Below are 144,179 nucleotides of genomic sequence, written 5' to 3'. Positions count from 1 at the left end.
AGATCGGCCAAACTTCTAACAGAACTGTACGCACCATTTATTTATATACGAGTATAAGCATTGCGAAGGGATGCGCAAATATTAAATATGGACGTGTTTAGATATTTTTCCCAGCTTAATATTTTGTGTACGTATTTTGTAAGGTATTAGGGTAACTTTAAAGCAAACAAAAATCGATTTTTTTTATTTTCTACCATGTCCAAGCCTATCATCTAAACAAACAAAAAACCCAAAAGCTGGAGTCGTGTCTTTCAAAAATGGAAAACAATATTTTTGTCCAAAAATGTTTAACAAAAAATTTTTTTTTTAAATAATGTTGTATTCACTTGCATGGAATCACTTATGCGTTAACGCGGTTGTAAAATTATTCAAACAGTGCTAATACGCTAATATGGGTAATATCAACATAACCAAGAAGGTCCACGGGGGCACTCCACAAAGGGCAGTATTATCTCCACTTCTTTGGCTATGTGTGATTAGCAAAATCTTGATAAAACTTGACGGAGGTGGGGTGGAAAGTGGTGGGGAAAGTGGTGGCGTACGCTGGTGATGTGGTGGTAATGGTGTCAGGACTGTGTCCAAATACGATCAGTGGGATTATCCAAAGGGCGTTAGGCGAGCTTAACTCTTGGGCCACAGGATGTGGGCTAAGTTTAAACCCGCGTAAAACAGAACTTATGCTTTTTACCACCAGATACAAGGTACCAACTTTTACCCTACCAAATATCAACGGACAAACTCTGTCTTTATCAACCAGTGCAAAGTACCTAGGGGTAATTTTGGACTCCAAACTTAGCTGAAAGTTAAACGTCGAAGAACGGATAAGAAAAGCAGAAGATGGGGTCTTCAACCTAAGCATACATTATGGCTGTATAAGGCGGCTATACGACCCATTTTATCGTATGGTTCGGTAGTTTGGTGGAAAGCTCTAGGGAGAGAGTACAATACCAAATTACTCGGCAGAATACAAAGATCAGCCTGTGCAATAACGGTCGGTGCAATTAGATCATGTCCTAGAGAGGCTCTCAATGCCACACGTTATTCCAGTAGACCTACATATAAAGAAGACGGCAACCATGAGTGCATTTAAGTTAAATGAAGCGGGTCGCTGGAAAGGAAAAACTTATGGTCAAGCTAGTCTGTTATCGCGACAAACTCAGTTAACCTCGGTGAGGACTGACTACATCGTCCCGATGGTAACGTTCAATAGGAATTTTGCCACACTCTTTCCATCTAAAAAAGAATGGAATAAGGGATTCCCTCTAAACAACTTCGATACCACAGTCTATACAGATGGTAGTAAAATGGATTGTGGTGTTGGAGCTGGTATATATTCTCATAGACTTGGAATTGAAAAATCTGTGCGTCTCCCTAATACCAGCAGCGTCTTCCAAGCGGAAGTACTAGCAATTGGGGAAGCCTGTAGGTTACTAATCGCAGATTTCTCTTTTAAGGGCAAAATCGCTATTCTTTCGGATAGCCAAGCCGCAATCCAGGCGCTGGACGCCACTATAACAACATCTACAGTGGTTCAGCAAAGTAGGAATAGCCTCACCAACTTGAGTGAAAACCATAGAGTAACCTTAATTTGGGTCCCGGGACCCCGGAACATAGAAGGTAACGAAAAAGCTGATGAACTGGCAAGAGGGGGATCTGCCATGAATATCGTTCTTGCATTATCAGTATTCACTCCATTAGGTGCGGTCAAGAATGCAATTTCCCTAAAATACCTTCAAATTGCAGATTGTAGATGGAGAGAACAGACGAAATGCAATCAGCAGAACGTTATGGCCCACCTACAACCTCAAGCAATCGTCGACATTAATAAACATGAAATGACGGGACACCTGTAGACTTACGGCAGTCATAACTGGCTTCTGGTCTATCGGAGAACAAGCCGCCAAAATGGGCTTCCCTCACAACATATACTGTCATAGTTGTAAACAACCGGGGGAAAAAGAAACAATCTTCCATTTCCTCTGTGAATGCCCTGCCCTATGGAAGGACAGAATGTCAACCCTGGGCAAACCGCTGTTCGAAAGTCTCGAGCAACTGTCTGGCTTAGACGTCAACAACCTAATAAGGCTCCTAAACCGCACAGACTGGATATAGTCCTGCTGCAAATAACTGTTAAACAATTTGGTAACGAGGATGTGGCAACAAAATGGTGCGGAAGCGCTAGTTGGATTCTGGATGAATCACCACTCTAACCAACCAACCAACCAGCTAATACGAGTACAAAGGGACAGACTAATTCCTGCACCAAAGGTGAGTAGACTTATGATACATAGTATGCGCATACACACATAATAGAATAATAATGCGCTACATAAAATGTGAAAATCTAAGGTAGATTAATAAAACAAAGATAACCGTCGTCAAAATTAATCTTGGCCTCCTACACCGGCAACTGACTTGGGTATCCTTCATATCATGTACTATTTTCCATTCTATTTGTCCCATTCAGTCTACACACACGTGCACACACACACTGATATACACTCTATATATAATGAATTTTGCTGCATTCTTGTTACGTGTTTAGTTGATAAATGAGGAGTCAATGCGTATAAATGACAAATAAGCACTTTCCACCAACCAATGATTATGGTGCCTTACACGGCAAATTGGCGTCCAAAAAACCAATCTCAAATAAATATAGCGTAAGGAAATAGTAGTAGGGAATGTAATATGTACAGAAACGATAGCGGTATAGAGTTCAAAAATTCCATATGTCAACGGTTTCACATTAATCACAACGAGCGAAACGTTTGACAGGGCGTATGAGCGACATTTAATTTAGTTAAGTGATGTAAGAGGCTATGTATGTGTGCATTTGGTTCGGTGACATGCTTCACATCGATTACCAAATAATACAGGATAGTAATGCAATCGAAGAACAATTTGAGGTGACAAAGGTAGCTTTGAATTATACTGTGAAACTGATGATGTCAGCAGTGTTTTACTGATAATTTGAAATTAAAAATCTCAACTAAATTTAAAATAATAACTGCGCCGTTAGACCTACCTTTCCTAAGCTAGATAAAGTTGAGGCGCAAGTGAGTCTGGTTGCGAATAAGGACTAGGCGAAGTACCTGCTCTCATCAAATAAGCAGTCAGTGTACCCGTTTCTTGACATCCACATCACTGTTGACAGTTATAAATCTAAGTAGTAAGGAATCTTTAATACCGATAATAATGTATGCTATAAAATATAATGGAAATTTCCCCTTGCCAACAAGCGCTGTTTTGGACTTAATAGACAATTGAGTAGTAAAGACCTCTCTCGACGTACAAAACTAATATCCATATTATAATTTTCACGATGTTAACATCCGAAAGATTCTACGGAAGGTCCAATATCACAGGCGATCAAATAATGTTCTGTATGAGTCTTACGATTACATGACCATATTGCTGTGGATAACGACTCAGTGGCTCCCCTGTTAAGTTCATGACATCCGGATGTATACAAATGTTCCAGTGCTCGATGCAGCACCTACTGGTTGTACCAGTGGAAAAGTGGATAAAACCTCGGTCTCACTTGTTGTGCCCAACTCGGGCCGACCAGCTCAGTTCATTTCATCAATTTGGAAAATATTTAGTTTAATGTATATCACTTTGAAAAAAAGGTTAAAAGGGGGGGATAGAGGGGTGTATAACCATCTTAAAACTGAAAACCGAACCTGCCGGAGGCTTATAGTTTTTAAGTAATTTAATGTTAAAGTTCTCTAATTTAGCGAAAAGTTGATATGGCCATACACCTGAAATAAAAACGAAGTTCGTATGCAAGGATGTTCAGTGGAAGGTTCATTTTAAAACTGCAGTATTTTTTGCTGTAATTTAAAACTGAGAAATACTTTTGAAAATAAAAACATACAACTCATCGAAACTTAAAAACAATGATATTAAGCGTATCACAAAAAATAACAATGTAATTAAAAGCCAAAAATTACGGTTTATAAGTGTTGTTTAATAAAAATCGTGAGCTCAGCTTATTTGCACATCCAGTTTATTCAAAGTCCAAATTAAAAAGAGAACGACAAATGGGCGAACAGTAAACAGCAAAATAAAGAAGAATAGATAATAGCAAAAGAAATAAAACTACAGGGTAATTCCAATGACATAGTTTAAGATAATTTCATAATCTTAGACAAGTGTATTGTATTGCTTCGATCAGTTTTACAAACGGCTCCTCATGCATAGAACTTTTTTTCGCATGGGCGGTCTTCGGCCGCGCTTCAAAGAAATAACCCTCATCAGTCCCACTCCGGCTACGCAACCCACAGTATTTTTGCGTAGAACTCCTTTCCATGTTAAAACCATTGAACCCACAATTAAAACGTCATATGCGTGTAAGGAGGCACAATAACCCCCATCCCCATCATTAACACTAAACTTAAATACTTAATTTTTATTTTCATTTGCAGGCATCCAGCAACACCACACTGTTGTCATTCCAATCTTCTTTTTATTCGCGTTTAAAATTGGAAAGTGACTGTGGTTTTTTTTTTTATGGAGGTGGCACAAAGCATTGAAAGCCGAAAAGTGTGGGACTTGCCATGCGACTCACCCACTAAAAACCCACCCCAGCTCCGTTTCCCTCCCACCGCGGGACAACCGTTAGGCATGACTTCGCGGGAAGGGGAGCGGCCTATTGCCAATTCTTGAAAATTTGCGCTGTGTTGTTCAGCGACGTCAACCGTCAAGGAAGGGGAGCGGCCTATTGCCTCTTCATGAAGATCTGCGCTGTTGTTCAGCGCGACGCAGTTTGGAGATTACTATTTTACAGCGGACCAATGTTCTTCTGACTCTAACATAATATCGACTAGGTTATCAGCCAAAATTGGCTTCCCCACCCTAGTGCATAATTCCTCCCTTTCGAACACAAATCGCGGACAGACAAAGAAAACATGTTCTGCGTCTTCTACCGCTGGTGCACAATGAGAACAGTACGGGTCGTCTTCGTGCTTAAACCTATATAGATAGGATTTAAAACACCCATGTCCCGTCAGTATTTGGGTCAGATAATAGTCTAACTGTCCATGCTTACGGTTAACCCATTTGGCTATTAAGGGAATCAGACGGTACGTCCAGCGTCCGTTCAGGGACGAACTCCAACTTCCCTGCCATGAACGCAAGCTACGCTCTCTTCCTTAGTTGCGTATTGTCTGTCGTTCTGAAGTAGCTTTGTTTTGGTAAACTTCAGCGTACTCTTTTGCCATTAAATTTATTGGGAGTAGTCCTGCAATAACCATAATGGTGTCTTCTGATAACGTTCGGAACGCGCAGCACACTCTGAGGGCACTCAGTCGATACACTGATTTCATACAACTCACATATGAGCTGCAATTAGTTGCTCCCGCCCATGCTGGAGCTGCATACAGCAAAATCGATGAGACCCCGGTATTAAGTAGTCTCCTACGGTTTTGCCTGTGGCCTCTAGTGTTCATCATTATGCGCGTCAGTGCTGTTACTGCCTCTGCCGCTTTGCTGCTTGCGTATGATAGGTGATCTCTGAAGTTCAGCCTATGGTCAATTAATACGCCCAGGTATTTAATGAAAGGTTTCGATCCTATGGTATTTTCGCCCACCATTATATTTGCCGAGTCCACCTTCTTCCTGCTGCTAATGAGCACTGCTTCCGTCTTATGATCCGCAAGAGTTAGACCATTCTTGCGTAGCCATTCTTTTACCATGCCGACAGCCTGGCTGCAGGTTGCTTCAGCTTGCTGTAGTACTTTAGCTACGACCACAACAGCGATATCGTCAGCGAACCCTATAATTTTGGACCCTGGGGGTAAACTGGAAAGTGACTGTGTGGACAAATGCATTTGCATTTAATTTTAATAAAAATAATTCGAATATAAGGATAAAAATAAGTAAAAACACGCGTGTGAGTGCATATTTGAAATTTAAGTGAAGTGTTAAAAAATATATAGTGTAATGGGCAAATTATAGTGAAGTTCCCGAGGGCATTTTGAAGGCAAATAATTGCGAAATTATTATAATAATATATTTCCCGAACAATTTGGAGTTATAAAGAGTGTTCCTTAACACCTCACTAACATCTCCACCAAGATTAATTAATAAAGACATAATAGTTTGCCAAAAATAGCCCAATAGACATTATTCTAAATTCCAGCCTTAAATTTGGCCAAGCTCTCTTAAACGTAGTAATAAGGGAGAATAAAAACTGGCTAATAACAGCGGAATTGCTTGCGCCGCAGGCCATACTTTATTTATATGAGATCAAAAGTCAACTTATAGTTTGCGCCAGTGGTTCCTATGTACTCAAAATATGAGACTAACACTTATTACCATAACTACTTGACGTTTATTGAAAATTTTGAAAAAAACAGGCTCTTACTTTTTACAAAGTTTCATAAAAACGGCCTGAAATTTTCAGTAACTACTAATTATACCGAGGCTAGCAACTACTTGAAATTTTTTTTGCTTGAATTTGATTTTATTTGAATTTGAATAGTTCGAAATTAATTTTTTCATTTAAAGTTTGCTCTGCGGGTGTGGTACAACACCTACAGACAGGGCAGGTCAAACATTTTACGGATGGCTCGAAGTTGCATGGAAGAGTTGATGGGAAAGTTTTCTGTACTAGTACAATATTTTTGGTTTTACCGTCTTTAGCAAAAACGAATAACTTTTTGGCTGTCTGGCAGAACAAATTTAATCCGCACATTTGATGTGATTCATCTTGTGCTTTGTTGATGGCCATTGAAAGCGCAATCGAGTGAGAAACTGCAGTCGGTTGAAATCAAAGCACAACTTCTTTTTTAGATAACCCATTAAGAATAGTTGTCTCTATGGCATTCGACATCAGTTTCTTCGCAGCGAGTGAATCTTGTTCCATTACATAATCGTCGTGGTGTAATGTTATGCAATAGAATACTATAATTGGTACGCTAACTGTGAGTGACAGTTTGTGTGGCGGTACACCAGTAACATCCAAGAAATTGGGAACTCTATTGGATAATTTACCACTTCGTCCTGATTCGCCTGTAATTTTGTAGGGAATTGCGTGGTTTATTTCACAGACATCGGTTTTTTTATGCCAAAATAGCAGGTTCACAAAGCTATTTATGAATTTTATAATTTTGACCAATTTGCGAAAAATCGTTTCACATGCGTTATAGAATGGATGGCACAATGCTGCAAATATTCACGCATATTGGCCTTTAGTGTATGTTTTCGTCCTCAAATCATAATCCGTAGTTTGTTCGCAGTGGTCGTCATCAGTCTAGGCAAATCTCACCTGAGGTTTGGTTTTCGGTTTCATTGGGAGAAATTTTTACGTGGCCGATATCCTGGGTTGCGTCGCCTTCTCACATTAGCTCGCTCTAGAGCGGATGTTTGGAAGCTTCCCAGAAAATATTTGGGCGAAGCTCGCAAGTTGTTAACCGCTTGGACCGTATGCAGAAGAATCGTTCTAGCCGCTCGCAAGTTAATGGCGATCAGTGACTTTCCCCACTTGTGTGGACTTCTACATAGGGAACCAGGCCTGCTCGGCATTGAAAATATCAGATGGAAAAAGACTTGGCTTCACTTGGTGTGTCCAACTGGCGTCGATTGGCGCGAGAAAAAAACGACTAGGGCACTTTGTTAAGCTCGGCCAAAATCGCGGAAGCGTTAAACGCGCCAATGAAAAAGAAGAAATGAATTTTCGCATATATTTTCAAAGGAACTATGCTTTGAGACAAACCCGTGGCATAAGTGTTGAAACTTCATTTTGCTTGTATTTGATTTTTGTTTATTGTGCTCCCTTTACCAATTTCCGATCACTTTACGGCATTATCGAGACATTAATATTGAATGGTTTCGAAATCATGCAGTATTTAAAAATTGGTTTGTATGGGAGGTGCCACGGCTTCTTTTTTGATACCGCCCACTTTTCATAATTATTACGGCATTAATATATAGCCATCTGTGCCAAATCCTATTACTCTACTATAGATGGTTTCGAAAAGGCTGCAAGGTGCCACGCCCCATTTGCCAATATCGTATATCTTTAGGCGTTATTATGCATTGATATTTCATGCATCTCTGAGGAATCACAATACTCTACAATTAATGGTATTGATACTATAAAATAATTAGGAATAGGTTCATATGAGGTCTGCCATGCCTCATTTACTAATGCCACCCACTTTTTTGAATTTTTAAAGCATGATATTAATATTTTATGTGTTTGTACCAAATTTCAGTATTCAGACACGAATGTTTTCGAAAATATGTACTGTTAAAAAATTGGTTTGTAAGAGATGTGCCACGCCCTCTTATTTTAAATTAATTTTGCTATGCCTACTTATATATTATGAGACCTCAACGGACAGATATCTACAACCAACCAGAGCTGTTGATAGCATGAAGAGGGTTAATGGGACTGCCCCAGGTTGTTGAAGAAACGAGATCCCGGTGACGTTAATCGTCTGGCTGACAAATCCGGATATTTATAGTGAAAGTGCTCACTAGTCAAAATGGTAAACTTAGCTTTTCTGCGCAAATGCCGATCCTTCAACGACCGGCTACGAGTTTGGAAATTGAATGGCGTGGAGTCCCCAGGACTATCTGCGTCCTGCATCTATTGTACTGGGTCCATAGGTTTTTCGAAATACATAGCATACGAAGGAAGGGAGCTCCATCTGATCTGTGCTTTCCTAAGAAATAAGAAGTGCAATTCCACTTTAACAACAACCATGGAGATGCCGATAACCGGGTGGAAGACCTCGGAGACCAATTCAGTCGACCCCTTTAAAATGCATTCAAACATACAAATAATATTTTTTATATATGAACCGCTCAATGCACACATCGATTAACTCCAGTTTTTGAAAAATCTTAAATTTAAGTGTCAAAGCCCTTGGAATAGTCATAACATTTTATATAATATTTATAATAACTTTTCTGAATAAGAAATATTAACACCGTTAAATTTAAAATTTTTTTGGCAACACAATAATAAGTAATTTATTTCAGAAGCCATTTCGATTATCTCCATACTCTAAAAAAAATCGTTTCAGTAACGCCATATTTGTTTTGGCCGTGCATCGACGCTTATAAACAGCCGAAGATGCTCTCTTCCTCTCAATGATATACGTAACAAATTCGCATCGGTAAACACATAAAAACAAGCACAATGCAAACGGTAGTTAGTATAGCAGTGATCTCGCACGCTGAATGTTACTGTGTCTTAGTCTTTTCAACATTACTCCCAGATTTTCTTTCAAGAAATAAATATTATGCCATTATAATCAGATGAGTGAGACTAATAATGTGAGTGAGGAAAGCAGTGAGGATTTTTCAAAACGATTTATCAACAGAAATTCTAAGTTAAAAAGACGTTTATCGCTTTCCTCGCATTCATCGGACTGCAATAGTACAAAACCCAACAAGCACATTGATTGGGAGAAAAAGAAGTCGTAATCCTGTTAAATGGATACGGAATTCACAAAAGCATAACAGGTCAAAAGGTTTGGCGTACAGGAATAGGGGAGGAAAATTAATACCTGCAAAAACATTTGGCGATATACAATGCAGATGCAGTCGAAATTGCAATCAAAAAATTATTTCGGATGAGAGAGAGGCTGTCATGGAAGAATTTTATAGTTTACAGAGTAGTTTCTTAAGAGGCTGTATCAAAGTTAACGAAATAAAGAGAAGGCGCCCTACGAATAAAACTAAAGAACGAAGATCACATTCATTTATATATTACTTTCGAAAAGAGGGATTTGATATTACCGTTTGTAAGAAATATTTTAGAGACACTCATCAGGTGAATGACGGGAGGGTATACGAGTGTTGTTCTAAAGAACAAGTTACATCTTTGGTTGATAAGCGCAAAGGTCGTGTTGCAAGCAATAACGTAGCACCAGTGAAAGTAAAATATTCCTATAATGTGTTCTCTACAAAATTTAATTTACATTTTAAACAACCATAAAAGCATACGTGTCAAACTTGTGATACTTTTCAAATAAAAAGTCAATTTTCAGACGATGAGGGAATTAAGATGGCAAAAGTTGAAAAGGAAAATCACTTAGAAGAGGCTGAATGTGCTGAATAAAGTTAGAAAGGTCCAAATCTTATCTCATACAATTCAAATGTGACTATAATGAAGATACAGAATTTCAAGCCATTAATACAGGGTTCGCCATATAACTTTACGGAATTAAAAATGCTATAAAAAAAGAAACTACTCAATATTTTTCCAAACTGTTTTTTTATTTTGAAGTACAAGCATTCCGGTTAATGATGGAACACAACTTCATTCATATGGCTGCCTCGGCTAGCCATGCACCATCCCATACGATCGGTCCAATTTTTCAACACATTTTCGATTGTATGCGGCTGTATTTCAGCTATGACATCGCGTTTGTTGGTTTTCAGTGCATCAATTGTTGCTGGTTTGTTGGCATAACACTGGTCTTTGACGGCGTCACGCGTTGGTATGTCAATAAGCAACCCAGTTTCTCTTACTTTTTTCGCAAAGTAACGCACATACGCTTCATTCGTTGCTTTTCTTCTTCCTATTGCCGTACGTAATTTTCGTACACATTCTGCAACATTACCATGATTTTCAAAGTAATGTCGCAATATTTCCCAGCGTTCTTTGAGCGTATACACAACCATTTTCGTTCAGCGGAAGAATAAAACTAATTTTCTGTCAAATCAGATGACAGCTAAGTGTTACCATTCTTCAAATAATACCTAGTTCAAATCCGTAACGATAGATGGCGGGCCCTGTATAAGAAACTCTTTAGTAGGCAGATCGCAAAGTTTGAAAAATATAGATCAGCCTTTATTATATCCTAAAGGTAGAACTGTGACAAAGGAAAAATGGAGAGACATGATGGACCTGCTAAAATTCATTCCTCCTGTTAAACACGATTATTAAAGAACTTGCCAACAAACCGAAATGACGAATCCGCGCATACAGCCGATGAAGAAGACAAATTGCTGAATCATCCCAAAGAATAATGTCGCTAACACTAAGCTGCTATAAATTAATAAGGAAATCATTTTATAACCGAACTGCCAACATTCATTTTTATGGAAAAGCTGTGAAAAAATGTATAATAACTAACTTTTTGTGTAATAAAAACTTAAAAATGAAAAGTCTAAATTTAACTTTATTACTTTTTTATTGTAGTTGCCAAATCGATTAACTCCATCAGTCACATAAATACTGTAACATTACTGACGATTGTTTGTTCGCCACTCTTTCTTATTAATTTTATATACCGTTAGATGAAAGCTATATCTGCAATTATGCATTCCACATTATATATTTGAATTCATATTATCAGAGGATTTTTTGAAAACAATATACACAAGGCGGCCGGCGTAGCCGAGTGATTACCATTCGGAATTCACAGAGAGGTTGTTGGTTCGAATCTCGATGAAAGCAAAATTAATAAAAACATTTTTCTAATAGCGGCTCGGCAGGCAATGGCAAACCTCCGAGTGTATTTCTGACATGAAAAAGCTCCTCATAAAAATATCTGCCGTTCGGAGTCGGCTTGAAACTGTAGGTCCCTCCATTTGTGGAACAACATCAAGACGCACACCATAAATAGGAGGAGGAGCTCGGCCAAACACCTAACAGAACCAATTATTTATTTAATTTTTTTTTTTATACATTACATCATCGCGTTTCTCAACTTTTCGTTTTATGGAGTTAACCGATGTGTGCACTGAGCGGCTCATATAAGATGTTAGCCCTTTTTAACGAGTGTCAAATTATGTATTGTAGTATCCAACTCTAACCAATCGTCTTGGCGTTCAAAACGTCTGGCGCAACTATTAATTTTGGATGAGCTTTACCTAATTTGGCCCATAGTGTAGGGCAAAATGGTGTTCATCTCAAAAGGTCGATATGAGTAAAACGGCGCACTGTTGCTGGTTTCGTCTATGACGAATGTTATGGGAAACCGTCGCACGAAAATATTGACAACTTACTTTCATTTCTTGATCAAAAGGAATATTACAAGAACCTGCAAGCAACACCTACAAACAATACGATTACCAGAAAAAATGTCTGGGCTTTCGAAGGCAATGCAAGATTTAATCACTCTGATGGCATTGCTATATCTTAAAACTAGTACCTGTCTACATCTCAATTAATGTGTCGAATTCGGATGTTGCTTTGCTAGAATATCTCAGTTTTTCAACATCTTTGTATTATTTTATACTGCAGCAATTCCTTTCAGTAGTGCATTTGTAAAACGAGCCTTTTGTTTTATTCTGAAATGTTAATTGGTTTTAATGGATAATATAGTAAATCAGTTTTAATTCCTGAAACATTCTAGAGGGCCTTAACTGATTTGCCGTAAAAGCTATAATCTTTTATTCCACGAAATCAATCACAATCCATTTATGGATTACTGAATTCTTCTGAAAGTGTGAGTTTGATTTTTTCCAATTAACTAATTACGGAGTTGAAAAATAGTTGTTTTCCTACAGTGAGCGCCAATAAGCTACAAATAGCACGAAAAAGCAACAACGGCCACACACGTGTATGCAATACAGGCACACAAATACATAAATTATTATGCTTCCATGCGCTGAAAGTTTTTGTAAATTTAATCAATTTCATGCTTCAGTAAACAAACGGTAGTGTTCGACAGCGCTTATACACACACATACTTAAATACTCATGGCCGTGTACATACACATAGAGGAGGTTACACTGGTGCACCATAATAAATTGGCATTGCAGCAAAATGGAATGCCACGCATACGCCTGCAACCCGTGCACATAAATGGCAATCAACAGTTTATTGAAAGTGAGGATGAGCGGGTGATCAATTGTAAGGCGTTCAGTTGCGGCGATTGCATTTTGGTATTCAAACAGGGTGGTAACGGGCCTTCTACACACATGCATCCATACTAGGTTGTTCAATAAGTTTGGCGGTTCGATGAGAGATGGCGTTGCTACTAGGCTATATTTTTTGTTGTTATCTTTTAGTTTCGTTTAAATCTGCCAATTCATTCTTTGTTTACCAGCCATTTAGTATCGATGTGTTACAGAATATTCGACAACGGAAAAAATCGAGAATCGTGCAGTGATTAAATTTTTATTTTTGAAAGGTTTAAAAGTAGAGGAAATTTATGAATGAATGTTGAAAGTGTATGAAGACTTTTCGCCATTACTTAGTACAGTAGAAAGATGGGTTGTTGAGGTTAAACGTGATCATACAAGCATTGAAGAGATTCTCGCCAAGGATGGCAAAAATTGCAACAACAACAGAAATCGTGAAAAAATACAGATATCGTATTGGAAAATCGTCCAATGACTGAAAGAGATTTAGCAGACGCATTGGGTAGTACAAGCAACCGATGGAAGTGTTGAGTTTCAGAAAGCTGTGTCCACAATGGGTGCCGCTTGCGCTAACAATGGAACTAAAACTCATTCGAATGCAACTATCTCAGCAATATTTAGAGCTTTTTCGAAAAGATAAAGTGGATTTTATTCGTCGATTCTTCACTATGGATGAGACTTGGGTCTATCACCATGACCATAAATCAAAACTAAAGCGTGGTGTGAACTTGGTTATTCGGCTCCGCAACGATTTCGCGTCTAGAAATCCGGAAAGGAGGGTGCTATCATCAGTTTTTTGGAATGCGAAAGGAATTTTGCTTGTGGATTATTTGAAAACTGGTAAAACAATAAATTTTGGATATTATTGTGGCCTTTTAGACCAGGTGAAGGAAGCATTTCGTGAAAAAGTACCCAGTTTGCAAAAGAAAAATATTCTTTTTTATCAATACAATGAACCGAGTCACAAGAGCATTCCACATTGGCTAAAATCCGTGAATTAAAGTTCGAATTATTGCCCTAGCAACATCCATCTGTCAGCAGACCTAAAAACTGCATACGTGGAAAGCGTTTTTCATCAAATGACGTGGTCATAACAGCAGTGGAAGCGTATATTGCAACCCTTTTAGATTCTCACTTTAGGTATAGAATTCATAAATTGGAACAAGTGTATTGATATTCAGGGAGACTAAACTGTTGTGTTTTTCTTATCGAACCGCAAAACGTATTGCACCTAGTATACCTATATATACAGATGCATTCACATCATTGCACCCAACCCTAATGTGAGTTCCACAAAGCTTATTGAAGTTCCACATCGGCCTTTGTGGCACTTTTTATACCCTTGAGCAGCTTAAAAATATCACCATCGTCATCAGCATTATCGTCATCGTTAGTATGTATGTTAATTTGCGAAAGCAATAGCATTTCATAATACAGAGGAAAATCAATGGTCAGGCTATCATTAAAACTTTATTCTTGCATAGAAGCATGCATGCCTCACTGTGCGCTTGTATGTGTGCATGAACATCCACTCCACTCGGTGGCAGGTGGCCAGTGTAGCTCTGCGTTTGTGTAACACAATTTGCGGCTTCAACTTGCGGTTATTCTACCTATTTGCAAGAGTCTATCAATTTGGATGTTGGCTTTTACTTAGTGGCTGAGTTCTTCGGTGAGTTACTTGATTGATTAGTGGCCTGTCACTGAGCGTTTTCTCTTTAAGTGCAAATGGGAAAATTAATTGCTGAAAAGTGCATGCAGATTCAGATAGTTTTCATTTATGTAGTTGGTTTAAGCTTATCGCTTTAGAAAGAACGAAATCTGTAGCAATTTTGATTGCTAACTATTGCGTTAGATTTAGGTTGGGTTATACTGAGTGGCTATCGTCCGACACACTTAGGTCTGAATAGGCCCATTGACATACCACTGGAACTCATCCTTTATACTCCTGACTCTTCTCTGCACCAACCTGTGGATTTAAAGAATTTAGTTAATTTAGCAACCCTATTTGAAAAACTTCTTCAATAAAGTCAATTTAATTGTTATTCTTCACAAACGATTATGAATCTCAATTCATTTTTTAACCCGAAATCAGTGAGAGTTTTGATTTTCCGACTTTGTCTTTAGATTTGTCAAAATTTCATCTTTACCACCTTTACCTTTTTTCCATTAGCGGTCGCCCCTAGGCAGGTATTGGCAAACCTCCTTGTGGGTTCCTCCATTTGTGGAACAACATGAAGACGTTCGCCGCAAATGGGATGAGGAGCCCAAAACGGGTGTGTGCGCCAATTATATATATATACTAGCATTTCCCAGTGGGCTTCGCACCACCATACATAAAATGTTTTTTTTATATCGCAAGAAATTTTTCATATTAAGTTTTCTTTATAGAACTCGTAAAATGTTTAAACAGTTGAATTAGTTGATTTTTTTCATTCAACATACTTTCTAAAGATGTCACAATAGCCTTTTCTGTACTTTTTTAAAATTTGATTGTGGTGGTCACCTATATACAGGTAAGGTGAAAGAGCCGATAAAAACTTGTAATTAAACTTTGATTCTTTAATTTCCATTTCAATTTTTTACGCTAAATAAATTATGCTAAAATAAATAAAGTTAAAAATGTTTTTCCAGTTCCTTGAATGCTCCAGTTTTTATTATATTTTCGTCCAAAATTAATATTAACATAATACACTTACAACCACAACAGTACAACAGAAACGCTCATAAGCGGCTGTGTATTTGTTGTTGTTTTTCCCATACAGGCATTTCGTAAGAGAGGAAACCATTACTCACATAAAATGTCATAACTCAGGAACGGCTGCACCGATTTCAATCAAACTTTACACAAACCACCTCCTCAAAGATAGAAAAGAACTCTAAAATTTTTGTGTTAATCGGTTCGGCGGTTCTTGAGTTATAAGATTACCAAGGAAATGTAACTTCTTTTTATATATATAGATATATATATATACTTGTCGAAGCAATTATATCAAAATGTTATTTCCCTTTGAATATTATTATATTTCTGGTGTTTTTCATTTCTTTATACTTTTAATTAAGCCAACAAACAAACAAACGAACAAAAAATTATTACAAATGCTTCAGCCTTAGCTGTGCTTCTGCCTTTTTTGTTCTCACAGCTGTCAGAGTTCGTTTAAAACATTTCATTTAGAAAGCCTATACTTTCTGTTAAATAACATTTCATTTGTATCATAGTAAAATTTAAATAATACGATTTTATAAATTTTTAGTTTTAAGTTCGCTTTGTAAAAAAAAAGAATTGATTTCCCATTTTGTAACTTCCAAGAGAAATTAATTCTAAAAGGCTTAAAAGTCTTACACATACAGTCTCATTTCTTAAGTAAAAAATAAAACTTTTGGATAAAATAATTAATTTTTACCACAAAAAATGAGAGACCTGTGAAAGCTGGCAATCTCATAAAATTTTAAATATTATATTTCCAGTCATTACTACATAATCTTTCACCTTCGGAAAAAAAGTTATTCATACCTTTAAAAAAATAATGGAATTCCATTAAAAATAAAAATGTGTTTAGTTTGAATTTAAAGAAGAAGCTCGAGCTTGAAAAATCCTATGAGAAGTGAGCAACTGGTATTCTTCAAATTCAATTTCATTAGCAAGAAATAAGTAAAATAATGCAAATGACTTTTCACTCCTGCTTCAATAATTCTTACTTCTTCAATTTCAATTCATTAGATTTTATTCCCAATATTTACACATGTAAGTATGTGTAGTATATATAAGTATGTACATATATACCTGTGTTTACAGCATTTCATTACACAAAATGTGTGCCGAATTTATCAGGTCAGTCCATAAGTTCGTGCGTATTTTACCCATAATTTCACTTTTGTACGATTTTTGCATACAAAAAATTATTCGCGGAATATAAAGGAACTATTTATATTTTCTTTGATATATTGTGCATTCAACAAGTGATTTTAATCGCGGATTTTAATCGGAATCGCGTGTTGTTAAAAAATAAAATGGAATCTTCGAACGCATATAAGAGGCATATTTTGTATTTTTTTATAAAAGTGGTAAAAATTCAACAACTGCTGCTGCAGAAATAAACACTGTTCACGGAGAGGATACCGTGAGAGTAAGGACTGCACAAAAGTGGTTTTCACGCTGGTCGTCCTGAAGTTTTTAACTCCGACGCCTTGCTCGAGCTCGCGGAAGCTGAGCCAAAATTGACAGTCGATATGATAGCTCAGAGGTGAAATCCATTGCATAGAACAATTCACAGGCACCTGGTTCAGTTGGGAAAGCTTTCAAAGCTAGGAAAATGGGTTCCGCATAGACTTTCCGTCGACAATCTTCAGCAGAGAGTGAATGTGTGTTCTCAGCTGCTGCAACGGCTTGAAAATGAAAGTTTTTTGAACCGTATCGTTACTGGTGACCAAAAATGGGTCCTTCACAATAATCCTGTTCGCAAACGCCAGTGGTTAGATAAAGATGAAACACCAGAACCGACCCCTAGAGATGGCCTTCACCACAAGAAGATTCTCCTGTCTATTTGGTGGGATATGGCCGGAATTTTTTATTAAGAATTTCTGGAACCAAACCAGACGATAACTGTTGATTATTATTCCCATCACCTTGTGATTATCACCTTTTCCGTGGACTTCAATCCCATATGAGTAACAAGAACTAATCCTCAGAAGAAGCTATGAAAAGGGATATCGAAGCGTATTTTGGCTCCAAGGACAAACAAGTTTTTGAGCAGGGAATTAAAAATTTGCCTAAACGTTGAGAAGACATTGTAAATAGTGAAGGAAAATACATTATCTACTATATAATATAAAAATGAATCGCTAAATGTGTTGGTAAGCGCATAACTCAACAACGCATGGACCAATCCTAACAATTCTGTTTTTAAAATGTTCCTCGAAGTCCAAGGATGGTTTGTACGTCGAGAAAAATGCGAATAATTTCCGGGAAAACCCTAAAACAAAGACAAGGATATGCTAAGAAAAACAAAGGACAAACATTATTAATTATTCTAGAAAACCCATGTTTCTCACATGGTCAATTGTGTGTTGCCTGTTCCCGTGTTGGAAAACCATCAGATTTGTTTGTATATTCACCATGTAATCAAACAAAAAACATTGTATATCATAAAGCACTACAATAAAAATAAAACAGATTTTTGCTAATAATTACGATTCACTTGATTTATAATAAAGCGATTACTGAAACTACTTATATATGTTTTATTTCATTATATATATATAATTGGCGCGTACAACCTTTTTGGGTGTTTGGCCGAGCTCCTCCTCCTATTTATGGTGTGCGTCTTGATGTTGTTCCGCAAATGGAGGGACCTACAGTTTCAAGCCGACTCCGAACGGCAAATATTTTTTATGAGGAGCTTTTTCATGGCATAGAAATACACTCGGAAGTTTGCCATTGCCTGCCGAGGGGCGACCGCTATTAGAAAAATGTTTTTATTAATTTTGGTTTCATCGAGATTCGAACCAACGTTCTATCTGTGAATTCCGAATGGTAAGCACGCACCAACCCATTCGGCTACGGCAGCCAAATTTTATTATTCTTTATTATATCGGTTATTAACCCTATGTTAATAAAAATAATAATAATAATAATAATAATAATAATAATAAATAATAATTAAATATCTCTATGTTTTGTCATTGAAGCACCCACTTTATAAATATTTCTCACCTTTAGGTTCCCACTATCCCTTTAGATTATTTTTCAATCAGGTTTGAATCTTAAGTTCCCCTCTTAATTTGAAGCCCTCTGGCAAACAGCCCAGTCGGGGTTTTTAGTGGGTTCCAAAAGGGTTGCCAAAGTTCATGGAAGCGAAGATACTTAGGTCACCCGAGCTGACCCTTTTTTTTAATTCTCCTGAACAGAATCCGCACCATGATGATAGAGCGGTGCGTGAGGGTCAGCAGAATAAAAACGTCTAAAGGTTGAAATATATATAAACTCCCACATTCAAAATCTATTTGACAGAACGAAGTCTGTCCGGTCCGCTAGTTGATTAATAAATACTTTCAACATCTTTTTTGATGTGAAACATCTATAGGCTCACTTGCAAACCGAATCGTTGGCGTGGCGACGCTTGCCGTGCCGACGGGTCGCCACGCTATTCTAAGGTATACATATATACCTATATTTTATGTGTAGTAGTATGAGAAGTGCTAAGCTAATTTCAAAGGAACAACTCACAAATGATGTGGGTTAAAGTGTGTTAGTATGTGTGCCATGTTAGAGAGACAAATGTAGAGTTGCTAAAGAGCAGCAAGTTGGATGCTCGTGAGTGCTTAGTAAATGTTGGTGCGTTATGTGTTTTTGAATGTGTTCGGTAATTTGCTATGTAGATAATAGGAATTCGATTACAGAGAATTCATGGGAAACTGGAAGGCTGGCTAGAGTGGGCACCTTTGAGGCGCGCTCTCTGTGCGAAGAAATGACGAAGGTGAGTGTTTGAGTTGAAAAATATCGAAAGGTCACAGAAAGCAGAGCCACAGCAGAAAGAAGTTTCATTTCTCAATTATTTAAACCAAGTGGAACTGTTTTGCAATGCCAAATTTATTACTTTATTAATTCGAAATGAAAAGTGCAAACTTATTTAATAGCAAATTCGAGATATGCCAGCTCGTAATGAGCAAAAGTTGAAATTGAATAAAAGGTTTAAGCCTATGGAGGAAGGCATATTTTAAAGATATTAATATTTTTTAAATTTTATTTAATCATTTTCAGATTGGTATGGATGATTAATTTTGCGCCACCTGAAAATTTAAAAATTCCATCACTCAAAATCATTTTTTTATTTAATATTTATTTAATTTTATTTAATAATTTTCAAATACAAATCTGGATGATTAATTTTGCGCCACCTGAAAACTCAAAAATTCCATCACTCAAAATCATTTTTTTATTTAATATTTTTTTTAATTTTATTTAATAATTTTCAAATACAAAACTGGATAATTAATTTTGCACCACCAGAAACGTCAAAAAATTTCATCACTCAAAGTCATTTTTTTATTTAATTTTGTTTAATAATTTTCAAATACAAAACTGGATGATTAATTTTGCGCCACCTGAAAACTCAAAAATTCCATCACTCAAAATCATTTTTTTATTTAATTTTTTTTTTTTTTTTTATTTAATAATTTTCAAACACAAAACTGGATGATTAATTTTGCGCCACCTGAAAATTCAAAAAATTTCAGCACTCAAAGCACACTTCAAAAAGAATTTCAATTGCAAATCAACAACAATCCAAGAGAATCTACTACCAACAACTACTGGAACAACAATAGATGCTGTATTTGTGAGATATCTTGATAATATTTCATCCAATACTTTTGTAACGTACTTTAGTTATCATCGACCAATCGTCACAGTAATACCGGCAGAGGAAACATCGAATATAACTATTACTGAAGTCACAGATGAAAATATTTAAATTGTGGCTTGATATTAATATCGAATTTTGATATCACATGTTAATAAATGTTTATTAAATAAAGTAACCATTTTCTGTAAGAAATTCGTAATACTTAATTTTTTCATTAGGCTATATTTAATTCCTGTAATATTATCTTTTATGCATATTACTTGTACACACACGATGTTTCACATCTGCCAGGCGTCCCATGATGGCTCACATTTTTTTATTAATTTTAAAACCACTTTTTAAAAACGCACGAACTTATGGACTGACCTGATTATACAGAAATATATGCTAATATAAGAGCTTGTGTTATTTGTAGCTTCCTAGTGATACCAGAATCATTGCCAGCAGTTACAAGTGATATAATTTCACTCTGGAAAAAAATGTCACAGGTTAGGTGTTTTTACTTTCAAACCAAACTGTTGTTGGTGTATTTTTTCTCAATTTTAGTATTTTACTTTATTAATTTCGCTTCTTAAATAAATATTGTTTGATATTATATGTATAGCCTTAGTGCCAGGAAATAAATAAATATTAACGGATGCTGATCTCGGGATCTCGGTAATATTTTAGCTAATATTCTTAAAGTGAAGAAGAGTTACATTGTAAAAGCTTGTATAAATTAATAAAAAAATAAATCACTGGGATCTTCTAAATTAAATGATGTCTTCCGTTTTGTCACATTTACCCTAGTTTTGAAAGCTCGCTTAGGAACAACATTTGTTAAAGTTATCCGTCCTTGATGATTTTCAAAAATGACTATGGCTATCTTAGAAATGTCATCTCAGAGAAATGGGTTGACTACCATTCGGAAGTGCACGGATTCGAAACTACGGCAAATCTCCGAATGTATTTCTATCATTCAATCACCACTCGGAGGCGGCATAAAACTGTAGGTCGCCCCAGTCGTGTAAAAAACGTAAAGTTGCAGGAAAAATAATACTTCGAAGTGCTAGGCAGGGGTACAAGTATATTTCCATGCTGTAAAAAGATTTTTTAATTTCGGCTTTGAAAGCAACTAAAACAACAGAAGCATAACTAACCTTACTGATAACCAGTCAGCAATCAATTGCTAGAAAGATACCAGTGGGCGTCAATGCGACGGAGCTGCAAACGTTTCAGTGAAGAACGAGCAGTGCTGGAAAGCATTCGAACACCCGCCATCTAACTCAAGATTTGTCCAGGATATGTGCTCGACCAGCACTAAATGGAACGTCGTAAAAATGTTCGCGGCTACAGTCGTGACAAGGCTCAACCACATTGACTGGGAGAGGAAAACCCAGAAACGACAGCAGCGGCAGCAACAGTAGAAGCAGAAAGATGGGTTAAGTATTCAATACTATTAAAATATTTAATTAATTAGGTAGCCAGGCCAGCCAGATTATTTTTTACGTAATGTACTTCATCCAGCTAAGTCATAATTCGACAGTTTTGAGAAAAAAATGAAGAAGGGAAAAGGAGAAAATTATCGTATTCTTGTAAATTATATTTCGTTTATTATTAAGTTTTGTAAGCACCTTTGCTAGCAGTTAGGCGGTGGAGATGAACTGTTTTAAGGCAAACCGACGACAGATACAAATGCTTGAATAAAACACTCACAACAGTACCAAATCGAAGACAAGACAATAATTTGTGAGTATCGGGCCATTGACATTCTTCTATTTTTCATTCCCCCCACAACCGCTTTCAAAGGCAGTGGGAAGAATGAATACTCTCGATGTCGTAAAGTCTTCATACACCCACAGGAGCGGAACCTCGACGCAGGAACCTGTTGTGGCAATAGACATAAACCCGGCTCTAGTTTGAAGAAATAACGGGTGATTTTTCAGCTATTTAGCGCGCTTCTTCCATTTTAATCGACCACTGAAGCGGCTATTCGAGTTATTGTGACTAAATTTAGAACCAAATTTACATTATTGGACATCAAACCACCAACTCGCTTACGTAGAGTGCGAACTAAAGAAAATATTGCAGCTGTATCGACCAGTTTTAATGATGACCATCTGTTATCGATTCGTCGCCGTTCGCAGCAATTGGGCCTCTGTTACTCAACAACGTGGAAAATTTTGCGAAAGGATTTAAGTGTGAAGCCTTTAAAAATACAGATGGTGCAAGAATTGAAACCAAACGACCTACCGCAACGCAGAATTTTTGGTGAAACAAATGCTTAAGGATATGCGTAGAATATTCTAACACAACATAATAAGTAATGAAGAACTCTGGAGACAAACGAACAAGGATCCCATCTTACGCCAACTTGGTAAGCTTAGATTAGATTAGGTTTCTCACTTATACTATGTAGGTCCGTTGTGTGTAACACGTGGAACCATTTTTCATGGAACCAGTTAGACTCTCATATGAAGCGTAGGAGAGGTTTTATCCCAACACCAGATAGTTCCGTAAGAGAGTCAAAATGGTATTTTCCTAACAACCTTGCTCTACTCCTAGCTAAGGCTGCACAATTACAGAGGAAGTCTTCTTCTTTTCTTCCTCTTTTAGCTTTGAGCCACCCCACAAAATGTTTATTTCTAACATCTCAAAAATATACCGTTGGCTGTACTTTATTAACGTCGATTTTACTCTTCGAATTCATGCAGTAAGTCCCCAATAGTTGATGCGCACCGAATTTATGCAGATCGAAAAAAGTGATTGCGTGAAATTTACCCCAGTGTGTAGTTCGCATACTTCTTTTGCATATACAGCATCAACTTCAAAAAAAAGTGTACAGCATATATTGAAAAGTCTAGGACAATATCATCGCCATCAAAATCAATTTTGTCAATCAATCAATCAACCTAACCAAGTCAATCTGATTCTAGCTAACACAGAGCAAGAACATAGAAGGTGTTCTAGAGTTTCCCTCTCCTCTAGTTCATTGCAAAATCTGTAGCTATCATTGTTTGCAATTCCCATCTTGTATGCGTGTGCCGCTAACAAATTTTGGCCTGTCAGTATGCCTATGATAGTTTTGCTATCTTTTCTAGGCAGTGCTAGTACGAATCTGGTGGATTTATCTGCATTTTGTTCACACATGGTTTTCGTGGTTTTGCAATGTTCCACCTTCTATCTATCCGCATTTTCAAATCCGCAACGATGTCATTGTAGATCGTCTTCAAGGACTTTAAAATGTCGTTTACTTGTTCAAATGGCATGTAAACTGCGCTCTTCGCAATCTCATCTACAATTTTATTTCCTACAATGCCCTTATGTCCGGGTACCCAATAGATGTGTAACCGTCTGTCTGCGACTAGTCTCTCTATGACTTCTCTGCTTTTTGGAACATTTTTAGATGAATATTTATTTTGGAGTTAGTTGATGTGTTTGCGAATACTATTTCTGCAGCCTTTTCTACAGCAAAGACTTCTGCTTGAAACAGTATCTTTCAGTGGTCAGGGAGCTTAAATGGCTGTCTGATCCCTAACTCAGGGCAATAGATCCCTGCCCCTACTTCGTCCAATATCTTCGAGTCATCGGTAAATATATTAAGAGTATTTCGGCTAGGTTACGTTGCTCATATAATGCAACTAACTCACCAAGTAATAATTCACTAACTAACTTTTATGAATTTGCAATTTTTTCATATTCTTACTACTTCGTTTTCAGTTTATATAGTTTTCTTAAGTCCAAGATAGTTTTTTCCTTAGAACGCAAAGCCTATTTCTCATAACGTTTTTTACTCGTATGTGAGTAAAACCCATGTATGGTATTATAACAGGTAGCGCTAAAGTAACCCTCCTATCAGAAAATGCTTTAAATTTTGCGATTGGCCCCTAATGTCAGTTCTGTTTTGACATTTGTGTAGTAAACACATGCGAAATACACGTTAATAAACAATGTTACGCTACACTGCTCCAGAACGCGGAATATTGCTGACTATTTATTCGACCAATAATCGGTCGGTGACTTTGGCACAACGTGAATTTCGTCGCAGATTTCCTCGCCGTCCAACGCCTGCTGGTGAAACACTGCGACGTTTAGCCGCTCGCCTCCAAGAGACTGGCACAACACGAGATGCTGCCAGGCGTGGCAGACCCCGGAGTAGCCGTCCTGCAGAGAATATTGCTGCTGTAGCCGAGAATGTCATGGAAGCGCCGTCGACATCGACCAGACGACGTGCCCCGCAAATGGGTATCAGTCGACGGTCTTTACAGCGAATTTAGGTACAAGATTTGAAGATGTTTCCGTACAAGGTCCAGACGGTGCATCAGCTGTTAGCTGCTGACCGCCAATCGCGTCTAACATACGCTCAAGCCATCCTTAATCACCACCAAGAGGAAGATGATTTTTCATCAAAAATAATCATGAGTGATGAGGCACATTTTCATCTTAGCGGGTACGTAAATTAGCAAAATTTACGCTTCTGGGGCACTGAAAATCCGCGTGTAACCCACGAAGAGCCATTACACCCGCTCAAAGTCACTGTATGGTGTGCTGTTTTCGCTGGAGGAGTCATCGGACCTTTTTTCTTCGAAGACGTCGCGCGCCAAACGGTTACTGTGAATGGTGAGCGCTACAGAGCAATGATCAACGAGTTCTTTTTGTCGCAACTTGATGAATTGGGATTGGAAAACATGTGGTTCCAACAGAACGGTGCAACGGCATACACTGCACGTGCCACAACCAATATGCTGAGGGATGCATTTCCCGGGCGCTTAATCTCCCGTTTTGGCGATTTGCACTGACCAGCAAGATCGCCTGATTTGACCGCTCCAGACTTCTTTTTGTGGGGCTTTTTGAAGTCGCGGGTTTATGTCAACAAGCCTCAGACTCTTGCAGCTCTTAACGACAATATCCGTCAAGATTGACGAGGACCTATCGCCGGAAGTTTTGGCCAAAGTGATGGAAAATGCTATAAAAAGGGCTCAAATGGCAATCTACTGTGGCGGCGGCCATTTACATGACATCATATTCTCGACTTGATGTAAAAAAATTAAAACACCAAATAAAAATAATCCACAAGAAGAATCAAAGTTTTTCTTTTTTCTTTTTAAATTACAGCCAAAAAACATCGCAAGGTTACTTTTGCGCCACCTTGTATTATCTGGGTGTGTCTACTTGTGTGCATGAAAAAGGCAAATACAATATTAACATAGAAGTATGTTTTCGGCTTAAATATGTATGGTATATGTAAATATTACATACGTATAGGTACACCTCACTATGTGTGCCATAAACATAATCCCATCCTTTTTTCTCTCTGCTTGTAAACATATCTTACTTCATCTACCATCGCTTGTTTGATAAATTCACTTGTATGTCACTCGTCTGCGTATATTATTTTCACGTGTGTGTGTGCATCTTTTATGCTTTTTCTATTTAATATACGGCAGCCATATCCGAATGGGTTGGTGCGTGACTACCATTCGGAACTCACAGATAGAACGTAGGTTCGAATCTCGGTGAAACACCAAAATTAAGGAAAACATTTTTCTAACAGCCATCGCTCTCGGCAGGCAATGGCAAACCTCCGGTCCTAGAGCAGTAACTGTTTTAAACTTTAATTTCAATTATCATACCAGCACATGAAAGGTACTACTCGTTAGTTTATCCCGCTTTTCTCTGCATTATGCGTTAAAGATGTTTTATTCTATGGTTGGTATAGAACAAAATGTAAGCAGTTTTGAGTTTTATCTGTGAAATTTGAGACGATCAAATACAAATTTTATCATACAAATTTTCTATCGGATCACAGGTAAAGGGTAAGGTACTAAATAAATTTAATATTTGCTTCTAAAACTCTCTTTTATTTCTGGGAACATATTACAGGGTGTTTCAATTAGCGTTAAAAATTTAATTATCATAGCTCAACTAAAACATTAAAGAAGCGTAATTATTTCTGGTAAATCTTGCCATCACTATTATGAGAGGATTTAGTACTGCGATCTGAAAAATGTATTGTGTTCCTTCAAAGATTCCAAGTATTTCGCTGCGACTAACTTTCTCAATAAACTTCAGTATTTGCCCTATATCATCTCTGTTAAAATATGTTTGAGTCGATGATTATAAAATTATTCTTATTTATTTCCATGCAATCTTTAAATCGGTTTAAGTTAAAGCTATCTATCATTAGTTTTGATTGCCGCAAACCAGGTAGATTGTCCCAGTATGATCTCCTTTGTACTTCCTGAATAAGAGAAGAGAAGCTACCCTTTTCTAGGCCATATAATGGCTTAGGGCCTATAAATTGAAAAGCTTTTCCTTTCCATTTCTATTTGTGGGACTCCATAGGCTTAGTAAAGACATTTAAGTACCCCTATTGAGGTAACATGGTAAGAGTTGAGAGCCCTGCTTTTTTTTTAGTCAGGAGATGTAAATCAAAATGTCAGAAACATGATCAAAGGTGGCCTCACATCAATGGAATGTGGGGCATACTCCCACTAACACTATAACATTCCTCCTCCTTAGCTGATTTCCCGCCGCGTTAGTAAAGGGTGATTTTTTAAGAGTTATAGGAAAATTAAAAAAAAACATACGTAAAATACAGAAAAATGCATGAAATTTTTATTTAAATCGATAGTACAGTCCATATAATTTATTGTTAGAAGATTATTTCATGCAAATGTTGACCGCGACTGCGCTTCAAATGGTTCAACCTCTTAGTCCAATTTTGGCATACTCTTCCCAATGTTTCGGCCGATATCTCACATATAAATGCTTTAATGTTGTCTTCCAATGCGTTAATTGAAGAAGGCTTGTCTGAATAGACATGAACTTTAACATAGCCCCACAAAAAATAATCTAAAGGCGTTATATCGCACGATCTGGCTGGCCAATTGACAGGTACCGAACGTGAAATAAAATGTTCACCGCACTCGCCTCTCAACAAGTCCATTGCTACGCGTGCTGTGTGGCATATGGCACCGTCTTGCTGAAACCACATGCCATGCAAGTCAAGCTCTTGCATTTTGGGCAAACAAAGTTGGATATCATTTTACGGTAGCGCTCACCATTCACAGCTACGTTACGATTCGCAGCATCTTTGTAGAAGTACGGTCCGATATACATCCAGCCCATAAACCGCACCAAACTGTGACCTTTTCTGGATACATTGGTAGCTCTAGCAATTATTCTGGCTGATCTTCACTCCAAAATCGACAATACTGCTTATTTACGTACCCATTGATCCAAAAATGAGTTTCGTCGTTGAACACAATTTTTCAATAAAAAAGTGGATCTTCGGCCAACTTTCCAAGAGCCCATTCACCAAAAATTCTGCGTTGCGGTAGGTCGTTCGGTTTCAATTCTTGCACCAGCTGTATTTTGAAAGGCTTCACACCTAAATAATTTTGCAAAATTTTCCACGTTGTTGAGTAACAGAGGCGCAATTGCTGCGAACGGCGACGAATCGATAACAGATGGTCATCATTAAAACTGGTCGATACAGCTGCAATATTTTCTTCAGTTCGCACTCTACGTAAGAATGTTGGTGGTTTGATGTCTAATAATGTAAATTTGGTTCTAAGTTTAGTCACAATAACTCGAATAGCCGCTTCAGTGGGTCGATTAAAATGGAAGAAGCACGCCATAAACTTTCTTAACATAACACGCATTTTTATAATAAAATTCAATGATTTGCAAGCGTTGTTCGTTTGTAAGACGATTCATGGTTAAATTATAGACCAAACTGAAGTTGTTTGACAGTGAAACAAAACACGAAACGTGCGTCAGCTGTTTAAACCAATTGTGTAAAAAGATAATAGCTAAAAAGTTACCCGTTATCTTATCAAATTTCTTGCCATCATTGGCTTAACATCAGCTGTCATTTCGAAGGTTGGCATTTGAATTTTCATTTTGCCGCGCGATTTGCATGCCCGAATGCAGCTATCAAATTTGCTGATCCCATTTTGAAAATGAAATTTTAAGACAGCAAGGGGCCTATAGTCCCTCACGAACTAGCAAAACTTCTTCCATCATTTTCATCATCTATATAAGTATATATATATAAATTTATGCTGAAAATACAATATTTTTACGTACCACCTAAGCAAAAAAGAGGACTAAATTGAGTTTGCATTAAAATTTAAGATTTATTTGGAAGCACACAACTTTATTATATTCACCGCACTTCTCTTCCGACTACGAAAATGTTTACATCTGTCATTGTATGCAATTTTGTATGAGTAATCTTAGCTACATCGGGTTTTATCTGTTTTTACTTCAGCAGAAGGGAAAATAAAATATAAATCAGAAAGGACGATAAAAAACAGCATAAAACCGAATGAAGACTTCGTCAACTATGAGTTTGGATTAAAGGGTGCTAAAAAAGCGAACAAATGGAAGTAGGAAAGCGGAAGCACACGCAGCTACTGCGGCAAAGCTTACCAATGTTTTCACACTGCTGATTGAAGCTATCTTAGCGCTTATCGGGTTTTATTTACGAGCATATTTTCCATAGCCCTACTGCGAGCTAAACTTATTTGCTTTCCATAAGCGTAGGCTGTTGGTCATTTAAGATATGTGGATTGGACTTTGATGTTGGAGGAGTAGAAAGCAATGTGTACTCGTATACTTTAAATACAGATAAGTAGTGCAAGCACATTCGTTGACTATTGATCATAAGAAGCATTGACCATTGAAGCATTGCAAAAGTAGAACGAGCGGATGCAGAAGGAATATTTCATAGTTGATTTTCTGCAAAACGTTAGCAAATATTTATGAGGAATATTTCAAATTAGACACATTTTAGTTAAAATCAGCTTTTCATTTTTTATCAATCATAGATGCAGTGATGGATAAAAGTCTGCATGCACGGAAATGTTGGTTGGAATGTCTAAAAGATTTATTGAAAAATAAAGAATTTAAACCTATTTCTAATCACAATAAACCCCAAAATAATGTCACGAAATATCTGGGTATGCACTTCGACAAGAAGCTTACATGGAAAACACATATTTTGACTACACGTAAGAGACTTGGAATCTTCGAAATCTGGACCGGTTCGAAATTCTCATGTTTCTCTCAAAAATAATCTTTTGCTCTACTCAGCCATCTTAAAACCAATATGGAAATACTTCGAAGATTCCAGTCGAAAGCCCTAAGAATGATTACAAATGCACCATTTTACAATACAAATGCCCAAATACGAGGTGTGTTGAAATAGTATTGCGCATTTTGAATTTTCGCAGTTTACGTATATTTGAATTTCGATTTTTTGTGGCGATATGTTGGTACTCATGTCTCTCACTCATGCTGACCAGTTCGACCATTTGAATGTTCAGTTAATTGTTGGCAGCAGCTTTGCTTGAACCTGTTTCGGGTCGTTTTCGATTTTTACCAATTCAAAAAGAGGGATCAAAGGACCTGCATCAAATTTTGTGTGAAGAACGAAAATAAGTGCGCGGATGCATTCCGAATGTTGACTGTGTCATACGGAAAAGCTACTTTGGACCAAAGCAACGTTTATCGGTGGTACAAAATGTTCTAAGAAGGCCGAGAAGTTGTGAACGACGAAGTGAAGAAAATGGTATTGGCCCGAAACACCATCGAAACACCGTTAGAGAAGTTGCTGAGGACCTAGATATATCGATTGGCTCTTGGCATTCGATTTTTTTCAATGATTTGGGCATGAGACAGGTCGCCGCAAAATTCGTGCCAAAACTGCTCAATTTCGACCAACAGCAGCATCGCATGAACATTGCTAATGAGATGTTGGACTCTGTCCGCGACGACCCAAATTTGCTCCAGAGGGTCATAACTGGTGACGAATCATGGGTTTATGGTTATGATGTGGAAACCAAAGCTCAGTCATCTCAATTGAAGCTGCCGCACGAACCAAGACCGAAAAAAGCGCGCCAAGTTCGGTCGAATGTAAAAGTTTTGCTTACCGTTTTCTTCGATTGCAGGGGCGTTGTGCAACATGAGTTCTTGCCACAGGGTAAAACGGTCAATAAGAAATATTACATACAAGTTATGCGCAATTTGCGCTAAGCAATCCGCCAGAAACGCCCGGATTTGTGGTAGAACAAAAATTGGCTCTTGGATCACAATAACGCCCGTGCTCACACATCGTTGCTTGTACGCGACTTTTTGGCCAACAACAACACACTACTGATGCCACAGCCACCATATTCCCCAGATCTGACCCCCTGTGACTTTTTCTTGTTCCCGAAACTGAAGAGGCCCATGAAAGGACGACGTTACGCTACGATTGACGAAGGAGGAGCTGAACAAAATAAAAAAAAATGATTTTTAAGTGTTTCGAAGATTGGAAAAAACGTTGGCCCAAGTGCATAATATCTCATGGGGATTACTATGAAGGGAAAATGGTTGCACTACTGGGTGCTTTCCATGCATGGCTAGTATAATGTCGTAGTTTTAAGTACAAGTATTGGCGAAGGTAAAACAATTGCAATAAATCAATGGATTTTCCCATATGTTTGTTTGTTTATTTGTTTACATAAATACTACATAGTAAGACTAAGGTCTTTTAATAGTACTTCAACAATATTATAAGCAACTGGAATATTTTTAACATACAAGTTTCTTAATCTTAATTTTACACCAGTTCATTTACGAATTAATCCAATATATTAAACTTAACTATAATAATAAGAAGAAAAGAAGCAGTGGGAAAAGAATAGAAGGATTTAGAAAAGAAAGAACAAAAGTAGTAATTAGAAAATGTAGAGAGAGATTTAATGCCCTCAAACACTTTTAAAGTAATTATAGACTTGTGCCCTGAAGTTAAATCTGTTAAGTCCAGCCTTCACAGTGTCGGGTAATGAGTTCCACACTTTAATAGCGTTAATGAAAAATAATCTAGATGATGGTAGGTAATTAAATTTTGGAACGATAAATTTGTTGTGTCTGCGAGACTTTACTGGTATCAACTTCTCTGTCAGATAGGGCGGAGACTTGAATAATGTAAGTTTGCACAAAAAAATGCAATTTCTAGCAGACAAATAACTATTAAGGCAACAGCCCAGTAACCTTGATCGCCATGCAGAGATATGGTCATATCTGCCAATCCCATATACATACCGCGTGGCCTTATTAAATGCCACATTAAGTTTATGGCAAGATGAGGAGTCGAGTTTGCTGTATACCACCTCAGAGTACGTAATGAGAGGCATAATTAGCTGGAGAACTAATTTGCGCCTCGTTTTCTATGGCGTGAATGTTGCAGAGACTCTCAGCTTACGCAATGTAGCATAAATGTTCCCCACAACCCTATTTATATGGTCAGAACAGGTAAGTTTTGTGTTGAGAATGACCCCAAATTTTTTACCTTATCCATAAAGGTAAGGGAACTTGTACCTATCCACAATTTAGGGATATTGTCAACATGCACGACACTATTACATATAGGTAAGACATATGACTTTGACGCGTTCAGACATAAAGAGTTTTCATTAGCCCATACAGAAATAGCAGACAAATCACTGTTTATTTTGAAACATAAATCTTCAACGAGACGAATACGACTGGACAAGTACAATTGTATATCATCAGCATACGCATGGACATTCACATACTGACAAACGTTAAAAACATCATTGACAAAAAGACTAAATAAAAGCGGACCAAGGATAGACCCTTGCGGAACACCAGTGTGTACGTATCTAGACTGAGATGTTGATTTACTGGTCTTGACCTTCTGCGTTCTGTCTCCAAGGTAGCTGGCCATGAGCTTCACCGCACTGTCTTTGAAGCCGAAGTAGTGTTTAAGTTTCAAACATAACAATTTGTGATTCACTGAATCAAATGCTTTAGAAAAATCAAGTAAGCAAAGTAGAGTCAAGCCTCCGTTGTCAAAACTAATTCTAATGTCGTCCAGTATTTTAACCATTGCAGTCGAGCAACTGTGACTTTGTTTGAAGCCAGATTGTAGTGGAGAGAGTAGACGATTGTTCTGTACAAATGATGAAATTTGCGTGGCCATCAAGTTTTCGCAAACTTTGGAAAATGTGGGCAGTATGCTGATAGGTCTATAGTCCCCGGCATAAAAAGCATTTGCTTTTTTTGCGACTGGGAAAACTATAACATTTTTCCATACTGCTGGGAAACATGAACTAGTCAAGCAATGGTTTATTATATGGGTAAGAGGTCCTATTATATATTGGATGACTATACGGACGAATTTTAGCGAGATACCATCGTCGCCTATTGCATTAGACTTTATTTTGGATAAAGCTTTCAGGACATCTACCTCACAAACTGTCATAAATTGAAATTGTTCTTTTAGAGTAGCACAAGGTGAGGACTCTTTTAAAGTAGGAGCACAATTTGTTTTCTTACCAACACTAATGAAGTAGTCATTAAGTTCATAAAGGTCAATCTCACATTCGGGACTTTCCTTGCCATGAATTTTAAATTTTTTTAGGTTGCGCCACAGTTCTCTTGTTGGAAGTGGCGGAACAAGTTTTGAGTAACTGTACCAACGTCTCGCTTGTCGTATTATTGCAGTGGTGTCATTTCGGATTTCCTTGTACCGGCGCCAAGAAGTATCCGTCAAGTTTTTTCTCCACTTAGCATAATACTTGTTGCGTTTTCTAATGGCAGCTCGAACTTTCGAGTTGTACCGAGGACATGAACTATTTAAAACATTTACAGAACGAAGCGGAACATGCATGTTAAATAACGAGGATAGGTTACGGTTGAGGAAGACAAGTTTATTATCAACAGAACTAAGAAACCAACATTCATTCCAATTTATAGAACCCATGTCTGAATACAAAGAATTAACATTCAACGTTTTAAAATCACGATACTCATAGGTGGCACCTACATTTGGATGATTCATCACAACATCTAAGGTACAAAATATTAAGTCGTGGTCAGATATAAAGTCAGCTTGGTCGAATTTTAGAATATGTGACAAGTCACATGTTATAAAATAATCAAGAAGACTAGGTTGGGAGTTATTTGAATATCTCGTTGGTGTAATTCCGTTAACAACACAAAGTCCTGCTGTTGCCAACTGGTCGAATAGTTTACTACTACTAGGCTCATTTTTTAAAATGTTAACATTAAAATCCCCACACAACAGGATACGTTCGTAATTTAAGGCAAAATCAGACAGGTCGACAAATAGTGTATCAAGAGCAATACTTTTGTTAGGATTGTAAACACATGCAATTAAAATTTTACTCATGCCATCAGATACTTCAGTAAATAAGTATTCATTATCACAGTTATTTGACTTTGCTATTAGTTTAAATTTGAAACTTTTTTTGCAGTACACAGCAATTAGCAATTTTCTTCATTACATTTTTTTCGCTTATTTCTACACCAGTTTTTTTTTATATTCGCCACAAAGTTTTCTAATTATTTCTTTTTTTTTTATTTTTTACACCGGGGAGTTGGCTTTTTTCTAATAAAGTCTTATATTTTTTTAAGTATCCAACTATGAAAATTGATAAATTCTCATTAGCATCAAAATGTAAATTTTCACTTACACTTTCACTATCTAAGCTCATTTTTGCAACTAATCAAACAAGCGGTTTGATCTCAGCTAACTCGAGTTCAAGGTATTTGCTCTATCTCATTTTTATGCATACCAAATTGAGCACGAGCTCGGTCGGTTTGCTCGAACTCACCTACTTGATATAGATCTCACCAGATTCTACTCGAGCAAATGGTCACTTATTATGCATAAGGCCCATTGAATTGCTATATATTGTTTTTTTTTTTTAACTGAAACAAAAGTATAGATTTGTGCAAAAATAACTGTTTTACTAGGTCATCCAGTAAAAATAACTATCACTATTTGGTATTGTGGGGAAGTGCCCTATTTCTCTGTCCACAGCTGTGTATGTACAAAAGTTAGTTATGCACAAGCACCATAAAAGATATCTGCCGTTTAATAGTTAATTCACTGATTCGGATTGCGAAATTTTGATAATTCATCGCACCCTTACTTGATTAATCATGCAAACTAAACCATTCAAAGGCAGCCTTTCAATAACTCCAACACCACATTTTCACACAGGCCCAAGGGAGATATGCTTGTGTGAAAATGATTCTCCTTAGCTCGTGAATAGATACTTGCATATGTGTGTATGTATGCATGTGCGCATATGCTAAATACGTATGTATGCATATGCTTACCATTTTATGGCATAGCTCCTCTTTGATTTATTGATTCGATATACAATTTCCACTAGAAATTCTAGCATGCAGCAGTTAGTTCGTGTGTTTTGTGTGTGCACATAGAGGTTTAATTCCATGGTGGTGCCTAAAAGTATGCAAACATATGTAACACTTTGATACTGCTCATTCACAAAGTACTAACCAACATGGATGAGTGGTAAATATTTTGTCAACCCAATAAGCCAAAAGTTCTTAATGCAGCTATTTCACATAAACGTACCTGCACATTGCTGTGGAGCTTAGATCTACTAAACTGGGACTTAAATATATATCTGAGTTAAAAAATATATATCTATGATATATATATAGGCGGCCGCCGAAGCCGAATGGGTTGGTGCGTGATTACCATTCGGAATTCACAGAGAGGTCGTTGGTTCGAATCTCGGTGAAAGCAAAATTAATAAAAACATGTTTCTAATAGCGGTAGCAGCTCCGCAGGCATTGGCAAACCTCCGAGTGTATTTCTGGCATGAAAAAGCTCCTCATAAAAATATCTGCCATTCGGAGTCGGCATGAAACTGTAGGTCCCTCCATTTGTGGAACAACATCAAGACGCACACCACAAATAGGAAGAGGAGCTCGGCCAAAGACCTAACAGAAGTGTACGCGCCAATTATTATTTTATTTTTATGATATATATGTATATAGGGCGTCCGACGATTCGTTATCATATTGCGTTTAGTGATAGTTGAACTATCGGCACTTTCATGCAGGGGATTGCCTGTTTGGTCCGGGAGTGGTATGTATTTTATTTCCCATTTACTCTGCATGATGCCGAACTTTCCCCGATTCGTCGCCTATGGGCACGTCCGATGGGAGACAGACGACTCCACACCATTCGTGCTGAGCACTCAATATGAAGTTATTTAAACTCTTTTACAAGTAATTTTAATAGTAATTTTTTGAAATAATATAAGAAGGCTAAGAATAGTGCAAATCTGCACTAAAAAGCTGTTCCATAAAGACTCGTTTAATATTTAGTCTATCACTTTGGCGGGCTTCTACTTTGGTTTGGTGGGTACACTTCAAGGCTTCAATAAGCAAAATGTTTGCCAATTGGCATTTAAGGCTGAAATTTTTGAATTAATGCTCGTTTGATTTAAAAATTGAAATCATTTATGAGAAAAGAACAAGAAGAAGGTATACATTTTAAAGCCTCCTAAATATATGCTACAAAAATTTACTAGAAGGGAAGGAACTTTTTAATGGTTTCGCGGACGTCGTAGACCAAAGTGCTGTGCGTAACTACCATTCGGTATGGTCCAGGTTCGAAACTCCAAATTATAAAAAGGGCTTTTTAATACCAATCGTCCCTCGGCAGACAATGGCAAACCTCCGCCGAGTGTATTTCTGTAATTAAAAAGTTACTCATAAAAAATCACCTGCCGTTCGGAGCCGGCTTAAAATACCGCTGGTAGGAAAATTATCAACCCTCTTTTGCGGTTTATAACTCAAAAAAAGTCGTTTCGTGTTCGCGGACTTCAGCATAAAAAGTTTTTAAATTGTTGATCTGTGGTGGCTTTGAGAATTTTGCTGAACTTCTTTGTAGTAAATGGACATTCTTCTTCAGACAACCAGGCAACACAAACGGCTTGTTATGGAAATTCATGTAAAATTTTAAATTTACTGGTACCTAAAAATTTCTCAGAAATTAAGAAATCGGTTTCAACAATTTTACTGCTCCGAAAACGCGAAGGTATATTGGACCAAATGTAAAATATTTATTAGGCTTAGTTTATTTGCTAAATTCAAATCTGGCGATAACGTTTTTAAAATATGTTATTTCTTTCGAAAAATGTACAGTATAGAGTTTCTAGATCTGAATTTGAAAATTAGAAAACTTACACCCTATTCCAAGAAGTTTTAAATATCGCTCATTTGCTGCAACATCGTCATAACTCAAAAATTGTGATTTTACAGGAGACGCATTTTTCAGTTTTTAAATTGTTTATATATATTAAAATTGTATATGAAATGAAGATTATGGTCAAATTTGCTGAAATAGCATCTGGTTAAGACGTACCTATATGTAAATTAAAGGTTGAAATGTATAATGGACTTCTTTCTGTAGCTTCAAAAGTACTCCGACTTTTTCTTATGACGTTGTTGCTGCAAAAATAGGTTTTATGGTCTGACATAATTAAAATTGTGACGTTACTGCAAATAACAAAAAGTTTTATAGCTGAAAACCTATTGCAAATTCTGACTTGTGACTGTATTATATTTGCACCTTACTAAACATTATAAGAGAAAAAATATGGATATTAAATAAAATTTATTGCATTCATTGCATATTTTATTGTAACATAAAAATTAAAATATTAATTCAGGTACAAAAATAAAGAAACATAAATTCACGTAAAAAATAATATTCATTTTAAATAAAAAAATGAATTGAATAAGGATTACAATTGCTCGTAAAAAGGTCTATAATACTTAGGAATGTGATTTTTCTGTATCAATTTTTTTTTTGCGGTCCACTATCCGAGGTTTTGTATAAAATGCTCTTATGCCATTATTATTTTCCCTTTTCTTTCTTGTACCACCTTTACGCACATAACGACATTTAGACTGAATGAGCTCCATACTATTCTGAATAAATAGTCGCTGTTTTTCGAACATAGCCAAATCCCAGTATGATCTAAAAATTACCATCCGTTCCTCTTCTGTAAATTTTTCAAAACATTTTCGCTTACACTTCTCTGTACATGGAGGTTCAATTTTTCTCTCTTTTCATTTTGTATTCTTTTCCACTATTTCTCAACTTTTTGTTTACATTTCTTACCCAATTACTCTCATTTCGTTTACGCTTTACTCCTTTTTTTAGTGGACTCGTTAAAGTCATCGGAGTTTCGACACCGGTTGTGTTAGCCTCAGAACTGTCTGATGTTGAATTTGGTTCGCAGTGACTGTTACTCTTACTGACAATATCGGGTGGAATGTATGTGGTATCACGTACGGAATCGTCATCATCCTCAAAAAATGAGCTCGAGCTTAATGAGTCTGATTTCATTTCAACAAAATTCACTGTTGATGTACTTTTTATCTGGCATTCTTTACCCTTTCCATCTTGTTTTTTTAAAGCCATTCCCACCATTTTGGCGGATCGAGAATTAGTTTCCATTATTTTTTGACTGAAAATGACAACAATACTGATAAATGGAAATGATTCATAGCAAATAATTTATACTTAAAAAATATTTAGTGCAAGAATGTCATAACAGTGAATAGTTCTTTAATACACTATTGCTTCACTAATACATCTTATTTGTAATAGTGTTTCAAGACAAAATAGTAGGTACTGAAATAAAAACTATTATTTTCTGCAAAAACGTCATAACACTCAAAAACACTACCGGAATTCACTCAAATTTTTACATGCACAACGTCTTATCTTAAAATAATGCAATATACACAATAGAGAAAGAGATATCAAAGTGAACTTACCTTTTATTAATATTGTCACAAAACGAAATATGACACTTTTCCAGAGAACTTCACGATGTTAACCACACAAAAGCCGACGCACAACTGAGATAATACGTTGTTGCAAATACGACGCAATAGGATATGTAATTAGAGCGAAAGGCATCTATCGCGATGCTGCGTGAAATGTTAAAACTTCGGATATAACACTTTGTCAGTTGATCAAACATATTATTTCCGATATATTAGTGATGTTAACTAAAATTTTGCGATTTTTGAGTTATGACGACGTTGCAGCAAATGAGCGGTATGTCTTATTACCACTGAGTATCTGTATACAAATACTACTAGAATAGTGTATTTTTATAAAAACTGTAAAAATATTACACTAATGAGCAGATGGCATCTATATTTAGGTCTTGATGGCATTTCTTTATTCTTGTAGGAGGGATGTACTTGTCCCAGAGGCGTTAAAAAGTTAAATACTATACTGTGGCGTCTGAAATCTCCTTCTTAAATTATTTGCTAAGCACTTAAAATCTCTAACTTAAATCTTTTTTCAAAAACGGGCCATGCAAATACAGAAAACAGATTAAAAAAAATAAAGCTCATAAGTGAAGGCGTCACATTTAAGTTTATGCTGAAAAATACCAAACTTTTCACTAAAAATATCGAATAACAGCTCAAGGCTCTTGCAGATGTGCTTTAGAATCTTTTACAAAGCATTGCTGACTACATTTTCTGTCTAACAGGTCTAAGAAAATAATGGTCTTTTTTATTTAATATAATATTTAAAGTAATAATGAAGTTTACCTTTGACCACTGGTAAAAAGTACCATGAGACTTAGCTTAATTATTTTGACTGTCCATCTAACTTTTATTAGGGACTCAAAAATACTTGTTCCACTGTGCAATTCACTATTGATTTTCCCTTGGTTTTAAGTCGGGGACTTATATCTTACTGACGCTGAAATAAGTAGGCCAGTCACAGTATTTTTCAGGTTTTGTAAATTTTGTGCTTATTCTGAGGTACCGAAACACTTTAAATATCGAATTGAAAGAAACAAAAACTTGTCAATTAAGAAACTTGGCCATTCATAATCTCTTAGTGAATTTCTTTTATCTTTTTATAAAAATATAGTTAATACAACAAAAAAAAAACATATAACTCCAAGTTTCTAAAAATTCCGTTTTGTGGTTCATTACTTAAAATTTTGGTGCCAATACAATTTTTTTTATATTGAGAAAATGCACAAAACCGGCAAAAGAAATTATCAAAAATTAACGCAATTTTTAAGCTACTTTAAAGCTGCAGTTTTGTAGTTGTACTAAAATTAATCGAGTTATAAAAATAATTTTTTTTTATTCTTATTAGAAAGTTTGAAATTTTGATGATGATTTATTAAATATTTTTACATTTTGTACAATGCTGGAAATTTTAAGTTTTGTGGTGTTTGAACTGTGAACTGTATTTGTGTTGTTCTATAGCTAATAGTCTTTTTTTGCGCCGCTAACAACTGCCAAGCAGGAAAAAATCGTAACAAATAGTAGCAAAATGTATAAGTGTGGTTTATTATAAAAATGCCAATATAATATATAAAAGTTTTGTTTTTGCACATCTTAGTTAATACTTTTTTATATTAATTATTATTTTCGAAAGTGTCTTGTGAAGGGTATTTCAAAAGTCACGCCTAGAAGTTGTCTTGAAATAAAACATATACAAATTTAGATTCTTTCAGGTTTCACTATTTTTATTCAAAATGAGGTTCTTAACAATTGTATGTGAAAAGTGACATCATTGAAATGTCCACCATGAGCACATCTATAAGTAAAATGCGCCAAACTGTCAATTCATGAATGCCTAATTATTGAGAACGTCAAGAAAACGATCTTGAAATTTGTTCAGCCACACTTTGAGTTTGAGAATGCGTTGAGAATATTCAACAGGACTTCCAGTTTTTGGTCTGCCAGTTCTTTTTCCATCCTGGCCAGAACCAGTTTCTTAAAATTTTTTCACCAACCTTTGAATTATCGATTCATTCAGGTGATTATTTCCACGAAAAAGACACGAATTTTGCGATATGTTGTTCTTATAGATCGATTATTTTCATAATAGCTTTCAATAATTTTAACACGTTGTTCTATCATGTAAAATTGTACATCTGTCTACTTAGCAAATGTCAAAGATGACATAAGAAGATGAAACAAAAATAAGTACGATTCCTGAATCAAGTGGTTTCTTAAGTTGAACTTCAAAAATTTATTACTTTAAGTTTTGTGTGTGTCCCGGTATTACTTTGAAAGTATCTCGAATCCCCAGGATCAAAGTTTTCCGCTAATATTGGCATACCTACGCTGAAGTAGCGCTTTGGGTCGTCGTCCTGCTGACAAATAATATCTAGCAGTAAAATGATTTGATAAAATGTTGTAATATAACTCATTGCCACTTTGACCTCGATTTCAGCAAATTGACCTACTCTGGATGCAGTGATCTCAGTATTTCGAATGTTTTTATTTACGCTGCGTCGAGATTTCTCTCCTTTTTCAGGTTTTTTTTTTGTTATTTTATTTACGTGGAACTTTCATTTAATCAGCACATTTGCACCAGGATCCTTATTTCAATAGGCGCAAGACAAAGATCCACTTACTTATGCGGCTTATTTGCAAATCGTCGTTTCGCAGTTTTTTGTGAGGCAAAATGTTCAAAGCTTAGCGCTTTCTAGAATACCTCGGAGCACTTGCAGTGGCTATCACCAGACCGATTCACTATAGAAATCCCTATTTCTGATACATAATTAATATTTTTTACATATTTTTGAAGCAAAAAATAGCCAATTGATAAAATTGTCTAAGAGTTTAGCCCCAATAATAACCAATTTACCAAGAAAGTTAACGTCATTTGAGCTTTCCAATCGCTGCGATCAAACTTTGCCCAAGAAGTCTTCGGCAGATAAAGGTTCTCCACCTTATATAACGAATGTTGAAGTGGTCATCAATATAGTGTTCACCGGTTCTTTTCCAGATAAACGAGATGCATTTAAAGAGGTTAAGCTTGGACTCGTCTCTCGATCAATTACAGTCTGCGGCAGCCCAAAAAAGGAAATAATCATGTAGAATCTTGGATTACCTGCCGTTTTGTCCTTAAACGTAAAATTTTTTCTACAGTGCATTAAAGTTTACCTAATTTGGTCTCAAGTTGATTAAAATTATTTGGAAAAAAACTCGTATAAATCTATATTTACAATTAATATTAGCTTTAAGTTTATAACAGAATTAAATTGCGAATATCGAATGCTGTAGATGAACTTGAGACTAAATTATGAAAACTTCAATTCAGTAAAGGGAAGCGAGTTCAGTTAAGACAAAGTAAATAAATAACATAAAATTTTGCTATCAGCCGTACCTTCCTTGAAAATACATTTTTACTCAGAAAACTGAGAAAACAATAACTCTCTTTGTTCGCAATTCGATGGTAGGAATAGTTTATTGGCTGGGTTATTAAAGTTCACTTTATTGGTTAAATGGGAAAACTTATATACCTATAACTTCTGGTTGAGTAATTTCCATTTCACTGAAAATTTAGAATTGTGAAAAAGTGATTTATTTATTTTTTATACATTTCTTTTTATTTTTTCTATGAAGTATTGAAATTTCTAAATTACTGCTAAACCTATTTGTCTAATCTATTGCAAGTGCTTATCACAATTTTCTTCATTCTATTTCGATAGAAAATAATAGTTGTGTAAAATTTAATATTATAAAACAAATTCGCGCTAAAATTAAAGTTTTAGGTTTCCTGGCCTCTATCGATTCACTAAATAAAAACACATATTTTATACAATAAACCTTAGGACCTAAACTTTGAATGTTTATAACAATATTTGATTTTCATAGATTACTTTTGAAGCAAGCTAACTAACTAAGTGTGATGCATGGTAAACATTTAAGTACGGCACTTAAGTACTTGGTTCTAATTATTAAGTAAATTGGATTGAATGTCTTTAATTATCATCGATTTGAATTGGAATTTTGTAGGCGTGTTGAGCAAATAGCGACACAAACACCATTTCCACCAGGACCAAGAAGTTAATGATTGCTGCAAAAGAGAAAGAGAGTGAGAAAGAGCATTAGACGCAAAAGAGACAACTCAGACTTAATTTTCTCAGTGAAAATGAGAGTAAAAGTGAAATGACCGAGAAGAAAGTGTAAAAGTAAGAGCAAATTTAAGTGTAAAAGTGAAACTAAGAGTAAAAGTTAAGTAAAATTAAAAATTTTGGAAAAAGTAAAATTAAAATTTAAAGTAAAAATAAAGATCAAAGCTAAGGTGAAAGCAAAAATAAAATTAAAATTAAGAGTAATAGTTAAGTAAAAGTAAAAATAAAAGTGAAAATAAAAGTAAAAGTAAAAGTAAAATACAAGTAGAAGTAAAAGTAAAAGTAAAAGTGAAAGTAAAAGTAAAAGTAAAAGTAAAAGTAAAAGTAAAAGTAAAAGTAAAAGTAAAAGTAAAAGTAAAAGTAAAAGTAAAAGTAAAAGTAAAAGTAAAAGTAAAAGTAAAAGTAAAAGTAAAAGTAAAAGTAAAAGTAAAAGTAAAAGTAAAAGTAAAAGTAAAAGTAAAAGTAAACGTAAAAGTAATAGTTAAAGTAAAAGTAAAAGTAAAAGTAAAAGTAAAAGTAAAAGTAAAAGTAAAAGTAAAAGTAAAAGTAAAAGTAAAAGTAAAAGTAAAAGTAAAAGTAAAAGTAAAAGTAAAAGTAAAAGTAAAAGTAAAAGTAAAAGTAAAAGTAAAAGTAAAAGTTAAAGTTAAAGTAAAAGTAAAAGTAAAAGTAAAAGTAAAAGTAAAAGTAAAAGTAAAAGTAAAAGTAAAAGTAAAAGTAAAAGTAAAAGTAAAAGTAAAAGTTAAAGTTAAAGTTAAAGTAAAAGTAAAAGTAAAAGTAAAAGTAAAAGTAAAAGTAAAAGTAAAAGTAAAAGTAAAAGTAAAAGTAAAAGTAAAAGTAAAAGTAAAAGTAAAAGTAAAAGTAAAAGTAAAAGTAAAAGTAAAAGTAAAAGTAAAAGTAAAAGTAAAAGTAAAAGTAAAAGTAAAAGTAAAAGTAAAAGTAAAAGCAAAAGCAAAAGTAAAACTAAGACTTAAACTAAAAGTAAAACTAAATGTGAAAGAAAAAGTGAAAGCAAAAATAAAATAAAATAAAATAAAGGTGAAAGTAAAACTGTGAAAGTAGAACTAAGAGTAAAAGTCAACCAAAATTAGAAGTAGAAGTAAGTTTAAAAGTGAAGGCTAAAACAAAATTAAATGTGAAATTTATATTAAAAGTAAAAGTAAAACGAACCTTAAATCTAAATGTAAGAGGTAACAATCTCTTAAAGCGCTAATTCTTATTCATGGTGCCAGCTTGATCTTAAAAACCAGAGCTTGCTACACCTCAAATTTTTGTTGAATACTTTATGCTATTTTTTCTCACACAAAGTTCACAGTTAATCAAAGAACGATAGCCTGAGCTGTTGAGATCACTTTCTTATACATATTATGTTATAAATATATGTTACATACAAGGTGGCGCAAAATTAATCACCCTTTCGGAAGATTTTAAGTTTTTGCAAATGGCGACTTACGTCAATCATATCTGACAATTGAATGCTAAACAGCTGCAGTATAAAAGGTAAAAGTCAAAATCAAGATTTCCATCATTCAAAATATTTTTTTTTGTATTTTCAAAAAAGGTTATTCAAAAACAAAATTGGGCGATTAATATTGCGCCACCTTATATCTATATAAAGGGTTTTCCAATAACAGGTGTTATTGGTGAATGGATTGCTCTATCGAGAGATGATTAACGATTTTTTATGGCCGGAATTGGATGGTATTGATCTGGACAGCGTTTATTTTCAACAATACGGCGCCACGTGCCACACAAGCAACGAAACCATTGATCTTTTACGGGAAAGATTTCCGGACTGTGTTATCTCTCGAAGAGTTGACCACAATTGGCCACCGAGATCTTGTGATTTAACACCTAGCGACTTTTTTCTTTGGGGCCACGTGAAAGAGAAGGTCTACGCTAACAGCCCAGGGTCCCTTCAAGACCTCAAAGGTGGAATTCATGAGGCTATCAAGGACATAGGGCAGCCACTTTGTAATTCGGTTATGGAAAATTTCATGAAAAGGATAAGGATATTGTCCTGTAAGCGTGGTCGTGATGGTCATTTTGCCTAATATTATTTTCCATACCTTCCTCTTTATAATGAAATAAACATCCGATCGTTTATATTTAAAAATAACATTTTTCTTTGTGTATCAAAATAACAACACCTGTTATTGGAAAACCCATTATGTTATAAGTTGTATAGTAGACTTACTCTGCTTGTAGATAGTGTGATTCATGGGATACTCGCCACCCAGCAATAGCCGATCCAGTTGTTTGTCCAATATTAGGTACTGCATCTTGCATAGCAACAAAATCAATTGCAGTGAAAACATTTTTTTCTAAGCGGAAAAAATAGGCAAACAGTATTTTATATTTCTTGCAGCTAATTTTCAAGAATTTGTTCACTTACCGTAGTGCTGTAATCCGCATGGATATTATTCACAACACGCACCGTGATATTCAGCCCCCATACACCCAGTATAATGGAAGAAATGATGAATGGTAAGAAGTATGACTGCACTTCATGGAAGAAATCCTGTGGATAATTTTTTTTTTTAATATAATAAATAAAATAATTGCATTTATGCAAAAAATAAAAAATAAAAAAAATTATGCCCCGGGTGAGGCTCGAACTCACGACCTTAAGATTATGAGACTTACGCGCTGCCTACTGCGCCACCGAGGCTATATTGAAATACAAGCCAAATGCGCTATTTATATCCGGCTAACCAGAACACATTGTTGTTGTTGTAAGAACAAAAGTAAATACATATTTTATTGTTGCGGCTTACGTTCAGAATTATTCTATTTATAGACTAGCCACTGGCTCTGTTAACAAAATTGGAATTATTGTTTACTTTGTTGGCGGGTAGCAATTAGCGCCCAGACAGGCGGCGCTGGTTTGTCTGGCAATTTCACTTAGTTTTTTATTACTAGTTAAAGATAAAGATATGCATCATATATTTTATGCGCTGGTTAACGCCAAATAGTCGGCGAAAGTTTTAAATCATTTAATTTATTCATTCATAAATAATTGAAGAGACAAATATTTGTCAATTCTAATGGAGACGAATAGAGTAAAATGTAATTAGAAAGAACACCAGTAAAAAATTATCAAGTATTTATCGCGTTAGTCTCTACGTTTACTTTACTTTGGCTTTATAATGTACATAAATAAGATGCGAAAAATTCTGTAGAAATATTTAAATTTTGAAATAAATTATAAGTAAATTTAAATATATAAATTTTTATTTTTACTCTTTTTAAATGTATTCGTTTCCACGACTGAAAAATACTTCGTATTTCACTGTTGCCTATAAAAAATTACAGATTGAAAACATTTAAAATTTGCCATAACAACCGGTGTCCTAATCTTAACTAACTTTTATAATGGAGATACCTGTATAAGAAAATATTGCAAATAACCAACCTTAGCAATATCTTTTCAACTACGCGTTAAAGTCAAATATTAGAAGGGCTTCCATTACTTGGCAACTAAATACAAAAATAAATAGAAAGATTGAATCAAAAATGGGTGCATCAGCGTTTAATAAATCACAAAATATACAAGTCTTTCGGAAAGAAAACATTTTTTATGAAAATCAAAAAGCTTCCTTCCGGGATTAAGTTTCTGACTAAACACAACATATTATAAAAGAAATGCCACATATAAAGGTTGTCAAAAAAGTTTTGCGGTATCCGCAAGCTTGTCTTTGCAAGCGCGTAGTTCTAGTTGTATTCGTCGCATCGGTTCACGCTAGAGCTTTTTGGAAAGCTCTTTTCACGTGCTAACACGTGTTTGATTAATTGTTGTTTGCTTTTAGTCGTTCGTGAGTTATAGCGTCGCAAACATGGAGCAAAATAAAGAGAAAATACGGCATATTTTACAGTACTACTACGATAAAGGCAAAAATGCATCTCATGCTGTCAATAAAATTTGACAGTTTATGGACCCGATACAGTTTCCATTTCCACCGCACAACGATGGTTTCAACGTTTTCGTTCTGGTGCAGAGGTGAACGAAGATGCGTCACGGTCCCGAAGGCCTGTCGTCGAAAATTGCGATAAAATCGCTGAATTGATCGAAAGAGACCGGCATAGTAGCAGCCGTAGCATCGGCTAAGAGCTGGGCATGAGTCATCAAACCGTTATAAACCATTTGAAGAAGCTTGGATTCAAAAAGAAGCTCGATGTATAGGTGTCACACGACTTGACGCAAAAAAACATTTTTGCCCGTATGGATGCATGCGAATCGCTTCTGAATCGCAACAAAATCAACCCGTTTTTGAAGCGAGTGGTGACTGGCGATGAAAAGTGGGTCACTTACGACAACGTGAAGCGCAAACGGTGGTGGTCGAAAAGCGGTGAAGCTGCCCAGACGGTAGCCAAGCCTGGATTGACGGCCAGGAAGGTTCTTCTGTGTGTTTGGTGGAATTGGCGGGGAATCATCCACTATGAGCTGCTCCGCTATGGCCAAACGCTCAAATCGGACCTATACTGTCAACAACTGGACCGCTTGAATGCAGCACTCATGCAGAAGAGGCCATCTTTGATCAACAGAGGCCGAATTGTCTTCCATCAGGACAACGCCAGGCCACACACATTTTTGGTGACGCGCCAGAAGCTCCGGGAGCTCGGATGGGAGGTTCTTTTGCATCCGCCGTATAGTCCGGATCTCGCACCAAGTGATTACCACCTATTTCTGTCCATGGCGAACAAGCTTGGTAGTCGGAAGCTGTCCACAAGAGAGTCCTGTGAAAATTGGCACTCCGAGTTTTTTGACAATAGGGAAGGAAGCTTCTATAAGAGCGGCATTATGAAGTTGGCATCTCGTTGGGAACTCGTCATCGAACAAAACGGCGCATATTTGACTTAAATCGCATTATTATAACCAATTTTATGAACAATTGAAAATTCAATAAAAATACCGCAAGACTTTTTTGACAACCTATATCTTAGCACTCTCCGATCTATAACTAGCACAGTTTATTAAAGCAATGCAGAGGTTTACTTGAACAAGATCAGCGTTCAGACCGAAGTAACGTCCTAACAAAGTCGCAGAAATACGTAAGTAGTTGAAGTATCGTCGAGGGAATTTTAATATTGATAACGTCTCGTTCATATTTGAGCGAAGGTACATTTTGAGTTGTGACCCTTTTGTATTTAGGGCGCGATATGATGGGTGCTGAGAAAGTTTACATCACGTGGACGTGTGCTTATGCCAGATTTTTAATCTTGCTGCAAGAACATGAAATCATTTTTGGAATTGGAGTGATACTAGGGAGAAAATGTAGATTCATCACCATGAACTTCGCGTTGTCGAAAAACGGTTGGAAATATGATGACTACTGTTTTCTGGGATTTTTTTTTTGCGAATGAGGGGGTTTAAAATGCCTAATGTATCATCAAAATTGCCGTGGCAGCAATGGTATGCCCAGAGACTAAAAAACTTCCCTTCGTTTGGATCCGTCGCTCACCCTGAAACCGCTTTCACACTAGTTCAGAGTGGCGTTCCATCCCAGCCATTACAAAGGCTATGCCTATGTGCTTCGCCCAGGTCCCGCTTTTTCGTCCGGAGAATATTTTTGGAAATACCCGTTCCCCGAAAGCATTTGGATTGTATAAAAATTGACTACACCGAAGGTCCTGCTGCACCATGTAGCAACGCCTTTTATTAGCCGCGCGCTACAGGTGTCCTAACTCTGTTTTCTGGGACTCAGAAGGCAAGTTATTGCTGGATGCGCCCAAGGTGATTTCATATAAGTTGACTTCGGAGGGGAACAACAATATTTATTTTTGCAATTTGGTGGTTGAAATGCCAAAATTTCATTGAGAATGTAAACAAAAAATGTAAGCGCAAAGAAGCAGGGCTTTTTGACATTCAGACCACCAAACCGCAAGAAAGAAAAAAATCAGCTGCTATACTGAAGTCACCTTGTGCGGATTTGCCTTGATGATCCAAAAGCGGTGACTTCGACGTTGATGATAAGGGGGCTTTGCAAGACGAAAAATATTTAAGTAACTGCCAGCGTTACTGAAAGAAATTGATATCCAAACTCAAGAACAGCTCGCAAAGGCATTAACTCGTTAAAGATGTCCTAAATAGTATTCTATTTTTCGCAGAACTTTCGATTTGTTTTATAAAAAAACCGGAAACTTATTTGCGCATCTCAAGTAAAGGCAAATGTAAATAATACTGAAGATTCCTACGATTTTAGAGAAATTGAAAAAAGAAAAACACATAGGCTGAGGAGTCCCGGGCCTAACAATGAAAACACGTTTTCTTGTTTAAAATTTGCTTTATTCATCAACGTAATTTCCATCAAGAACAACGCAATCATTACAGCGCCGCTCTTCTTTGCCTATCTTTTGCCTCATTGTTTGTTTGCCATTGTTTTGATTGACTTATGACTATCTTGTTTTTGGTCAACAGCGAGCAAAGCGGCACCCACTCTGAACAGAGTTTTCTCATACTCAAATGCTCTTGCAATATAAAGCCAATGCATTCGCTTGATATCTTTACGATGCCAGCTAACTCACGCAATTTCACTTTTCGATCATTCAACACGATTTTGTGGATTTTTTGATATTTTCAGGTGTTACAGCCTCATTTGCACGTCCACTGCGTTGTGCAGCATTGGGGTCCCTACGACCACGTTTGAAGTCAGAAAAGCATCTTAGAACAATAACTCGCAAAACTGAGAAAATCATGAAATTTTAACAGCTGTATCAGATTAGTACTAACTGAAAAATAGGTGAATGCAATGGAACTAGTGCCATCTATTAGGTACGCAACTAAGTTCTCGCTGTTTGTCAATAGATGCCGCCAGCAGTGGGTGCTAGTCGATTCTAACATAACCTAAACGTCATAAACCAAGCTCAGACATATGGTAAACAAACTGCTTCGTCACATTAGTGATTTTGCTTTGGTATCATATACTTTGGATTTGTGAAAATGTCTGATTTCAAGCCGAATAATCGTCATTTGCGGGAATTGATTTTCCTCTTTCATTCGAAAAAAAACGGCGGCTGAAGCGCATCAAAAGCTACAAAAAGTTTATGGAGATACTGCTTTAAGTAAAACAACATGCCAAGATTGGTTCTGTCGCTTCAAAGACGGTGACGACAGTCCGCGTGAAGGAAGGCCAAAAACCTTCGAAGACGCTGAATTGGAGGCATTGCTCAATGAGGATCCATGTCAAACGCAAGAAGAGCTTGCTTCAGTATTAGGAGTTACCCACCAATCCATTTCCAAGCGATTGTATGCTTTGGGAATGATTCAGAAACAGGGGACTTGGGTTCCTTATTAGTTAAAACCAAGGGATGTTGAACGTCGTTTTTTCGCCTGTGAACAACTGCTCCAGCGGGAAAAAAGGAAGGGTTTTCTGCATCGCATCGTGACGGGTGATGAAAAATGGATTCATTACAGCAATCCAAAAGAAAAGAAAGTCAAGGGGACTGCCCGGTTATGCTTCTACGTCGTCGCCTCGGCCGAATATTCACACTGCGAAGGTTATGCTATGTATTTGGTGTGACCAAGTTGGTGTTATTTATTATGAACTGTTAAAACCAAGCGAAACTGGGGGATCGGTATCGACTTCAATTGATGCGATTCAGCTGAGCATTGCGCGAGAAGCAGAAGAACAAGTGATTCTACAGCATGATAACGCTCGGTCTCACTTTGCCAAACCCGGTAAAACCTCCCTGAAAACACTGAAATGGGAAATCCTACCCCACCCGCCATATTCTCCAGATATTGCGCCGTCCGATTATCACCTGTTCCGCTCGATGGCACGTAGTCTAGCTGACCAGCAGTTCCATTCGTATGAAGACATTAAAAAATGGCTTAATCCGTGGATAGCCTCAAAAGATGAACAGTTTTACAGCGACGGTATACGAGATCTACCAGAAAGATGGGAAAAAGTAGTAGCCAGCGATGGGCAACACTTTCAATGATTCACTTGTAACCATTTTTTTCAGAATAAAGTTGTATTTTCATCAAAAAAACAGCGAGAACTTAATTTTGCACCTAATATGTGTTCGGCTCGGGACTTTTTAGCCCATGTGTTACATTATATTTGCATTTACACTTCGCGTTAAATGTCTTTTCTTTCGCTTCCTTGGGCATATATTCCGCAATTTTATAGAAAACTAAATGTCAAAGAATTCTCGGTATTTTTAAACTCAGCCAAAAAATCTGCATCTGACAATTTGTATCCTTGTCTATCACTTACAAACATCAACCAATTTAGTGTCGACTTGTTGACTTGTCTTCTTGTGCTATAAGTTTGATCTTTAACGCAAGGGGAGGGCTCCTTATTCAAAATGCAATGTCTTTTAAAAAATTAACTTTTACCGTTTGTCCAGTTTGTAATTTGGATATCCTAGAAAATACTCAGCACACCATTTGTACCTGTCCGGTCCATACAAATTATCGGTATGAACATTTTGGTGAAAATACTTTGGATCTCTTAAATATAAACATGATTTTGAGCGGTAGAGTAGAATGGGATAAGATAGGTATGGGGGCACAATAGGTAGGTGGGGTTTTCGTCGCACTGTTTTTGCAGAGGTCACTCGTCTTATGTGAATTGAATACGTGGTGGGGAACAACTTTCGCGACTGTCATTTCGGCCGGGATTAGTTATCCTAGTTCTGGCGTCGTTTAGTTTTTTGTGAGCTTTTCTCCGACATAGCATTTTTTTTATTTTACGGTGCAGTGCATTTAATGTATGTAAATATTTGTCAGGTGAGTTTTGTTTTACGTAGAAAATAATGCTGAACACGAATAATGTGTTAGTTTTTTGATATTTTTGTTTTAAAAAAAATATCGACACTAACATAAAACATGTGCTTGGGGGCACTATAGGTCAGCCGTCTAGGGGCATTATAGGTCGCTACTTTTAATTGAATAAAATAAATTTTAATTGTTTTTGCAGCAAAATGGTGCGTAATTATGTGCGAAAAACGCAGAAACGAAGTGAAGAGGACGTAAAAAACGCAATCGCGGCAGTCCGAGATGGCACTAGCGCCATCGATCAGTCTCTAAACAACTTAAAATTCCGTTCGAAACATTACGTGCCCGCGTGATAGGAAAGTGCGATTCGATCCAGTACTGAAAAAACTTTGCTCATCATGGATAACCACGAATCTCACATGACAATTGCTGGATTAGACTTTTGTAAGAATAATAATATTGAAGTATTAACTCTACTTCCACACACCAGCCATCGTTTGCAGCCTCTCGAAAGAGGAGTATTTGGGCCGCTCAAAACTTATTTTGACCATTCCTGCAAGGCGTGGATGTTAAATCATTCCGGCATTCCCATTACCATCGACCGAATAGCTGAACTGGTAGCTAAACCCTTGTTGAAAGGTGCTTCTAGCATGAATATCATCGCTGGATTCAGATCAACTGGCATTTGGCCATTTAATCGCGACATTTTTTCGGAAGATGATTTCACGCCAGCATTCGTAACTGATCGTCCGTACGAGGACGAACCAGATCAAGAGACTGGTCCATCGAATGCCCATGAAGAGCCTGTTTTATGGAATGCCGATCAAGAGCCAGATCGATCGAATCTCGACCTATTAATTCCAATTGAGGACATTCGACCGTTTCCTAAAACTCCACTGCGCAAACCATCAAATCGAGGCCGGAAGCGACGTAAAGCTGCACTTCTCACAGATGCAGTGATGCTAGAGTCAGAGCAGAAGCTCATACAAAAACGCCAAAAATTGACCAAAGAAGAGAAAAAAATTAATTAAAGAAAAATTCCTAACTTTTATAACATGTGCAGTGTTCATACTCTATAAGTAAAAGGCAAAACGTTAATTTCCAAGCCATGTACATTGATCTTTTCCCCTCACATATAGTGACCTATCGTGCCCCCCGATTTTGAAAATATCGAAGAAAAGTACCTTTGTCTTATTAAATACAGCTTCCAAAATATTTAGTCAAACATAAGTCAGTATAACCAAAATGTTAGCAGACAAATAACCTTTCAAAATCTTGCTTATTTTTCAAAATCAATGCAAAAACACCGTAGCAAGAGCTCTCCAAAAAAAAAAAAAGACCTATCTTACCCCATTCTACTCTAGTGATTATAAAGCTCTGTAAAAATTCTTATCCACCTGTCTCAAATACAGGGAGCTTATTCCTAATGAATTCTCGTAATCTGCTTGTAATTGGTTGTGTACTGATTAATTTATATTTTCATTTCATTAGTCCTTCAATAACTAATGTTGAAGCGCAAAAAAAAAAAAAAATTAACTATATGTCAAAATAATCTTTTTTTATTATACCCCCCACTGACAACTTATGTTATACACGTACGGTCTGTTATTTATTATTATGCCAGTGTAATTATTTAAATGTAATATGAAAAAAAAACATGAAACAGCAACAGCAGTACTTCGCTATCGTCGTTCAACTCACCACGTCATTGTAGTAGATTCCATTCAACACCAACATTATGCTGCCCTGCACGAATACCATCTGATACACCATACAACGCAATATAACAAATCGGCCTTTTGTGGGCGTCACGCCTGGCAAGCACATACAACAACAACACAATGGTGGTGTTCTAATCGGCACAGCCATACCCGCTGTCTCTTTGATGAAGCTCACCTCAGAGCCAATATAATGAAGGCATAACTGATAGAAGATAATCCCACCGACAGTAAACGAGAGATGCATCACAGTGTGGCAGCTGAACCAAATCTTGGGTAAGAGCAGAGTGAGCAATGCCGCAAGGCTGATAAGTGGATATAGGGAGATGAGAGCTATGGAAGGACCGATCAGAGGTTTGCGCAAACGCTGTTTCAGTTTCGCGATTGTGGTGAGGAAAATGGAAATGTTGAGCATAAGAATCAGTATGGAGACAAAGATGGAAAGTGTGACAAATGGTGTGAGATCTGTGGAAGAGAAGTAAAATGTGAATAAGTTAATAGGCTTAAGAGGATAACTGTGTATATGCGCATATGTATGTGTGTACTTACTCGTGTAGTACTCTGATAATGTGGGATGCACGTAAACGCTGTAAGAAACATTGAATTCGTCGAAATTCTCATCATTCAGCGTGGGCGTTGAGGGCACATCTTCGCTACTAATGCTGCCGACAAGTGTTGGAGCGGCGATCGTTGTTGTTGCGGTGGTTGTGGTGGTGGTGTTAGCGGCTGTGGCCATTTTTACAGCTTTCGTTTGTCTTTTATGTATGCAAATTTAGTTTTGTACTAAAGGTTTTTTTCTGCGCAATGTAGCCTTTGCAGTATTTGTTGGTTGTTGATGTACCCTCTTTTATGGAACTGCAAGCAAAAAAGCGAATGAATATTTATTTGATTAGATAAAATATGATAGTTATTCAGTAAATATTTAACAGCTACTACGGCAAACTTCTTCTCCGCTATTTTCTTTAGTTATATGGCATGTAATATTTATTTGTGTTCTATTAATGATAAGGAAATCAGGCTGCATTTATAGTATATTACAATACCTAAGTAAGCAGCGACCGAATTGTGAGTACTAATTTGTATAGTATAGAATAGTAAGTTATAATATAATTTAAGCGATTCCACAATAAAAGTAATGCGTTTTATGCTTTGGATAAAAGGGGGGGCTTCATTTTCATTTAAGCTCTGAATGCTTTGCTGGTTAATAGAGACGAGGTGCCACATTTACCTAAATTAGCCTTCATCCGATTTTTAATCACACACAGAATTGGCACACTAAGTACAAAAATTTTAATTTTATGCAAAAATATCATTATTTTTATTTCTATTTTTTTTTTGTTTTATTTGTAAGAGTAACAACTAATTAATAACACTGTGCTCAAATTTTCAACTTTTTTTTTAAGTTTTGATGGTTGATCCTACCTAATTGGAGCCTTCTAAATTTAACGGTGCCCCACGTTTTTGAAAATTGTCTTTAGAAGCAACATTCTACATTTTTCCATATTCTGTAGAAGTGTTATAGAAACTTAAAATCTCACACTCACATATTTCAGAGAAAAAAATCAATAAAATATTGAGAAACAATTTTGTATGGGCAAAATTTTAGCATAAATTTCCTGGTTTCGTTCAGGTCACTACCACCCAACAAGCCATTCGGCTACGTCGGCCGCCAGTTATATTATATTTACTAAAGATTTAAATGGCTTAGAATGGAATGGAAGCTGGTGTTCTGTTTCCTAAAATTTCAAAGAGTGAATAAAGATCCAGCGGCTTCGTTGGCTGTACTTGTTGTACTTGACCAAGAAGAAGAATAAGAGTTTATTAGAGAAGATGAGTAAAGATTTTTGGACCGTATAACCTCTAGAATCCGATTGCTTCCATGTCAAAAATGATTAATGGCAATGAAAATTTTATCGAATTTAGGGTTAGATAGGTAGAAGTGGCAGTCGGTCTTTAAACGAACTCACTTAGACGGTTGCCGATCCATTGTTATACGCCAGTAGCAGCTTATCTGGTACTCCTCGTTAAAAGATTTTGTTTTAAGTACAAACCCATTGACCTGGGGGATGCTTATATCTCTAAGGTCATAAGTATCATTCAAGAACGATGAGCCAAAGTGTCTAAAGCCAGTGGTATGCCACGCAAGACAATGATAGCGAAGTTAATGACAACTCCACCAAAAGATTTAATTCCCGCTTGGCTATCGGAGTAAATATAAAATTATCTAAATGTAGTACCAATTTTGCCTAACTAGGCCGCTACTGCATTAATAGCTAGAACTTTAGCCTGAAATATGCTTCAGTGATTAAGAGGAGCCGAAACGCTTACTTTTGGGTTAATTGATTCTCATTACATCGCAAACTGCAAATTATGCAACTCGATGCAATGCAAAATGTTTTGTGTTTTTTTTGTACTTCTTAACAGATAATATATATTTTCATTTTATATATGTAAGTATATTATCAAAGAAAATAAACTGAATAATGAATTGCTAAACTAAAAATATTGAAACTTACTTATTTCGCATTTTCATCTGAACTCAGATTTCATCAGAATTTTAGACTTTGCAAAGAATTTCTTGACATACTGTATATATGAGGGCCATTTGAAAAGTCCATGCCAAAATAAAAGCTACTTAATTGTTTGTGGCAAACTTTTTTTATTTTTCGACATAGTCTTTATAGACTTATACACTTCGTTCAGCGCTGTTCTAGTTTGTCTGGAAAATAGCCATTCATTTCTGCAATCACCTCCTCGATTGAGTAGAATCTTTTTCACGCCAGCCATTTCTTCGAATTGGGGAGCAAATCGTAGTTCGAGGGATGCGAGGAAGCGAAGTCTGGACAATAGGGGGGTGTGAAAAATGAACCCATCTTCTTCTTCTTCTTAGCTTCACAATCTTCACTCTCTCTCTCTCTCTTGCCACATTTTTCCTATTACGAGCATTCATCACTTTCAAGTCTGCTTCAATGAAGTCGGCCATCTTTTTTGGTTCGCCTTTTCTTCTTCCTCCTCCTAAAGTAAACACTTTTTTTTTAATTCATTCATTTGGCGTCTTCTAATGTGGCCAATCCTTCTAATTCACTGAGCTTTAATAAACCGCATTATAATCGCACCACCACTGAGGTTTTCAATTTCGTTGTTGTAACAGATACTATACCTGTCGTCTCCAAGCCGAATAGAACCGTAGATTTTTCTTATAATGCTCCTTTCAAATCGTAATAGCTGGTTTATATCATTAACTTTGCATGCCCAGGTTTCAGATTTATTAATTAAGAAAGAACCGGACGTGTTATACTTTTTCAGTTCGCACCCTATTTCCATTAATTTTGGGACCACAACTGCTGAGGCGTGAGTTGGTGAATTGTCGTGATGGAGAAGAAAAATCACTCGTCTTCCGCGTTTGAAACGAACTTCAAACACAAAGACATGGATCGATCTGACTAAAACTAGGTGTGTTTTCCTCCAAGAGATGATACTAACTAAACATTTCCTCGATAGGCGCCAGTAGTGCCATCTCTCTGACTTTACACGGACTTTTCAAACGACCCTCGTATGTTCATCCATACATCCGTGAAAATAAGATTAAAAATTAACAAGAAAAGAGTAAGCAACAAAAATTTATACATACCCCCGTGCAAAACTAATATACATGCGGGCATATTTTTTTTTGTAATTTTCTCCATAAATAAATTATGTCTATGTATGCTTTTAAGACTGCCGAACTCTTAATCACAGCTTGTTTAATAAATTTACAAATTATAGCCGCATTCCTTTTACTTTTAATACATTCATACACTCATATCAGCTCGTTTCCTTGCCTCCGCTCAACTCTTGTGCTGGGACTTACTCAACTCGCAGTCATTCACTCAGTCAGCTTAGCGCTATTACATAATTTTGCCATTCAAAATACACGCTTTTTTGCGATTTAATTTTTTTCATTAAATTTTGTGTTTTTTTGGCTACAAACTGGTTACCTAACGCCACAAGCGAGTCAAAGTCAACTTACTGTGTCTGGTAACGTTTAATTGGTAGCAGACATTTAATGGAACTTAGCCTCATTTAGCTGGGTTGGTGACTTACTGACTTACAATTTTTAATGTTAATGCTATTTACCTCTTGTAAAAAGCTTTAGCAGATTTTTATCAAATGGACCTTCAATTTTTTATTGGAAGAATGGTGTGGAGAAATATTTTTTATTTTTAGTTTAGAGTAACTGTTTTTGTTTTTTTTTTGGTTTTTGTCCCATCATGTGATTCAGCTTAAAAGCTCTGCAGTAGGGCGGGTCGATTTAAAAATCGCTCATTGCTCTGTGAAAATCGTATTCTAGGGATCAAACCAAGAAACTTTGCCGAAGGAACCATACCTCTAAAGCGAATTCTGATTTCCCCCAATTTGGGTCGAACGAAAAATCCCACTTTGACCAATTTAGAGTGCTCCAATCGAGTCCAAATGTATGACCGACCCCAACTTTGGACGGCCGATCCACCCATGCCAGTGGCACTCCCCCTTGAACTCCCCTTCGTGGTTTCCCATACAATCATTTCAAAATATCACCATTTTTGCCTTGAGAAAAGAAACTAAAAAGTTCGATCCAAATTGGGGGACATCAGAATTCGTTTTAGAGGTATGGCTCCTTCGGCGAAGTTTCTTGTTTTGATTCCTAGAATATGATTTTCACAGATCAATGGGCGATTTTTTTGCCACCCCACAAAAGGCACTAAAAGTTCGACCCAAATTGGGGGACATCAGAATTCGTTTTAGAGGTATGGTTCCTTCGGCAAAGTTTCTTATTTTGATCCCTAGAATATGATTTTCACAGAGCAATGGGCGATTTTTTGCCTCCCCACAAATCGATCCGGCCTACTCTGCAGGGTTGAGTTGGATTGCCCGTGTTGCCTGTGTGTGTGTGAAAAGCGTGTTGTATGTCGTGTGTTTGTTCGTTGATGCTTTTGCTTTATCGTTCACAAAGCAACTTTTTTTTTGCTACAGTTATCTTCACTCGCTTATTTTTAACAACCACTTTGGCTCTTCAATGTCAATTTCTCAATTAACTAAAATTAAATAATTGTTCAAAACTAGTGACACTCAGATTTATTTTCCGCCTTATCGAATGTAAAGTGACGACAATTGAGTGCGACTTGGGTGGCAATGATTATTGATAAGCCTGAAAAACAATGTCGCCGCAAGACGTCATGCGCCACTGCTAAGCTCTGCGTTTGATTAGCTGGTTTTCTAAAAAAGTAAGCCACGAAAAAAAACGAAAGTAAAAAAACAACAAAAAACAAAAAAAAAGCGAACGAAAATAACAATTCCAACAACAATTTCCTAGATACACATTTTTTTTACCAAAAAAAAAAGTCAATAATACTCGTAATTAAATACCAATTTGTCAGTATCTGATTGCCGATGCCCGGAAATACTATAATGGCACTTTTTGTCAGTCACTCAGGCGTGTAATTGAATTAAAAATTATCAATTTTCTCTGCTAATTGGTAGGTGTTTTTCTCGATGGAAATTTAAAAAAGTGTGAATTATGTTGACAACTGGTTTTTGGACGGGAGGGGCAGAAAAATGCCTGTCATACTGATATAAGTTGCAGTTGAGTAATCCCTCCACAATTACTGAAAGTTTTTTTCGTTTGGACAAAGTTAACAAATTATTTAGGGAAGTATTTACACTCACCGACAAAACGATAGCACATCAACATGTTCACTAGTTTCGACTATTTTTTTTAGTGTTAACTATTTTTTGTATAAAAGTTCAATAAAACATCAAATCAAACCAGGTTCCAAACTTTGTGCATAAATAAGAAAAATTCTCAAACTTTTCTTCCCAATTCCGTGGTTTTAACTCTTTGCCTTAAAGCAATATGTGGGAGACGTGATTCTACTTCCGTGCTGGAAATAAGAACCTTGTATTAGACACGTTATGACTTTTTCTGGCCAAAAGTGAAAAGCACGTATTTGGCTCTGTTTAATTGACAAAAAATATTCACAAATTAAAAAAAAAATAATAATTTTTTTCCAAACCAATTTTTTCCAAAAGTATATTCCATACTAAAATATTAATTTACTGTTGAAACAGCTTGTATATATTAGTTATATGGGAACTTTATATTGTTTTTTAGACCCTTTGTCTCAATACACTCCTGTAGTATTTTTTTAAGGTTCTACTTTTAAGCAGGCATCATCTCTAAATTGTCAAATTATGCAAAACTGTATATAGATTTTAACGTTATAGGAAACAAAAGCAAAAACAAAATACATTACTCTGGTTATTTTTGCTCTACTGCTGGTACTGTTCAATGTGCCTCGGCTTACTTCTTATTATACTCAAGCTAGGTAGGTGGGGAAACGGTTGAAGTACCAATCTGGCACTCCCCAAGTAGCATTAAAGCGGCGTTCTGATACCTTTATGAGGCCTCCCACGGGCAGATATCTTCATCCAACCAGAGCTGCTGATGTGATGGAGAAGATTGATGGGATTTAGGTTGGCGCACTGCACCAGATTGTCGAAGAAAGGAGCATGCAGGGGCCTTAATCGCCTGGCTGCCAAACCCGAACATTTGCAGAGAAAGTGCTAAACAGTCTCTTTCTCTGAACGGTCCCACAGCTTTTGCAATGGGGGTTAATTGGCACACCTAGCGCATACTCAAGCTAACAAATGTACCACTTTTTAGAGGAATTTGCGACAATACCCAAAATTCTTGCATCGCTTGACATGAAAGCGCACTAATTTCTTTTCAGTACTTCCTTTCGGTTATATTGTGAGTTAACGTTTGAAAACGTCAAGTTTTTCGACGCTAATTGTACTAGCCAACACCTGCCACCTTAATCAAATATGGTAAGAATGAATAATCCCAATTGAAAAAATTCAATGCCATTTGTTAGCAAAATAAACAATTATTGTCTCTTACATATTTTGTTGCTTATTTTGAAGTTCCATCAAACATTATTGCGCATTCAAATAAATATTTGTGGTATTACTTAGTATTCCTACTGCCATTATGGAAGTGTGTGCGCTCGAAAGAACGGCTTGTACTTGTGTAAATATGTATGGACATGTGCAATATTTGATTTTATAATTGGACACCACATAATAATTAACGAATTTGCATACGCCAATAAACTCCTAATAACTCAGTTTCCAATTTAAAAATCTTTTTAGTGATAAGTTTGGTTATTTTGGAATTAAGGATTTTGCGTCAAAACTTGCATCAGTTGACATAATTTATTGGTCCAAGTTATTCGCAATATAAATGTTTGACACTTATTTAACATGACAAGCTTGGCGAATAAGCTAGTTTTTTTTGTGTTTTTTACACACGCGCGCATTTGGGCACAAGGGTATTATATTAATTTTGCTGTGCGTAGCAGCATAAAAAATTTAGACAGATACAGGGTGGGCCATATACCGCCATACACCTATTTTTTTGAGAGTGGTAACAAATGACATGTCAAATGTGTCCATAAGTTACTTAAAGGTTCGACATTTACGAAATGGAACGCTATACGCTTGAACGAAATTAGGAAATATTGAAAACCTATTTCCAAAGTGATGAGTCTTTTTCTTCTTCCGCGGTTACAGTAAATGGCGAGCGTAACCGTGACATGCTCAACGAGTTTTTGCTTCCAAAAATTGAAGAGGATGACATGGACGACATTTGGTTTCAGCACGACGCACAGTGCGGCCGATTCCCAAAAAGCTGGCCAAAAGTCGAAAAAAAAAGTTTCTAGATAGAGTTTTTTTGTCTTTGGGTTGGCTACAGTAATGCCTTGAGTAGTGAAAACCGTTCATAGAAACGTGCTGTACCCTAAGTATCCTTTGTATTTTCAGTGGCAACGTGGCCTTCGTTTGAGCATCGTATAACTGTCGATGAATAGTGAAAGTTGTACACATTTGAAAGATTTTGTAATGGAGTAAATTGAACAAAACCAAATGGAATCATCTTCGGAAGGTTAGTAAAATACGAGAAATCTTTAGTACATATCAATACCTCGACACAAAATTTTTAGCTGCAGCAATACGTAGATACATTTTTTGCAATTTTTTTTTATAAAATTTGAGTTTTCAAACAGTATAGTAATACAACGCCGTCATATGTTGCTTTGAAACCTATTAAAGGTTACTCAAAAAAGTAATGGTTACTAAATAAAACAAGATTCAGCTGCTACCACTTGCTACCTTGCGACCCCGAAAACATATAAATTTACATGCATCTTGATTATGTTCTTGAATATACGCTATTTCACGTGAGGGGGTGGCCAATAGGGGTGGAAGGGGGTGGATTTTCAAAATTTTAAGATCGAATTCGTAATCAGCGACCCCGACAACCCTCGAGTAAGAAATTTTGAATCAATTACTTAATTTTTTGAGTTTTGGCCAGCTTTTCGGGAATCGGCCGCACTGTGGGACGGTGCAACTTGTAACACTGCGAAAGTTACACTCGAACTTTTGACTACCGTTTTTGAAAACCAAATAATCAGCCAAATCACAATCGGAGCTGTGATTTAAGCCCGTTGGACTATTTTTTGTGGGGAGCTGTTAAGGACAAATGCTATGCTAACCCTCCAGAGATGATTGATGCTTTAAAACACGAAATCGAAGTTGCCATTCATGAAATTGGAGCCCAAACAATCGAAAATGTGCTTAAAAATTGGGTTGATCGAATGGCCTACTGTAAAGCCAGTCGTGGCACTCATTTGAACGATATTATTTTTTATTCATAAATGACAATGTTCAATCTTCAAAATAAAAAAAAAGTTTGAAAAAATATTGATTAGTTTTTTATAGCCGATTCAAAAAGCAAATTTTACATGGCCCACTCTATATATTTAAGAAAAAAGAAATAACTTTCATTCGTTATATGGAGGAAATGAGCAACTCCGTAGGCCAAAAATCTTATCAAAAATTAAATAGAACTTAGATTCACTTTTACCTTGCCCTTTATTGTTCTAAAACTTAATTGGATATAAAATTGCTACCCAATACAAAGTTTCAAAAATTGATGGAAATTTGTCGAAACCTTATACAGATAAAAATCTGCTAAGTTTTTAATTTACGCTGACGACCTTAGATAGATAGAAACATTTTTATTAATGAGATAACGTATAAAAATAAATTGTAAAAAATAGATTACAAGAAATATATTACATTAAAATGAACATACAGCATTGACATATTAAGTCGTTTGCCGGAAACAGATCAATATTATTCATCCAAAATAAATTGCCAACCTCGTCAGCACCAATAACAAAGTTTGTAAGATTTCTTCAATTTGTATCCTCGATACCGTTCAGAATTTGTACCATTTCAGATAGGTGTAGAAAGTGTTTCCCAAAAGTGGCATCATCATTACCTCGCTATATAACCATAAGACGAACTGGAATATATTTCGTGATGTCATAAAAGAAAACATGGAAATTATAGTCTCTTTGAAATCCACCATCGAACTAGACAATGCATATATGTATATACTTAAATGATAACATAATAAAAGCAGTAACACAATCGACACCAATATTAGATACTTTAACAACAAAGAAAATCTCTGCTTTTATTTTAGAAAAAATCAAACAAAAAGGCAAACTTAGAAAATACTGGCAACGCTCCAAACACCCAGCAGATAAAACTAAACTAAGAAACTCATCAAATGAACTCAAAAAGTTGTCGAAGAACATAATGACAATCAACTGAAAAAGTACGTCAGCAGCCTCGAAACAACTACAGCTACCAACTATTCCCTTTGGAAAGCAACTAAAAAACTCACTAAAACAATCATACACAAGCCTCAAATAAAAACAAGTTCCAACATATGCGCAAGTACAAGCAAAGAAAAGACTGAAACACTAGCTGGCCACTTTAAAACAATATTTACAAATATCGTGGATAATAAAAACATTGAGCTCCGAAACTCAATTGAAAATGCAGACCATGCAATGCAAAACACGACAAAAGAAGAAATAAAATATTATATGAAGAAACTTAAAGACAAAAAGACACCGGGATATGACCAAATAAACGAAAAAATACTAAAGGAGCTATCCAATACTATAATAAACTACATACGAGTATTCTTCAACAGAATAACTTGGCATGCAAAGTTGCACAAGTTATAGCGATCCCCAAGCCAAACAAGAACGCTACTGTTGCTAGCTCGTACAGATCAATTAGCTTGCTGCCCATCCTTTCCAAATTGTTCGAGAAAATACTACTTGACAGAATTGACCCGATTCTAAAACAAAAATACGCTATCCCTTCTCACCAGTTCGGTTTCCGAAAACAACATTCAACTGTGCAACAGATTCACAAAGTAGTAAACAAAATTACAGACGACTTCGATAAGAAGAAATATTTCATTGCCATGTATTTGGACTTCGCGAAAGCATTTGACAGAGTATGACACAAAGGGCTTCAATATAAGCTAAAAAACATTAACATATTTAATATCCTTAAAAGCTACATACAGTATGTCAATTAATTGTTTGCAAAATGAAAAAAAAATTCTATAAGCCCATATTTAGGCTTACGCCTTATCATCTAAAATGTCTTTTCTTAGACAATTTTTTTACAATATTAATAAAGGCAATATTCGTTACCCGTTTTACGTACAACATATACAAAAACCAAAATATAACAGTAAAATAAACAAGCAGCATTACAATTCGGCAAATATTGCGTTGTCAATTAATTCTTTGCAAAATGCAAACACAACTTGAAATTAAACTGAAGCTAGCTAACGGTACTTTTATTTCGAACGCAAATAAACGCGTGTCGTAGTCGTTCATTGTTAGCACACATTTAGTATAACTTATGCTTTTAAAAAGTGAACATTTTAATCAGTTAAGCAATGCCGAGCAAACGAATTAATGAAAATGTGATTCAGTTAGTTTATTTTAACTATTATAAGGGGAAGTCGGCTAAAGAGTTGGCGGAAATGATTTCAATTAAGCTCAGAACTATTTTTAATATTATTGAACACGCAGAAAAAGAAAACAAGCTTGAATTAAAGCACTCAGGAGGCAGACCACCAAAGCTCTCTAGACGAGATCACTCAAAAATTTTAAAAAGGATCAGCGAATCCCCTCAAACGAGTCTGAGGCAGTTGGCATCTGATATAAAAAATGACTGTGGAAAAACTGTAAGTCATGAGATTGTCCGGAAAGTTTTAAGACTGCACAAATATTCCTCGCAAATAGCCAGAAAAAAACCATTACTGTCAGCAGTTAATATAGAAAAGCGGCTTAGTTTTTCTGTTGCCCATATAGACAAGCCATTGGAATATTGGGATGACGTAATTTTTTGTGACGAGACAAAAATTATGCTGTATAGTCATGATAGACCCAGTAAAGTTTGGAGAGAGCCAAGCACAGCTCTGCAACAAAAAATATAATACCCACAGTAAAATTTGGCAAACTTTCAGTGATGGTATGGGGTTGCATCTCGTCGAATGGTGTGGGTGAGCTGCGAATTTTTAATGATATAATGACAAAGGAGTATTACCTTGACATTCTTAAAAATGAGTTGACAAGAAGCGCGATGAAGTTTGGATTTGTTAACCCAGAAAACCCTAATAAACTAAAATACAAGTTATACCAGGATAACGACCCTAAACACAAGTCGTTGCTTTGCAGGAGCTGACTACTTTATAATTACAGTAAAGTCATTGATACTCCAGCCCAGAGTCCCGACTTGAACCCAATAGAGAATTTGTGGGCGTACTTAAAGAAGAAAGTGAGCAAACACGGCCCATCTAATAAAACCGCTCTCATCAACGCAATTCAGGTTGAATGGCAGAAAATACCGGAGACTTACGACCAGAAGAACCTTATACATTCCATGCCCCGTCGTCTGTATTCTGTAATGGAAGCTGAAGGCCGTCACACTAAATATTAAAATCACACACCTTTATTTTCCTTACAAAAGTCACATAATATTTGAAAATGTAAACAATTAATTGACAGCTCAGAATGAACTTTTTTACAGATTTTTACGTTTTTTTTTACTTATTGTCCTGAAGTTTTGAGTTTTGCTGCCATAAATATGTTAAAAATAAAAGTTACAAAAATAATGTGTATTTAAAATTTCGAAAATGTTATTTAAGTTGGTAAAATAACGTTATTAAAATATATTTAAGAAGCTTTTATCATGTTGCAAACAATTAATTGACATACTGTAACTCATAGATACTTCTTCAAAAAATATGACGATGATTGCTCTGAAATCATTACGGCGACAGTAGGAGTACCTCAAGGAAGCGTACTGGGCCCCATACTACACCATAGCACATATAGCAACGCCAACTACTCGAGGATCCATGATAGCTACGTTTACAGACGACACAGAATAGATTGTAATGATGCCTTTATGGTATTTTTTACTTCGCTAGCTAAATCGCCTTTTAATAATTGCATATTACAAATACAAATATACAGATTATTTTTAAAAGCAAGTGATTCATTCACTGAAATGATGAGGTTTACTTATAAATGAGTTATAGTAGAATTTCACTGCAATAAAAATAAATATTTGCAACTGTTCTGTAGTCATAACTTTTAGCTCAACGCTAGTTAATTTCTCGGAAAAATTGAAGTCTTCTTCTTTTGTGAATTGCTGCTCAAGCTTCTCGGTAATAAAAACAAATATTAATCAAATTGCATCCAAGCTGAGTCTTTATTAATAGTTGCATATTGCACATGAAATATGATGTATTTTATTAGAGCTTCTCGGAATCCTAATAGTTTCTGACACGCACAATTTCAAGCAATCAAACACTAAAAAAAAAATTTTTGTTGTCATGTAAAACGCCGTTCTATGAAATAAATTTTGTTATTCTTATAATTCTAATGCTGGAAACAGTCACCGACGTACATAGTCCCTTACCGCAGCCCCTAACGAACACAAAGCTGAGCAAAACTCATCCCGTAGAGAACAACTGCGTTCTTTTAGTTACATATTTACACAATACATCGGTTTGTGTGTGTATGTGTTTGGTTGTATCTATACAATGTTGCCATTGATATTTTTGCTTACACACTTTTTCACACATCCGCGTTATCAGTTAAAATTTTTCATTGTTTAATAAACCAAAGCCAAAAACCAACAAACGCAAATAGTTCATTTACCTATAATTAACATTATTCAACAGTGTTTTTAAGTTATTTTAATAAAAATTATAATTCTTCTAAGTTTATTTTGTAAATGATTTCGAAATGTGCTGCTTGGCAACACTGTGTGGTGAGAGAGCAATCAGCTGACAGGGTTCTACGGGAATTTTCAAAAATCCTGCGATAAAATCTACGATACGGAAGGAAGCAATATTTCATTTACATGGGCTTCTCATTAGTTTGATCGTAACAGCTGGCAGGGGACTGCGTTTACGCCGGTGACTATTTCCAGCATAAGAGGCTGTCCGATGTTATCAAGGCATACATCACATCCGCGTATGTGCACATACATACATACTTATGCATGTATTTAGATGTAGGAATACCCACAATAAAATTCCTGTATCTCCCTGCAGTGAAAACTAAGCAGTAGTTCTCACAAGCCACTCTAGTTTTTGAGGTAAGAAGTCATACAAACTAGTTCCGAAGTGACTAAAATTGTACCAGTTGAAAAATGACCTATTAGAGTTGTATGCAAAACGGCTGCAAAAAATATTATTTTGCTATGTTGATTATGATACTATTATTTTTATGTTTTTAAATAACCTATTGAATAATTTTTCTCTGAATTTGCTGTGACTTAATGTTTTTATATTTATTATTTTTTTTATTAACGATTCTTATACATTTTTTAGAAGCGTTGTACAATTGCACCTAGCAAATATAAAATAAATAAATTTAAATTACTTCGGCACGTAGATATATATACAGTGAAGCCCCCTTGGGTTGACACTCAATATTATAATATATCATTCAAACAAAAATGTGTATGTATTTTTTCAATAGTGCATATTTCATTTATGTGCATAAGCGAATTTAAGTAATAATAAAAAATAATACTAGAAAATAAAAACAAAAAATCAATAAACAACGTAAAAAAGATTGGCTTTGGCTTTTCATATTTTTTAACAATTCAAAAGCAGTAAAGTCATCGCTGCAAAACCCCTTTAAGTTTGAAATTGCATCCAACGCTGTTTCATTTGCGAAAATTTCATTAGATTCTTCGGTAATACTTTCAGTGCCGGTACTATTATTGCCAATGGTTTCCATGCTTTCATCAGCAACAAAATCCAACCCGAAATTTAGGTTTTCGGTCCATGTATTATTATCTATTATTATCTATTGTTATAAATTGAGCTGAATTTGAATTAGATTTCCCAAGGATTTTTGATAACTCAAATAACAAAGTCAGCGTGGCTAGCTCAACTCACCTTCGGGTTGGAATTCAGTTGACACATTTCTATTTTTGTCGAACCCTGCTTTTTGCAAACAATTTTTTTGGTTTCCGTTTGAGCTTTTGCCCAAGCTTCTTTTAAGAAATGTATTGCCTTTAATACATTTATAATTTTTTTAGTCAAGCCAGCCTCTAATATTACTTAACTCAACGGTTAAGTAGAACATTTATTTTGATATTATTTAAACGAATATCACGAGAGTGAGATGCTGCGTCGTCCAGAAATAATAGCTTTAAATCACTGCGTAAGCACAACTAAATGTGTGCATGAAAACATATCTCACATTTTTTCGAGAAGCTTCTTTTCTTGTTAGAAAATATGTTTGTAAATAACTGCTCACTCCCATGTTTTATACTTTGTCTGCTATGAGGAGTTCGCGTCCGCTCAGGAGAGGATTTTGTTCAATTTGTTATGAAAAGAAACTTTAATGTCTTTTGATAAGAGTTTCGCTTCCGCTCAATAGAGGAATCAGCCAATAATCGGAATCAGTCCCGCAGGAATCAAGAATTGGATCAGCGATTATGTAGGCAATCTACATAAAGAGCGATGGTCCGGTCTGGAACGCTGCAGAACTGCAAAGTGTTTTGTGACAAGTCCGAACAGAAAATTGTCAAACTTTCTACTAAAACTTAGAAGGAAAGATATTCGGTTGATGGTCGGCATCATTACAGAACACAACCCATGGGGTCAGCATACGACCACCATTGGAATCATCGAGAACTCGGTATGCCTGTCTTGCTTGGAGGAGGCGGATAGCACTGAGCACTTTCTCTGTGAGTGTCCTGCCTTTGCTAGAGCAAGGCTACGAGTATTGGGTTCCGATGTCATGAGAATGAGTAATATTCGTTCTCTAAAACTGGAGGATATTTACAGATTCGCCAAAGAATCTGGAAAATTCTCACAGGACTAACTATCTCTATCTCTGTCTCTATTCTTACCTATCTCTGTCTCTGATACTTTTCTCCCTCCCTCCTTGACTATCTACCCCCTTTCCAGAGCTTTAAATACAATGGGCTCTTTAGCCTGAGTGTTTTAGGAGCCACCAAATCTCCTGGTGCTCCTTGGCTCGGCCTTTTCAAATTTCAAGAGAGAGAGTAATTTGTTCCGAAATTCATGCATACTATTTGGTATAGGAAAAAGTGCCCGCTCAAGGGAGATGTTCGTCTAAAGAGGTGTCCGTTAAGAGCGGTTTCACTGTACATAAATTGGCGTCTAACTTTTCTATGATGTGTGAAAATTTATGCATTCTGGAACGTTTAAGACCTAAGCCCATGACTATATATACCCATCGTTTCTGACTGGGTATGAATCTATATATGTATGTACGGATGCATGTGCTGTAATTGGTCTTGTGACTTTAAGTCATGTGATCTGAGCTACGGTTGGTTATCAATTGCCAAATTATTTTAAAAATTGTTATATGCATAAGTATAAAATGCTGTTGCTCGTATTTTAAGGTCATATACACAATGCTTGGCAAAAATTGTGGAGAAGTCAAATCCAACTTTTATTTTTTTTTGTTTATTGAATCATTTTATTTGAATTGAATTAAAAATGTATTTACATTTCAATAATATTTTTTTAAAACATAGACATCGTTGCAAAGAGTGGAGGCTTCAAAATTGGTGTATGGGGAAAGAGTTTATGAAGTCGTTGACTGAGCTTACCTGGGGATCTCTGTGTATGTCGTTATTCCGAATAAACCATAGGTACATACTGGTTTAAGAATCTGATTGTAAATTAAGAGTTTGTTTTCGACACTTAGCTTTGAATTTTTGCAGACAAGCCAATTGAGTTTATTGTATTTGACATTTAGCTCAGCTGTTTTAATTTTAACATTCTCTTTCCCTATCAGCTTGGCGTCTAGCGTCTTGCCCAAGTACTTTGCGCTCCAAGCGTGTGGCCGGGCTGATAGATAATTTTTCTATTTGCAAAGTTAAGGTGTACTGATTTTGTTCCATTCAGTTTTATGTTCCACATTCCAGTTCACGTATCGTCCGCAAATGTTGCTGGATTCAGCAACAGAAATATCTGAAGAGTGTAACAAGTACAAAATAGGCCCAAATAGAAAGCAGGCCTTGCATTAATTTCCTTTATGTTTGACGGTGCCTGTCCATACTTTATTAGAAAATACCGATCATTGATATAGGCTTCTGCATCGGAGGTAAACGCCTGTGCGTCATCGAGGAAAATGGTGGAGCAGGCGCATTTCTTCTCCAGAGCTTCTTCTATTCTATAAACTAGTCTTAGCACTTGGTCTGCCGCATAAACCTAAATTGGTGAGCAGGTATAGGGTGGGTGATTGGTTTCTTTATTCTCGCTGTGGCTTTACAAAGAGAATAATCGGATTTCTTATCAGCTGTAAGGCGTTGGAAATTTCTGTTGAGCATTTAGCATTTAATAAAAACATTTTTCTAATAGCGGTCGCCCCTCGGCAGGCAATGGCAAACCTCCGAGTGTATTTCTACCATGAAAAAGCTCCTCATAAAAATATCTGCCGTTCGGAGTCGGCTTGAAACTGTAGGTCCCTCCATTTGTGGAACAACATCAAGACGCACACCACAAATATAGGAGGAGGAGCTCGGGTGTACGCGCCAATTATTATTATTATTATTTAGCGTTTATGTTCTTGTTATTTGTCTTTGAGCAGCTAAGTTAATTTATTAAGCTCAGTTGTGTATCACTCAGTTGCCTATTACATACATGTATACATATGCATAAGTACATATGTAAGTCTCTCCATTGAAGTCCGCGAAGCTTTAGTCCAACATCGTTCAATATGAAATCCACATTTTGCTTTTTCAATACAAATTACCGCGCCTCTTAGGGATCATTTGTATATGGACAGTAGATTCTGCGACAAAAGTAGTCATTAAATACTTGTGAATTCGAAAGTTGGCACGAAGAGCATGTTGAAAACAACGAATGCCAAGCTAATCATACGGGACCTTCAGGTAACATGGAAACAGCTGCACTAATTGAGATGTTTTCTCGTTCAGAAGAACTTTACGAAGCGAAATCGAAAATTACATCGGCGACGGTGACACTACCATAAATCCTACGGTAACTTAGTGAAAGCGAAACCTTATGGTGAAAATTTTACAATTAACAAAAAAGAGTGCGTTGGCCACGTCCAGAAGCGGATGGGAGCGCGTTTACGCGATATTGTAAACAAAACAGTTGAGGAAAAAGAGGTAAAAACAGGTAAAAACGCTGGAAAGAAAGGAAGGAGTAAAATGCTTGGTGGTAAAGGCAAACTAACGGCTAAAGTTATTGATAATTTAAGCCGTTATTACGGATTGGCGATTAGGAACAACTGTGATTCCGTAGAAAAAATGAAAACCGCTATCTGGGCCACTTACTACCATCAGCAATCAACAGATGAAAATCCGCAACATGACAAATGTCCGGCCGGAGCGGATTCTTGGTGTGGTTACCAAAAGGCTTTGGCCGAAGGAAAACCATTTAAACATGAATACACCCCACTGCCAGAAGATGTTTTGAACGCAATAAAACCAATTTACGTAGATTTGAGTAAAGACGAACTTTTAGAGAGATGCCTGGGTGGTTTTACTCAAAACACTAACGAGAGTTTAAATCAGCTTATATGGAGGATTGCTCCGAAAAAACTCTCTGGCAGTACAAGTATCGTTCAACTGGCAGCTCTGGTAGCTGCATGCACCTTTAATGAAGGCACAGGTGCTTTGCTGCAGTTTATGTATGACATGGGGATTAGCATTGGGCCAAGCGCTCACGAATATGCGAGAAGAGTGGACCAAACTCGCATCGAAAGATCTGACCAAAAATGCCACCAACAGACTAAGGAGGGCAGGATAGCTCGTAGACTTGCTAAAAAAGATGCTGAAGACAATGACAAAGCTAGTGGAAACATACTCTATGGTGCTGGAATCGACGACTCCGTGTAAGTAGAGAGAAAAAAGTATTTTCTTGACGTTTTCTTAACTTAAAACTTTAAACGCGGATTTCTCGAACCTTTTTTTTTTAAAGTGCGTAGTCATTGGCATTTGAAAACTACTCAACTGATCCTTTTGAAATTTTGCACACATATTTTACATATAAAAAACCTCCCCCCAACGTTTTTTTTTTTCGCCATTTTTTTTTATATTAAGGTGGTTTTACACCTACAAAATGGCGGCATTTTTTCGTCAAAAATCACTTTTTACTTCAAACGACTACCAAATGGCTGAAAATGAAAATAAATCGTCAAAATAAACGTTGGCGGGAAGTTTAACTCATACTTTAACTAAATTATTCGATTTTTTTGATTTCAGATGATTCTACGCTGAGATATACTGACTACTGCAAAATGTATTTTTGAAAAGACGTCTACGTAAATGTGCTCTCATTCACTCATTTTGCAATACATGAAAATTTTATCAAATATTTTTGAAATGTTACTTTATAATATGCAACAACTTTTAATAAACTGACTTGAACCGTTTCGCTACAATAAATTCATGAAAAAAGTGTTTTTTTTTTTAGCGTTTATCCCTTACCCCCCCCTTAAGAGACAGAGACAGAGTCAGTCTCTCAGGTTGCCATAAGAGGTGGCGATTTACTAATTTGTTCACTGTCTGCCCACTGGGGTACTTAGTAGTCACTTTGGAAATAAAATGCTGGTTGCATTTAATATCTTTCGCCCCTTAACTTTATAACTAGTTCAGGAAGTATTCTTTGAAAAATAGTCCAAAATCCAAATAGTCTAGCATTCCAGTTTGTTTCTTCGTACATCAAATTAAATCTTTTTCTATATATTGTGACCTTTTCAGTCACTTCTGTAAGCTGCAAACAATAGAATTACATTTTCGTCCTGAACTTGATACAACTTTTCCATTTAATACTGAATATCCACCAACAACAAAAATTTTTATATTTTACGTGAGAGATGACTCAAAGCACGCCGAATGTACGCTGGCATATGAAGACTTTTCAGACACCACTCATAAAACACCCAAAACATGATCCAAAAACTAAACCGCAACCGTTCATATAAATAGTTTTACGAAGCTTATAAAGTTTTAATTGCTTTAATTGTAGTTTGTTTGGCAATATGAGAAGCACAAAATTTACTGAAGTGAAACGAAGCCACTGCTGATTACATGAGTAGTTGTGAATGAAGCTGAACAATGCTAATGACATATATAAAATAAAAACAATAGGCGTAAACATGCAATTGCACTTCATGCAACAATGCAAAACCAAAAACTTTTTATGGGTATAATTAACGAAACGAAAGTAAAATGTAAAGCGGAAAAAATTGCATTTACTGGAAAGCGAGAAAAGTCATGTAATATTTATGTATATGGGTTACTCTAAGTCGCGTTAGCCAGAAAGACCTGCTGCGCTGGAAACACAAGAGATCAAGCAACAGCTAACAGCTGCTTCACCCAGCTGATACTGATGAAAATCACATACGAGTACATACATACGCCAAACAACCGCTAGAGAGAAAATGCGCCAAAACCAACAGTGCCGGGCCTCTCAAGAGAGCTCCAAAAGCAACACACCAAAATACATAAATGATGAGAACAACGAGTGGCTCAGAGAGGCTTGCGTACAGTCAAGAATGATTGAATAATTCGCCTTGGTGTGCAGTTAGGGTTGTTGGAGTATTGCGATCGCATGGCAATGACTTGACAATTTGAGTGACACTGTGTATAATATAGATTTCCGTTTAATTCGATGTGTACGAATGTATGTATGTACATATGTCTCAATTATAATACAAAAATTTACTGTGTTCAATTATTTTGCACTCGTTGAATTTTGCTTTTAATGATTCTTAGAATTGTAAATTATTGTAATTGTAATTGTATGTGTGTGTGTGAGTGTGCCAATTTAATATGCATTCTTTTGGTAACCGGGAACTCAGCTGTGTATTAATCAACAGTTTATTATGATTCGATTATCTATTTTTGTGTGGTATTGGTAGCTAAAGTTTTGTTTTTGGACGAGAGAATAAAGCATGATAGTGTGTGTGAATGTGTGGGAGAAATTTATTTATTCAATGCCGGTAAATTTGCAAATTAGGCTAAACACGTGGAAGAAGAACAATTGATTGAAGGCATATCGACATACGTACATACATGAATACTCGTAATTTCTGCATAAATATATGGCTAATATGGTACATACACATTTATATATTGGCAGGTACATATATACAGCTATGGTCAGACATTCAGCGCACTTTATATTATACTGATAAATAATGCAGTTACTTCTAAGAGAGTGCAAATTTTCCTAATTTTGTTTTCAGCATGATAAGAGTTATTTATGGCTCTCTTCAAATGCCCAAAAAATAACCGTTGTAATTCTTTCGTATTCGTTATTGCTTATTTTTTCTTGAGTTCTGTCTCAATTACGTTGGACAACTATTTAGCGCACTTACACGTGTTTTTCTCTTACATGCGATCGGTTCGGCAAATAACTATTTTTTGTGGTGAATATTTAATTAATAACGACTATTATTTAAATTTTTGCTAAAATGGCTAGAGGAAAGTGTTGTTCAGTTGAACAAAGAAAAATAATATGGAACCTTTACCAAATGGGGACCAATCAAGTGAAGATTTCCAGAATAGTGCATTGTTCAAGAAAAATGGTATACAATGCCATCAGAGATGTCAAGTCGGATGCTAATTTATTAAAACAAAAAAAAAATTCGTAAAGCTCCGCCACGTAAAACTTCCCCCCGTGAGGATCAAATAATTGTAAGGAAAAGTCGATCGGATCCTTTTATGTCTTCACGAACGATAGCGGCTGAAGTAAGAACAGAATTAGGCTTAGTTGTGTCCACTAAGCTCGTGCGAAGGCGTCTGAATGAAAATAAAATATTTGGTTGCATAAGCAGAAAAAAACCGCTCCTATCAAAAAATAATATTAAAGCGCGTTTATCATTAGCGCGTAGGCACCTCTTCGAAAAGACAGAGTTTTGGAAACGAGTACTTTTTACGGATGAAACTAAAATAAACCGCATCGGTCCTGATGGAAAAACGTATGTACATCATGAAAAAAATCAGGAAACCAATCCACGGTACACAAAAAAGACGGTGAAGCAGGCGGTGGGAATTTAAAAGTTTGGGGGTATTTTTCGTGGCGCGGGGTTGGGCCGCTGGTCAAGATAGAAGGAAATATGGATAAGTATATGTATCTGAATATACTTTGAAATAATATGGAGCCATATTCTTTCGAGTTTATTCCAGTAAATTTGATATTTATGCATGACAACGATCCCAAACATACTGCGGGAGTGGCTTTCGCAGGAAAATATTACCCAGCTCGATTGGCCAGCACAAAGTCCGGATTTAAGTCCAATCGAAAACTTATGGAATGATGTGAAGACGATGGTGGGACAAAAAAAAATTTAAAAATATCGATGAACTTTGGGAAGGTGTACAGGAAGCATAGAACTCTATTCCTTTGGACAGGTGCCAAAAGTTAATAGAGAGTTTACCACGCAGGTGTGAAGCAGTTATACAGAATAACGGCTATTCTACCAAATATTGATATGGTAAATAATAATATTATAGTCAACAATCTTTTCTCAATTCTTACAAATATTTCATATTTTTTACAGAAATCAAAACTGCGCTAAGTCTTTGTCCAAATCCCACTATGACTAAATAAGAATTACCTCTATTTTGTCATATCTTTACTAGTGAAAACTGTCTACTTTAAGTTATTTTGTCTTATAATAAAGTGTTAAATATATTTAGTTAAAAAAACTGGATTTAATTTGGTTTCATATCATTTAATCGAGCATTATATTGAACTCTTTTTAAGTGCGCTAAACGTTTGACCATAGCTGTATATACATATATTGTAGATGTGAATATTTTTAAAAGTATATGGTAAAAGGGGAATTTAATGCTAAGTCAATAGATAACATATTTTCACACTGCATTATCGACAATTCGGAGAACGTAAGTTCGAATCTCGGTAAAACCCCAAAACGAAAAAAAAAAATTTTCTAATAGCAGTCGCCCTCGGCAGCCAATGCCAAACCTCAAAGTGTATTACTGTCATGAAAAAGCTCCTCATAAAAATATCTGCCGTTCGGAATCGGCTTGAAACTGTAGGCCCCTTCATTTGTGGAACAACATCAAGACACACGCCAGAAATAGAAGGAGGAGCTGGGCCAAACACCCAGAAAATGTGTACGCGCCAATTATATATATTTATTGAAGCATGGAATATGCATTGAGCACTGAAAAATTTGAACAGAAAAATTCGGCAAAAAGATTAGCAATATCTGTTCGGTAAATTATTGAGCCTAAGGTTTAACGGCCTCAGATCTACGAAGTTTTGAAAGGTATTAAAGACTCTTTCGAAAGCTACTACCTTAATTCTATTTTGCTTTGTTTTGAATTCCATGCCAATAAATCATACCCGTGAATAAACAATGCAATACTAGAAAAAACCATATTTCCCCACTTTAATTTTGTTATCCGTTGCGAATTATGCTCACATATATTTACTCATTGTGCTATCGTGAACAATTAGAATAATTTATATTGAAACTTCTATGTCTATGTATGTGTGTGTACATAGCGCCCGCCAATAATCGTGACAAAGAAACACGCGAGCCAAAAATTAGTAAAGTGAAATTTCATATACACCCACATACATACGGACATATATGTATGTATGTACGTATTTATATGGTTATCACTCTCAGCGAAACGTGTTCATGGTGGTTTTCTTCTGGTCGCTATCACTCACCCGAAATGGCACGTTCACATTTGTAGTTTACCTTGCACTGTAAGTATGAAATTTTAGCTGATTAAACACAGGTGGAAATATACGAGTAGCAGTTACCATTCATAGCAAAATATTCAGCAGCAATGTTTCTAAAAATTATTTAACGCAATTACTACCTATGACTCTACCGCGCTGAAATTCTTCTCTCAGCCAGAAATTATTTAGAGCTCATTCTGTGTATTTCCGGAATACGACTTTTCTTCATAAGTCTCAAGAGAATTTTCGAGTAGCGCATTTTTTGTTTCCATTTGCATTGTAACTAGTTAACAATAAATAACAGTAATTAACGGTAAATTTTCTTTGGTGTTTGTATATTAAATTTTTTTTTTTCACCTAGACACATAATAAACTCGGATCAATATGACAAATACATAAAGACGCTTAACAATAGATTTATTGCAGCTGGAGATCTCAATGCAAAACACATTGATTGGGGCTCAAGACTCACCAACAAAAAGGGGCGTATTCTTATTAACGCAATTAACAAAAACAATTGCAGATTTATAAGTACCGGAGAACCTACCTATTGGCCAACTGACGTAAAGAAAATTCCAGACTTGATCGATTTCTGCATAACCAAAAACATAAGCCATAACCAATTGACAATTCAGTCGTGCTATGAACTTTCTTCTGACCACTCGCCGATATTACTTGAATATGTACATAAGTCATATAAAATGTATAGAAACATCTTTTCGCATACTTAATGACAGAACCAACTGGGAAACATTCCGCCACCATATTGACGATCAACTTATACCAAATGTGATATTAAAAACGCAACTTGACATTGAACGTGCCATTATCCATTTCAATGACGTAGTACTAGAAGCAGGGATCAGATCGGCACCAAAGCAAGCAAATAAAACAATACACCAACAACTGACATTACTATTAAAAAGCAAATTATATAAAAAAGAAAGTTAAGAAAAAGATGGCAAGAAACTAGATCACCTGACGACAAGAGAAAACTAAACTTAGCTACAAAAATTCTTAAGGATACCTTAAATAAGAGAAATAAAAAAGAAATCGAAAACTATTTGAAGAATCTGACTCCCTATCAAGATACAAACTACTCTTTATGGAAATGTACTAAAAAATTAAAAACTCAAATAAAACATCAACCACCACTAAAAAAAGATGACAATTCATGGGCTGTTACAAAAGAGGAAAAAGAGAACACATTGGCAAATTACTTTGAAAAAGTTGTATCAAGTGACGAAGAAAAGAAAATCAACAACCAAAACAACTTCCACTATGATTTTACAAAAATAAAAAGGACGAATATACACGAAATAATAGCTTGCATCAAAAAAGGAATAAAACATAAAAAAGCACCCGGATATGACATGATAACAGGAAAAGCATTAGCGGAGCTACCAACCAAGGCATATATATACTTGCGAAACGTTTTTAATGCAATGTTTCACGTACAATACTTTCCGAAGCTCTGGAAAGTGGCAGAGATTATTGCATTGCCAAAACCGGGTAAAAATCCAACTACCGTGTCATCATATAGACCAATAAGCTTATTACCGACAATATCTAAAATTTCTGAAAAATTACTGCATGATCGGATGAGCCAACTTCTAGACCAAAAACGTATAATACCGGATCATCAATTTGGATTTAGAAAAAAAACATTCGACTATTCAACAGATCCATAGAATTACAAATCAAATCCAATCAGACCTTGAAAACAATCGATACTGTGCCGCAGTATTTTTGGACGTAGCTAAAGCGTTTGACAAAGTGTGGCATGAAGGCTTACTCCACAAAATAAAAAGAATGCTACCTTTTGACTACTATCTCATCATAAGAAGCTATCTAACCGACCGAAGCTTCTATATTAAATATGACAATCAATGTTCAGGTATTCATCGAATAACTGCTGGAGTTCCGCAAGGAAGTGTTCTTGGCCCTCTACTATATGTTTTATTCACCGCAGACATACCACCTCCTGACGAAACTAATTCTTCAATTGCTACGTTCGCAGACGATACAATACTACTGGCATCGGACAAAAGCTTAAATATCACTACTGAAAAACTGCAGCGATACACAAACGCAGTTAAGGAATGGTTTGATAACTGGTGCCTAAAAATAAATGAAGACAAAACCGTACAGTTTATACTTACTAACAAAACAAAATTTACCGCAGTTCCAATTAAAATAAATGATAAAGCAATTAAAATAGAATCAACTACTAAATATCTGGGAATTCACTTGGACTCCAAACTAAATTGGAATCACCACATAAAGCAAAAGGTTAAACAAATAAAAGAAAAACTTCGACAACTGATGCTCTCCATTTAAATTCAACCGGGCTATTCGTTTCATGTTTTTCGATTTCGATGTAACTGAAATATGTTGCTCTCTGGTCAAAATAATGAGACACGTATTTTTTTGTTCGCCCGAAAAATTTTTTTTTCAAGCTTTATCGGCAATTTTGTTTTTCGGCTCAAAATCGATTTTTTTTTAATAATATAAGAAAAATTTTTTTTTAAATGCTCATAACTTAATCAAAAATGAATCGATTTTAATAATTTTGGGTTCAAAATAATCGTAATTACTTACACGAGCGATTTCATGTAGAAACAGTTGCAAAAAGGTAGTTGAAAATTTTTTATTTTGCAAAAAACAAAAAGTGCGAAACAGGTTTTTTACTCAAAAATTCATTACTCAAAAACAACGCATTTTAGCTACTAGGCATTCAGCTCAATTAAAGTTTGAGATGCCCTTTTGATTTGGAAAAAGTTATAAAAAAACAAAAATTCACTTTTTGAAATATTGAGTTTCGAAAAAATTTTCTTTTTTTTCTTTTTTGCTAAATAAAAAATTTTCAACTACTTTTTTGCAATTGTTTCTACATGAAGTCGCTCGTGTAAGTAATTACGATCATTTTGAACCCAGAATTATTAAAATCGGCTCATTTTTGACTAAGTTATGGGCATTTAAAAAAATTGTTTTCTTATATAATTAAAAAAAATCGAGTTTGAGCCGAAAAATAAAATTGCTGATAACTCTTGAAGAAATTTTTTTTCGGGCGAACAAAAAAATACGTGTCTCATTATTTTGACCAGAGAGCAACATATTTCAGTTATATCGAAATCGAAGAACATGACCCGAATAGCCCGGTTGAATTGAAATGGAAAGCATCAACTTCATTGGTTAGTCTGCTCCAAATCCAGACTCACTATACAGAACAAGCTGTTAGTGTACAAAACTATGATTAAACCAATCTGCCTATATGGATTACAGGTGTGGGGAACGGCTAAAAAAAACTCAAGATTCTTCGAATTTTGACCATGTCTGACAGGTACACGAAAAATGATGACATCCACAGGACTTTTAATATAGCAAGAGTAGACGAAGAAATCAAAAAGATAACAACAAGGCACTTTGAAAAAATACACACACACAGTAATGCAGAAATCAACAAACTTCTTGAAAGGGAAAGAAACGGGAAAAGACGTTTAAAGAGAACCCGACCAAGCGACCTAGTATGATAAATGCTAAAAAACCATAAATATGTAAAAAAAAAATAATTAAAAATAGTTGTAAAATGTAATCATGTAAAGTGAAACTTGTATTACATTATTGTATATTATTTAATTGCTATTATTTCGTTTATTTTAATTTTATCGCTTTTGACACTGGCCATTAAGCGATGTATGTAAATCCTGGCCAAATTTGTTAAGCAACGAATTTAATGTCAAAGGACAGATGTATAAAATAAATGGGGAATAAAAAAAAAAAAACATGTACCAATTTGCGTTTGTGATTGTCCTTAACATCTCAGATTGACTTCTCTGTATAATTTGTAGGTTATATTTACTGGCAGTCCCCGAAATTTCTCGTCCGTGGGTCCATTAAGTTCATTTGTTCATTAAATCAGCTTAGGGTTTATTGTTTGACATGATGAGATAGCTCATTCATGTGAGGTACGGCAGTTTGTTGAATTACGACGGCAACTGGTTCTATGCCAAGATTGCGTTCAAGTTCAATGAAGCGTACATCCCAAGGCGCGTTAGTAGGGCATCGCAAGACTTTATTTTGGAATATTTGGATTTGAAGTATAATGCTGCAGCTTGAGCAACCCCGTAGTTGCATTTCATACGTCCAAAATGGTTTAAGTATTTGATTCTAGAGAAATACCTTATTATAAGTGGATAAAGCGGATCGATTACTCTTAAGCCAATATATGTTTTCGAATTTAATGTCAAGTTCTTCTCTTTTCTTTTTTACGTGAGCACTCTGTATGAGTTTGGTGTCAAAAGTCATACCCAGGTATTTAGCCGTACTGTGATACGAGAATTGTCATTTATATATAGAGGAAGATATCTCATTCCATTGTACGTGAAGTCGATATGAATTGATTTTGTTTGATTTAATTTAATGCGCCAAGTAACAGGCCACTCAGAAATGTTTTTGAAGATTTGCAATTGACTCAATCTGTGTATTTGCAACTGACAAGATACCCGTGTCGTTTGCAAACGTTGCTCTGACGCAGTTCTAAAGGGTAAGCAAATCGCTTATGAGGTAAATGATAGACCCCAAAGCGCTACCCTGTGGGACATAAGCTTTAATTTGTTTTAGGTCAGAATACGCGTCGTCGTATTTAATTCGAAAGAAGCGATCAGATAAATAGGATCTTAAAATATCGTAACATGCCTTTTCGGATGCATCTAGGAACACAGCGGAGCATACCTTTTTCTTTTCGAAGGCGTTTTCTATAACTTGAGTTAGCCTGTGGACTTGATCGGTTGTTGAATGTTTTTGGTAAAAGCCAAATTGATGCGTTAGTAACAGGTTCCCCTGCTCAATAACTTTGTTAAAGCTTTTAACAAGTAATTTTTCGAGTAGTTTTCATAATATGGGTAGGAGTGATATAGGTAAATATGACGATACATGGTGTGCTGGATTTCCTGGCTTGTTGTAGCTTTCCTAGTTTCTGTTAATTTAGTTAGAGTAGTTGGTGGGAGCTGTTTTAGGACTTCCCCAGGGAAAAGGTCAAGGCCAGGTTACTTTTTGGAAGGTGTGTAGGTGAATAAATCTGAAGTATATGTTACAGATATCCTCGGGGGAGCCTGAAACACCTAGAGAGCGGATGCTCCAGTGGTGGATAGAGGACAAAAAACTTCACTCGAAAGAAAACTTCAAGCGGCACAAATTAAAATGTTGAGATCGTCAGTCTCTGTCACAATGCTGGACAAAGTGCCTAATCGATTCATTGATGGAAGTCTTAAAATTGCGCCGATTGAGAAAAAAATACAAAAAAGTCGTATTCGTTGGTATGGGAATTTCTAGAGGAAGCCTGAACCAGATATGACAAAAAAACGTGCTAAACATCACCACGGCGCCAAGGAACTTAGATCAGCCACAACGTATAGTACAAGGACGAAGTACGAAGTGAAAGAAAGTGATATGAAATGTGCGAACTTAAACACCGAGACGAGCCAAACATTATTATTACTTACTAGGAGAGCTAACCGCAAGTGAAATGGGATAAAAGCACTGAAGAAGAAACAGATATGTATGTCACATATTGTTTCTATTATTATTGCTAGGCTATTGCGCACAGCGACCAAAAGAGATCTATTGTGCAAGGACTTCGGAGGCACCCTGCGGCTTATTGGTTCATAATTTATATGGAGGCACGGCAATACCACCAAGGTGGTGTAGCCGTTTTTTGCCTAGTGCATGACATTTACAAAGGATGTCTGTGAATTATCAGTATCCATTTGATATAAACGGCAGATGATGGTCTCAGAGAGACTAATTCTGTTTATGTCGTGTCTTAGGGTACAGTGGCATGTTACAGATAGTTAAATTTTATTTATTGGGTGAGCTGTTGAAGGCATCTGTCTTAGCTTGAAAACACATATTACAGCGCGCAAAAAAATTTAAAGGATCTTTCAGAAGACGAACAAATTTTCGGGTTTCACAATTTTTTTCAAGATACGGCTCTTTATTATATGTGAAAGATAACATCATTTAAATGTGCACCATGAGTACATCTACAGTTAAAATCCGCCAAACTGTCGATTCAAGAATGCCCAATTGTTATATCGATGTAGGAGGTTGTTCAGTAACACTTTGCACTACAGCAGCTATACTCTCAACAAAACGTCCAGTTTTTCGTCTATCTGTTCTTTTTCCATTCTCCAAAAAATTCACGACTTTTAAATAAATATTATTGTAAAATTAAAAATAAATGAAATGTCTTGTTCTATAAAATTATGCATCTGTCTTGACAAATATAAAAGATGACAATAAGGTACCGCCTAGGAATTATTTACTAGTGACATTTAGCCGTCACTTTTAAAAGATCCTTTACTATATTTTTGCCAGTTTTGATTATTTTTCTTTTTTTATGTTCATTATTTCTTTTGCAAAAAAATATAGTTCACTGCTTAAAGATCCATATTAATCCAAATTTCAAATTTTATAAAAAATTATAAAAATAGGAAAAATTTTCATTAAAGTTTAAAATTTTGCTATCAGAATAAAAATAAAATTGATTACGTAGTTTTATTGCCCGTTAAATTTTAATATAATAAAATGCAAGCTTGAAACTGTTAGATATTTCATTTGATTCTTCATTACTTCTTTCTTTCACATTTTCTCCATATCAAGAAAAATTTCGTGAATTGATTTTAAATCTGATTCAATTTTTTTAATTTTTTTAAGAGAATTATGCATAGATAAGCAATGATTGCTCATTAAACCGCGAAGTGACGAACCGCTTACAAGGAGTCTTTTTTAACAAAAAGATGCCAATAAAGTTAAAGGCAAAAAATATTAAGCTGTGGTTAGACCTGCAATGGTGTATGTCTCAGAATGCTGGCCGTTGTCTGCTAAACAGGAACAACGAATCGATGTGGTGGAGATGAGAATGCTGCGATGGGCATAGGGCGTAACAAAACTGGATAAGATAGGTAATAAACACATCAGAGGTAGCTGCCATGTGGCTCCATTAATTGAGAAATTGTCCTTGACGTCCTGGTTAAACACTATTAAAAGCGATATGCAGGGAAGCAAAGTTAACGAAGGGACTACCCAGGACCGAGTTACCTCGAGATTGTGTACGAGGAGGGCCGGCCCCAACGAAGGGACCATGGCGAGGACGAGGAAGAAGAAGAAGACTTGATTAGTTTACTCTCTCCCAACGGACACCTCCCTTAAGCGGACACCCCCCTAAGCGGGCAAATTTTTCAGTCTCTTAAGTGTCCGCTTAATAAAGAGTAGACTGTACTATATTTCTAGTTGAACGAAACAATAGCTTAAATAAGTTAGATTATACGAGTAATAAAGTAAAAGCTTTCAAAAAAAATGTATCGAAATTTAATTTTTTTGCGTTGTTTGAATGCAACTTGGGCTCCTCTTAGCACACAAGTTGGTACTCGGTCTTCCCCTGCGTGTAATTGCGCTTCATTAGTGAGTAATTAATAACATAGAGTCACAATCTCGAACAAAACGTATTATTTTTCCACTCAATTTCCCATTACCACTCAAATATGTTGTATTGAGGCATTTGCCACTTATTTTTCATATGTAATGTAACGTATATAATAGAAAAAAACTTTTAGCAGAACTATGTTTTTTTTTGCGTTAGACAGTCTAAATCGAAGATTGAAAATGTGCTTAAAATTGCCTTGGTTGTAGTGCATTCCCTATTATAATTAGTTGTCATTGCGTCATCTGAGTCATGCAATGAAAGCATGTAGCCCACAGACCTCAATTGGTAAGTTGGCACAGAATTTGGCTTAATGTGAAAAACTGCAGGTTGTAATTGATGCTACGCTCTCTAGCAGGGGGTTTTGAACAAAATAAATATTAAAAACTAATTTCTCGTATTCAAATTTTTTTCCAAAAATGTAACTAAAATCGAAAAAATAAAAGTGATTGGGGACTAATAAGTTAAATTAGAAATAAGAAGCCTGGAAAGCCATTTTAGAGCTATGTTTCTATGGTTTTTTTGTTCAGAATTTTCAGCAGAATACTTCAGTCGCCGAAACTAAGTAAAGAAAAAAATGTAGCTCACTCTAATGGACATAACGCATTCTTTTGGTGAATGAAATATGTATATGCGTACCTAAATACGACAGTGTACGTTGCTAATCCTCTAGATAAGACAAATTTATTTTCAGCCTCTGTATTATTAATAAATTATTAAGAAAAAGTTTTTTTTTTTAGTTGAAATTTTACTGCTACAGTAGATTTAAAATTTTTGTTATTTTGCTTAAATTAATATTATATAAAATACATTTTTGGCAGTTTCGTTGAATTCTGCTTACTATGAATAATTGCACTCAGGCTTAGCACTTTTATTTTTAATAAGTATATTTATTTATTTATTAATAATGAAATATAATTATAAATAACTATATTACAAAAAAGAGGCACTAGCTACTAAGACTATCGGCTTGTTAATAAGTATAAAAAAATATTGGACAAATATCATAAAACAATATAATTAATAAGTATAAAAAAATAACGTGTTGATCACTGCGCGCCACATAGAAGTGCAAATTAATAAGCACCGAAAATTTAAGCACAAGAAATTTACATACCTATTCATATGTACATATATAAATATGTAAAATCAAAGTAAAAAGCAAAACAAAATTGTTTTTGGCTAACGTTGAAAGTATTCGCTTCGCTTGCCTCGCATGGTTTCTCTAGATTTTGTGGTTTTTCGTTTGTGTTTATGTTTTATTTAAGCGACAAAAGCAGCATACTAAAGTTTATGGGAACATATGCATGCATTGATTTACGAGGGTGGATTGATAAGTCTTTAGAATGAAAAACTAGACATTGGTTTTTTAATAAAAAATTTATTTATTTTTCAACATAATCTCCTTTTAAGTCAATACATTTTTTCCAACGCAACATATTTATTCCTTCTCTAAAACAAGTTTTTTCAAAACCTTCAAAATAAGCATTTGTTTCAGCTGTAACTTCACTATTTGACACAAATCCTTTTCCGCCGAGCCATTTTTTCATATTTGAAAAAAGGAAAAAGTCACTGGGAGCTAAATCTGGCGAATATGGCGGATGAGGGAGCAATTCATAGCCTAACTCATTTATTTTTTCCTGCGTTTTCCAAGATGAATGTGAAGGAGCGTTATCATGATGAAAGAGGATTTTCTTCTTCTTCAAATGTGGCCATTTTTGCTTAATATTTTGGTCCAATGTATCCAACAAAGATGAATAATATTCATAATGATGAAAATTATACCTTGTGCATCCCAAAAAATAGATGCCATAACCTTACCAGCTGATGCAACGACCTTTGCCTTCTTTGGAGCACTTGAGCCACGTTCTACCCATTGTTTGGACTGTTCTTTAGACTCTGGTGTATAGTGGTGGGGCCACGTTTCATCCATCGTTATGAAACGACGCAAAAAATCCGATGGATTTCTGTTAAAAATGTCTAAACCAACTTTTGAAGTCGACATTCGGTTCATTTTTTGCAAAGGAGTTAGCAAACGCGGCACCCATCTTGCTGAAAGCTTTTTCATACCCAATTCATCATGTATTGTGTTATGCACACGTTCATAACTAATGTTCACAATGTCAGCAATTTCTCTCAATTTAATTCTTCGATCTTGTGTGACAATTTTGTACACTTTTTCCACCGTTTCTGGAGTCGTTCCTCTTTTGCCCTCCCAGAGCGTGGCTCATCTTTGGTGCTTATCCGACCACGTTTAAACCCGTTTACCCAATTGTAAACTGTTGCATTTGAGGGTGCATGTTCCCCTAATACTGTCTGCAACTCCTCAATAATTTGTTTCTGGTTTAAACATTTCAAATGAAATAAAAATACAATAATGTTTTGCAAAAATAATTCTCAAAAAAGTACCGTTTGACCATATGTTATGAAATTTTGACAGGTCGCTTTTGACAGTTCACTTTTAACGATCACAATAATTAAGTAAATTAATGACCGATAGATGTCGCAATTCTAAAGACTTATCAATCCACCCTCGTATTGTTGTTAGTTTTTAATTTAACCCAAAATATTTACTTTTTTGCTCTTGCTTTTCTTTCAACGTTTTTGCAGCGACTTGCAATTTAATTTATCATTCAAAGACGCCCACCGAAAATTGCTTTAATTTTTTTGCCACGTATCGGCTAAATAATGTTATCCTTTGAGGTGCACGAAGAGCGTGAAGAATATTGTCTACTCAGCCATATTTAGAGAAACAAATAAATCATTGATTTTTCTTTTTTAAACAACGAGACTAGAGAAGGGGTCGTTATAAAATCGATTTGCAATTTCAAACTGGAAACCTATTAGTAGTTGTGATCTATAAGAAAGTTTGTAATTCTAGAAGTTAATGAAAAGAAGATAGCAAAAGACACACCCATATAAATTAAAAAAAATATTTAGAAATAAATAATTGGCGAATATATACGGATTTCTTTAAAATATTCTGTTTTGGGACATATTTTTTATTTACACTAGTTTTTATGTAGTATTCAATGAGTATTTATTTAGTTAACATTCATTTTGTAATATCTGTATATGAAGAAACTATTCATTGGAAACATATCGCTTTTCATCTAGCCAATATAAAGGGGTTTTCAATTGGCGCGGGTCGATTTTGGCGCCCTGTAGCAACCATTTTGTTTTGGTGACGTCTGTCAAATTTTTTGTTTATGATTCAGTTGCTTATGCCAAATCATCATGGCAAGTTACACGATTGAACAGCACGTTCAAATGATAAAACTTTATTATCAAAATGAGTGTTCATTAACGCAAACGTTGCGCGCATTTCGCCCATTTTTCGGTAGACGTGGTGGCCCTTCAAAATCGACTCTTCAACGGTTGGTGGCTAAATTTGAGACGACCGGGTCAGTAAACAATCAGCCAACACCCGTAAGTTCAAGGAACGCAAGATCAGCCGAGAACATTGCCGCGGTCCGTGAAAGTGTACAGCAGAACCCGAGGCAATCTATTCCTCGCCGTGCACAAGAACTTGACCTTTCGCAGACTTCAACTTGGCGAATTTTGCGTCGGGACTTGGGCCTACACCCGTACAAGATCCAACTGACCCAGGAGCTCAAAGTTGATGACCATAGACAACGCCGTTTGTTCGCTGACTGGGCTTCGAATCGTTTGGAAGAGAACCCCAGTTTTGGGCGAAAAATCATCTTTAGTCATGGCTGTGTTAACAAACAAAATTGCCGTATATGGGACGACACTATTCCACACGAGGTTCCCAGGTGATAATGCATCCTCAAAAATTTACCGTTTGGTGTGGATTTTGGGCCGGCGGCCTCATTGGTCAGTACTTTTTTGAAAACGACGTTGGTGAGGCGGTCACCGTCAACAGCGAGCGCTACCCAACGATGATAACCAATTTCTTATGGCCCATATTGAACCATATGGACCTAGACGACTTATGGGTCCAGTAGGACGGCGCTACGTGCCACACAGCAAACGCCACGATTGACATTCTGCACATCTACCCGCCCTTATTGAAAAACCCTTTATATTCTGAATATGAATAAAATTGGACTGTAAATTTTTTTGTAGAAATCTCTCGACTTCAGCTCTACCTTGAGCATGCAAATTAATATTCATGGGCAAACTCATAATTTATTTTTTTTTGTTTTTTTCCTTGTTCATTGCATTGGTTTCGTTAATCTATTTGCTTTCTAACAGGGTAGGTGATTAGCCTGCCGCTACCAGTCCTAAGTAGTGGGAATGCCCACCTGTCGTTGCTTAGGAACTCATAACAGCTCACCAAAATTTCATCAGAATCACTTCAGCGGCTTCTCTGATTTATGCAGATTAGAAAGATTGGTTCACTTATAAGAAACTTAAATGAAAACCATTGAAATCAAGCCTGTTGCTTTAGGGTTCAAATTATCTTCTAAAAGCAGTACCCGTAACATAAGGACTATAAGAGTTTTGTGGCCGTAAAAGTGTGAAGATATTGTTTTTCTTTTCTATTTTTTTTTTTAATTTTTAGAAAGTTTTAATTCTTAATGTCAAAAGCTCTGCCAAATAGAACATTGAGTTAGTTGAAAATTAGCCATACTTCAAGTAAGGCTACCATTTGTTCCCATTTAGTATTGTTCTAATAATTTTTGACAGTTATCGAAGCCAAGCAAGCAAAGCCAGCCTGCATTGGGCCAGCACCTTTCAGCAATCGAACAACGAACGAACGATTTGAGTCTTGAATTTTTAAATTTTCCAATTAACTTATAACTAATTGTTATATATTGTTTAAATAAAATAATCAGCTTTAAATGAAGTTCTAAATTAAGTTTCATTTAAATTAAAATGTATATTACAAAACAAAAAAAAAACAATAACACTTGTTAAAGCATCGAGCGACTAAGGGGAGAAACAGTTCTCTTGCTTGTTTATGCCATATAATCAAAGTATGAAAATTCAAAAGAATGTCACCACCTGGACTAATACGACTACCAAACAATTAAGTTTGGAAACTAACTAACTTCATGTTGTCTAGAAAATATTTAATTCCCAGGGCGATAAATTCGATCACAAGGGAATACTTTTTCTGGACTGCTCTAAATTGCGGCGAGTCATCCAGTTGATTTGTGTATGATTCGCTCTTCAAAATATTATTCTGTGGTGCTTTCAGAAAATTCCTGAGGAGTCTTCTATGACTCTTCCAGAGTGATCACAGAAAATTGGGGAATATCGGAAATGGTATCAAGACTAAACTCTCTGAATTTTTCTTTCGTGTTATTTCTAATTGAAACTCAATAGTTCGAAGACGCAATAGTTAAAGACAAAAAATGCCAGAGATTGATCATTTCAAAAACTTTTCGAATGAAAGGGACTATCAAAATTAGAAAAAGAAAAAATTGTAGACCTTAAACAAACCATATTATCTAGATGTTATTTGCCGTTTCGGATAAAAAGTGTTCGAAAAAGGACAAATTTGTGACAAAAAATGCATGCATTTTGCACCATTATAACGCATAATATCCTATCATCCCTTGAAAGGGCTACGGATGACTTGTTTTTCTATCCAAAACTTCTTTTGCCATTAAGAGGTACTCATTTTCAGACAATATTTTTGTTTGAGCTATTAATAAAATGGCGCGATGAAAATTCACAACATTTTTTCATCGTAAAACTGTACTCGTCTATTCCGTTTTTCCGGCACCTTCTTCTTACACTTATGAAAAAAATTCGCGCCGAGAAGTGAATTCAATTTCGAAAAATGCGTTTGAAAAATACTGATGATTCGATATACATTGGGCTACTATTCATGCGGCCGATACCGTAAATTTGAATGAATAATAAATATGCAGTGTTTCATTTCCCATTCCTTCACTTAAAGTATGAAATTTTATAAAAAGAATTCAAAGTTACTAAAAATGACAGATAACAGCAGTTTTGTTTCCGATACATCGATACACCGATATTTCGCTGTATAATTTCCATCCTTAGGCATTGGCTGCATTGATTGCTTGCTATACGTTCGTATTCCTACGTATCGCTAGACTTCAGCGCCACGTGCGAACAACTGTATTCATTGTATGCTATGTAGTTATGTACAAATTTCAACATTGTAGACCATAGTGCCGGCGTCTTTATAAGTTTCTTTGTCACGGTCAATGTGTCGATGACAACAGCAAAGAGGTTCACAGACGTACGTAGCCATACAAATACTTTTAGAGTGCAAACAGTACATCACATAAATAAGTTGACACTGTTCAAGTTTATACCCAAGGCAGTATATTTTTTTATGAATGAAGGTATTGATATTTATTTTCTTGAATTATTAACACAAACATTGCTGCATTAAAAAGTATAAAAAAACTTAATAGAGCTCCAATTATATTTTAAAATGTTACACATAAAACCGAAAGACATGTAAAAAAAGGTTACAAAAGTAAGTTTCTACTAAAATTAATAGTGCTTCTCAGCGAAGGAATCTTATGGAAACGATCACTCAGCGTATTGACAAGCCTTTTGTATTCATCCAAAGACATTTCAGGACAAGCTTCAAGAATATATTTTTACAAATCGTTGGTAGTTTGAGGCGCAGTTTGAATATTGCCCAAGCATTTTTAATGGGGCCTGTAGGTCCGATCTTTGAGGTAACCATTTAAAAAAATTTGAATTTCTTCCTCAAAGTAAATATTTCGTTGTAGTGTTAAAGTGTTACTATCGTTTTTTGCAAGTCTAAAACGTAGTTATAAATTTTATCAGCCTCTTTACTTCAGGTAATACAACTTGTTTAAGAATGTCTCAGCAAATATTGGCATGTAATTTTCTAGCATTACTAATTTCTCTCGTTCACTTGTGGAAATGCTATGGTATGTACGGCCCTTTTTAGCTGCTTTAAATATGGGCATTCCTCCGTTTTCTTGAATACGCCCACCTTGCCAAGAGAAGATTTCAACCAGATCATAGATGCATTTCTCCAATGTGATTTATTCCAGAATTCTTGTGACTGCATAGCATGATTTTGGTAAAATTCCATCCTTTTTTTCATATTGAGCATGCTAACGTTTGACATTTCTTGGCATCCTGCCATGTCTTTCTGCTTCGTACTAACATTTGAGAATTTATTTTGAAGGGTTTTCATGTATTTCACTTTGCAATCGTCACACATTTTCGTGGCTGAATTAAAGAAAATTGAATTTTCAACAGTTTTAATATCATCCCCAACTCATTTCTCATAATATCTTCTCATAACTCGTGGCTAATCCATTCGTTTCATAAGATTTGTCCGTGAATGATTCTTGTACGTCCGAAAGTATTTCACGAAAGCAGTACGCGATTTTATAAAAATATGTTGATGCATTTCGTTTACAGGCTTGCGTTCTTTGAGTGGTAATTGCTTAAATTTTACCATCCTAGACCTACGAACGTGAAAGAATTTTGTTTTTTAATTATCTTATAAATTTACTAAATGTCTGATAAAACGTGATAATTTTGAGTGCACAGTTTCCTCAACAACTGGATTGGAATCGTAAAACATAACATTGATTCGGAAACTTAATTTTATATATCTAAAAGCTTAAGGGGGGTGCCTGGTTTATGAGGTCTAAACATTGCATCTCTTTGCGATTTTTTTTTTTTAAGGAAAAAATTAATTTAGCACTGCAACGTTTTTTTTATCTTTTAATGAACATTTAAAAAGTATACAAAATTTTTGTACTGGTTAAAATAACTTGAAAAAAAAAAATGTTTAACATAGAAATTAGTAGAGCGCTGCAACGCTGAAGTTTCCAACTGGCGTACAAGATACACTTCGTAATTATTATCTAAAGCAAAAAATTCAAATGGATTTCTAATTATCATGATTTTTTATTCTAGATGAACTAAGAAAACTGAGAAATTCCAAAATTTCAACTTTTTGGAGGTTTTAAAGAAAAAAATGCCTTTCTATAAAAAAAAATCACTTCAACTTGGTATAAAAATCTTGAAAAATTTTTTTTTTATCTATTTTGTTAGTTCAAATAGAAGAGAATTTAATACTGAAGGGAACAAGCTATGATTCATTTCAAAAGGTTCATTAGTTTTTTTTCATTCGTGTACGCCAATTCAAAGAAATCAAAAAAATGAAAAGTCGAGAAAAGAAGATAAAGTTTGTACTATAGCTGTCCAGTCACAGCGTAACTACCTAACGCTCGCCTACCTTTGACTTTGTATCTACGGAAATATTGAGAATTCGGCTCTGTAACTTTGTGTGAATATTCTGAAATATATTAGGAATCGCTTAAAACGAAAAAAAAAATTTGATTTTTTTTACCTTATAAACCAGGCTCTCCCCTTAAATGATCTCAGTAATAGCATAGCACTGTAGCTCATTGTAAACTTAATTCTGTGTAATACTGTACATACCTATGTACATATGGCGTTGGCGCACACATTGTTAATTGCCGGCAATGGTTTAGGTGGATTTTCTTTAAAAATAACTTTGTGTAATTTCTAGAAACGGTTTTTCGGATTATTTTATGGCTGATATCTTTAATGCTTGTTCGAGTGTTTCAACTATGTGTTGGCATACATTAATTAGTTATATTTTCTATGTGCAAATAAATAAATACATTTGTACCTAAGTATGTTTTCATGAGGAAATTATTTGATAAATTAAATGAATAGAATATTTAAAATTCTTTGCCAAATGTAATGGTGGATGCTAGTCTACATATTTCAATCATTCCGAAAACGTATGTTAGAAAATAATTAGGGTATCAAAACTCGATAAAGGAGAGCATCGTTGACAGCTTCTTCGTACTTTTGATGTGAGTGGGAAAATATGTTTACGTTCAGTAAACGCTTCACTAAACAGAGAAAAAAAACACAAAAATTATGGTTCTCAATTTTTCTTCAAAGTTTATTTCTACTCGTATAGCCAAAGAAATATTATAGAGATTGAGCGCTAAAAATATATACATATATAAATACCACGTTTTTATAAATAAAATTCAGCTGTTGAAGTCGTTTTTGAATCGAAGTGTGATTTGAAAACAGTTTATCAAGCGAGTATCGAATTGTTTTCGAAAAAAATTTAAAAAGCATTTTATTGGGAGCTGAGTGACCTTCGTTTATTTGGATTTTTAGCCATCTATCATCATTTTTATTTCATTTCAATACTTTGTGGCTAGATTTAATATGTTTAAGTGTGAGTTCAAAACACAAAGCGATGATAAACAAGATCATTCAGTTTGACGCAAACATTAGCAAATCATACCAATACATAGCAACCAAAAATCAATCTCTTATCAATACGTGCGGAATTTTGTGTTATAAAATATAAAAAATTCAAAAGAAAACCGGCAATCTGACAAAGGCAAAAAAATAACAATAACAAAAAAGTATCTGCATGCTTTTTAACTTGGCTTTAAAAAAAATGTATATATTTTGGTTTTTGGTTTTGTTTTCTTTTTATGCATTTTTCTTTTTATTTCATCTGTCTAGTTTTTGTGATTGTAAGTGGCTTATTTGCAAAATTGCTCGCTTTATTTGTGTTTTAGTAACGACAGAAGCAACTTGAACGCGTCCAGCCCATTCAAAAATATTAAGCAGGCACGCTTACATTCATACATACATATGTATGTATATAGATTAGTTGCCATTAAGTAAATTATAGCCTTGACGTTATAAAGCCCTTGAACGCATCTTTATTTTGAGTGGCACAAGTGCTTGAGCAAAATTTGCAGACTCTAATAATGGACGTAGGAAATATTTGCAAATCGTATGCGGTCCGCACGATATTATGCTAAGGTTAGTTTCATGCAGTTCAAGGAAAAAATTGCTACTATAAAAATTAATATTACAAATGAAGCAGCTAAATTGCCAGCTAAATGAAGCAGCTAAAGCGCTAGCGTAAGCTTTTCTTTTTTCACTTTGCACTGTGCGTGAGGAGTGGCAAAGCGGGATCGCTCCGGCGGGTGGGCACAAATATGTACATAACTAAGTTATCAGTTAACTATAAGTATCGCCAGAAAGATATGTAAATTAGGCAAATTAATTTTTTTTTATTTTTTGCTGGAATAAATAAATATATATGTACTTAGTCTTGCCATAAATTCTGTGATAAATTGCAAAACAAGTTACAATGAATATAGCGTTATTATGATAGTTGGTGAACATCCTTTAGCCTTAGCTCGTCACTCCTAAGCTTCTCCTTGAATGTGTTACCACATATCAAGAAAGAGCTCGAGTGCTATTAGTAACAAGACCGCGGTCACTGTAGTCAATGTATCCGCTACTTCGTTCCCAGTTATACCCCTGTGTCCTGGCAGACATATGAGCCGGATGCGAGTGTGCGTTCCTAACAAATTCAGTTTCTCGATACACTTAGGGAGCAGTGAGGACTTATCTTCAACGAATGATAGTGCCACCTGACTGTCTCTCAGAATGACAATCCGGTGGAGAGAATCTGGAAGGTGTGGAGAGCATCAGACGTTAACCGGCCACATCGATTTTCAGCGAATCAGCGGATTTGCTGGCGTAACTACGGTTTTTTTACGACCAAATTGGAATTGTTTTGGTGATATAAGAAAAAATCAATGCAGTACTTGCACTAGCAATGCCACTTTGTTGCCGTGTGAACCATAGATTGTAAGAGGCGAAATTCTTTCATGTTAGAACTCAGGAACTCGTTTGTGTACTTGACAGAACTGCCAATCCCTGGACTTATGAGGAACTGAAAGACGGGAAACTGCGGGTTGCTAGAAATAAGACGCTAAAAAAACTGCCGAGAACAGTTCGTTTTTGCGATTTACATATTATGTTTTGCAGAAATTTACTTCAATACTAAATACGAAGGGTGATGCTGCTGCCAAGGTTGTCTTCCAGTTTAGCCCTTACTCTTCTGAAGCGGGGACACGTGAGAAGCACATGTTCTGCGTCCTCCTCAACTGCTGGTGTGCACTGCTCGCAGTATGGACTTTCTTCGTGTCCAAAGCGGTGAAGGTACGCTTTAAAGCAGCCATGACCGCTCAGGATTTGGCAGAGATAGAAGTCTACTTCTCCGAGCTCTGTCTGGAGCCAAGCTTCAACGTTGGGGATGAAACGGTGGGTCCACCTGCCTTTATTTGCACTGTCCCATCGCGTCTGCCACTGATCCACGCAGCGGTGGTTTATTGATTTTCTCAGTACCAGCTGATCGCATTGGGTTTGGTTGTTCCTTATACGTCTCATTTCGCACATCTCCTGCGCTATCAGGTCGAGTGGGCATAGACCAGCTATGATGAGCGCCGCATCTTCTGAGACTGTCCTGAAGGCAGAACAGACTCTAAGAGCACACAAGCGGTACGTGGAGTTACTGCTTCGTACGTATGAAGTGTGTTGGAATGCATCGCGCCAAACTGTCGCGCCATATAAGAGGATAGACCTCACTACTCCAGCCAGGACCTGTCTTTTCTGCTGTCTTGGTCCTCCAATGTTCGCCATTATTCTAGCCAGGACTGCTGTCACGGTTGCAGCTTTGTTGCTAGCGTACTCCAAGTGGTCTCGAAAGCTAATTCCATGGTCTACCAAAGACGCCTAAGTATTTTACGTATGGCTTTAACTCGATAATGCTGTCCACAAATCTAATCTTGAACTGTTTTATGCGCAGCTAGCTTTAGACCGTTCGCGCTTAGCCACCTCTGAGCCTATAGCTTGTTGCGCGATATTTACAATTTTCGTGAGCGTTTTCGCGGTTACAACGATTGATATATCGTCCACGAAGCCAACGAATGATGCTATACCTTTAGCCGCAAAATGCCGTCGCACATAATGTTCCACAGGAGAGGCCCTAGTACGGATCCTTGAGGCAAGCCAGCTGTGACCTTGTAGTCAACGATCCAGGCGTCTCTGTCGTAACATAACACTCTATTAGACATATAGCTGGATATGATATGCTGTAGATAGGTAGGCACTCTCATCGCGCGGAGGGCGTGTAGTATGTTGTCATGCAGCAAAATCAGTTTGTCATGTCTACCGTCCCATCCGGCCTGCTTTCTTTGAGAACTCGATTCAAAAGCATTAGCTTTTAAGGAGTTCATAATAGATGATACCCTTCTGATCCCACCATATGCACAACATAATCATACAACACAAGATAACATAATTTGAAGCATGAATATTTTTTGCAGGGTCAGTCTCCAATTCTTTCGACGCTTACCATACATCCATTTTTAATCGGCAGTGACAATGCGATGCAGAACACCTTTTCTTTTGTGCCGTTCAAGAAGCATCTCACACGTCACCAAACGTCTCTCGATATCGCTCTCCTTCAATTGATGTGGCACCCAGTTACCTGCTTTCTGGACCATTCCCATCGCGTGAAAACGTTTTGAAGTCAGATAAAAAGTCAACTACTGCGATCGAGACCTCACATACACACCTTCAAATAACCAGTATATTGCTAGAGCGAAAACAAAAATAGTATCAGCAGCGATACCTCTTTTGCGAGGGCGGAAATTTATTCCCATATCCGATATGCATTTTACGCTGATTGTGGTTATGTTTATTGAATGTACATATGATCATCTGTATGTGCATATGAGCGATATGTTTCTACTGGGAATCGAGCACCAACACTAACTTCAGTAGCGCGCCGTTGGCATATCCAGTGGTGGTGTGGAAATTGAAAATTTTGAATTTTTGTTTAACAGACACCCAACTAATGTTTGTTACGGTGTGACAACACTGACGAAAGATAAAAATTCACATTTTGAGACGAGACAAAGTGTTTTACATCTAGTCATCTGTGGTACGAACAGCGACTGATTATGTGGCGGGTACAATTGGCGGACTGCCGAGTCCCCTATGATGTGGCAGCCGCATTTAGTTTCACAATTCGGATGGCCAAACTCTGTTCTTGCCTATCGTCCCTACTTTTGGGTGTGCAAATGAGTATGAGAATTAAGACAGAAACAGACATAACGGCAGAAAAAGTGCTCTTATCAGTTTGTGTGTTGCGTTTGATCGATTATTTAAATGTCCATGAGTGCGTCTGTATGATTTTAAAAGTGCTGTAACTCCTTTCCAGAAAATCGGATATAATTTTTTTTGACGCTCTGGTATACGAAAACTTGATTGGAGCTCTCCACTCCGCTCCTCACTCGCCTGCGGTCTGGATTACGTGCCGCACTCATAAACCTACGCTTCATCTGCAGTAATGATGCGTTTGATCGAAGAGAATTAATGCTTGGAAATCAGGTGTTTGCCGATATCAACACGATCCCTTTTTTGCATGAAATTCAGGTTCTTTTGGAGCTACTTTGAAGCAAGGTGGCGCAAACCCAAATCATTGACTACAATGTCCTGGACGGATCCATAAGCAATGTTCAAGTCCTCTGCCAGCTCTCTGATAGTTAATTTGTGGTTATTGATCAAATTTTCTTTCCCTTTATTAATGGTTTCATCAGTTTTCGATGTTAACGGCCCGCCAATACGTTTGTCATCCTCGATGAACTGGATTTACGATCTCTTCTGAAGCATTCGTGCCACTGGTAAACGGCTGTTTTCTTTAGAGTAATACTCCGAAACAGTTTCGCAACATTTCAAAGGTTTTCGCCCCCCTGAATCCATTCTTAGCGCAAAATTTAATAAAAACTCGTTGTAGCTCGTTAAAATTCTTTTTTAAGCTGTAAAAAGTCGAAAACACGTGCAGAGGGAGATTTACTCACGATGGCGTAGATTTTACAAATGTCAAGATATTGCCAAAAAACAAAAAATAAAAATACGAAGTGAAATCACTTGACTTAGAGCGTCATCTGGCGGTTGATCCGGGAACTTTTTGACCAAGTTGATTGGAGAATATCCTTTTAGTCCATAGAAAAGATTTAAATTTTATCGCTGCTGACGAACTGCGGGCTTTTTCGGAAATCGAATTTAAGAACTGTTACAAGAATTTGAAAAAAATCTTTTTAAAAGTGTATTTTAGCGGAGGTAGATCGTTTTGAAAGAGACGAAGGAAAATATTTTGAAGAAGAAGCAAACATTTTAAAATTTGTCAAGGCAGTGCTACATACAGGGTTGGCCATATTAAACTGACCCATTGAGTAACCCTATAACTTTTTACTGTAATTTGAAATCTAAGGTTTACGTCAACAAGCCAAAGACACTAGGCGCACTTAAGGCCAATATCCGACGGGAAATAGCCGCCATATCGGCCGAGACGCTGGCCAAAACTATGGAAAACGCCGAAAAACGGGCACATTACGCTATACGAGCTAAGGGCGACCACTTGCGCGATATCATATTCAAAAAGTGATGTAAACGAATCTCCTTGAACTAAATTAAATGTTTTTCACAATGAAACACAAAAAAATGTTTCTTTTTCCATATTTTTTTAATAATCACATGGGTCAGTTTAAGATGGCCAACCCTGTACATATCCAAATACGTGCTAAGGGCGACCACTTGCGCGATATCATATTTAAAAAGTGATGTAAACGAATCTCCTTGAACTAAATTAAATGTTTTTCACAATGAAACACAAAAAAATGTTTCTTTTTCCATATTTTTTTAATAATCACATGGGTCAGTTTAATATGACCAACCCTGTATTTATAAGCTGGAGCAAACTTATTCACCCAATTGTAATTTTAGCAAATGGCATCTTACGTCAATCTGACACTTGTGAACTAAACAGCTGTAGTATACAAACAGATAAGCAATGGAGTGTTTAAAGGTCAAAATAAAGATTTCCATCACTCGAAATCATTTCTTTATTTAGTGAAAAAATTATTCAGAAACAAAATTGGAGATTCGTTTTGTGCCACCTTGTACATATACAGCTACATAACTTTTTCAAGTTACAAAAAAAAAATTGTTTAGTGCCTTATTTAACATTTCAAGACATTTGGGAGGGTTTAAAAATACTCCTAGCGACATCTATGGCCTAATAGCTGAAAGTCTCATTTCATAGGTATCTATCTGGTATGATGAAATCTGCTTCTTTGCTAGTTTTCTTCGACAGTTGGACTTTGGTATCCATATCTTTAATTACTGTTGAAAAATGTCATTACTATTAGACAATCAGTGTTAGAGGAAATCTATTCTGTACAATTTCAAATATACTAATTTCATTCCCCGGTGCCCATTTGTACACTACTTCAACACGTTGAATTTGTTAAGGAGATTGTAAATACTTTCGTAATTGAAAACCATATGAGTAGTACATTGGAGCGGTGTGGAAACTGAAGAGTCACTTCAGACAATGAATATTCATTAAGAGCTTTTGTTTTCCAGTTAACTCAGTTAATTTTATCGGCTGCCATACAAATGTGGTGATGCTCATACATATTTACTTACAAGTATTTTAAAAATTAATATAAATAAAAATGTAGTTATTTAGTCTGAGTTTATGTTGCAAAAAAAGATTTAAGTTTGTTTTGTCGTTTCCTTGAGCGACTTTCTGTCAAAAGCAAACTTTTGTAATAACAAGTTCTGCTCCCACTTGAAGCAGAAATAATTCTTTAGCCGCAAGCAATATTCGCCCAAGACAAAAGTCACGAATTCGAGAAAAGCACTAAGCCAGTATATACAAAAAAAAAAAAAAAAAAATAACAAAAAAAAAAATAAAAAATATTTTTAGGACTATTAGCGTACGATAGCATGTAAAGCTAAATTATTTGTTAAGTTAACTTAGGCGTTTATAGCTAACGACTTGAGTATTATTAATTGGTTTCACTTTCTCGTGAATAACTTGACAATCCAGCAGATTTGACGTCAGCGCGATTAATTGCAAAGCAATATTTAAAGCTGTTTATTGAATTAGAATAAGAAACACGCCGTCTTTAAATATGTCATTAATATTCAACGCGTGTCTGGAATATACAATACGTTAAATATACAGTTGCGTAAACAAAAATTCGGACGACTGGTAAAATTGCATTTGAAGTGCTACAAAGCGGGTGGCCTACTTCTATTTTTTTCTTGTGTTTGTTTTTTATAAAATATTTGGAATATACTTATCGGTAAATTTATCAGATGGGAGTACCAGCTTTTAAAATAACGCGTGTGACATGCAGAGGGACTAGATTTCTATTGATCTCAACTCTAGTGATCCCGGAAATCTTTTCTCCTTTTTCCTTTTCTCTTAATGACATCTTGCCGCTATACAGGCGGCATCAAGTTTTATGACGCTTTGCGAATGCCGTCACCCATCACTGAGCTGGCATCGACCGCAAAGGGTTGGTATTTTGTATAGCAATATCACACTTAGTTGAATATCATTTATAGAAATATAGTTTAGAAGAAAGTTAACTTCATTGCCATTGTTTTGTTTGAATACAGACAACAAGTTTTTTTCGTAATACAATTTCCGATTTCCGATTTTTGGATTTTTCCTTATTTCTGAAGCTTAACCCTTTTTTAATTTTGTGTCAAAATGTGAAGCGATTCAGATAAAAACTTACAGATACATGGAAATTTAATGGAAAGAATTTAGTAAGAGCAACTTGGAACTAGTGATGCTTTCAGCACATTTTTCTAATTTTGTTTCAAAAATCTATTTTTGCTTTTGTTTTTACATTTTTTGCATTGCTATTATTCTTTAACTTATAAAAGGCTTCTGAATACGTGCTTTATATAGAAGAAAATTCTCACCATCTAGGCAAAAAAATGTCAAAAACTCAAAGTGACTTTTGAGCGTCTTCAGCTTATATTTTACTATACTGAAATGGAAATATAAAACTGCTCACCTAGAAAGTTTCTAGAAATTCGAATGTAGGATTTGAAATTTTTATGAACGTTTTTGGAATTTTTGAGAATTTAAAGAAAGTTTGGTACCTTGATTTACATGGCCTTTTTTATGGTAAGAAATATACCTATACTATATTTATAAAAAAATTTACAAAAAAATTTAGCGCGACCAAAATTGTGAATATTTTAGAAAGAAGAACTAAATGTAGAAGTTTCTGGCTAGTGTAGTAGTAGTAGTATTCTTTCTTTTTTCGATTTTTTACAATATTTAGTGCATATGTAAAAGAGAGACTGGTTATTAGGATTCTGTCTGTGGTCCCGTAACTAAATTTTATTGTAAACTGAGTTAAATTTCAAATAAAAAACTGAACTCGCATTTGAACTTAATTAATAAAAATTTTATATTTTACAAATATTTCAGTAAAAAGTTGAATGGTTAATTTTGCGCCACCCGATTAATTTTGCGCCACCCTTTAGGAGTAACTGTGAAGAAGGGAAAAATGTTTTAAAACTCGTCAGAGAAAATTACTTGATGGAGACTCGCTGTCCAGAGCGCATGAGTTTGAGAAACCTGCCAAAGACATTGGAGACACTTCATAAATGATGGGACGGACGGGCAGCTTATTTTTGAGTGAGGTGAGTTTCTCATACGATTTAAAACCAACCGAATTCGAACCGAACTATGCCAAAATGCTAGTATTTCCTCTCAAATTATGGTAAAAAATGGCATATTGAAAGCCAGGTATTCGGAGCAGAACCGCTGAACATTACAACGACCAGTTCGGAGCTGTTTCTCTTTTTGTGATGTTGCCAAGCTGATCTTAATAGATAGAAAAGTAAAGGCACTTTTCACGAATGGGCGAGATTCTGCGCTCTGCCATCGGCCCAAAATGCTGGGAAATAATCGATTCTGTCTGATTATAGCCTCGGCTTCAAATGGACAGCGAATTTAAGGCGCATTTCATACCAATATAGAGTGCACTGCAAGTAGGTATTGGAATTTAAAGATCACACAATCTGTTGGTAAGAGGGCAGCAATAGCGCTAGTTCTACATAGTCTGTGTGAAATCGGTGCGTAAGTTTCTGTGTATGTACATTTTCTCATAATATTGAATCTTGCCACGTATTTTGCGACTTTATGCAGTTGTATAGACAAACTTGTGTAAATATGCAAAATTCGCTATTGAAAATGAACAATATTAGCGGTTTAAACTATTTACTTCACACTAATATCTTTGTTTTAATTGAAGAAAAACTATTATCAAAACATTATTTTATAAAAAACTACACCTGTTTGCAATACTAAACTTGTCTATGTATGTTAATTTCGGGATACCGGGGCTTTTTCGGTCTTTTTTTAAGATTCTTAATTTCTTACGACGCGCATGAAATGGGTATAGAAAATCCCATTTTAAGAGCAAAACAAAAAAAAAATAATAATTAAAAAAAAACATATTCTTCAACTTTTAGCAAATATGTATTGGCTTTAACTTATCTGTATTTGTTTGCTTTGTAAAATTTATAAAATCAAACGCTCTGTTAAAATCAATGGTGGACGGTGGAGCTTAACAGGAAGGGCGTGAGAAATCTTTTTGGATTATATTCTATATTCTATTCTATATTTGGGAATATTCTAGGACAAAGTTTACCCAATAATTTGGCAGAAGTAGGCAATTAACCACTTACAAAGATTGTTAGATACCTTAAAACCACAGGTTGGTTCAAGGAGGACAGTGTAGAGTGAAGGGGAGGAGCAGCTCTGGTGGTATCTCAATGAGCCTACAGCAGGCCTAGGTGTTTCAATTGACAACCATTATACCTACCTACCTACCTACCTGGATTTCCGAATATCTTTATATAGCTTTAATATTTTAGTATTTTAATTCATTCATTTCGATCTGTCACAATGGACCCCGAAAACACTGCTGATGCCGAAAATCCAAAAACATTAACATCCCTTATACCTCTGTATCTCTTCATACCAACCAAACAAAAATGAGTTAGAAGTATCCGAAACGTTTTGAGGCGGTATTTTTATGCACGCATTCGAAACGGCCGAAATTATCTTACGCCGCGGCTGCAAAAGTGACTAAAAAATCAAACCAGTTTATTCTGATGTGGAATTAGCGGTGTAAGGTGTACAAAAATGTTGATGACTTTTCCGAGTGCAACTTGAAGCGAGTGACGACAAAAAAACAGTATAAAATGATCGTCCAACTTTTTGACTGGGACCCTTCTTTGTGACTACGCCAAGTACGATCAGTTCTTGCTAAAAAGAGAATAGATGTGAGTAACAACACCATCGACCGACGACTGAAGGAGGTGAACATCTCCTACTGTCACACATCATCAAAACCACTGCTCTCAGAAAAACCCATTGAGAAACAACGAAACAAGAAAATGGCGTCACAGTATTGGACTGGCCTTCCCAGATCCCAGACGCCAATCCCATTGAAAATGTGTGGGGAACTATGAAAATGCATCTTGGGGAAGGCGAGTCCATGATTTAAAGCAGCTCGTGTGTCAAGTTCGCAAAAGCTTCCTCTTTGTCGACGAGCTACATAGAAAAGCTGGTTCAAAGCATGAAGAAGATGCCGGGCTATACTCGACAACGATGAAGACTACACGGCTTATTGAGTAATTGCGATTCGTAGTTTTGTACATACTTTCATGTTAAACAAATTTAAATATAGGTATATCTTTTATACTTCATGAATAATCGCGGTTCCTTTTTTTGACACGGACTGTAACTATAAGTGTGTGAAAATATTTCGGTATTTCAATTCATTCTACATTGACTACCCCTACGGCAGCACTTGAAAGAATACTCAACCTACCGCCGATTGGCATTGCGGCAGAAGGTCTAGTAGCTAGATCTGCTGCAAGACTTAACACAACGTGTGAATTTAGAATATTCAGACATAGCTCAATAGGTATGAGTTTTCGGGCCAATACAAGTTATACGACTCCGAAATACGATTGGGTGAAGAGATTCCGAACAACAATAGAAAAAGAGAGGTGGAAAAGAGGTATGAATCCTAGCTCCAATACGCTTAATATATTTACTGACGGCTCGAAAATGATGGACATCAGGCGGCCAATTAGCTCCCTGACCACTGCAGTATTTTTCAAGCAGAAAGCCTACAGAAATAGCACTCGCAAAAATATCGATCAATTCCAACATAAATATATACGTTGACAGTCAAGCAGCAATAAACTCCTATGAAATTTCATCTAAAACATTCTTAGGAATGGCAGGGAGGCCATAGGATACTAGCCGCAGACAGACGGTTACACATCTATTGGGTACCCGGACATAAGGGCATTGCAGGAAACGAAATTGTAGATAAGATTGCCAAAAACGCTGTTTACATACAATTCGAACAAGAAAACGACATACTGAAAGCGTTAATTACGGTATACAATGACATCGCTGCGGACATGAAACCACGTATAGATAGGAGGTGGAATAATCTAGCCACTTGCAAACCACGAAAATCATGTGGACACAGAATGCAGATTCGTACTATCTCTGTCTAAAAAAGAAAGCAAAACTATCATAGGTATATTGACAGGCCACAATGCATACAAGATGGGAATTATAAATAATGATAACTGAAAATTTTGCAATGAATTGGAAGAGAGGGAAACTCTAGAGCACCTTCTATGTTCTTGCCCTGCATTAGCTAGAACCCGAATGAAATGTTTAGGAGCTCTACAATATGAGAGGATAGAATGTCTCTCGGGGTTTGAACTTCGGAGCATTCTTAGATTCGCAAAAGACGCAGGCTTATTACAAGGAAACGTAAGGGTCATGCTCCATTTGGTACCACTAAGGACCAATGGGTCTATGTGATGGCTTTCAGCCAGCCAGGTCAACCTAACCTAACCTAAAACATTCATTTGGATCTGTCTCAATTACATCCTTTGCTGCTCCTGTTGCGTTCTTTCAAATATAATCCAAGAAGCAAGTATCTATCACGAGACTTTTCGAATTTTATAGCTTTTAAAATTTTTTGTAAAATATTAACTAAGAAAGTAACGGCCCGAGTGAGACAATACAAGTACCATATAATACTAAGTTGTGTTTGTTGAATTCGTTTTTCGAACACATATTTTTTATTTGTTTCTTGAAGCCCTTTAAGATTTTTTACGATAAGGTAAGACTAGCATTCGGCGGCCGCCGTAGCCGAATGGGTTGGTGCGTGATTACCATTCGGAATTCACAGAGAGGTCGTTGGTTCGAATCTCGGTGAAAGCAAAATTAATAAAAACATTTTTTTAATAGCGGTCGCCCCTCGGCAGGCAATGGCAAACCTCCGAGTGTGTTTCTGCCATGAAAAAGCTTCTCATAAAAAAAAAATAACTGCCGTTCGGAGTTGGCTTGAAACTGTAGGTCCCTCCATTTGTGGAACAACATCAAGACGCACACCACAAATAGGAGGAGGAGCTCGGCCAAACACCTAACAGAAGTGTACGTGCCAATTATTTATTTTTAAGACTTGCATTCGAAAAGCGTTTAAAGATTTTGAAAATTTATATAAAAAAATAATGTTAAATTAACATCGTTTCAAATTGTAAAATTGTAATAAATTATGGCGCTCATGTCTGGTTACGTGGCGCTTGAGCAGTTGGCTGATCTTACTGTTTTTGTTTTACTGACACATTTCCTGTTTGGGAATGCGGCTCATTTCTGGCTCAGTGCTTATGTGAGTAAGTAAAATTTTGAATTGTCATTGTGTGCAGAGCATGCCACTCACTCATATTTATATACCGGTTATAAGTATTGGAGCCAGGTGGTGCCAGGTTTTTGATTTTCTTCAACTCGTCTTTCGGTAATAGGAATGTGAAAAAAATGTTAGTTAATTTTTTAACCAATGCAGTAATTTATTCTTATACATAAATCATAAGCACTACTACAAGAACAAAAAAAATCATAAAATATTGCCAATCAGACGAGAGTCTTATTAAGTGCTAAAGCACCGCGCGTTCGCGCTCTTAGAAGAGTATTATTTATTGATTTACTTGAGGTAGCGTTCTCGTTCTCAAGCAGACACATCCGCAGTGAGTAATAGAAAAAAATTAATTTATTGTCAACTTCAAGAGCTCGCGAAGCAGTGAGAGGTAGAAGTACACCATGACTTGTTCAGTTGCAATGCTTAGTTATAGTAGCCTTTGAGTAGCTTGTGTTATCTGTTTTCTTCAAGGGCAACCTATTTTATGTAAGACGCGTTCTTTGGCAAAGATGACAGTGTCTGCTAGCCCACTTATTCAAGCGAACACATGCTCTGTCACTTCAGTTCAGCAGTTACTTGTATATTCTGACAAATTAGTAGGCACAAAAAGGGAAAGAATGTCAGAGCAAATATCTCAAAACATTTTACTCGTCAAAATGGACTTAATGAAGACTCACACTTCTAGCTTAGGGCACTTTAACCGGCAAATTGGGTTTAGTGAAGAGACAGAAGAAGCAAAATTGCCCTATTTGGAGTGGTAATCCTTATGAGGCTCCTTCAAGTGGCAGTCGGTTCTTTGTTACCGAAGCGGCCCGGATTTAAATTCGGTCAAGAGCTCTCACTTTAGCAGCATTCTAACAAATTTATAACAACAGCACAGTCTCTCTAATCCCATTCATTCCGGAAAACTCCCTGTTTTAAGTAGTTTTTATATGGCGTAGACCTTATTAAGCCATGCTTTTCTAAAACTAAAAATGGAGCCAACACCAGCGGCAATGGGTGAGCACTACAGGCAAATCATGCGCTACATTTTGGCGACCCAAGTCAATGAAAATCATTTAAACGCTGTTCCAGCACCGATATTGATGCGAATTTGTAGTGAGTGAATCATGTTAAGAAACTGGAAAGGCATTAGGTTAAGAAATCTTATGACTTTCGACTAGTTTTTTGAAAGTCGTTCCAGGCACTGGTCTATGATAATAAACCAGTTTCAACTGACGACTTGGCAAACAACTGAAATCCTTTATTAGCGAGTTAAGTTCGGCTACAGGATTTGATTGAAAAGTAGTGAGCCTTCCCGCGCGGAGCGTCTGCCAAGTGATCAACCGAATCGGTTGGTGGGGGAAAATGATCGTTGGACCTTCCCCTTCCACTGTAAATCGGTCCCAGTTCGCTGCCAACAGCGGTGCAGTCAACATCGCTACTCGCGTGAAAGCTGTTTTAAAAGTGTGTTAGGATTTTGCAGTGGCGAAAATGTAGCGATCGTTAGAGCAACGTTACTCGATAAAATTTTGCGTAAAGCTAAACAAAATGAGTACCGAAACCATTGGGCTACTCAAGGAGGCTTACGGGGACCAATCTCTGTCCAGTGCCCAGGTAAAACGGTGGCACAAGTCGTTCAAAGAAGGCCGGGAGGACGTCGAAGATCATCTTTTTCGACTCTCGAGGCATCGTCCACAAGGAGTTTGTACCTCCAGGAAGCACTGTAAACGCGGCATTTTACAAAGAAGTGCTCCTTCGGTTGAAAAACCGTGTCGCCAGGGTTCGGCCCGACCTCGTCAACAATTGGACCCTTCATCACGACAATGCGCCGGCGCACACCGCCTTCCTCTGCACCTCTGCATTCGCCAAGATGGGGGTTCCGGTGCTTCCCCACTCTCCCTACAGCCCAGACCTGCCCCCTCCCGACTTCTTCTTGTTCCCGCGTCTGAAAAGAAAGCTGAAGGGGAGGCGTTTCGACTCCATCGAGGCGATCCAAAAAACTGTGACAGCCGAATTGAACGCGATTCCGGCGGATGAGTTTAAAAAATGTTTCCTGCAGTGGAAGGACCGCTACCAGCGGTGTATTGACGCTCAAGGGTCCTATTTTGAAGGATATTAGTTGTATAAGCCAAAAGCTTTAATAAAACTGCTTAAAAAAAATAAAGCTCATTACTTTTCAATCAAACCCTGCATGCTTGAAAAAGCGGTAAGAAAGAGGACTGACCGAGGGGTTTTTTATCACGAGTTTTTTCATGACAGAAATACACTCAGAGGTTTGCCATTGCCTGCCGAGGGGGGACCGCTATCAGAAAAAACTTTTTATATCATTTGATGGAATAGGCATACATTCGTAATTAATGGTAAACTGAGTGCCTACGACTTAATTGTTTGTGTTTTATTTGCAAAATGTTGTTTATTTAAAAAAATCCCCCGCAGTGTTTGCATAAATTTGACGTGGAAATGGATGATTTATTGGCTCTTACTTGCTGATAAAGTCGAATTTATAATTATTTAGTGCTAGAAATATATACTAAATGTATATTTACCTTTCACAAGCAATGCCGTTTACCAAGCGGGATTTAAGCTAATACTTCCGTTGGATTTCTAGTGATTTGGATATTCTATTTTGAAATGCATCAGCAGTCGTGTTGACGAGGTGTTTCATTTCGATTGTTACTCAATGACGGGCGTTTCTTTATTTATTTATGCCGCATTAAATATTATAGGGAACAAATTGGGTAACGGTGATAGCAATAACAAAGTTCCTTGAATATTTGCATTACTAATGTAAGTACCGACGTTTTGATCGATTTGCAAATGGACGTGTTGCGTAGCGCTTCGCTAGAGCTGTACTTTGCTCTGGTTCGCTGTTCGTTTGAGAATATAACTCGAGAAGTTAATGGAATCATACTATATAACTTGCATTGATTACTGAGCATAGTTTCAGTTATTAATGAAACAAAATAAGAAAAATATCTGAAGGAGGAGAAAAAAATTCACCTAGTTATGCCTCTACTAATTTAGAATATCAGTTTGTAGATAGTCTCCTGAACATAAGTCTTACCCAAATTAATGAAATTTTTAATCAGTTAAATAATTGCTAGATCTAATATTTATAAGTGATAATAGTAATTATTGTACTTTGTATCAAAGTGTATTATTTGAATATCCATTGTTCGCATTAATGATATGCATTTAGATATTAAGCTAAAATTTTATTAGTTTTTACCTTTGCCGTTTATTGATGAAATTATTTTCAATTATGAATCGTGGAACTATCTGAGCTTAAATAATTATCTGTCAGAATTTAAATAAATGGGATGAATTATTGTCCGACTTAGGCATTCACAGAAGTTTTTATTATTCTCAAAAAATAATAAATCAATAATTCATGAATTTTGCATTAATAATATTCCTTTAAGAAAGAGACACTGTTATAAATAAGCCACCTTGGTATCATAAGCAAGTTAAGAAATGAAAAAATTTTAAAAATAAATACCTCAAGAAACTTAAGGCAACTAGTAATCAGTAATTTTTTGTGAAATACAAGCATTTTCAAAAGAATTTTGAATAGAAATTTAAGTCCTTAGATAAGAGATAAGTTTTCAACAATTGTATTCTTAGCACAGAGTGGAACATCAAAACTAATCCGAAGTCGTTATGGAATTTTGTCAAAGCTAAATAGTCGAGTTCGAGTATACCTGCTTCGGTGATGTGGAATAATAAATTTCTGAATATACCTCGAAGCAGCTAACTTATTTGCAGACTTTTTTATGTCAAATTATGTCTCGGTTGATGAGGCGTCCCCGAAACTTTCATCAGAGATATTAGCATTTCAAAATTTAGGCAACTCGAATGAGTCATCTGATTACATTCTCAATGCTAACGGTTTTTCAGCTATCTTATTCAAGAATTATTTGAGTTGAATTGAATTCCTATTGAGATTATTTATAGAAAATCTTTATATACGGACACTTTTCTAAATGAATGGAATTTTACAATCTTCACCACTTTTTTAAAAGCAGAAGTAAAACTGAAGTTCGCAATTATAGGCCGGTTTCCAAGCTATCAAGCATCTCTAAACTGTTTGAATGTATTGTAAAGGATAAAATTTATTTTGCGCTTAAATCTTTAATCAACCCAAACCAATATGGTTTTGTAGCTGGGCGTTCTACTACTGTTGGCAAAAAGTTAGGTGAATTTGGTTGTAAAATGAAAAATCTTTACTTATTCTTGTAAATCAATTTCATCCCCTTCAAAATAATCCCCTCTCGATGAAATACACTTATGCCAACGATTTTTCCAATCCCCGAAACATGCCAAATAATCCATTTCCGGTATATCCATCAGCACCCTCTTCGATTCAGCTTTTATCTCCTCAATCGACTCGAAACGCGTTCCCCGGAGTGGTTTCTTGAGTTTTTGGAATAGCCAGAAGTCACACGGAGTCAAATCAGGCGAATACGGTGGTTGCGGAACGATATGCGTGGAATTTTTGGCGAAATGGTCACGAAGAACGAGTGCAATGTGAGACGGTGCATTATCGTGATGCAAAAACCAAGAGTTGTTGGCCCATAATTCTGGTATTTTTAGACGAATTGCTTCACGTAAACGACGCATAACGCTCAAATAATATTCCTTATTAACAGTTTGGCCAGGTGGAAGGAATTCATAGTGCACCGCACCACGAAAATCGAAAAAAACTGTCATCATGAACTTTATTTTTGAAGGACTTTGACGTGCTCTTTTCGGTCTGGCCTCGCCTTTAACACGATACGAGTATTCGCTTGATTGGTCGGTTGTTTCAGGGTCGTAAGCATAAATCCAAGTCTAATCTCCCGTAATGATGCATTTGAGCTTGTCTTGATAGTCTGAAAGCATTGTTTCACACACATCAACGCGACGACTTTTTTCCAAGAAATTGAGAGTTTTCGGTACCAAACGAGATTTGACTTTTCGTAGGCCCAAATGGTCTTTCAAAATGGTTTTTACAGATCCTTCTGATATTCCGATCATATCAGTAAGGTCTTTAACAGTCAACCGACGATTTTTGAGCACTAACTCCTTCACTTTATTGACGTGTTGGCCATCTGTTGACGTCGATGGTCGTCCGGAGCGCTCCAAGTCATCAACACGTTCTCGACCCTCTTTGAAGTCTTTGTACCACTTATATATATTTTTTTGCGGCATGGTCGAATCACCAAATGCCTTCTGCAACATGCTAAACTTTTCCGCAGCCGAAATTTCATGCCGCAAACAAAATTTGATGGCACTTCTCTGCTCAATCAAATCAGACATTGTAAAAATCGAAAAATGCACTCTTGGTCGTTTGGTAAACACAAGCGTAAATATATTACTGATAATGACATTCGCATGAAAGTTGGCCCAGATGTTATTAACAGTGCTGCCAACTAATGAAAAAAATAATTAGAGCGAAATTTTAATCCCGCGAAGTTTTACAAATAAATTCACCTTACTTTTTGCCCACAGTACATCTACTCATCTTGCTGTTTTTTAATGAACTCTGTAAGCCATCGTTTTCTAAAGGACTCCAAGTTGACTGCACTTGCACTAACTTCTTTAAGACATTTGACCATTTTAATGCAACATGTTATCTCACTTGTGTTTTCACTCCACATTTCTACAATGGCTTAATTCATATTTGACGGACATACTATTCGTGGTAAAAATTGGTAGCGCAATATCGAATAACTTTGAAAAGTTTGCGTTTTATCGAATTTCTTTGTTCCTACTTCATATGTCCCCCAAGGGTGCATCTTACGCCCAATTCTTTTTGTTGTTTTTATCAATAACATAAGCGGATGATCTTCTTTAACATTTTCTTGCTCTTCACGTATGATTTAAAAATTTTCTCATTTGTTAAGAACTCAGGAGATGCTCAAAAGCTTCCACTCGACTTGAACAATCTTCATCGATGGTACATGAAGTTGCGTCTGTACTTGAATATTAAAAAATATTTCTATTTCAAAATTTCCTTGCGTCAATACATTTCTAACACACCCTACACCATTTCAAATAATGTACTACACAGTGTAACAGGGTTTAGGGATTTTGAAAATTTATTCGATACGGAATTTTCTTGAAGTGGTCTTGTTAATTTTATTCTTTCAAAATCGTTCTCGGTTCTAGCCTTCATTCATCGCAATGCATCTGAATTTTCTGACCCGTATACATACGGCTCTTGTACTTTTTTTCTTAAGCAGGCAATACATTTCCTACGATTTGAGTCCCCTGTTTTAATAATTCTTGGCTAAAGCTAATTCGTCTAGAATCTCTGGAATAAAGAAGAACAGTCTCTTCACTTTTGTTTATTTTCAGTGTTGTTAATGCCCTCGGCGACTGTTCTGTTCTACTCGAGCGGATAAGCTTTCATGCTCCACAAAGAAGTCTTCGCAATATTTATCCTACCCTTTTTATGGGGGAAAATGTAAGACTAAATTTGCGGGTAATACACCCGTTGATTAATTTTGTAAGAATTTTTAATGTAGTTGCTTAATATTGTATTTATATTGATAGCTAATATTTTTTTATTTTTTATTATTTTTAATTTTAGTTGCCAAATTTGGCTTGTTTTCCTTCACATCTTTGTCTTGTGCGGTAATTTGTACTGTAGATTTTTAAAACAAAATAAATAAATAAAATTTTGAATAAAAGAAAGAAGAAGAAACATTTCACTCGAAAAACTAATTTTTTATAAAGTAATATATGTTTTATTATAAGACATAAAAAAATATAAAAATAATGTAAAGAACCTTCAAACTTTAAAAAACTTTAGACCAAAATTTTTAGCAATGAATAATTCTCAGAATTATTGAATTATTTGATTAAAAATCAGTTTACTTCTTATTACACTATTATTTGAATAACGGTACACCTATACTCTATGCTACAACAATTACTTGATTGTCCCAATTGACACCAACCTTTTTTAAATTCCTCATTTGTTCCTTTGAATTGTTTTAGTATATATGGAATTATGTAATTTCTTCAAATGGAATATTCTCGAGAATAAATAGTTCATTTTACAAGTGACAGCTTAAACGGAAATTGTAAAATATTATTACAAGGAATTGGCTTTGTCAGTATCGACTCATATAATGGATTTGTTGCCATATCGCATCACGCCATCAATCGAACCTTTCAATGCTGTGCAATTCATTCGACGATGCGGAAGAAGCAGATAAAGTAGCGCTCGAACGAAAATAAAATATTTGTACTCAGTGCACATTTCAGAAATATCGCAGTTTTTAGCACCTACACAAGATTTTTTTCGCAAAGTTGTCGGTCACTTTTGCTAATTTTCAAGTAAGAAGAAAAAAAAAATTACAGCAAATTCAAAGAAAAAATTATATTAATGGGATAAAAAATTTAGTAGCATTCGATGTGGATAGTGACACTTTTAAAATTGTTTGAGGATTTATGATTCAGTATGATTCCAAATTTGAGTAAACATATTTTTTAGTAAACTTTTTTGTCATTTTGTTATGTCCAATAACTATCAGCCCACCTCATAACAGAAGTAGTAACAACAACAATATTTTTTTTATATGCACCTCAGTTTTGGACGAAGATATAGCTTTTACGGGCGGTCAGCTGACTTTATGAGCTATTCATTGAAAGTAATAGCTCTTCTCATTCTAAAATTGTCCTACTTTTCTCCAGTACGGTCACGGTCGTACGAATGATTAATATCATATTTTAACATATATTAACAGCATAACCCAGTAGCTCTCAAACTATGTGCTAGGATGATAGATTTACAAAAGATTAGGAATGCCTGACATAATCTAGTCCAATGGAAATTAGTCCCGCATGAATCTTTTATTTATATTTACAGTAGAAATAATTGTATCTGGATGGTGTTTCATTTAATATTGAAAAGCAAGTATTATGCCACGAAAAATAACCAATGCAGTTGAAGGAATTGGAAGGAATTGCTTCAGGTGATTTCAGCTGGTGTGTTAATGAATTTCAATAGATATTCTTTAAAATACTCTTAGAGAATGCCTCGGTAACTCGCTAAAATTTTATTCTTATTCGGTCAGTCAACAGTTCTACCAAAACGAAATATACGACAGAAACTATCAAATAACAACTTAACGAGCTCGATGTGAAAATTTCTTTCATAGGGACATAAATATATGTGCATATAGTGACGGATACGTAACCAGAGTACAACAACTTGAGAACTGACGAGCTGTTAGGAAAACCCAGAAAAGACATCTTTAGAATTACGTTAACAATAAGCGGCCATTGGCCTATCGGAGACTATGCTAGGAAGATGGGGTGACCGTTTAACGATAGATGGAGAAGCTGCAATCAAGGGGATTCTAGGAAGAAAGTCTTAAACAATCTGTGTGGGTGCTTAAGCATGGGTGTTCTCCGACATAGAATGCTGGGAAAATTCTCAATGAACAACTTGGTAGAAATTGCAGGAAAGAAAAAAAGATGACATATTTATAGTCAAATCAAGATGGTTTGACTAAATAACGATAGTGGTTCTACTAGTGGTGTACGAAAATAGTAATTTTCAAATTAATTGAGTCTGGGGCGTCACCTAGGCAGCACCTAAACCAACCAACCAATATAAATATTTTACTAAAGTGATCAAAGTCCTTGGTATTTAATTTTAAAGAAACTCGCGATCTATAAAAGAATTATTCACTTTAGGTTAATTTATATTGCTGCCCATGAGCAGGCCGACTTGGGCGGACAATCTAAATTTCGTCCCTTGTAATAGTGAGGATAAAAAGGAGAAAGACAGCAAAAAGGAAATGGGAGAGGAGTCCTGTTAGAGGGTTATGGAGATTACCGAACGATGACTGTTTACGGTTATGCTAACCCCTTCATCCTACTGATGAAATTCATTTGGGGTGCTATATCAAATTCAGCTATAGCCGAAGAAGTAGCAAAAAAGTGTTGACTAAGATGTCTTAATCTCAGTCCAACAAGAACGTATAGTTGAGCAAGAAGGGCTGAGATGATTCCACCTCATTGTCCAGGCAATTGCTGTAGAAAGGACTCGAAGCAATATTGGATCTCCCAGCATGGACACTTAAAGATCAATGTCCGGAAAGGACCCCCAAAAAATTTTGAGAGCTGTATCTATCTTAGTTTTAGAAGTTCCCTCGAGCGCATTTGATCTACCCGTGCCTTGTACGTATACTTGTCCAGCGCTTACTGCTCCTTTCCACTGGTTTTAATCAATTACGGTAGCTCATCAAACTGCTGGGTATTTCCCTCTATGTCCCTGAGGCCAGGTATTCAAATGTGCCTAATATCTAAGTATTTGGAAGCAGTCGACTCATTTTGAGTGCACCAATATCGGATTCAGGGCTCCTTTTTCCGTTTGACGATTCGGAGTAACTGCACAAAGAAGCAATCAATCAACTACTTCATTGATTGCAGCTACCTCCGCTTGGAAAACACTTCAATGGCCTGTTAGCCTGAATTTGAGCTTCATAGGAGATGGAGAAGGCAGCTCTTCGTAAATAATTGTGCACCAACCTTTACATCTAACGTAGAGGCATCCGTGAACAGGTTCATCAGGCATGGCTTCCAAACGCTGCATCCCATCCACTTTTGCCACTAAAATGCATGGAGAATGTTCCGCTCTGGCCTGTTAGCCTGAATTTGAGCTTCATAGGAGATGGAGAAGGCAGCTCTTCGTAAATAATTGTACACCAACCTTTACATCTAACGTAGAGGCATCCGTGAACAGGTTCATCAGGCATGGCTTCCAAACGCTGCATCCCATCCACTTTTGCCACTAAAATGCATGGAGAATGTTCCGCTCAGACCCAGAGTGGCGGGCATTTATCAATCACCAATCTAGAGATACTGGAGTGTCCGTAGCTTTGGTTTAGTGTGCCAGGTGAGCCTCTGAATTTTATTGGAGCGCGTGGAGTGGCAGTTTTGGCTACAATATCCACGGGTACACGATAAGTTTTGAAAACTCAATTAAAAATAGATGGAACCCTAGATATTCTGGATGATTTACAGTTTTAATTATTTAAAGATCTGCTCTATTCAGAGGCAATATCTTTTAGAAAAATCTCTCTATACCGGGTGAAGCTTCATGTTCCATTACTATCGAATAGTCAATCTGTTACAGCTGCCGTCGGTGTATAATATCAGCAACGAAAGTGTTGTGCATAAACCTTTAAAGACTGAGAACGAGGTTCATAGTACCTTGATGCGGTGGATGGGTAATGACCAGAACGATTTTTTTGGGAATCCCGCTTTGTTATAATTTTTTGAGGTGCCAACAGCCGCTGAGAAACGCTGCCAATCGCTTTCTCCTAAAGTGACCACGTGCGTAAAAACGCTCTTGTTTGACAATAACTTCTTCTTGTGTTAATGATTTTCTACCCACCAGTACTTCTCCCTAGGTTGACCATGAAGAGCCTGACGTTTGACTTTCGCATATAAGTAAATGCAAAATAAAAGCAACCTCAGATTAAACCAAGTTGATGCAATTTTCATCTATAAATGCGAGATAAAGAGGCAAACACCAAATCTTAGAAATTTTTTGTGTAAACAGTAAGCAAACCAATTTCAGCAAGAAATCATTATCAACACTTCCATATTATGTATGCTGATTTGCTTGCTTATCAACTTATATAAATTGCAATGATCGTAAAATTGTTATCAAAAAAGGCAATCTTTACGCATTCGTAGCTTTATTCGCACAAATTTTTAACCTACAACAAAATTGAGCTTATGCTTGATGCTTGGCTTTTGTATGATGGTGCGTACTTCTAATTGTACACATAATTGTAAATTTACATATTTATGTTTTTATGTAGGCTTAGAACCAGGGTTTGAAGAACTTTTTATTTTTTCGTTTAAACTTTTAATTTAATTTTTTTAATTTCGTTTAGCTAAGAAGTCACCGCCAAGTGCATCGACTTGCATGCCTAATTAATAGAGTAATGTGCGTATGTATGCAACTCTGAGGCAAAAATATAATAAATAAAAATTTCTATCACAATATCGCTCGTTTTCAAGAAAAAAAATTATAAAAAACTACATTTTTTTCGTTATTGGGTGTTCGCTATTTTATTAATCAAAATAAAATTTCGCCACAAAATTGCTCGAATAAAACACAGCATTCTATATACCGCTTAGCTTACGAAATAATGTAAATCAAAAACAAAAGGCGTGATACAAAACTAAGTTCCATCAAACACACAAAGCGATATTTACAAATGTCGAAGCTCAAACAAAAATAGCCCCAAACGCCAAAATGAAAATTCGCAAAACAAAAAAAAAAATGATTCCCATGGTAGTCATATACTGACCACAGGCGCTGTGCCTTGTGATTACTCCCCCAGTACTCTACTCTCAAGTCCTTCCTACTAAATTCTGGAAGAAAGCTCGTTAATTTCCTGTTTGCTTCTTTCACAAATTACTTGGTTACACTGGAGGAGCCCAACTCAAACCAACGTCTTCTATGGGCAGACCTCATGGAGTTGCCAATCCATAGTCGAATCGATGCAGAATTGACATCTAGAAAAGATGCAGGGCCTAATGGTATGCTTTCAGAGCCTTCATTAGACAGTTTACCAGCCAACTTGTGACTTGTAATATTACACAATGTCCAGGCACCCAAATAAGACAAACGTTGTTGTGTTTGACAATACTGTGCAGTTTTGGCGCATTCAGTTTTTGTCACAGCTCTGTTTTGTACATTCCCCGACTTATTTCGAAGCGTAGCGTGGGTTAGGAGGGCTCTTATGGCAGGTTGAGTACTACCCCGCCACCTTTTCGCAATTAGTCAGTATGCTACATTCAAGATGGCATAGACTTCCGTTAAGAATACCGTAGCCATCTGTCCTGTAGTGCAGCAGCTCTTGGAGTCTTCAAAGTTGTAGATAATCTTACAACACGTAGTTGAAACGCCATTGAAGTTACAAGGACCCATTAAGTAAAATCGACTATCAAAACTTTTGCCCAAAAAATTTTTTGAAATCCACGCAGGGTTGAATTATATGTTTGCACTTCCGGTTTCCTATCTATATATATAAAATTCAAATTATGTATGTATCTATAGATCGACTTGCGTCCTAAACGCATAAACCGATCGTAACCAAATTTGAAACACGATTTGGATACCTTACCGGGATGGTCATAGGCTAAAAAATATTTTGATATATATAGGGGGCGTGGCACCTCCCATACAAATGGAGTTTTTAACAGTCCGTATTTCTGAAAGTATTTACGTTAGACCACTGAAATTTGGTAAGGGGTTATATGACATTAATCCTTACCACATCCACAAAAACTGCGTATAACTAAAAAGGGGGAGTGGCACCTCCCATACAAATGGAATTTTTACCAGCCGTATTTCTGGAAGTATTTACGTTAGACTACTGAAATTTGGTAAGGGGTTATATGACATTAATCCTTACCACATCCAGAAAAACTGCGTATAACGAAAAAGGGGGCATGGCACCTCCCATACAACTGGAATTTTTTATAGTCCATATCTCTAGAAGTATTTAGGCTAGACCAATGAAATTTGGGAAGGGGTTATATGAGGTTAATTCCTAACATCTCCAAGAAAACTGAGAAAAACGAAAAAGGTGGCTTGGCACCTCCCATATAAATGCAATTTTTCATTGTCCATATCTCCGGAAGTATTTGGGCTAGACAACTGAAATTTGGTATGAGATCATATAAGGTTAATACCTGCAGGTGTAGATGAAAACTGGTGATAGCTAGAAATGGGGCGTGACACCTCCTATACAAATGGGATTTTTCATACTGCATATTACTGGACGCATTTATGGTAGAATACCAAAAATTGGTAAAAAGTTTAATGAAGTTAGTGTTTAGTACTCCTAGAAAAAATATGAGCTTAGAGAAAAATGGGGGTTAGACCATTTGATATAGAAACGAATTTATTATATATTATCAACGATAGAGGTTACGGATCAAAAAGTCGCGTACGAAACTATTCAAGGAATGATTATTGAAAATAAGGGAGGATTGATTTTTTTGGATGCGCCTGGAGCAACCGGCAAAACATTTCTGCTTAATTTGATATTGGCTGATGTAAGAGAAAAGAAAGAAATCGTTGTGGCAGTTGTTTCTTCAGGAATAGCGGCTACCCTTTTGTGTGGCGGACGAACAGCTCACTCAGCTTTTAAGTTACCACTGTCTATGCAAATATCTGACATACCGATGTGCAATACAAGCAAAAACTCAGGTCAAGGTAGGGTTCTAAAGACATGTAAGCTAATCGTGTGGGATGAGTGCACAATGGCCCATAAAAAGTCGCTGGAAGCTTTAGACCGATCTCTGAGAGACTTGAGAGGTAATGATCAACCCATGGGTGGTGCCTTACACTTAATGGCAGGGGATTTTCGACAAATTCTTCCAGTTATTCCGAAAGGAACCGCCGCAGATGAAGTGAATGCCTGCTTAAAATCGTCATACCTATGGGACTACGTTCAAAAATTGACTCTTTATACAAATATGAGAGCATATTTGGGAGGAGATGCTTCAGCAGAAGTTTTTTCTGAACAACTACTTACAATAGGCAATGGAAAAATACCAGTTTCTTTACCACCAAATTTAATTTCTTTTCCTCCAGGTTTTTGTCAACTTATGTTATCAGTCGATGCTTTGATAGAAAGGGTATTTACAAATATTTCAGCCAATCACACAAACTATAGATGGCTTCGAGAAAGGGCAATTTTGGCACCTAAGAATGACGATGTAAATGTCATTAATTCCAAAATTCAAGAAATACTACCAGGAACTGTCACAACTTATCATTCCATTGACACAGTCGTCGAAGAATCCCAGGCTGTTCATTATCCCGTTGAGTTTCTTAACTCCTTGGACCCATCAGGAATTCCTCCTCATCGACTGATGCTTAAAAAGGGGGCCATGATAATTATGCTGCGTAATTTGGATCCTCCACGTTTATACAATGGCACAAGGCTAATCATCACGAAACTTTTACCGAATGTTATAGAAGCTATGGTTTAATCAGGAAATTTTGAAAACCACAAAGTTTTCATACCAAGTATTCCAATGATACCGACGGATAACCTTTCAATTTTAAACGCCTCCAATTTCCTATTAGACTGGCTTTCGCAATGTCCATAAATAAAGCTCAGGGACAATCATTAGCTGTAGTAGGAATCAATCTAACCAACTCATGTTTTACCCATGGCCAATTATATGTAGCCTGCTCCAGAGTTGGCGCACCGAAAAACCTTTTTATTTATACTCAAAATAATATAACAAAAAATGTCGTATATCCGATCGTTTTAAATAATTCCTAAACTGACTTAAAAAAGTTAAAGTTGTTTTATTTACATTGCATACTTTTTGATAGAAAAGTGGGGTGAAACCCACGGGTATAAGCTAGTGATATCATAAAGTTGAACATCTTTAGAATTAAAAAGTTGTATTTAAGTTTTCTTAGAAGTACAAGTCCTCGCTGCTTATCTTTAAAAACCAGCAACCTGCTTTTTGTTATTACGTATTCCTACCCACTATCTTAACATTATCTTCACCTCTTCACCTTGTTATTGTTTTTGTTGTACTTACTGTGCATGCTCAGCACTCAGGTAGCGCGGTTTTCTGCCCGTTTTCTTTTTCAAAAAATTTCGCAAAATACCAGATTTCACAATTTTTCTGCGAATTTTCTTTGTTTTGCTTGCTCTATGTTTAAGAAAATTACACTGTCCCTTGTTATTGTTGTTATTACTATTGTAATATAGTTGCAGCTTGCACAATCACTTTATTTGGTTTTAAATTTTATTCAACCTTTTTTGCATTTTCCTCTGCAATCGTAAAATACTCGTAAAAGTTATTGCTCACAACAACGTCAAGTCACTTAATTTTCTCTTCTGGCTGCAAATGAAAAATTGAGCTTTGGACTGCCTGGAATCCGAATGGCAAGATGAACCCGTGAATTTTATTGCTTTGACTTCCTGCAGCGAGCACACGCGATTAATAATTTGGTTTCAACTTTTCTTAAAATTTCTTGCGATTTTTACGTCACACGCGCTTTAAATTTCCAATCGACTCGATCGATGGTGTACAAAGCGTTTTGAAGCTGAGGTTATTAAATGTACCCGCCGCCAACCGCTCGCTCACTCACACACGACTACTTTGTTTGCGCGACCGCCTGCAACTGAAACTATTAGCAGTGCTCCCCAATAGTTACATCGCATCCGTGTGTTACTTGGCTAGTTGGTAGGTGCTGTGCGATTTGGTTTTTTTTTTTTTTTGCATTTATGTTTTGCTCGAAAATCTGTCTAAAGTATCCACATATCTGTGCAAATCGCTCAAGCCAAAAGCAGCCCCCTATGTGAGATGACTTGCCGCTTTTTGAACTCTACCGCTCATTGTTTTTACGCTCTCTACTTCTCGCACGCGACACGCGCACACACACGCACACTCGTTCTCTGCTTATTCCTCACTTGGAAAGCTCCATTGTTTGTGGCGCTTTTGGTGTGTTTAATTTCATGCTGCTCTTCCACCGATCGCGTGTCAGCAGTGTTGTTGATTTTGCAAATATTTGTTTACCAACATGTTGCGTTGTTCACAAGTTCGATGGCTCGCTGGTTCGATCGTTGATTTATTTGTTGATGCAGCGGGTCGATGCGTTTGAACCTTTTAGCAGTAGTTGCTTTGCATGGAATGTATGTATTGTTGGCAAATAGTGTTTTTATGATTGTTTAATGGCTTTCAGTTAACACTCGGATTGTTTATTTATTTTCATTTTTTGTTTTTGGAGATTGGGAGCGACCCCCCTACTACGCATTTAGACGCGGTGGAGCGTCGTATTATGTTTGGTGTGTTATACAATTGTTTAGATTGTTGTGTTTGTTTGTTATTCAAAAGCCTGTCAATATCAATATTATCAAATTGTACATATTATGCATCTAGAGATTGAGCTTTTCCGCGATAACTGAATATCTGCATGCGGAAACGAAAATTTGGTTTTTCCGCAATGACGTGTTAATTGTTTCCCCTCCAAATGTGACAATTCTGTTCGCCGTCGCCGTCGAGATGAGTTGTGCCGAGTGGTATTTTGGAGTGCCTAATTCTCAATTCCTATCTTATTGAGTGTCTTATGTGAAGTGCTAAAGCCCACTATGAATTAAGTGGACCTATCCACTTTCACGTAGTTGCACAAAAGATCCGAAAAAAGTATCAAGATGCACTAGCACGACGGTGGGAGAAGACGTTGAGCATTAAAACTAACTTCGTCGAAAGTGGGAACGAAGTGCTCACCAAACATTTGGATAATTCGGCTATTTGGCATCACAAGGATAGTAGAATACAAGGTTACGTCTTCCGAACTCGCTGTGTCGTCAAATCCCATGAATAAACGAACCGAAGAAAGGGGAATTTCTTATATATGAAGAGGAAGAGTAGTCAAAAGCAGGAAACAAACAAATATAAGATATCGTACGCGCACACACACCATGGCGACTTCCGCATAAAAACACACAAAAATTGCATTTAGAGGCTTTATATTAATTGGTGCTTTCACAGTTCAACACACAACATTTCGTTTTCATTAGTTTGCTTATTTTAAATCTCATAAATCATAATATTACCAATCCATTTACTGGATTTTCGCAAACATGTAATTTTTCCTTCTCTTGTTTGTTTTGTATTGGTAGGGGACCTGAAGTCAGACTTGTCAAAAACCCGAAAAATGAAATAACTTTAAACTCTTTAAATGCTATGAATATAATAAAACTGGGATTATTATAGAGTTTCCAGGTATTATATTTATGGTACTTCCAAAAAAAAGGCTACTGTTCCCCTAGAATCTTAAGACTATAGATCTGTTTTTCTAGGAATCTTATAAAACAAATTGCTTATGTCAAGTCTTTAACTCTTTTTAGAGCACTTTTCATATATCGTACTCACCTTTTCATCTCAAGAAAACGATACTATCATCCGTCAATAAGTTATTAATGATCGTTAATCTCTATTTTCTTAAACCGATTATTGAATACTTAATGTACTTGAATGGTTTAAGAATTCGCCATTTAACAATCCTTTGCTCTTCATGCGTTAGCTGCGTGGTAGAGTGACCATTGGAACTATTTTATTATTATTGCTCTTATTAGTACTTTGTAGAATCAGTGAAGAACTATTTCCGAAAAGTTTCTTGCCGGTTAGATTTCTGAAAAAAAGATTTGAGAGCGTGGTTCGGAAAACTTGAATTAATCATTGCAGAAAAGAGTATTGAGGGGCGAAAGTAGTACAATTTCTATTCCTCTGGTACGTAATATTTCTTAGTCGAGCGCGACTCCATATATGCAGTGGTGGTCAAAATAAAAGCAGCGTCACATATTTCGAAGTTTTGAATATTTATTTGTTATTATTTCGTTTTATTTTTAATATAGGGTTATTCAATAGGGGCGCTTCAACTTTTTTCCGATAGGTAGGGCGAACGACGCAATATTTTTTATTTTTCGCTTGTCATTTGTAAACTTCATTAGTATACATTTCATCATGGAACGCTACACACTTGAGCAACGATTGCAAATCATGCAAATTTTTTATGAAAATAATCGTTCTGTTGCTGCTACTTTAAGAGCATTACGGCCATTTTACGGTCCATTTAACAAGCCGTCCCGTTTTGGGGTTATGTGAAGTCATTGGTCTACAGTAACAAGCCGGCGACGATTTGTGAGCTCAGAGCCAATATTGAACGCGAAATTGCTGGAATTTCGGCCGATTTATGCAAAAGAGTGGTCGAAAATTGGGTTCAACGATTGGACTTCGTAAAACGTGCACGCGGTGGTCATGCAAAAGAAATCGAATTTCATACTTAAATGTATATGTTCAAACTCGATAATAAAAAAAAATTAGTTAAAAAAGTCAAACCGTTTGTGTTTTATTCAAAAAAGTTCAAAAGTTGAAGCGCTCTTACTGAAAAACCCTATACTTGCTTTCTGTCACGGGCTTTGTGAATTTAAGTTAGTATCGCAGTTCCTAAATATAATATAATATAACAGCGTCGGTGGTGTTAACGTGCCGCGAAACGAACGCGCATCGAACGCGCATCCGACGCCGACCGTTTTGTTTGACAATCTCTCATTAAAACACGAGCTGCCGGCAGAAGTATGGATCCGTCTAATCAGTTTGTTTCTCTATTGACGTTGACTGACTTCAGTGTTGTTTTAACGGTCCGTGCCGAAAACGACAATGCCGAAAACGTAAACGAGTTGTGCTTAGTCTTTCTGACAAACTTAAAATTTTGGAACGATTAAAAAAAGGTGCAAGTGGATCAAGTTTAGCTCGAGAGTTTGGTGTTGGGAATTCAACGATAGCTGACATTAAAAAAAACAGTGAATCTATCACAAAGTTTGCTTGTATGCTGGACAGTGAAGATGGAAGCTTGCATAGAAAAACAATGAAACAGTGCAGTTTACTCATGGTTCATGCATATAAATGCTCAAGGTCAATCAATAAATTGTCCTTTGATTTGCGAAAAGGCATTAGAAATGAACAGAAAGCTTGGCAGAAAGCAATGATTTTAAAGAATCTACTGGTTGGCTCGAAAGATTCAAGTCTAGGCATGGAATTAGAGAGCTAGATATTCAATGGGAGTTTCAGCTGACATTGAAGCTGCTGAAAAGTTCAAAGAAAGTTTTAAGAGTTTGCTTGTAAAGCAGTGTTATAAGGACAGTAGCGTCTACAATGCAGATGAAACTGGGTTATACTGGAAGAGAATGTCGACCAAATCCCTTGTCTCTAAAAAAGAAATGGCAGCGCCTGGATTCAAAGCAAGCAAATCCCGCACAACAGCCCTGGTATGTGGAAACAATACGGGCACACATAGACTACCTTTGCTGATCATAGGAAAATTTAAGAATCCAAGATGCCTCAAAGGAATTAAAAAACTGCTGCCCTACCACAAAAACTATATCACTCAAAGCTTCAAACTTTGCACGAAAATAAAAAAGAAAAATCATAAAATGTTCCAACTTTTTAGTCAGAATTTTCAAAAATTCTCGATATGCGGTTTTGCAGCTCAATTAATTTCGGGGTTTAACACTATGTAAGGGTAAAGCGGGTGAAAATTCTAATTCTTTATTCTAATTTCTATCATTGTTTTGGTTGCAGTTGTTTAGCCCTTTCTCCCATATAAACAACTTTCGAGCATTCGATATATAGAAAAAAATGGCGAATACCATTAATAAAACAAATTTTTTTTTTTTCAAAAATTGAGGTGAACTTTGCTACACTTTAAACTTGAATAAAATTATACCAAACCAAATGGTTTACGAAACTGCATAGCCATATTTTTCTAAAAACTGTGGCTAAAAAATTTTAAACTTTGAGGGAATTTTTATTTTTTAATTTTCTTCCAGAATGCACCACCCATAGATTTTTATTGTTTTTATTGTATTATGAGTTAAACTTTTACAAAAAATAAAAAGAAATTCTTTATTTTTTTATATTATATAAAAAAAAATTAACAAACACTCCGGTTCTGAAAGTATTCGATACGGCACCAGCCGGTGGTAGCAGAGGAAGAGGAAGGCCTCCTCTGCGTTGAAAAGATCAGGTGGAGAAGAACTTGGCTTCACTTGGTGTGCCCAACTGGCTCCGGTTAGTTCAACTCGTCCAAAACCGCGTAAGAGGTTATCGCACCAATCAAAAAGAAGAAGAAACAATAGTATCGGAAGATTTGTTTTGTTTGTTTTGAGAACTATCGATATCGATAGCTGTGGTTTGACAGCAGAGAGTGGGAAACTGTGTTGACATTTTTATTCATCGAAAGTACTCGTGGAAGAGCTGAAGCCAAGTAATCATCGTTTGCGTTGCGTTTTTTTGATTGAGTTCATTTAGATTTATTATTCAGATTAAAAGTAGTCAAAAATGGCATTCTGGATCGACCATGTTACTGCCCATCAGTTTGCAGATCGCAACTGCCTTGGTTCCACCTGCTTCTCTCATTGAGGAATATTTCGGACCATAGCATCGGTAATTTACTAAAACTCCCGAAATAGTGCATCACGAGCGAATCTCTTAGTAACGCTAAATACCAGTTTTGGTCATCAATCATTCTATTCAGTGTTCAGCCGCCCAGCTAACACAGAATATCCCAAGAGCAGAAAAATTTGACAGCACTTTTCATAAAAGCAAAATTTGCTTTTTCAGAGCTTGCAATTTAATTTACTTTCTGCTAATTCGATAATTCGAAATTGCTTCTCGAAAAGTTGAAAGCAACTTTCTCAAACTACTTTCCAGCTTTTCACGCGAAAAATAAGTGTCAATTGTTTGAACTTGTGTAAGTAAATGTGAGTAAATGTCAATCAATTAAGCTGAGCTAAAAATTTGAATGTTCGTTTGCACTCTGGTCTGGCCGTTCTCCATTGCTAGGAAATTTAGAAAAAACATTTTTAATGCCACAAAATCCCTTTGAAATACATACATATGGCAAATGTACTAACGCAAATAAAATAGACCGTGGCGGCAACGGAAAGGATTTCAGGCTGCACTAAAGCTCTTTAAGTCATAAAAAATAAAAGGGAAACTATTGAATTTCAGTCTTCCCCTTTTAATATAATTTATTCATCGAATTCAACGCACTGGCAGTACCGTTACTTACTTCACATACATATATACATACATATAAAACTATTTATGTGACAATGCCCGCTATTCGAGCGAATTTTGTGAGCAACCCAAATCAATCTAAAAAGGCGAGTGAGCTGTTCTCCTTTAACCCTTTCGGTACGGAACTCTATGCGCAGTAGTAAATTTCGCTTAATGCAAAAAAGGAGTTGTTTGGGCACCAAATAAAATTTCTTTGGTGTCGAAAGGGACGTGGGATAAGAGGCTGACCGTGGGAGGTGGTGGTAAACCATTGTACCATCCGGGATGTTATGTGGTACATATGTGGCGGCCGCCCTAGCCGAATGGGTTGGTGCGTGATTACCATTCGGAATACACAGAGAGGTCGTTGGCTCGAATCTCGGCAGGCAATGGCAAAACCTCCGAGTGTATTTCTGCCATGAAAAAGCTCCTCATAAAAATATCTGCCTTTCGGAGTCGGCTTGAAACTGTAGGTCCCTCCATTTGTGGAACAACATCAAGACGCACACCACAAATAGGAAGAGGAGCTCGGCCAAACACCTAACAGAAGTGTACGCGCCAATTAATTATTTTTTTTTTTTTGTGTGTACCAACCGTCCTATAAAACATTCTAGACCATGTTTTTTCTTACAATAATAAAACGAAATAGTTCATTTATTTTGCATGTAAATAATACACAAAATTTGTAATTTTATAAAGAATCGAACAATTAGTAATCAAATACATAGATGGCAATTCAAAGCAATGTAATAGTTTTAAATAAAATTATGTATGAAATTATGCAAATCAAAACTTGCACAAGGGAACTTGGCACTCCTTACATATTGTTTTTGTACGTGTCTGTTTTTTTTTTTTTTGTTTGCTGCTACTAATATAACACCGTCGTGTATCGCCTTCAATAGGTAGATGTTTCTGCCCTGTCACCCGACGTACTGGTCCTGGCCCTACCGACCTAGGAACAGCTGTGACTTTGGAGACTTCATCTATGAGTGTCTCTGCCAAGGTCACCAAAATCGATTTGAAAGGCATTTTTCCCTTCTAAGTTCATTATAAATGAGCCAAGCGTTTACGTCTGCCATCATAAGAAAGCGGTAAAAAACCTTCTTCCACCATTTATCCGACATCGGATCATATTCGAAAAGTTCACTCATTTGATCGGTTAAATCAACACCTCCCATAATTTGACGATGAAATTGAATTGCGTTTGGACATGGCACTTGGATTTTTTCCCCTGTTTTTAAAGTTTTTGTAACAAACGTCACGCCTGGTTCGTGGTAATTACTTATTATCAAAACCTCCTTCGTGTCCTGTCATTTTACGCATAAAAAACAGATTATGTACTTTTGAATTCTGCTTCTCCTCGCTCAAGTTTTTTACTTGTAAACTCGGGAACGGATAAGGTAAAGTATTTGACAGATTAACTGATGTGAAAAAGCGATCGAAACACAAAGTAACATCATTTTCTGCGGCTGAGCTGATGAGCTCTGTCTCCAAGGGTTCCCGAGTGTTCTTCGAGGTCTTCTCCACAATAAATATTGAAATCGTAACCTGTTACAGCGTCACACCTAAGCCACGTTTTTATACCTCTTTTCGCCGGTTTTAGGGGCATGTATTGCTTCAGTGAGCTGCGGCCCTTGGATTTTTTCATCGATTCATCTATACTTTGGAAGCTGCTGTCTTGTCTACACTTTTGGAAAGTTTTTTTTTTAGACATTCTACCAAATCGTCTAGGTAATAAGTCTTACTACAGTCTAATGGTTTTTCCGGGCATGCGAAATACATCTTAGATGTGATAAATAGGAATCGATCCATAGCAATTGCTTCTTGAATAGATTTATTACCCAGAGATATATGTATGAAGGGATCAATAATCTTTCACGCAAGGAAGTCGATTATAGCACATAATGAACATGCATCCACTTTTATTTTGCCAGCAGTAGTTTTAGTCAGTTTTTGTTTTTTTCTCACGCTGATTCGTGCACTGAGCTATGTACATATAAACGGATTTCGGCATAAGTTTTTGAAAAATGTCACCAATACTTGCTGTGCGAGGTATATCTGATGAAATTTTGCAGTTACGGGAAGTGCTTGCAGTTCGCTTAAGAACAAAATCTTCCAGAGACTTCGAGTCAAAATTTTCATCGTGTGGTTCGTCACAGTCTAATGTGTTTGTAACAAATTCATTTATATCCCCTATATCCTCGTTTATGTTGCCATTATCTAAGTCTTCCGCACTGGAAGAGCTTGACTTATAGTTTTCGCTTGGAACAAAATTATCAGAGCTTCCGCATGAAAAGTCTTCCAAATCACTGCAACTTTCATCTTCCTCCTCCAACAACTTACGTATATCGTCCTGGTTCCTATTACTGACTAAATCCTGTGTGGAGTCTATTGAAAAATAAGTTGTATTCACCGGACTACTGGTACTAATATGTACCACTTAAGAAGACTACTAGTACACATACGTTCCACCTGTAGAATTTGCACTAAAAATATACTTTTATTTACATTTTCTTACCGGATTTACTTCAAATATGTGGTATAAATCTTAGTTCTCTAAAATATGTTGTTATCTGCCAATAAATCTCTATGAATGCACAGATATCTTTCACAAAACGTGCACGCGCTGCACTTTTCAACTACTCTCAATAGAAGAAATACGAATCTGAGCATAACGGGAATGTAAAACTGTACTCTAAAGGCACGTGCGGATTGCGAAAATCTCAACAGACGGCACGGTACATTTCTAAACTCGATTGAATTTAAATTAAACATTTTAGGGACGTTTAAACTTTGGTGGTACACATAGGTACCAGCCGTACCGAAAGGGTTAACCAGCTCGCATACGAGTATACAGCATACATACATACACACATACATACATACAGTGGGGAGCAAAACTGAGTACATATTCGATTTGGCTTTTTTTTAATTCTTGGTCCATAGACCTTTATTTTTTATGACTGAAAGAATACGTCTAGGCATACTTTCTACCAAATTATGCAAAATGTCGTGGGGAATTTGATTCCATTCATAGTTTATTCTTTGCCATAACATGTCGAGGTTAGTGGGAGGAGTATCATATTGTCCCAACCGTCGCTTCACTACTGACCACAAGTTCTCAAACGGATTGAGGTCGGGACTTTGTGGGGGCCACTCCATCAACTTAAAACTTTGAGTCGTCAGCCATTCCTTAACCACCTTTGCTGTATGCTTGGGGTCTCCGTCCTGCTGAAATGTAAGTTCAGCTGACTGATATGCGCATACGTTCACAAAGCTGGTAAGATGGGTGTGAAGAATACTCAGGTAGTCCTCCCTTTTCATTATGCCATCTATTTTTACTAAGGGACCAAGCTTCCACCACGTAAAGCAACCCCACGCCATAATATTGCCGCCTCCGTGCTTGACGGTTTCCTTTATATGGCGTCTTTGCAATGATTTGCCTGGACGCTTCCAGCAATATTGCTTCCCGTCGGACTGGTAGTGGTTAAATGTTGACTCATCTGACTTTTTTCCAGTCGTCTACGGTCCAGTCTCGGTGTTTTTTGGAAAATTTTAAACGAGCCTGAACATTTTTTTTAGATAATGCCGGTTTTTTCTTTTTGATCTCAGCCACGTATCCGATTTTTTGAAGGGCTCTCCTTATTGTCCATCGACTAACATTTTTGCCAATAGCAGCCGCAGCATCTTTTGGTGTTAGCTGAGGGTCTCTCTTCAAGTTTGTGACTATGAGCCTTGCGTCACCATCTTTTAAAAGTCGTGGGCGTCCACCAGAATTTTTTTGTCGGCAATTCCACACCTTTTCTGCACTCTAATTACCACTGACTGACTAATATTTAAAGCCTTTGCAATTTTTCGAGACGAAGAGCCTTGTTCTGTTAGGCACTTGATATTATTCTCAACGTCAAAAGGAATTTTTTTCATTTTTGTTAAATTTTAGGAACACTTCAAATATTAATGCAATTGATTGCACTGATCTTACCGAAAGACTAAAATAAAATAAATTACATATTTCTTTCTTTTTGGGATGATTTTGCTGCTTGATAACTGTAAATGAAGATGCATTCGGCGATAACATAGCTAAAAATAGAAATGTGCAAAACTGAGTACATGCGAGTTGTTTTTGTTTTTCATTTTCATTTTCATCATTCTTTTGATTTTTTATTTCTCTTTCACTGAAATGTATTCTGAATTGATACAGCAAAATTAAAAAAAAATTGTTTCATTTGCTTTGATCGTTTTCATTCTGTGGGCATTTTTGTACAAAGTCTTCGAACATGTACTCAGTTTTGCTCCCCACTGTACATGTGCACTTGCATGTACTGATATGAATACGCATGTTTTCGTATTTTTTCTGTTTCCTTTTTTCGGTAGATAAGAATGATATTTATTAAAAAAAAAGAGGTAAGTGGTGGTCTAAAAGAGTTTATTTGCATAATTTAATGACAGACACACATTTAATCTTGCTTGGCTTAACAGAAAAACACCTTTTTAACAACACTTTCTCGCTTGTGCATTATTGCCATGAACAAAAAGACACCAATTTTAAAAACTATTCTAAAAGCGTAAATACAGTTATTTAATGTATCATCTAACAGTTTATTTATTGTGTATAAAGTTGGTGGACTAAAAAAATCTTCAGCCCTATCATAGAATCCGTCGTAGACTGTTTTTCGTAGAAACTAAGAAATTGTAATCATACAATTCGAATAGCTCCGAACACACATTCGAAATTCGTGGAGTAGCATTCACTGAATACACTCGTAACGTCAAATCTTACCGTTTCGTAAAATTTTTCTACGACAACATTAGACTAACGGACAAAAATTAGAAGTAGTAATAAAAAGAAAATTTAAAAGGAGAAAAATAAGAAAGCTGTACAATGTAAGTCCTATATGAACTAAACTATAAACAAAAAGGAATTTTTTAAGTATATGTACTTTTATTTGATTTTTACAGGCACAAAGTTGTAACAACACGTAAGTAGTATGCCAGTTTGTTGGAGCTAATAAAGGAGAAGCCAGAAATTGCTCAGGGGTTCTCCAAATACTCGAAGGAAGAGGTAGCCGAGTTTTGGCAAAATGTTGCGAAGCAGCTTAACAGTATAGGCCCACCAACCAAAGATGTATCAAGCTGCAAAAAGGTAATAAAGGGCTGTATAGAAGTACATTAACCGTTTGCACAACATATTTTTATATCAGGTGTGGTTAGATTGGAAGGCTTATACAAAGCGAAAATTGTCAGAAAACAATAGGGAGCAAACAACAACTGGCGGTGGCCGATATAAGCAGCACCACTTTAATGAGATGGAAGAAGAAGTCATCAGACTGACCGCTTTAGAGACCAGCACGCACGGTATCACAGGCACAGTAAGTGTGGGACTACCTGCTACTGTCGAGGCAGAGAATAGTGGACCCAATCCGGACGTATCCATGCTGTCGGATAACTGCAGTCCTTCTTTCACGAGACGTGCACCAACTGTCCAATAGCGAGTCGGTACAAGTACTGCAGATCTTATAAAAGAGCAGCTAGCGCTTCAAAAGGACTTCCAAGCAAAGAGTCTGCAGCATTTTGAACAGCAAGATATGAAGCTAGACAATCTCGCTTCGACTATGCAGGGAATGTATTCGGCACTGGAAAAAATGTGCGACCTGAAAGCAGCCGACCTGGAAGAAACGCGTAGGCACCATAGAAACATGGAGTGCTTGAATGCGGCCAAAAATCAAATAAAACAACAAATGTTAGAAGTAGAAAATAAGAGCCTCGAAACGTTGTCAAAAAAAAAAAAATTAATACACATTTTTTATTGAAAACTACAAATGTTTACTGTGCCTTACTTGTGTGTATATATGTATATATATCGTATTTACTAGGTATGGCTAGACTGGAAGGCGTATATTAAAAGGAAGCTAGCGGAAAACAAAAAAGAACAGACATACATTTAATGCATAATACATATAAGTCTTGCTATTTTTTAAGTGAATGTTATAGTCGTGTTAATGTTGAAGATATAGATTCCCTTATCCGAATAACTGCATCAGTATATGTTGAAGGAGAGGGTTCATACGTTTGATTAAAATGGTTTTCTTCAAAATTTTCTGAAAAATCATCAACAACGCGCTAATGGATACAAATATTGTGCAATGCTGCGGCAACGTTTACTATTTGGCAAACCTTCATGGGCTCATAATAAAGCTCACGAGCACCCAGAAGGCATCTGAATCGGTTCTTAAATACACCTATGGTCCTTTCTATAGTATTTCTGGCTTTTGCATGTATTTTATTGTAGTTTCCTTCGACGCTTCCTGTTGTAGGTGAACGAAAAGGTGTCATTAACCATGGCTCTAGAGCATATCCAGCGTCTCCTGTGGAATAAATAAAATCATTTTAGCAAAAAATTATTCAAACGGTCTATATGTGTATGCACATACCCAAAAGCCAAGTGTTTCGTTCGCCGTTTGGGTATTTATTTTCAAAAAAATTTCGCGCGCTGCTTACGTTCCAAATATGAGCATCGTGGTTGCTGCCAGGATACTGCGCATTCACCTAACGAATTCTCATTTTATTATCGCATATCTGCAATAATAAAAAATTAGAAAGATATTTGAAATATCAGTTTTTGCAACACTTACAATCATAGCATTGATGCTATAGTACCCTTTACGATTGAAATACAGGAATTTGTCCTTAGATGGCGCAACAATTTTAATGTGTGTTCCGTCTACACATAAAATCGCACCAGGAAATCCATATTTTTGATAAAAGTCCATCTTTGCTTGCCTTTTTTCTTCGTTGCTTAAATCAAGATTCACCCACTGACGACATAGGTGACATTGAAGAGTGTGTAACACGTCTTTTAATACGCCACAAAATGTGGATTGAGCCATGGGAATGTCAATGTCCTTTCACAATCCATGCTGGTACGCACCCTCCGCAAAAAAACGTAATAAGGAAGACAAACGCTGGAGCGAAGAGATGGAGCACGACGATCAGGCGGCGTTTTTGTACGTCTTAAGTGTCATAGATGGAAATGCACGCTCAATGAGCGAGGGGCCGCGGTTACAGTAAATGGCGAGCGTTACCGTGACATGCTCAACGAGTTTTTGTTCCCAAAAATTGAAGAGGATGACATGGATGACATTTGGTTTCAACAGGACGGTGGAACTTGTTACACTGCCAACGTTACACTCGAACTTTTGGCTACCGTTTTTGAAAACCGAATAATCAGCCGAAATTCCGATATCAATTGGCCGCCCCGGAGCTGTGATTCAAGCCCGTTGGACTATTTTTTGTGGGGAACCGTTAAGGACAAATGCTATGCGAACCATCCAGAGACGATTGATGCTTCGAAACACGAAATCAAAGTTGCCATTCATGAAATTGAACCCCAAACAATCGAAAATGTGCTTAAAAATTGGGTTGATCGGGATGGCCTACTGTAAAGCCAGTCGTGGCAGTCATTTGAACGATATTATTTTTTATTCATAAATGACAATGTTTAATGTTCAAAATAAAAAAAAAAGTTTGAAAAAATATTGATTTTTTTTTTTTTTATAGCCGATTCAAAAAGCAAATTTTACATGACCCACCCTATATTTTCATGCTAATCTATTCTGCGATGCTTTTTCGATATAATTTGCGTAATTTTCCAAAATGTATGAAAAATCATAAAATTGACATACACATGCCCCACAAAGTCTGCGTTCACCCTACAATAACTTTTTAGTGAATGAAACACACAACCTGATTTTATAATTTTTATAATTTTTATAAATTTGTATATATTTATATGTTTATTACATGCTTAAGTTTCAAAAACAAAACAAAATTTCAAGATTCCTCACATAAGTTTTTAGAGAACGGTGAATAATGGCTGTAACAAGTAAATAAAGCGACCATAAAGTCTGCGTGCAATCTTAAAGTCTAATACAAAAACATGATATGCTATATGCAAAAATTAAATCTAATATTTAGTTGGATATCCACGTTGCTTCAGGACTTCACTCAGCCTATTTGGCATTGAACTTACTAGTTTCTCTGTTTCCTCTGCTGTTATCTTCCTCCATTCTGCCTGCATGACACTCCGCAAAACCTCTTTACTAGTAATCACTTGCTGATGAATTCTTTTTTCCAATAGATCCCACAGATGCTCGATGGGGTTAAGATCTGGGGACTGTGGCGGTGTTTTAAGCTGTTTTGGGGCGTTGTACAAGAGCCAAAGCTTAACGATCTCGGCTGTGTGCTTCGGGTCGTTATCTTGTTGAAACCAAAATGTTCTTGATAAGCCGAGATTTTCTGCACTTTGCTTTAAATTCCGTTTTAGTATGTTCAAGTATCCCCATTTATCCATCGTCGAATCAATTCTAATTGACCCACCCCATTTGCCGCCATGCAGCCCCAAACCATAACCCCGCCACCTCCGTGCTTAACCGTGCCAATAAGATTTTGTTTTTCAAGAGCAGTTCCAGGTTCCAGGCCAAACAATTTGACGGCCTTTTATTCCGAATATACAAAATTTACTTTCATCTGAAAATATTACTTTTTTCCAGAACTCGGGAGGCTTATTTATGTACTCATTAGCAAACTGAATGCGTTTACGTCTGTTCACAAGAGAAATGAAAGGCTTTCTTCGGGCGATTCTACCCTGGTATATAGCTTGACGTAGAACTTTTTTGGCGGTTTCAGCGCAAAAACTTTTTTTAAATCTTTGATTTATGTTTTCAGCTAATTTTGAGGATGTAATCCGGGGGTCAACCTTTGCCAAGTTGATTATAGAACGCTGTTCCCGGGTCGATAATTTTTCAGACGCCCTGACCTGGGCTTAGATGCGAAAATTCCAGTTTGCCGAAAATTTGTTACAACTCGCTGAATAGAGAAATACGTTCTCCCAATAGATTTTCCAATATTTCGGAAACTTTTTCCGTCTTTCCGCATTTTTATAATTATTTTCCTCTCAGACACGCTTATTTCTTTTCACTTTCCTTCCATGTTCTTTAATTATCTCCAGTTATAAATAAAATGTTCAGCTAAGCTTTGTTAACATTCAGTCGAAGTAATGCGCAATCAAAAATTAATATAATATAAACAAGGAAAAATATCTTAAAATTAACGGTATCATTAAAATAAACAGGCTGCACGCAGACTTTTTGGTGCCGCATTTACATGCTGCTGAAATTATTTTCCCGCTATCTAAAAAGTGAAGAGAGGAATCTTGTTTTTTTTGTGCCCTTAAAAGCTGGGAATGTAGTGAATAAACAAATAGTAAAGATTTCAATTTAATCATAATATTCTATTTTGTTTTTAATAAATTTAAGAAGGCTATTCGGGTGAACGCAGACTTTGTGGGGCATGTGTACGAGTATAAACAGCAGGAAGTCAAAAACTACTCATCCGATTACAGTACTGTTAATTGTGGCAGCTATAAATTCCAAAATAATATGAATATCGATAAATTATCCAATTCGTATTTTTGCTTAATTATCATCAACAAGAAAAAATTAAGTCCGCAAAAATAGCTATGCCTTCCAAAAATGTTTACAAATCTTTTTTTTAGTACTAACACACATACATACATATGCACAAATATTGAATTTGGTCAGTCATGGGAGAAAAAGAGCTGCCATTGCTCAACTTCCAATGCGTGTGAAAACTGATTGCATACTTTTAGTCTCAAAAATCAATGAATTAAAAAGTTGACACATAATTTGAGAGCCACTGTGTGCAATAATATGCAGGCGTCCAGTCGGGTTGATTGTGAATGTCTGCAACGGACAAATATCAGGCATTTTTAATTTGATAGTGAGAATCTAAAACCAAATGTTTAAGGCCTGTACTTTTTTTCTAGTTCATTCAACAAAATATATTTTACGGCATTGCCGTTAAACTTCAATTCGCTGTACCATATTTTTATTCCAATAAATTTATTATTTCCATCGGCTTCGTTAATGCACAAAGATATCTACAAAGGTACCACTACTATGTGGCGGAACTTGAAATTTTATTGCGGGATATCTGGAATAGTGAATTAAGAAATGATCAACCGCAGCAATCCAGTGATGGCAACAATCCAAGTGATTACTATAAATTTATGTGCTTAGACTACCGCCTAACAGCTGACATTTACGGTGTAAATGAATTCTCACCACCGTTCCGTTCCGTAGTATCGTAGATCGTTGTTTCATCGTGTCAGCTGTTACGGGCGTACGGACCTTCCGGCGTACAGGCGTATGTTTATGTTGGGGAGTGTGAGCACCATAAAATTCTAAGAATAGAGGGTTTTGAGGGGTACTCGTTTTTTGAACGTGCTGCAGCAGTTGGGTAAGATTCGTTTGTATGAAGGAAGAACGCTGTAGGCTAGCTACAGGCACTTTATCATAACAAACAAACTGTGGGCAAAAAGTAAGGTGAATTTGGTTGTAAAATGAAAAATCTTTATTTATTCTTCTAAATCAATTTCATCCCCTTCAAAATAATCCTCTCTCGATGAAATATACCTTTGCTAACGATTGTTCCAATCCCCGAAACATGCCAAATATTCCATTTCCGGTATAGCCATCAGCACCTTCTTCGATTCAGCTTTTATCTTCTCAATCGACTCGAAACGCGTTCCCCGGAGTGGTCTCTTTTGGGAATAGCCAGAAGTCACACGGAGCCAAATCAGGCGAATACGCTGGTTGCGGAACGATATGCGTGGAATTTTTGGCGAAATGGTCACGAAGAACGAGTGCAGTGTGAGACGGTGCATTATCGTGATGCAAAAACCAAGAGTTGTTGGCCCATAATTCTGGTCTTTTTAGACGAATTGCTTCACGTAAACGACGCATAACGCTCAAATAATATTCCTTCTTAACAGTTTGGCCAGGTGGAAGGATTCATAGTGCACCACACCACGAAAATCGAAAAGAACTGTCATCATGACCTTTATTTTTGAACGACTTTGACGTGCTCTTTTCGGTCTGGACTCGCCTTTAGCACGATATTCGCTTGATCCGTCGGTTGTTTTAGGGTCGTAAGCATAAATCCAAGTCTCATCTCCCGTAAGGATGCATTTGAGCTTGTCCTGATAGTCTAAAAGCATTGTTTCACACACATCAACGCGACGACTTTTTTCCAAGAAGTTGAGAGTTTTCGGTACCAAACGAGATTTGACTTTTCATAGGCCCAAATGGTTTTTCAAAATGGTCTTCGCAGATCCTTCTGATATTCCGATCATATCAGTAAGGTCTTTAACAGTCAACGGACGATTTTTGAGCACTAACTCCTTCACTTTATTGACGTGTTGGTCATCTGTTGACGTCGATGGTCGTCCGGAGCGCTCCAAGTCATCAACACGTTCTCGACCCTCTTTGAAGTCTTTGTACCACTTATAAACATTTTTCTACGCCATGGTCGAATCACCAAGTGCCTTTTGCAATATGCTAAACGTTTCCGCAGCCGAAATTTCATTCCGCAAACAAAATTTGATGGCACTTCTCTGCTCAATCAAATCAGACATTGTAAAAATCGAAAAATGCACTCTTGGTCGTTTGGTAAACACAAGCGTAAATATATTACTGATAATGACATTCAAATGAAAGTTGGCCCAGATGTTACTAACAGTGCTGCCAACTCATGAAAAAAATAACTAGAGCGAAAATTTAATCCCGCGAAGTTTGAAAAATAAATTCACCTTACTTTTTGCCCACAGTATACAATGTGCCTGTCGAAGCCAAAGGCATTCAATATTCGGAAATCACTGGCATTTGACTTCTTTGCTAACAAGACACAGCGCTGCTGGAAAGTGCTGGTGGCCCATTTCTATAAAATTTCCTTATGAAAACTGTTTCCTGACCGCTTTTTGCTCCCATTCAGTTTTAAGATAAAGTTCTAGGAATATACAAAACACAAATTCGTTGCTTGTTATTTGTTCACTCTTCTTTCTTTCGCTCGATATCCGCACTTTAGTGAGTTTTGTTCCAATCGAATTGAGTGAAGCTCTCGGTAAGATAATCAATGACTGTGTGACTAGCTATTCCCCCTTGCTGAGCCAAAAAGTATTTCTGTTGAGTTTCATTCGGACTTTCAAATCAATATCTGTTACCTGTTTTAGAGCTGATGTTAGAAATAGTGTGCGAAAATTTTACTCCCGAATTATTAGCGAAATGTGAGTTAAGTCTTTTACTGAAATCTGCTAAGAATTCAGGGAATAAATCTGTTGTGCCTTTGGATTGTGCTTGTATAATATTTGTGACACTTGGAGAATCTGAATGTTTTCCATTAGGTGTCTTTAGTAAGCCATATCTCATGATATGGATGTGATATTGCGTCGGGTTATATTAAGCGCCGATTTAAAGGTAGCACTAAGCTTCAACAAAAGTTCTTTGCTAGTTTTGTGTTTCGTTAAATTAGTTTTGGGGTAAAGCTTTCCAAATTTAAGGCAAAGAAAAATAAATTTGATTTAGTTTTCAGTGCCACCACGCCCAAGGTGAAACGTTTGAAAAGACCAGAAAAAAATGTCCGTTCTTTGTGTACTGAGAAGTACTGAGAATGTTCTTTTGTTGCGATGGCAAATTAATGCGCGAATGTTTTGATGCTAATTTCGCAAAAACTTAAAATATTTTTCAATCACCTTATAAAGGGTGGTTAAGTTTCAAGGGCCGGTGTTGATTTTGAATAAAATACAACTTTTTTAGGAAATTATTGTCATTTTTCTTTATTATGATAATATTGGTATGGCTCAATTACGTATAGAATAAAATATTGGGCAAATGACCGCCGCAGCCTCGGCGGCACACCTCCATCCGATGGTCCAAATTTTCGATGACGCTGAGGCATAATTGAGGTTCTATGCCGTTAATGTGCCGAATTATCTTATCCTTTAGCTCTTGAATTGTTGCTGAGTTATCGAGGTACACCTTTTCTTTCAAATAACCCCAAAGAAGGAAGTCCAACGGTGTCAAATCACATGATCTTGGCGGCCAACTGACATCGCCGCGACGTGAGATTATTCGGCCATCAAATTGTTCGCGCAAAAGAGCCATTGTTTCATTAGCTGGGTGACAAGTGGCACCGTCCTGTGGAAACCACATATCGTCCACATCCATATCTTCCAATTCGGGCCATAAAAAGTTCGTTATCATCTCACGATCGCGAACACTATTCACAGTAACTGCCTGACCGGCCTCATTTTGGAAAAAATACGGCCCAATGATGCCGCCGGCCCATAAACCGCATCAAACAGTCACTCTTTGTGGGTGCATTGGTTTTTCGACAATCACTCTTGGATTATCATTCACCCAAATGCGGCAATTCTGCTTATTTACGAATCCACTGAGGTGAAAATGTGCCTCATCACTGAAGATGAAGTGCGTGATATGCATTTTGATTTGAACGCCCGTTTTCATAATAAACCTGAATAACTTTAACGCGTTACTCGATTATGTATCTTTCCATGGTTCAAATCAAGTTAGTCTGGAATTGAAAAATGTCAAATGAAATGCAGAAAAAAACTTGATGTTTAGGTGTGGTTCACATTCAACATCGGCCCTTGAAATTCAGCCACCCTTTAGTATTACATAATACTTGACTTCAATCTGTTCATAAATTTAAAGCTCTGGGTGTGATATTTGACTCCCATTTTTCATTCAATATTCACATTAATGTTGTTCTATCCACTTCTTACTCGATCTTAGATTTTATGCGGCGTAATAGATTGAAGGTCTCGAATCCTTATACTCCCAAATTGTTTTTTACTTCTTTTGTTTTCTCTAGATTACAGCAATTATTTGGAGGCCTCGTAAGTTATTTGCAATTGAGAGAATTGAAAAGAACAAGTCGCGAAGCAACAGTCTATTATGCCGTACGCGCCTACGCGGAGCTTTGAAAATTCATAAGTTTAAGAAGGAACTGCCGTAATAACCGATAGACGAGTACAGTTGAATGTTAAAAAAAAAATTACAATGAGTGCGAATTGACTGTCCAGGTTGTTCAAATTCACGAATCCTATCGCTTCATATAATTCACGCTAGATTTTAACTAACTTAAAGTCTCTAGAAGTAGAAGAAGTCTATACTCTCACTGTATTTTGTTTTAGTGTAATTAAATTAAAGTAAGTAAAACTGATTGTTCATTCATTTCGTATTCCTACTGTGGATGAACGAAGATCATGAAAACTCACTTATTGCATTTTGCTCCTATTTGCATTTAGCATAGGAATTGAAGATTAGTCGGAAAAGTGTTTGCATAAATAAAAAGAAATAAAACAAACAGAATTCAAATTGATCGGGCAATCTTTATTATTTTTCTGTACAACGATTAATTGTTTATTTTTTAGAAATAATAACTTTCAAATGTTGGCCGTAACTGCGCCGCAATTAAAATGTTGTTGAGTTCACGGGTTTCAATTTCAGGCATCAAAAAGTCGTCTATCATGGCGCGATAGCGTTCCCTAATTAAGGTTACGTTGGCGCCAGCCTCGTCTTTGAAGAAATATGGGCCGATGGTTCCTCCAGCCCATAGGCCGTACCAAACCGTTGTTCTTGAACGGGTTCGGGTTGTTATTCAGCCGAAAGAGACGTAAGCTTGATTGAACATTGTCATTTATGAATAAAAAATAATGTCGTTCAAATGACTGCCACGACTGGCTTTACAGTAGGCCATTCGATCAACCCAATTTTTAAGCACATTTTCGATTGTTTGGGCTCCAATTTCATGAATGGCAACTTCCATTTCGTGTTTTAAAGCATCAATCGTCTCTGGATGGTTCGCATAGCATTTGTCCTTAACGGCTCCCCACAAAAAATAGTCCAACGGGCTTAAATCACATTTGATATCGGAATTTCGGCTGATTATTCGGTTTTCAAAAACGGTAGCCAAAAGTTCGAGTGTAACTTTGGCAGTGTGACAAGTTGCACCGTCCTGTTGAAACCAAATGTCGTCCATGTCATCCTCTTCAATTTTTGGAAACAAAAACTCGTTGAGAATGTCACGGTAACGCTCGCCATTTAGCGCGGCTCCTTGCTCATTTTCGAAAAAATATGGCCCGATGATGCCGCCAGACCAAAAACCGCACCAAACAGTGACTCGTTGTGGATGCATTTGCTTCTCTACAGTAACGTGTGGATTTTCTGAGCCCCAACTCCGACAATTTTGCTTATTGACGTAGCCGCCGATGTGAAAATCAGAAAAGAAGAAGAAGACTCACCACTTGGGAGATAGGTTGTCAATAGTTCCCAATTTTGTTCAAGCGTAAAGCGTCCCATTTCGTAAATGTCAAACCTTTAAGTAAATTATGAACACATTTGACATGACATTTGTGTTACCATTCTCAAAAAAATAGGTGGTTAAAAAACCAAACGCTATATGGCCCACCCTGTATTTAGTTTTACAGTAGTGACGCGTGATCTGTCGAAAAAACGATATTAGAAAAAGTATCTCCACTCTTTACAATAAAAATGTACCTTTTAAGTTACTTATAAGAGGTCCAAATTTGGTCGAGCAGTTCGTAAAAATATGTTTAAAAATTTTCCTACCCCTCAAATTCTCAACTTATTCATAAAAACCAGTTCGGCATAACCTAGCCTACAGAACATTTTTTACCTCCTTGAAATTTTTAGAAATTTTCGTTTTAGTACGTCTTTGCAAAGAAACATATTGCCATTATTGCATTAAAGAATGTCAAAATTATTTTTTTCAGGGACGTATTCACACTTCTATTTGCTAAAAAATTAAAGGAGCTAAAACTTACTTTGTAGGTTAGGGCATACCAAATTAGATTAAAAATTAGGAAATTTAGTGGCTTTGAAAAGTTTCCAAACACTTTTTCGTATACTAGTTGACCAGATATATGACCGCAACTAGGTTACCTAAAACGCTGGTGTATTTGTCTGATTTTGTAGCTCTGTGCAATTATGGCTGTTAATTCCATGGCCATAATAAAGCACACAAAAAAAACATTGGCAACATTTTACTTTACCTAATGCAAAGTCTATCTCAACTTTTCTCAACTGCCATGACAAATAATCGGTAGTCTATTTTAAGACGCACTCGTTGCTCGTTTCGTCATATGATACATTTGTAATACCTACGAAACGCAAAATCTATGAAAAAGTTTCCTCAAGCTTAAGCACATATTAACTTAATTTGTTTATAAGTGAGCGCAAATCTTTGCGAAGACAACATATCATTGGGCGTTTTCGCCAACTCATCACTTTCACTTCACTTTTTTGCTAGCGAATGTCACGCGAACGATCGTTCATGCTTGTGTTTGTGTGAAATGCGTTTTTGTGAGCTTTGATGTTTTTGTTGTCTTTTTTGTTTTGGGAATTTTGTGGACGTGTGTCTACTTCATTTATTCACATCCGTTGATATTTTGCGTACATAAATAAAGGCCGTGCCTTTTCTCAGCGCCACTACGATTAAATTTTTTAGATAGTCAAGCGAAATTTACTTTGCCTGCTATTAAGCATATTTTGCCGTTTTCCAGTTAAGCGCTGTTTTGTTTGTGTTTCTTTCTTGGCTATTGCAAACGTTGGCATAAAATTGGGTCGAATTACCATGGGCTGATTTTCTGATGTTGTTTTATTTTTACTTATTTTTATCATTTTTTATTTCGTGCGCCATTTATTCTACTTTCATTATCCCTGTTTATATCTTATATTTCAACATTTCCCTCGGTAAGCGCACGTTTTTGTGCATTGCCGCTCATTTTATTAGCTTTTTTTTTCATGTACACTCTTTGTTATATTTGTTTTTGTAATTTCCCTTCAACTGTAATTCCCTTTTGTATTACCGTTCCATTTGTTAAACGAAGCAAATCAGTAAGAATTGCAATGATGCCTTTAACAATTTCGTCCACTTTATATTTTATGCGGGTTTTCGAGCGATTTTAGGTTTTTCCATTCTCACATTACAGCATTTCAGGCGTTTGGGCATTATGTTTTAACCACTACCGTGAGCCTTTATTGTCATTCGTCTGAGCGTGAAATGGATTAAATTCGCTTGAAGCGCATTGCCTTTTTCGGGCGGACGTTTTTGTACATATGTGTATGTATGTATATGTGTGAGTGCGTAGGTTTTTAATGTTTTTGAGAAATATTCGAAATTTGCGTTGAGTTGTGTAAATTTTATGCTTTCGTGGTCTGCTATGAAATTTGGGTATATGCCTTGAGCTTAGATGTTGCTTTTTTGAAGTTTATGCTTTAACAGGAAATTACGAAACCTTTAGCATGAAAACTGATTTAGTAATTTCAAATTATCAAAATACTTCCCTTTGTGCGTGTGGTGGCATATTTAAATTAAAAATCTTTGCTGTCCCGTGAAAGAGTATAAAAAATATTTTTTGGAATATTAAGAAATAGGAGTGATCAAAGAGGGATATGCTATAAATAGCAAAATACAATTTTTTGTTTTAAATTTACCTCAAGGCCTCTTTTTAGTTATTATTAAATACCCAAATAATGAATTAGATATGTAAGTGTAAAATAACAAACGTATGACTAATGTAACAAACAGAATTACAAAAAAAAAATTCTCATAATGCCCATTTCCATCACCAATTTAATTGCTCGTAAGAGCTCTGTTAAGTTAAATCCACTGCAATAGACTGTTTCGGTAGAATGAGGCTTTGTTTACATTGAGGTTTGCTGACAGCAGCTGCTTAGCAGAGGTGTCTATATATTTTTGTAAAGACCGCTATTTGCGAATTTCATATATAATATATTGTTTGTCCTAGGCGATTTCAATGCCTGGAGCCCATTGTGGGGCTCCGAGCATTTCAATAGAAGAAGAAATACTATTGAAGATTTAATTTTGACCCAAAATCTCATTGTCTTGAACGATGGCCTACCCACACACTTTTCCACACACCAAACCTTCACCCATCCTGATATCATCCTTGCATTCAGTTCTATAGCTCCCAGCCTTTCTTCTCGTACATTGGACGAACTCCACAACAGCGACCATTTCCCGCTTATAACATCCTTTTCCATCCCTGATTGGTACGAAGTCAAGCCGATATCAAAATTTTTAACTGGAAAAGCTGACTGGAAAAAAATTCATTCCTTATCCATAACCCTAACAAACACTAAAGCGGTTTCGAAAAACATCAACGCAGAAGCTGCCAATATTATTGTATATTTATGATCAAATTAAACGCTTTATGTTCGTATAGTTCCAGTACTGGCTGCGCCTGAAAGCATCTTGTAAAAATAATTTCATTTGGCATACGGTTTTCTCTGTTAACATAACATATTCTGTTATATTTCTGTGTAGCCTAGTCCAACAATTTTACATAAATGTTACTCAAAACGAACAAACGCTAATAATTATGACAGGCATTGCTCCCAGACCAACTTTGCCGCAAACAGTAGGACTCAAGAGGGTCGGATTTTCATCACGGGGAGTTAAGATTTTAACATATCCGCTAAGAGAGCAATTTATGAAAATTATCACGTAAAATGTCTCTGGTCAAATATCTACAGCAGAATTTAATTGCAATTTTGCACATTGTTGATCCGACCTCAAAATAGTTAAATGGTCGTTATAAAGGCCAATTAGAGATTTAAACAATATTTAACCATGAAAAGTTATTACTAGTGATCTAAATAGTATGTCCTCTTGTATAAATAAAGAAATTATATCTAGGAATTGAGAAAATGTCCTGGGAAAACATTGTCCCACCCGTAATGAACAGCGGGACACACGTGTCTCAATAGTACCTATAAATGTAAACTATTAAATTAAGGACTCGGTGATATCCTTCTTTATTTTCATTTATTGAATTCATTTAGTTCCTTTTACAAGGTAACAAACAGTATTTTGAATCAAAGTTTATGTATATGAAATTAGCTTGTGTGATACTTGGCAAAACGGGCCTTGCATAAAGGAATATTGCAAGAAGAACATATAGTTTTCGTACGTTGTTCTTTTTTCTTATCGGCGCAACTTCTGCAACGACGTCAAGTTGTCTCCTCTATTGGAAGATGCTCTCCAACTCCGGATACAAATTTTGATCGGTGAGAGGGCCGGCCGCTTGTACTACGACATTGAACTTTTGCGCGATCTTTTCCATATGCCAAAAGCTGTTCTGATAATTCTACGAGAAAGGAAATCAATGGAACCTT

General features: G+C 36.3%; 1 protein-coding gene, 1 non-coding gene and 1 pseudogene across 3 annotated transcripts; 1 reads left to right on the top strand and 2 right to left on the bottom strand.

Annotated features, from left to right (window-relative positions):
• Positions 1-41,371: 41,371 nt before the first annotated feature.
• Positions 41,372-119,621, bottom strand: LOC129242309 (organic solute transporter alpha-like protein). 2 transcript variants are annotated; one of them, XM_054878881.1, is made up of 6 exons: positions 119,050-119,621; positions 52,950-53,255; positions 52,384-52,865; positions 44,356-44,481; positions 44,158-44,284; positions 41,372-41,905 (listed from the first exon to the last, which is right to left on the bottom strand). In XM_054878881.1, the coding sequence occupies exons 2-6, from the start codon at positions 53,134-53,136 to the stop codon at positions 41,811-41,813; spliced, it is 1,017 nt and encodes a 338-aa protein (XP_054734856.1). In that variant the 5' UTR covers positions 53,137-53,255; positions 119,050-119,621; the 3' UTR covers positions 41,372-41,810. The 2 variants fall into 2 exon arrangements, with proteins under 2 accessions (XP_054734856.1, XP_054734859.1); XM_054878884.1 differs by lacking the exon at positions 119,050-119,621 and adding an exon at positions 83,684-83,740.
• Positions 44,559-44,631, bottom strand: Trnam-cau (transfer RNA methionine (anticodon CAU)). Its single transcript has one exon. It is a non-coding gene; the product is annotated as a tRNA-Met (tRNA).
• Positions 70,041-130,962, top strand: LOC129242196 (uncharacterized; annotated as a pseudogene).
• Positions 130,963-144,179: the final 13,217 nt, after the last annotated feature.

Source organism: Anastrepha obliqua, chromosome 3 (assembly GCF_027943255.1).
Source record: "Anastrepha obliqua isolate idAnaObli1 chromosome 3, idAnaObli1_1.0, whole genome shotgun sequence".
NCBI classification, from domain to species: Eukaryota; Metazoa; Arthropoda; class Insecta; order Diptera; family Tephritidae; genus Anastrepha; species Anastrepha obliqua.
This window is presented reverse-complemented; position numbering and strand designations above follow the sequence as displayed.

Excerpts from the sequence above, each read along its gene's own strand:
- LOC129242309 (XM_054878881.1), bottom strand. The coding sequence starts at position 53,136 with ATGGCCACAGCCGCTAACACCACCACCACAACCACCGCAACAACAACG. Across the intron at positions 44,482-52,383 it reads GAATCTACTACAATGACGTG|GATTTCTTCCATGAAGTGCA; the intron begins GTGAGTTGAACG and ends AATTATCCACAG. Across the intron at positions 44,285-44,355 it reads ATGCGGATTACAGCACTACG|AAAAAAATGTTTTCACTGCA; the intron begins GTAAGTGAACAA and ends TTTTCCGCTTAG.